This window comes from Oreochromis niloticus, linkage group LG16 (genome assembly GCF_001858045.2).
Source record: "Oreochromis niloticus isolate F11D_XX linkage group LG16, O_niloticus_UMD_NMBU, whole genome shotgun sequence".
In the NCBI taxonomy this organism is placed as follows: domain Eukaryota; kingdom Metazoa; phylum Chordata; class Actinopteri; order Cichliformes; family Cichlidae; genus Oreochromis; species Oreochromis niloticus.
In genome coordinates, this window is record NC_031987.2 from 23,154,384 (window position 1) to 23,298,562 (window position 144,179).

General features: G+C 41.5%; 3 protein-coding genes and 1 long non-coding RNA gene across 5 annotated transcripts; 2 read left to right on the forward strand and 2 right to left on the reverse strand.

The window, feature by feature from the left end:
* Positions 1-1,285: 1,285 nt before the first annotated feature.
* Positions 1,286-5,672, reverse strand: zic5 (zic family member 5 (odd-paired homolog, Drosophila)). Its single transcript, XM_003451620.5, has 2 exons — positions 4,447-5,672; positions 1,286-3,115 (listed from the first exon to the last, which is right to left on the reverse strand). The coding sequence occupies exons 1-2, from the start codon at positions 5,486-5,488 to the stop codon at positions 2,676-2,678; spliced, it is 1,482 nt and encodes a 493-aa protein (XP_003451668.1). The 5' UTR covers positions 5,489-5,672; the 3' UTR covers positions 1,286-2,675.
* A 1,549-nt stretch (positions 5,673-7,221) lies between these two features.
* On the forward strand, positions 7,222-113,638 carry LOC109197484 (uncharacterized). Of its 2 annotated transcripts, XR_003216701.1 has the most exons (6): positions 7,222-8,734; positions 72,828-72,990; positions 88,114-88,171; positions 88,372-88,407; positions 112,419-112,681; positions 113,134-113,638. It is a non-coding gene; the product is annotated as an uncharacterized LOC109197484 (long non-coding RNA). The 2 variants fall into 2 exon arrangements; XR_003216702.1 differs by lacking the exons at positions 112,419-112,681; positions 113,134-113,638 and adding an exon at positions 99,160-99,803.
* Positions 9,873-13,992, forward strand: zic2a (zic family member 2 (odd-paired homolog, Drosophila), a). The gene is made up of 3 exons (XM_003451621.5): positions 9,873-11,420; positions 12,614-12,777; positions 12,979-13,992. The coding sequence occupies exons 1-3, from the start codon at positions 10,448-10,450 to the stop codon at positions 13,171-13,173; spliced, it is 1,332 nt and encodes a 443-aa protein (XP_003451669.1). The 5' UTR covers positions 9,873-10,447; the 3' UTR covers positions 13,174-13,992.
* Positions 113,639-129,660: 16,022 nt separating the features above from the next.
* tmtc4 (transmembrane O-mannosyltransferase targeting cadherins 4) lies at positions 129,661-140,930 on the reverse strand. The gene is made up of 18 exons (XM_003451584.5): positions 140,484-140,930; positions 140,185-140,386; positions 139,982-140,097; positions 137,992-138,208; positions 136,454-136,541; positions 136,168-136,268; positions 135,868-135,960; positions 135,506-135,667; positions 135,004-135,206; positions 134,577-134,751; positions 134,083-134,214; positions 133,856-133,935; positions 133,656-133,763; positions 133,418-133,559; positions 131,835-131,949; positions 130,458-130,570; positions 130,244-130,313; positions 129,661-129,927 (listed from the first exon to the last, which is right to left on the reverse strand). The coding sequence occupies exons 2-18, from the start codon at positions 140,344-140,346 to the stop codon at positions 129,779-129,781; spliced, it is 2,226 nt and encodes a 741-aa protein (XP_003451632.1). The 5' UTR covers positions 140,347-140,386; positions 140,484-140,930; the 3' UTR covers positions 129,661-129,778.
* Between the last annotated feature and the right edge of the window lie 3,249 nt (positions 140,931-144,179).

The following is a 144,179-nucleotide window of genomic DNA, read 5'->3' on the forward strand; positions in this document are numbered from 1 at the left end:
ATATATAAAAAAAGAAAAAAGTCGAGGCACAAAACAAGAAGAGGCCCACAAGTGCGTATAGTTTGAATGAAGCGGCAGATAAAGTGTTCTCTTTTCTCCCCCCATTTTTCTTTCTTTTTTTTCTTGAGAAGGCAGCTGTAAAATTGATCAAGCTTGTGTAATACAAACCTGCCCTTTTATTAAAGCTTTGCGGTGCTGGTGTGATTATTATTATTATTTTTTCCTCTTTGGCTGTAAAATTAGGTTCATTAATGTTGTTTTACGCGCCGGTGACGATTCCCTTGTGCGCCTTTTATTGCCTCAGTCCCCAAATCCTCCCAGGCTGATCCAAGTCAGGTGTATTATCAGTTAAAACTCATAATAATTTCTCATTGCCCTTTTTTTTTTATATGCAAGTGTTAGTTGATAACAACTTTGTTTGTTTGTTGTGTTCACAGGAATCTAGTTGCACACATACGCTCACAGACTGGTTGGAATTTAGGTGCCATCAACCTGCCAAAGGTATATTTGTGACAGCACACACATTTCTGGAGAGGGTACATCCTATGCTTTGATTATAGTTCATTTAGTGGCAGTTAGCATTTTTTTCTCCCCTTTTAACCGGACATATTCAAATGCGAGCGTCTCACTGCCCAATTGCCATAGAAATCCTAACGCACCATGAAGACTGTCAAAGCAGCCAGCCTTCCTCTCAGAGGCTGCAGCCTTTGAAGTGGTGCAGAACTGGCGTTGGTCAATTTTAATTCTATAGACTGGACAGGCAACTCTTTGAAAGTGAGATTGCGCGTTTTAATGGAGGAAATAAGAGGGGGAGCTTGTTTTATACACTCTATACAAGGCTCTGCTTATTGTCGGATATCTTTTTATCTTTTATTTTTCCCATGAATGATTCATGCCTCGGCTGCTTTGTGCCGTCGCGCCTTTCAGAGGTAGCGCCATCAGGGGGCTATAAGTTTTCCCATTAGCTCAGTGATTAGTTTATACCAGCCTCCTTGGCCCGTTAGGCCTGTTTCTGAGAAGAGTTGGATATTTTATAGAAACGTCAGTATGGCAGGTGAAGAGAGCTGCTTCAGCTTTTTCACTCGAGGTGAGACTGATGTTGATGTTTTGCAGTCACTGTGTGTAGTCCACATTAGAAGGACGTCTGCTAAATTACATAGCGTAAAATAATAATAACAAGAAGAAGTAAAGGCACAGTCCTCCTATAAAAACTTCTAAGGACAAAACAAATGACCCCCTTTAATCAAACTCACCTGTAAATCATGTTAATGATATGTGACACTTATTTACTGTATATGTCCTGTTTTTATTATTAAATTTTAGCATGATTTTTTTATATTGTAAATTAATTCTTGAACATCAAAGGTCTGCACAATCATAGCTGATTCATCTCTCTCTCTCTTTTTTCTCCATCCATTATTATCCAATGGCACCATGCACCTCAATATGAAAGACAGATCACTACAAAAGGCATGCGGGGGGGGGGGGGGAGAGGGACTTTTCACATTACACAGCCTATTCAAGTAAATGTTTCTTCTTTTACAGAGCACAAATAAAAAATATAAACTCAGAAAGTTAAAAGGTGAATCTGAAAAAAAAAAAACAACAGCAAAAAAACCAAAAACCATCAGCAGGGTACTATGCATCACCAAAACTGATATCATTATTCTTTGGTGTTTCTGTAATTCCAGTACAACATTGAAACCAGCAAATAAATTACAATGTACAAAACAACATTTTTTTTCCTTGTAATTAAAAACTACACAACATTCACAAGCATCAGCACAATTACATATGTACAAATCCTACAGGATCAAAGCCTGTCAGTGTAGACATTTAGGGTCTCAAGGGACTTACTGGACTCTTTAACAAGCGTTAAACTTGCGTATTTTGCATAAAATATAGTCTTAAATAGTTCTTAAATATTACAAAATTCCATCCAAACACATGTATAAATCTGATAAGATAAATGCGAACCCTTAAGACACTCAGATGTTTCCCTCCTCTCCTGTATTTTTTTTTCCTTATTAGTTTTTTCAAAGTTTGTACCACATTTTAAAGAGATTAGCTGAAATAGAAAAAAGGCCTCCTCTCTAGCCTCTAGATTTTTTTAAATTCATTACTTCTACTTGTGGAGCTACAAGCAGTACCTTCTCTTTAATGTGACACTGATTGATTGCAGTGAAGTTATTAACTGCAAGAGGATGTGAAAGATGTCATTTCAGCACACCAGTGGAGTCTTGAGTTATGCAGTTAATTAAATCCTGCATTCATCTCGTGGAAAAAAAAATACACACACATTAATCTAGTTCTAGTCCGACCTGATTCAAAGAAAAAAAATATTTTTTTTTTTGGTTCTTTCAAATTGGAAGCAAATTTTCTTCTTTCTTTCAAGTCAAATCTCCGTTTTAAACTGATTGTTGGACAGTTATGATTTACATGTTAGGTTAAGGTCAGGGGTCATCTGGGTTAAGGGGGACAAAAAAGTCTTTCTTGTTTGATGAAGCTACATTGCATCCACACTGAATGTAATTTTGCTGGTTTTTAGGACAGTCAGTTAGTATCACTACTGATCAATATCTCAAGTGAACCGGGTGGGGGGACAACACAGATGCACACTTTAACGGGTCAACTAAATGACAAGTTTGAAAGTCCCCATGGATGTATAGCAGGTATCAGAGCATTGTCCTCGGGTCTGAATTTCTGAAAGAGTCCTCGTCGTCTGAATCTGTAGTTGGCACGTCGCTGGAGGGGGTGTGAAGGTGGTTGGGCCCTCCGCTCCCCTGGCACACGTACCACTCGTTGAGGTTGGTGACCTGAGGGGAGAGGTTCGCGGAGCGGTTCCTGTGCGGTTCAGAAGTGGGCGAAAGAGGGTCTCCGAGAGGGTTTGTGGAGGAAATATAGGTGACATTGGTAGCAGGGGGCGGCGGGGACTTGCAGTGCACTTTCATGTGTTTCCGCAGCGAGCTCGGGTGTGTGTAGGATTTGTCACAGCCGCGCACTTTGCAGTAGTAAGGCTTGTCGCTGGTGTGGACGTGAGAGTGCTTCTTCCGGTCGCTGCTGTTGGCGAATTTTCGGTCACAGCCGTCAAACTCGCACTTGAAAGGTTTCTCTCCTTGAAGAAATGAGACACACAGAGATACTGTTACGAGGGATAACATCACTAAGTTAAAGCTTTATGGCTTTTGCTTTTATTGTAATTTTTTAATAAGTCAGAATAACAACTGGACATGAATGCTCTGTACCTATTATACCACAACTTGTCAGCATTCCACCTTAAATAAATACAAGTGTTCAGTGTAGAAGCCTGCACGCCTCCGCTGACTAAACGTCCGTTACAGCCACTGCTACACACCCACTTTATATTCCCGTGTGAACACGTGTAACATGCCTTTAGGCCCCTCTAGTTTACAGGGGATGTGTGTATGTAGTTTAAAAGGGGGCAGTTCGGAAAACACCAGGAGACCTATATGTGCCGTACTGGTCTCTTTCTCCCACACACGCACACACAAAGATACATACAACCCTGTCACGCACAACAAACAAACAACAACAACAACAAAAACCCGGAATGGAATGTGAAGTCTAATGCATCCTGCATATTCATAGCAATAATTGGTTAAAGTATTTCCAAAGGGTTTTCCACGTTTTTTCTTCAGTGAATTATTTATTTCCCTTGTGGATTTTACATAATTCAGTTAGGCGAAGAGGCCTATCTATACTGGTGGCAAAAAGCCAAAACTGGGCTATTTACTGGTCAAAATTTGACTTTCAGTCTATTTAAAAAACATAAACAGCTCCCAGAAAGAGCACACACTACAATTTAAGGAAGTTTTTCGGCTAAAATGCACTTTCTGTATCTCTCAGCAGCTCTGCCAGACTTTAGTAGACAGAATATTAGAGCAAATTGTCTTTCTCTGAAGGCACTCTCAGAGAGGTAGTTGTAAATAGTTTGCACCCCCCGATAGGTTACCAATAAATCTGTGTGTAAGCCTAAAGCATGTGTTTTTTGTTTAAATGCCATCTGCCATGTGCATACACTCATCATCAATATATTAACCGTGCTTTTGCGTAAGGATCCTACGCCCGAAGACAATTACATTTACGCGTGTTCTGTCGCTGTGCTGTAGGTACGTAAGCACGTTTTACAAATCATATGCTCTAATTCTTTCACGCCTACTGCGGGTGTCTTGGCGAGTAAGGGAAACAAAAGTTTATATTTAAGAAAGTACACGGAACACAGTAACTCACCACGCGAATTCTTTAATCAGTAAAAGTCTTTTTTTTTCTCGCTTCTGCGCGCAATTACGCACGATCGTTTCATACGTCCGTTTCGAGTGTGAACAGTAAAACAAGGTCGCCTCAGACATAGTCTCATTCTCTGCAACCAAGCCATGTTTTTTTCAGACTGTGGTGCGTATGCTTTATTCAATTTGAAGTACTGACCTGTGTGAGTTCTCTTGTGAATTTTTAGATTCTCCGATCGCGCGAACACTTTCCCACATCCCGGGAAAGGACACGGGAAAGGCTTTTCTCCCGTGTGAACTCGGATGTGGTTTATCAGTTTGTACTTCGCTTTGAAAGCTTTTCCTTCTCGTGGACATTCCTCCCAGAAACAGACGTGGGTGCTCTGCTCCGGTCCCCCGACATGCTCCACCGTGACGTGGTTAACCAGTTCGTGCATGGTGCTGTAAGTTTTAGAGCAGGGCTTTTTTTGACTTTGCTCCTGGTCGATCCATTTGCAGATTAGCTCTTGCTTTATGGGCTGCCGCATGTATCTTAAAAACGCCCCCGCGGCTCCGTGAGGAGCAGAAGCGATGTTCACATTGAGGTTCATGGAGTTGTAGCTGTGGAGAGAAGACGGTCCATAGTGCTCTGGCCTGTGCCCGAAGTGCTCTGGCCTGCCATAGATGTCCCCCGGTATACCCAGGCGCATCTGCCCGTTGAGGGCATGGTGGTGGGCACCTGGGGACGCCTGGTCGTGAAGTCCAGTGAAAAGTGAATGGGCCCCACTTTCCGTGTGCCCATAAGCACCTGTTGGGGAGATGAACATGCCATGGTGATGAGGGGAGGAGGCGGAACTATGCTGGTCGCCAAGTGCATGCATAGCAGAGGCTGAGAGTTCTCTCCTGAGGATGAAGTCCCTGCTGCTTGAGTAGCCTGAGTGGGGGTGAGCCACGGGGAAACCAACTGTGGTCTGAGCAGAAGTGAAAGATGCCGCGGTCTGGGCTTCGGGATGGCTCTGAATGTGCTGAGATGGGCTAAGTTTGAGAGCATTTGTCTGTGCCATGTGCTCTGGTCCAAATGGAGTGAGTGCCACTCCGGGGTCGTTGCCCAGCTCCCCAGGGTGGAGGTGGGCATGGTGGGAGAGAGGGTGATGCCCCCCTAGCCCCGGGAAGCCTGTCATATTCTGATGAGGAAGGGGTTGAGTCGCTGCCAAATCCGCTAATCTTATCGCCGGATTCCTCTTGCTTAAAGGGGGTTCCATAACTACACTGACAAGTCCATCCGCACTCACCGCAACTGGTTTTTTTTCACCACACCACGCTCTCTAAAACATTAGGAAAATATGTATATAAGGGGTCTATAAGTTCTTTTGTCCGGCTTCTAACTCTGCTTGCTCCTTTTCCCACTCTGTCCTCAAGCGATTGGCAGAACATACAACAGTTGGAGGACACAGTGGGGAATACAGTTTAGAAATGGCACTGCGGGTATTGGACGGATTTCGGTGACTGGCAGTTAGGAGAACGAAGCGATTGGCTGTCGTTCAGCGCAGGGGCTCAGCAGGGTTCCGCCCCCTCACTCTCTTTATTGCTGTTGACTCCAAAAAGTTGTACTCAAAGTTACCAGCAGATCCGTTTGGGCGGCTTTGTGTTTACTGCTGCTGGTGCATGTGGATGACCAAAATAACAGTTTGTGTGACATGTGCAACCTTAGTCTACTCCGGGTTTGGTTTATCCACATTTTTTTCTGTTAATTTGGGCGGGGGGGGCGCTTGTGGATGTTGTGAAATATTTCAAGTATTGATATGTACAAATATTCAAATGTGAAGTGAGTTCTGTTTTTTTTTTTTTTTAATTCATACGTACAAAGACGTAGTATAATTTGTCACAAAATACAAGAGTGCACGCCCCACGTTCCTGATAAGTGGAAGTTATGCAAATCTTAATTTAAAGTAAAACACAAATACAATTAAAAATTAATGCATAAAACTGTTTAAGTACTCAGTGGTATATAGATATGACCGATTTCCCCCATATATTGATTAATATGAAATAACTTTGTGTTTACATGTAAACAAGCTTGGAATTAAGTTTTGGATCGTCCAGGCAGTCATTTAATTTTAACGTTGAAGATTAAAAATATATATATTTATGTTCACACATTTTACCCCACCTCCCACACACAAAAGATGGGAAAAAACTGCAAAAACTATTACAATGATTAAAAATAAAAATTTTATGAATAGAAAATGTAAGCTAGCTCTTTTTTTTTCTTTTTTGCTTGAGGTATTAAGGTCCAGCAGCACACTAGGACAAGAGTAGCAGAGCCTAACCTTTCGTTTTATTTTAGCGAATTGCAAAGACAACACTTATTTTTAATTTATTTATTTTTACACCCTTCTCCTCAGTTCATTTCACCAGCTCTTTATTTTTTACCTGCTTTTTTAAAAATAATCTTGGTTATGACTTAGGTTGGCAGACACTTCAGCTGTATTTAAGTTTACTTCAGATGACAGATTATGGCGTGACGGTGTAACCCCCGCTGACAGCAGTACGTGTATCCATCACTGATATGTCTTAATTCACCTTTCCAATCGAATTGTGATGTCTCGCCTCAAACCGCAAATCAGCATGTCAGCTAGTTGTGTGAGGAGTTTTATTTTACAGCTAAAACAAAAAAGAAGCCGACTTTGAAAATAGGGAGAAGCTAAAATATTTATTAAGCAGTGCTTTTTCTTCCCCACGGACACTGAAGTTTTGTAATTGATTTTCATTATGTTGGAGGAAAACCTCTACACGTTATGGTCCTGTTGCACGTGCCCCCCTGCTGAACTGATTTATGAGCTTGATAATCAGCAACTGGAGGTTTTGCTTTAAGACCTTTCATATGTACAAATGGGGCGCTGCAGTGACATTAAGTATATATATATATATATATGTGTGTGTGTGTGTGTGTGAGAGAGAGAGAGAGAGAGAGAGAGAGAGAGAGACTTTTCAAGGTTAGCAGTTATAGGCACCCATGTTATTGTCGCTTGTTGTGTCAAATGTATTTTTATGGAAATTTTAAATTCACACACACACACACACACACACAAATCCACCCACGACCACGTGTGTGTACCGATTATGCTATTTATTAAATAAATAAATTATTCCCTTCTCCAAAGAGAGCTTCTGGAAACCCATAAAACACAGGAGAGCAGTGAGTGCATTGTTTATGATTTCTCCAAGGGCCCCTGATTTACGCTCACCACATTAAGCAGCACAATGGGTTTAATATAATTTACACACTTAGAAATTCATAAAACAAATGTCTCATTTTGGTGGTAAAGCACTGGTTGCTAGTTGGCTATAAATATTTTTGCTTTGATCGTTGCAGTTTAAGGATATTATGCACATTACATATCCTGGTCACTGGCACGTAGTTTCCCCATTTCTAACATGAATCCTATTATAAAATGATTAAAAAGGAAATACATTTAAAAAATAAATAAATAAATGGAGTTTGGGATTTGTTGAATCGGTATAGGAATGGGTTAATTTTTATTTACTTATAGTTTCCAAATAACCCAAAGCTGTCGATGCCTCAGACAGAAGAGGGGGGCGTCTTAAAGCTCTCTCTCTCTTATTCTCTCTCTCTCGCTCGCTCCCTCTCTCTCGCTCCCTCTAAAACAAAGACGCTTTGTCATAAACAGGGTTATTTTACCAAAAGGAGTCAAGAGGGCAACATATGTGGTCTTAACAGGTCAGAGGTCAAACATCCATGAAACACAAGGTCACGTAAGCCACACAAGTAACCTTGCAATGTGTCAACATATTGATACTGTCAGATAACGGAGAGGAGAAATATGCCTTTGGCATCCATTATAACACACAGGCAGAGCGCCCCTTGCGCGATCGGGATTGTTGGGTTTAATGTTATAAACCTGTCAGATGTTATTTTTTCTTTTTCTTGTATTTTTGTCAGCTGTAACTTTAGATTGTGTGTAATATTTTACGTGATTTATTTGTTACGCGTGTGAGCATATCTCAGTGAGTATTGGTACTTCTAAAACCTGTTGAAATACTAGTCTGTGGGGGATTTTGAATAGGTTGGAGGCTTTTTCTTTTCCAGGCAGAAGGGAAAACCCACAGCCTCTTGATGATTGATTTTTTTTTTCTCAAAATTTTCTTTCTCCTTTCCCGTATCTGGGGAAGGTTTTTGTGTTTTTTTTTTTCTTCAGAGAAATAAAGAACTTCTTATAGGGGTCGGCAGACGTGACTTTGAACTTGGATCAGCTCCTGCGTTTCCTGTGGTGCGAGTTGAAATAGACTTGGAAGAATGGCATACAACGCTCAGCCTGTCCCACTCAGAGCTAGGAGACACAATTAAAAAAAAAAGTTTTTAAAACGTTTCCCTGGTCTTCACCATTATTTGTCGTCTAGAGTGCACCGGAGAAGCTGAGACAGGCAGAAAGCTGTGTTGTGTGACGGAACCGCAGAGCTTGTGGGATTTTTTGGGGGGTGAAAATGTAAGTAAACTTCCTTTGACTTGCATGTGAATGAGCAGCTTTGGTGCACGGCCTGTATATTTATGTGGCTACAGATTCAATGTGTGTTTGTTGTGGGAAGTTGTCAGTAAATAATTCAGATGAGTATTTTGGAGTATTTGACTTCTATCTGTCTGGCTGCATGGGACACCAAAAAGGGGGAAAATGAAAGAAGAACAAGAAATCCAATGTAGACATTACTGTGTTAACGTGGAAGGGGCAAAAATCGACTTTTTTTTCTTACAAAAACACACCATATGTCACTATCACCACATCCTACTTTATGGCCGAAAATGCGTCACTGACAGTTCAACACAACCTCTACCTTATAGGTCACTAAGGGTTAACTTTCACCTTAGCCCAGTTCACCGCTGTAACATGTAACTTAATTGGTGTGGTAAAGTGAGAACCACCAATGAAGCAGAACTAGCGACATATACAACCACTAAAGAAACCGTCAGCCACCACTGACGGCTGCCCGGGTGAGAGCTGGAGCACCACTAAAGGCCCAGTTGTGGTTGTACAACCAGTGGAAAACCACTGGACTCCATATGGAGCCACACATGCTTTTTCAGCTGTCAGGAATTAAGTGACTCAAACTTTATTTATTTTTTTTCTGGTAAAGATGGATAGATAGCTTTTTGCCTTTACTGAGATGACATGACTGTATAGCATTGTGGTTAATTAACAATTTATTTTTGATGTCAGTTCCTGTAAATTAAATACAACATCAGCGCTTTTTAAAAACACGGATACAGTAAAATACACAGATCAGTTACGTCACATCTACAAAACTACCTAATCAATACCTTAATCTAATATGTCAACTTTTACTTTTTACAATCTTCACTATTTCTCATCAAATGCTGTGTTTGTATCCTTCATACTACAACTTTGCACCCTCAGAATATAAACAACAAAAACAGCTCTCTCCTCTCTCTTGTCGTGATCCCTTCGTCCGCACACCTCCCAAATCTTCTCCTAAAAGTAGGCGGTAATTATTAGTGGAAAATGGCGTTGCGCTATTAAGTCGCCAAAGCGCTACCTGCTATTGGAGGGGCACCTGGGATTGATGAGGCGCGGCGGCCAATGAGACTGCGAGGAATGAATGAACGCTCTCCAGTTAAAGGGGGCGGAAGAGGAGGTAGAGCCAGTCCACGGAGAAACAGGGACCCTCCGCGATAAACACGGGCAAAGCCAGAGAAATAAATACATGCGCGTTTGGGAACGGCGTTTTTTGAGATGCCCCAGCTACTGTCGCTCTGCTGTACGCAGAATGCATCTAGTACGATAATTATTTAATTCTTCGAGTCGATTTTAAGGCAAAAAAACAAAACAAAACAAAAAAACTGCCGTAATCAAGAGAAGAGGACACGAGGAAACTCTTGGATTTTTAAGTCACAAGTAAACTAGAAGTAAATTCAGTGTTCGATAAGCCGAGATTCCCTCTTTTATTTTTTTATTTTTTTAATATTTCTTTTTTTTTTCTTTCCTTTTCTTTTCTTTTTTTCAACTCTTGAGCGGAGCAGCGCTTTGAAACACGCCTGATATGTTGTTTCCAAGGCTGGAAGTTCAATCCTCGCGTGCCAGCATCGAGATTTGATTTTTCCTTCTTCTTCTTTTACTTATTTGCTGTAGCTTCGAGCTCTGCGCAGGTGTTTTATTTTTTAAAAAAGAAATCGCTTTGAAGACATAATGCTACTGGATGCTGGTCACCAGTTCCCAGGACTCGGAGTGGGCTCGTTTGCCAGGCATCACTCAGCCAGCGAGATGCAGGAGAGAGACTTGAGTTTGGCACAAAATAGCTTTGTTGACTCTGCACACATGGGTGCGTTTAAGCTGAACCATGATCTCTCCCCGGGACAGAGCTCTGCCTTCACCACCCAGGCGCCGGGCTACCCCGCGGCGGCTCTGGGGGCTCACGCCGCCCATGTCACCTCGTATGCAAGCTCTCCTTTCAACTCCACCAGGGACTTTCTCTTTCGTAGTCGCGGCTTCGGAGAATCCTCTCCGGCGAGTAGCCAACACACTATTTTTGGCCCCACGGCGGGATCCCTTCATCACTCCCACACAGACACTCAAGGCCACATTCTGTTCCCCGGGATCCACGACCAGCATGGGTCCCACGGATCCCCGAACGTCCTGAATGGGCAAATGAGGCTTGGACTACCCGGCGAAGTTTTCGGACGCTCCGACCAATACCACCAGGTTTCCAGTCCGAGGACCGACCCGTACTCGGCCGCGCAGCTCCACAACCAGTACGGCTCCATGAATATGAACATGGGGATGAACATGGCAGCCCACCACCACCCCGGTGCCTTTTTCCGCTACATGAGGCAGCAGTGCATCAAGCAGGAGCTCATCTGCAAGTGGATCGACCCCGAGCAGCTCAGCAACCCCAAAAAGTGTTGCAATAAAACTTTTAGCACCATGCACGAGTTGGTCACGCACGTCTCTGTGGAGCACGTCGGTGGTCCGGAGCAGACCAACCACGTCTGCTTCTGGGAGGATTGCTCCCGGGAGAGCAAACCGTTCAAGGCAAAATACAAACTGGTGAACCACATTCGGGTGCACACTGGAGAAAAGCCTTTCCCCTGCCCCTTCCCTGGCTGCGGGAAGGTCTTCGCACGGTCGGAAAACTTGAAGATACACAAGAGGACGCATACAGGTAATTAAAATAATAATACAAATAATAACGATCGCGCAAGCTTTATTTGATATAAACTGGTTTTATTTAAATAGTAAGACTGGTGTGGTTGTTGTCACCGAGCGTGCCCGAGGATTTATTTCGCTGTTGTAAATGCGTATCTTGCCAAGACAAACACGCATTAAGATCTAATTACCAGCGGGTATTTTAGGCTGCTAAAGTAGTATTCCAGGATCACATCCAGGACAGACAGGGAGAGAGAGAGAGAGAGAGAGAGAGGAGAGGGAACAAATGCGTTTAAAATGGTGGGGATACTTCATTTCTTCGTTACACGGCTACTCTGGGCCCGTTCGAACTCTTCTTCTGGTGCTTTAAAAACGCACAGAAAGCAGTTTAGTTGGCTCTCTAGGAGCTTTATTGTTCCGGCTAAACTTTAGAAATGGGTCAAAGGGAATAGAGAGAGCGCGTTGCGTGCGTCCTAGAGCAGCCAGGCTCGTAGTAAAATCACATCAGCTCATTCATGATACTCTCTGCGTGTATGTATGTGTGTGTGTGTGTATTTCGCGTCTCCTCACCCCCACCCACCCCCTTTTTCCATATAGATTTTTCTCCTTGTGTCCTTATTAAATATTTGTATTTAGCTCTGAAACGATTTGCACTTGGTGTTTGCTCGGGGGTTGTGTGTAGATTTAGCCGAGCACAGTAGCAGCAATGCCGCCAGGAATGCCTTTTGTTTTCCCATGCGCCTCTCTCATATGTGTTGAGGTGCTAGACAGGGCCATTACCAGCCTCTCACATTTTGACTTATTTTCTAGGAAATACATTACGGTGCCGTGCCATGAAATTGGCCACGTGCTAATTAGATTTTTATTGTCTCCCGGCAAATGATATGCCTTCTGCAGGCCTACTGAGGACGGCCTCGTCGCCTTTCTCCCACCCCCTTCCAATCACTATGCGCATTATTTAGGCTAAATAAGACGTCGCAGCACCCCCACTTCGTTTTAAAAGACGCTTGAAACTTTGTCACAATTGTTACGACTAAACGTGTTGCTTTTAACCCTGCATTTTATTTACATTTTTGAAATGGATGGCATCAGCAATACTCTGCACTCAACTTTTACAACAGACTGGTTCTCCACAAGCTCTTGTTGTTACACACTTCAGCCTGAGGCAGTCTTAAAAAATCTTTTCTTTTCTTTATTTCTTTCTTGCAGGAGAGAAACCGTTCCAGTGTGAGTTTGAGGGATGCGACAGAAGATTTGCAAACAGCAGCGACCGAAAGAAACACATGCACGTTCACACGTCGGACAAGCCATATCTCTGCAAAATGTGCGACAAGTCTTACACACATCCCAGCTCTCTACGAAAACACATGAAGGTAAGTAAGGCGTTGCAGGAAGTGTGTGTGTGTGTCTCTTCTTGTATTAATTATTTATATTTTTGTACAGTCTAATACCAGGTGCATTTTAGAATTTATCCAGTTCTTTAGTGTTTTTTTTTGTTTATTTGTTTGTTTAACGTGTAAATCAGAGAATAAATACGTATTTTTTTCTTTTCTTTTTTCTTATTTCTTTTTTAGGTCCACGAATCCTCTCCACCAGCGTCAGACTCATCACCAGCAGCCAGCTCTGGTTACGAATCATCCACACCTCCAGGACTGGTGTCACCCACCACGGAGACTCAAAGCAACACCACCCTTTCCCCAGCCTCAGCTGTGCACAACACCACCAACCACAGTGGCCTGTCCTCCAATTTCAGTGAATGGTATGTTTAGGACTACGCTGAAATGAAGCGACACACACTCGTTTCACTGAGTTTTGGGACATGTGCACACAGGAGGCACACGAACACTTCTTTATTTTTTAATCTTATTATTTTGGATTTACCAGGGAAGATGATGATTACCAACAGAGGAAAAATATGTATAATATTTGAGGTGTATTTCATATAATGTAAATAATCACTAAAAGCCCAAATTCCATTTGGTTGTGATAGTTCGTCTGTCTTTGGTGTGTTGATGTTCCTTCAATGGTAGCTATTTCTCTTAACTGGACCTTTTAGTGCACACATTACAATAAAATTGTACTATAATGGTGAATATTGTGATCCTAAGGCAAATTGATTGTACTATACTAAACATCTATAAACTGGAAAGAGTGCCAAAGTTAACATTTAACTCAAACAGACCACAATATTATGCTTGTGAATGTATATTTTAGTTTGCTGGGCTTAACTTGTGATGTTTTGTGCTTTGCAAATTGGAATTGTGAAACACTATCTGGAAGATTGTGAGGACAATAAACGTTGTGCCGTTCGATTTTTTTTTCTTTCCTGTAACTACACCCTTCCTTTTGTAAATATCAGCTGCCATATTTATCCATTTGTAATTAAATTATGGTATTTACTTGCTACAGATGAAACAGTATTTATAAAGAATGTTTCTTTACTATAAATATGTACAATTACGAGCTAAACATGGGCAGTTGTTTCGTTATGTGCTTTTGTTCAAAGTTTTAAGAGGTGTTTTCTTCCTTATTGTGATAAGAATTTTACTGCATACAAATATAATAAAAGGTGTTGCAAGTGCTAAATACCCTTTTGCCTTTTCCTCCTTTTTACGCTGCTGGGTGCTTGGTGCAGTTTGTAGTGAGTTACACGCAGTTTGGGATTTAGTCTGGTTTGGAATCGGTCAGAGAAGTTTTATGACTTCACACTTTTCGTTTCTTTTTCTAAACTAGTCATTATCTTCACTCTCTAAATGTCCATGCTATCAGCTCTTTTCCTTTCGAGGAGGAAAAAGCATCGTGAAAGTCATGCTGTCAGGCCCTTAAGACAATGGGGCTGTGGAAATAAATAAGAAGTCCGGGAATTAAAAGTGTGGCCTGTGTGCGCACACAGTCTGAATTTTCTGAAAGCCAAACTATTTGAAATAATACATTTAATTTCTAACTTTTTAAAAAGAATGATTCAATTAATATATTATTAGTTTTATTTTAATTAAAGAGGAAAACACAGCAAACTAGGCAATTTATCTTCTGCGCAATCAGCACGTGAACGCAACAAAATGCGTGCGAAAGCTGCTCTGTTCTCGCAGGCATTTGGGGGTGTGGGGGGAGCAAAGCTTTTCTTCTCCGTACATCATTGTCTTATCCCTTTTTAAAATTTTCCCAAACCAGGTGCGGGGATTTTTATTTGAAAACAGAAACTGTAAATATAACCCCCCCCCCCCCCCCCCCCCCTCCCCTCCCCCCAAGCTGGACACTTCACCGGACAGGAGTTTAGTGCAGCCGTGAAACAGCCGTGAACTTGAACTTGACACAGCTTTAGTTCTGTTTTCTGGAGCCCATCTTGGTGCTCTGGTTTCAGCTTGTTCTTGGGGGATGACCATGTGTTTCCGTAGTCCTGCTATTAATATAGATGGGTTTTAAGTGCTCGGATGTGACGGTTTGTGTTGCTGCTGTTAAACTTAACGACTCAGATTAATATCAGTGTTACCTTGCAGCCTGTTTACACCCACGGATGGGCTAAATGTCACCGTGTGAGGCCACGACAAGTGCTTGTCTAGTTGCGTGACGCTTTGAGAGACGCCGGCCTCTGCTGTATTGCGCATGCTTGCCAGAACGAGCTGCTGTCATTATTTTTACATGAGTCGTGCTTCATGGATGTTGAGCAAAGAAAAACGCGAAGTGGGACTCGTTATCTTTTCCAGACCGCTGTAGCAGCAAGTGGCACTCTGTCTTCTTGAGCTGTTAGCAAACACTGAGTTAGTGCTCACATTTCTTGGCTCTCAGAGTGATGTGGTAAATGAAAAGATTGTGGATCCTCCGGGAAGTCAGGCTAATTACGACCAGACAATATTAACTAAAAGCTGTTAGAACCTTATAAAAATATGTTTTTATTTCTCCCCCCTCTCTCTCTTTCTTTCTCTCTCCCTTTTAAAATTCTTTAATACATCTGAGTTTTGTTAGACTGCTTTCCGCCTCACATACTTGGTTTATGTGCCAATCAAGAGCGCAAACTTGAATTTGGTGCTGTTTTATCGTTGTGGCAGAGATGGAGAAAAGAATTATTCGTTGTGGATTTTTTTTTCACAGTATTTAGCACGTGAAATCACCTCCTAATGGCCTTTTTAGTGGCTGGCCCGGTGACCTCCTCGCATGAGGAAGGTATGACCTGTGGGGAGTGGGAAAGGTCAGCTCCACACAGTGTGTCGATGTCGGTTCCTGTTCGGCTCCTGCTGTGCTGATATTGATCCGCAGAGAAGGAAGCGGGTTTTTTTTCCTTCTCACATCTCTTTGTAGGCTACATTGTGTACTGTTAGGATAATACTGTAGTGTATACTGTAAAGGCACACTCAGCTTGCCTCACTAGAGCCCCTACATATATAGGTCTGTTAAAGTCTTGTGATGTGTTTCACTTCGCAACTTTTTGCGCAATAGCGCGTCGTCTCGTCTCTCTATATACTTACTGTACTGTATATAGCAGAGATGACAAAGTTTACTTTGACTTTGACAAAGTGGTACTTTTGCGGCCAGGCTACACGTGGATAGCAGAGGTGAAACCTGTTAATGGGCATTTTTTAATTTGCAAAAAATAAAAAAAATAAAAAAATTGGACGACTATTTGGGGGTGATGTTTTACGAGATGGAGAATATAAATTGGATATTAAACTGCTACTGAGACACAATCAGCACCCTGATTGCTAGACCATCTTCGCCTTTGCGACCAACATGTCAGTAAAATAAAATCAACGTGGAAACAACAGGTTTTCACTCACATTATAGGCTGCTTTAAATAATGGCTTCTTTAACAGACAGCGTAGTGCGCATTTATAGACTACAGTAGATAGCAAAATAGAAAAAAAAATGACAAGTGTATTTTTTTGCCTTTATTATGCCACTTAGGATACTATTGCACCCAACTTTATTTGTCATTTCTCAGGGAGAATGGGGATAGTATTACACTCAGTTAGGGAATTGTGAATGATGTCCTCGGTCATAATTAGGGACGTGTTTACGGCAAACAACTATCAGGTCCAGCGTTTCGATATTTGACTCGAGAATATCTAAATTCAGCTGCACTGGAGTTGCAGTTCAAGATGTGAGCTAAAAGGGAATCTGCTGAATGGAGCTGGTTTGAAGTTTGAGTAACAGAGGGAGGCAGTTCTGGATGGGACCGTGGGCCTCCTGGGAATTAAACCAAGTCGGTAACGCACGTGTCCTGAGATGCTGTAGTTTGTTGGGTTTGCAACCACAGCAACACATGAGACGCGTCGCTCATTGGTGATTTCAGGTGCTCTCTCTCTCTCGCTCGCTCGCTCTCTAATACATGCCAAGTGTCCACGGTTTACTTTTAGCCAGTACAAATATGTACGTGAAGGTGCTTTATTCTAACACGTGTGTGTGTGTGTATTTTTCTGGTTAGAGGTCTTGTGGGGAAAAAAATAAATAAATAAAAAATTAAAGTAACAGCAGGCCCATCGGCTATTACCACAGCATAAATTATTGCTCTTTGTCATTCATAATTCATATTCATGGCACCCTTTGTTTGTTTGTTTGTTTTTGTTTAATGTCGAGCATTTTGTCCATGTATTTGTAACGAAGGCTGCGGACAGAGCTACACCTGTTTTACCTTCCCCTGATCAGACAGGCAGCCAGCGTGAGGGTAAATAAAAGGGACCCGGTTTACTTTGAGATATTAAACGTCACGATGCACATTATGAACGCGGTAATGATGCGGAGCACTGAGGGACAGTGGGTGGCTTAGTGAGGGTTTTTTTCCCCACACTGACCGACGAAAGATAATAAGAGAATCTTATACAATAAAGGTTTCAGCCTGTACAGGTTTAACAGTCATCGATAAGGATGGAATGAATGAATGAATGAATGAATGAACTACTTTAGATCTTCACCTCAGCAATGCCATGTGTATTTTTTTATGGACTTTGATTTTTTTTTTTTTAAAGCCAACTTACCAGTTTGTGAAGTCTGTGAAGGCCAAATTTACGATTACAAAGTCAGACATGAACTCACTGAATGAATACAATATATATATATATATATATATATATATATATATATATATATGTATATGTATATGTAGACCCAGCTTTTCTTCTCTGCGGTCCTGCTTCGTTACCAAATCTGTGAATTCTGCTGTTTTAGTTGGCGTTGAAAGAAATGTCATATCACGATGCAGGCAGGCTACTTCCCAAACGGGCCGTTCTCAGTAGAAATAACATGCGCGCTCTTCGGTTGGTGGGTGAGCATGTTTGGGCAGAAAAGTTTTAAAGCAAAAACGTCACATCCTTTAATTGAATTTGAATGAACGCGTCTGTTCGCCTGCGCGTGTTATTTATAGCCGCTCTGTCACTTCAAACAGTGGGCGTTCCCACCTTAAAGAGAATTTTAATACGTGTAGTAAATGTCACGTAGGATTTCCTTAAAGAAAGATCAACAATGGAAGAGAAACAGTATAGAAAACGAAAAAAAAAAAACTTACAGTCACAGCTCACGTTAGTTTTACTCACATCATGTAAAGAAAAAATGTTTTACTATCTTTTTATATATGAATTAAAGTTGGAATGACAGGATTAGTATAATGCTGATATTATGATTTGCATGTAGACTTGGAGGAGGAGGTGTGACAAGGCCTTCCTGGTCTCCCCTCGTAAAAGTTAATAGGGGTGTCACTTCAGTGTGCAGACAAGTGCAGTCCACTTAATATCCAGAGCAATAAATCGCTTAAGTAGAATATAAACATATTCACTATGCCAGATAGATAGATAGATAGATAGATAGATAGATAGATAGATAGAGGGCCTTGTATTATGAGAAAGTGTAAAATTCATATATACAACAGTGATAAAAAGAAAGAAAAGTAAGAAATTAAGTTATTTAATTATTAATTAATCTTTTATTTGCTATTCTCTGAAGCGCTGGGGAGAAAATGTCTTTCTTTCTTTCTTTCTTCCTCTCTGTCTGTCTGTCTGCCCGTCTGTCTGTCTGTGACATGGCTTGTGTTGTTTTTGTACTGAAGTCGATGCACAGTCTGCCTTCCTGTACAACGCAGCTCTCATGGCCTTTCATCTGAGTTCAGCGGCCGCCTTTCTCACACAGATGAATGTGTTTCTGTGAAAGAGCCGGAATGGCTGTCACTTCTCCTGGCACGATGGAGAAACAAACAAAACCCCCTACTCCTTTAAGGAAGCTTGGCGCAGGCACCTCCCATTGGACACAAACACTACAGAGTCAGAAGCACAAATAGCCTTAAAAGCTAAACACTCTCCCTTTCATGCAGAAAGCTTGGCATGACTGGTCCTCTTATGCACACAGAGAAACACAAAGTGGAGAGGTGCAGAGTAAATGACATACTCGAGCTGGACTGAGGTGTGCTTATTGTTGTCGTCGTCCCCCCAGAAAAGTGTTAGAAACCCACTAATCCCTCAAAAAACTCTGCATCCTCCCCTGCTGTTGCTTTTGCAGTGAAGTTCTCGAAGCGGTGCCTACACATCACCTTGCCAGTTCTGTTTATTAACCAATAGATAATGTGCTGCTAATATGAGACGTTTTCAGGTAACTCCTCTTTTTTTTCTTTCTCTCTGGCCAAAGCCAAGACTTTTCAAGACAGGAGCAGGTGTAGCATCAAAGACCAATTATCTGCAAGCTGAACACAAAGCCAACCAGAAACCAGATTATGTTATTGATTTTTTTTTCTCTCATGTATCCACAGTTTGCACATTTTTATACACACAGAATGTGGAACATGTGACAAGTTCATTGCAGAATGTTTTGAGAAATTTGCAAAAAGTACACTACTCCCTGCTCTCTCTCTTCCTCTCTGTCTCTGTCTCTGACACACACACACCTATACACACACACACACACACACACACACACACGCACACACACACACACACACACACACACACACACACAGACTGGGCCAAGGAAATTTTCAATTTCCTCACACCTGTAAACATGCTGTTTTACCTCAGCTCTTTTGATCTTCAAACAGACCAGAGCTGTGCCCTGAGGGACCCCGTGCAGAAAGGGTGACTAGGTGGTGTGTGTTTTCTGGTTTATAGGAATGCTGGCCGGTAATGGAGCATACCTCACGGCCATTTTGCATTTCATATTTTAAGCCCGTGCTGTAGTGGGTTCCTAATGAGGAGCATCTCAGATGAAGCTGAAGAGCGATCACCTCAGAGTCAAGTTCAAGAACAAGGACTGCAGCCTGAATGCTGAAGTAAAAACTGTTTCTTTAGGTCCAAATGTTTTTAATGTAACACTTTAAAATAATAGTACCTGTGCAAGAAAGAACAAAGCATTTTAAGTGAGTCAGAAAGTGAGTAGAAGGGTTTCAAAGGGAGTCATTTCACCTCTTGTGCAAATACGATCATGGTGAACAGTCTAAGCTGATCATTTATGAGGTGTTAGTCTGTATTTTTATTTAAAAAGACTGCAGTGATAGCACTTGAAATGGGCAAATTGAGGATTTTTGCTACTTAAGTTGTAGCGAGCAGCATTTGATTTGTTTCCTCTCGACAGTGACAGCAAACTCAAAAGGTCACCGCTAAAACGTTATCGCAATATGAAAACGCAATCTGTAAGTCACTGCAAATCACGTTCTCCCGGTTGATCTTCCCATTTGAACATTCACTGTGACACATTAGAAAAGTTTCTGAGGGACCTTTTTTTTATTGTTTTATTTTACTTTTTTTTTCTTTTAGGAAAGCGATTCATGCCAGCGAAGCTAGGTGCGAGCGCAGTGCTCATGCCCCCCTCCGCTGTCACTCACATTCAGATCAAGAACGATCAGAAAACAAAAGTCACTGCTCATATTCAAATATTTTTATATGACATGACACAGGAATGAGTTGAATATGCCCCCTACTAATTCCCCCAACACACACACACACACACACACACACACACACACACACACACACACACACACACACACACGCGCAAGCCTACAAACCTTCTGTCAACTTGTGTGTCTTCTCATCTTTTCAGATTTTGTTTATTGATCTTCTTCTCAAATCATACAAGACAACCCCTGACATGAGCTTAATCTAAAGGAAAGCAGCGAGGAGAGTTTGGAGTAAATCTTCCCCTCACTTTGAGATGATTTCATTTCTGATGTGTTGCGACGTGACTGTGTTGAATGTTTAATATCTTAAAGCACATCAGTGGTAAAAGGCTGTCTGACTTCCACAGGTTTAACTAATAAGACAGAAATGAAAGTGGACAGAGATCAAACCAGTTGCGGCCGTCGCGACGCAGACTCTTATTCACAAAGTCATTATCACTCTGATCTTAACAGCATTTTCACAGTCTGCTTCTCTCCAGAGGGTTCCACTCACCAGAGGAGACAAACAAATAACACGCGCGTGTTGGCTTTGTCACATGCAAATCAGCAATCCTCAACTTTTGTTTTTCCATTAAATTCACCATTTGGTCACAGGAATGATATAGGGTATTGATTATATTTCTTGCATATTCTTCTTTTATTGGAAATTTTAAGAAGTATGACAAGTTTTCTCCAGTGCTGGGCTTTCTCAGCAGGGTACCACTCAGACATTGTCTGTTCTCTGAGACGAGGGTGCACTTGCTTACCTCTACTTCTTGAGTTTAGTGAGCTGGAAGGAGCTAATTTCATTGACTTTCACCTCCTTTTCTTTTCTCTCCCTTGTACACCACAGTCCCCTGACAGTAAGACTTTTCTGGTCAGTGAGTGTATTGACAGGCAGTCAGTTAGCACTTGACATGTCAATGTCCAGTCCAGTCTTGGTCTTGTTAAGATTCTGGGTGTTTGTGTATATTTCTCATTGGCAGAACTGATTTATCTGACAGCAGTCTGGGAGATTATGGCAGATTTAACCGCAGTGCAAAGCATCTGTACCCAGGAATAAACTTAGTTTGGGTAAGGTCGCCAGGCCGAGGTCGTTATTTACATCGGGACACTGGGATGGCACAGTCACTGATGTTTCAACATTTTTAAATATTTATTTTGCATTGTTTGAACAAAAAAAGTTTGCTACAGTGATAATAATTATATAATGTAGGTGTATAAATGAGTATATGCATACCTTCCGACCCCACCAACCCTGAGTTAACAATCCAAGATGGCGGCAGGAAATATAAGCAGTATTAAAACTGCACAGCGTTTTTAAGTAAAAACAAAAAAACAAAACAGACATCAGCAGTTATTAAGAATCAAACCAATCCTGTTTTTTCTCACTTTTCCAATATTATTACTGGATTGCACTAATTCAGGAGCGACATGACTCCTGAGTTCCAACATCCGTACCTGGAACGTGGCAGAAAGCCTTCCTCCAGAAGGTCTCATCTTTTCAAGCTGTTTAAGCACCTCCCTATGTATAATCTGGGAATAGCTGAAGTTCTGCATCATATTAACACCGAAATGGTGGTAAAAGCCACAATGACAGTGACTTACCGCCGACGTATATCTGTTATGTGGGTGGTGGTAGGTGCTATGCAGTGGGAAGAGGTTGTTTCTCCATTGTTTAGAGCTGCTTTGCCAAGGTTCCAACTCTCTATGCACAACAAACACAGAGCAACGTTAATGTAGCTTTCTCATCAGCAAAAAATCGTGCAGTGTCGCTTACCCTGCTTTTTCTCTGTCTGCACAATCCAACTAAGGAGGCATTAGGTAGCACTGCCATTGTTTTCTCATTGAAAGGACTGACGCAGTGTACTGCTGCTTCAATGACTTCTTAGTGCTGTCTATACAATGTTTATAAGCCACACACTGATCTCCCCACCCAAGTCATGATCTAATATATGCTTTAAAATACAAGAAGTATTCATATATCCTACTGTTTGCATCCATGGTAATACTCCTTAAATACTAAGTCAACAAATAAAGGAATATTACACCTAATGTAGCAGCCCTTGCTGGATGCTTGCCCTGGTCAGCATTTAAACCCCAAAGAGTTCTGCTCCCAGTACACCTTCCAGCCACACTACTCACGCGCCCCTAAATAATCTCCAAACAACCCAATGCTTCCTGGGTAGAGTCACTCAGAGATAGGATACATCACTGCGCTGTATTAAAGGAGCTTGTTTTACCAGCTACGTTCCTCTGTAATGCCAACCTCGCACGGTTAATAAATTTGAGAGGTGCATCACCAGCTAAAATAACACAAAGCACAGCTTGCACCAGCGGATGTGACACTGCTTTTGGCGCTTGCACAGGTGAGAACAGGGGTCATAATGGGCCCTTTAGTTAGCGATGACTGTGGCCACCCGTGGCCATTTTCTGACTAAACCCATGGGCACAGAAATACAAGGCCATTTATAAATTCAACTCTCCATGATTGAATTTGGCTAAATTTCTGCAATCCTTCTAAATTATTATTATGATTATTTTACAATTGTATTAGGAGCTGGGATTTGTTTTCCCGAAGTTTTATCTGCTGGGTCATCACTGTTTGGCTTGACACAGATGGATAGTAGTTTGTGTTGTCTACATGTGTTGTCGACAGGCGATCAAAAGTGTCAGGGCAGCACATTTGTCAGTATGTTTTCGCTCCTATCAGTGTCAGGTGCATGGATATATTCTTGAGAGATCCATATTAGTCTTGCAAAACATGAATATAAACATGACTCCGAAAACCACCTCACACAAGAGTCTTTTCAACGCACACAGACTGACGTTTCCTCCCGCTTTTCTCGTTCACCCGCTAAGGAGGCGTTGATGGGTGCGTGGCGCCCTGTTCCAGGAGCGTTGGCTAAGTTTACTTCCCACCACGAGTCTCCTGAGCCACAGGAAATGAGGCTCTGCCTGCCCTTCTGGGCCCCCACCCCTCACACCCACCCCCCGAAGCGTGGTACGGGAGTGCCATGTGGGAGTCCCTGTCCCGCCAACACTTAAGAAATAAATCAGACACACTGTTGACAGGTGCTTACAGTGAAGCAGGAGGATGGGGAATTACATGAAAAGAGTGGTATTCATGACATGATATTTTCGTGGCTGGAGGAAAAAAAACATGATTTGGAGGAGGGGATTTTTTCTTTTTTTTTCCGAAGGAAGTACAGTTTTCAGTTTAAACACACTTGGATTGAGTGAGAAATTCCCCCATGAATTAAATATTTGGAAAGTGTCATCGCTAGTTGTTGATAAAAGGCAATCCTATGCTGCATCACGGAGCAATGTAGATGACACACTGAGAAGCATTCTTGTTTTTGTCAGATGCACAGAAAGCTTCTCAGAAAATAACAGCCCATCTCCCCTCCCCTATACACATGTCTACATGTCTTCCTCACTGACTCAGATATTCCATATTTAATGGAAAGGCTATAGACAGGCTGGTGTGAAGCTAAGGGTGGAATTAGTAAAGCTTTAACACCGATACCTTTGGGACTTGGGCCTTAATCAGGTAGCTGAGGTAGCAGAGCCCAGGGCAGGAGTAGAATTATGACTATTATGGCATGTTAGCACATGTCTGAGGGTGGAGTGGCCAGACAGATGAGTTCATTGGTGGCAGGATTAGCTAGCTCCCATGCTGATTAGCAGCTAACTACCGAGCAGGCCTCGCTATGTCCTTTTTCACATTGGCCTCTTGATAACAGCAACAGATCAGAAGAACCTAGCAACAAAATGTGCGTGATTATTTCAAAGGCACTCAGTGAGTCATTAGTAAATGGTGTATTATTGCTGTTTAGTATATGGCAAGCTTTTAAAAAATATATATTTTAGATGCTTTTTCATGAGCTAATAACTCTGTGGTTTCATGACTTTGCAGAATTGAGTTCTTATATATAATTATTCAGCTACAACACTTTATCATTGTATATATGATTACACCATAGCTTTTATGGCATTTATTTCCAAGCCCTGTTCTGGATGACTTTTACCTCCTCCCTGCCACTGTCACCGTGAGACAGAAGAGAGTGTCATAAGCTCTGAGAAACATTTTTGCAATGGCATTTTGACATTTTGGTGATTATTACAGAAGATCATTTTAAGAGAAACTAAGTCCTTGTTTCACTCGCAGTCCAGAGAGAGCACTAGCAAAGACGAAATGAGGCTCACAGCCGCTAAGTGCGCAGGAGCGTGTTGAGCTGCCCTTGCAGGGTCACAATTAAAAATGCCCTTTCAACTATTGGATGTTGACTTTGGAACGGGACATTATCATTAAAAAGCATAATGCGAAGCAAATAACCTTTTGAGGGGGAGACTCTTCAACGTTGAGCTTCTCACTTGTCTTCCAACATGTGTGTGAAGACATTTCATGCTTTCTGACAGTGTATGACCCTGCATTGTCAGAGAAAAATGCACTGTAAGCTGCTAGGCATGTCAAGCCACAGTATGGGGTCCCTACTTGTGCTATAATCCCAGCCATGGCCTTTTAACCCTCTATGGCTCGCCATTCTCTCCACTGCTCTCTCCTCTCTCTGCACCTGACAGTAGAACATGGAAAAACAAATAGAGACCTTGAAAACCATAAGGCACTGCTTGTTTGCCCTCTAAGTTGTACCTTTTTTTATTATTTTTATTTTTTGCCCAGATAGCTTCATGGTCTGTGTTTGTTTGTAGATTTACCTCTGTTTTGGTTTAGAAATATAAAGTCTTCTGCAGAGATGGCCCTTCCAAATTCACATGCAGCCCGGGGATTCTATTGATTTGCTGTGCAGAGTTTGTCTCATCTCAGAAACAAGGGCTTCAGTTTTTGTTTTTTTTAGTCAGGTGAATGTTTTCCCACCTGTCAAAAAGTCTTTGCAAGATGAAATACTGTTTGACATTAAGTCTTTAGATACAGTCTTTTACAGTTATCTGACTACTGTGAAAGATACCCTAGAGCTAATTTGCAAAAAATCCACCAAAAAAATCTCCATAAAATCTGTGTTTAAGCTCAGGAGCGGTTGCCATATCGCCGGGGCGTGTTTTGTTTTGTCATTTGGAGGTTGTTTAAATGCTGTTTGTTTGTGGAACAGCCTTAGAACATTAGACACTAATATCATGATCAAATGTAAGATTTGGATTTGCCAACACATTTTGCTGCCCTCCTCCATAACAACCGCAGCTACTATGTGAACTTGATTTCACTTTTCTCCCTTACCTCCCACCATCCCCCCTACTTTTGCTAATAAAGCCACGTTCCCTGCTGATGGAAAATTGTCGGTTTACCTCGAGCTGCAGGGGGCCTGGCAATCAGTCCTTAGAAAAGCAGTGCCAGGTTAACCTGCTGTGATAGTGGACTCTAGGGACAGTGCCCCACCTCTGCTTGACATGCAGAGGCTCTGTGCACCGATAAGAGGCACGCCTGATGCACAATAGAGTTGTTACCAGCCTCTTCAGTTTAACATTATAAACAACAATCTTCTGATAGGAACTGTGCATGCTAAAAAATTGTTTCATTATTATTTTTTTCTTAAATCATGTCTCATTCAGTTTGATTCGGACAAAGATGATGTGTTTATTTGTTATATTTTTATATTTTCTTTTTTATCTTTTTAAAAAAATCAAAGTATTTTCTTCCACTCTCTAAGTTTATGCATAAATGCCTCACTGTTCTGATTGCTTTGCTACCTTCAAAGTAAACGTGTATGTCATACACCAAAAACACTTTTGCACATCCCCAGAGAAGCTAATAGTGGGACACTACAGTATGGTTGTTTGCAAATTGAAGATTTGCATTTCTGCTCCATTTTTTTTTTAAACACAAGCACAGGACGAAGATCAGTATAGGTCGTAATCAAGACGTGCTTTGAACTCTTCTTGATCTGAGCCCTCCAAAGCATTTGTAATGTGGATGGTTTCTGAATTGTAAAAAACAAACCTTGCAAAAACACACTTTACCTTTCTGATTTGCATCCACGTTATGAACAAACTTATCTTGTGGAGCAGGAAGTATTTTAGACCACGTTTGGCTGCGTTGCTATTGTTCCCAGCTCCCAATCCCACTTTCCAGAAACTGCAGCTACAGATGGAGCACCAGTTTTCCCCCACAGAAGGGGTCATTATCAATCAGGCTCCAGAACATGTAGTGTCGGGTCATTTTACCCAGCTACAGCCACTACAAGGCTGAAGTGTGCAGTTGGCATGGTGTCAAGAATCAGGGTGTCATTTGCAAGCTAATCACATTTTTCATGCAAACCCCTTCGTATTGACTTGACCATATTTGATTTAATGAAGTGAATTAATTAGACTGAATTGAATTTAGGTACTCTTCAGATAGCAAAAGAGTCAAGCAAGCATTTAGTGACATGTCACATTATGCTTCACTTCTTGTTTCTGTCTTTGTCCTTTTCAACTCCAGCCTGGCTCAGTGGATGACATTTCTAGGGTCAATACAGAGCTCGTTTACCGTGGTGTGATAATTATGGTAATTCTTGAACTGATCTAAGTACAGTTACCATTCAAAATACCATATTCAGACATGAATATTATATCATAAAAAAAACTCTGTGCAGTCGCAACAAATTGCAGGATATGCAGAAGTCTGCACATGGCCTCATGCGCGTCCTCGGACAAGGAAATTTACAGGAACCCGAACTTACTAGCAAATATGTAAAGGCTGGTGTAAACATGAGGCTCCTAAACCTTCCTGACTTGTATGTCAGTTGGCCATCTTGAAAGGTGTTTTAAACCCTAAAATTCATCTTGAATACAAAGGCTTACCAAAGAAGCTATGAGTAAACGCAGCGGTAGGCTTTTAATGAAAGAATGGACAGATGATAAAGCTGTGACGACAGCTCTGAAGGAACAATGCCTCATTTTTGTTAAATGCCACTTGCCTCCTCTCTCTCTCCCTGGGTGTCTTGTATTTCATGTGGGAGGGACTAATGGGGGATTTATACTTCTGTGTTAAATCTATGGTACAGGTATATCATAACGGCCACCTCTGTTGCGCACCTCCCTAAAAAAGGAAGTACATGTCCTTGCTGATGCACCCTGCATGCTAGCAACAGCAATGATCATTTGAGTGACTACATCGTAGGCTCTACATAGATGCACGGATGAAGTGTAAATTAAGTATAATGCAGATTTTATAATACTATATTTGATTGAGAATGCAACCTAAGAAGATGTGCTTGTGTGCACTCCTCCAAAAACACCAACAGAACTTAGCTTGAAGATGTGCATTGCTGACTGGTTAAAAGGTTGGCCACAACACGGAAGAGAGGGAAACAATTGTTTTCAGCGCTCATTTTACCTCTGGCTTTTTTTGTTACTTATACTTTCACTCGTCTTCACCCCTGGTTGAAGGACCAACAACAGTGCAAGCAAAAGCAGCCGAAAACCTGTTGTTTGTGAAGCTGCCCCCTGGTGACAGGAAGCAGCTACAGCAACAGACAACAGTCTCCAAGGCTGTCCAAAGACTCTGCCAATCCACAACCATGAAAAGCAATCGAGGGCGTACATGAGAAATGAGGAGAGAGAACAGAAGCACTGGAGACACAGGGATGAGGAAGAACAGAGGAGAACCAAAGGAGCACAATAGTGCCCATGGCACGTACAGATTCCATACTATATGCCGCTGCTGTCGGAGATAGGTTTCGTGGAATTATACCCCCTGCTGTTCACTGTCTCTTAATTAGCACCGCATGCTGCAGGTAAATTTGTTTGTGTTAGCATGCATATACAGCTGTGAGGAGAGTAGGCATGTGTCATTTGTTTTGTAAACTGTAATTGCCTTGTTTATTTTTATGTTTGCAGAGCCTAATGTGTGCATGAAATAGAAGATAGTATACAGAGAGTAAACGGTAGACATAGGCATGCTTTTTCATATCATAATCTTCGGGTGTCGCTACCTTGGGCTTTCCCCAGACCTGTAGGAGGGAGCTCTGTGGGAGAGAGCTGGTTGATTGCATTTTATTTCCAACATTTTATCATGCTGACCTAGTTTAGCCAGACCTAAAAAAATGCATCTTTTAATTGATGTACCAGTGCAAGCTGCTTTGCAACCCACCTCCAACTTTCATGATCTGTCCATTTCCATATATAACTTGGAGGTGCGTTCTCCCTGCCTTATGCTAGTCAACACGAATTGATCTGGGATCTATGTGTTGTCTCGGTCTTGAACCAGGGATTCACTTGTTAGGCAAATGTGTTAACTATTGCAATATGGAGCCACCCCTGAAACAGATCTATACTACTGAATACTGCTGAAAAAAATACAGTTTCAGAAAGAGATCAAATCAAGTTCATCCACAGAATGCAAAAATGAATTTCTTAAATACAGACAATTAAACATAAGCTAAGCCGATAACATATTCTTCTGCTTTGCCACTTCAGATAAATTAGTGTTTACCCCTTTTTGGCCCCTGGCTTTAATTTGCGAGCAACACTGACCTGACCCTGTGTTGGGATATTCACTGCATCCCTTTTAGTCGAATCATTTAATTATACCAATCTGCCCAGGGTGCCAGTGCAGAGCAGCATCTGAATGTTGCTTCTTCAATCTGCATGTATAAACAATGTTGGCAGCCGGGTGGAGCTACGATGACCAACAGACACTTTCGGGTACATTAAATATACTTGCATGGACATCCGTGGAAAAAGCAGCTGAGTTTCTTTTAGGAATGAGCTGATCCATCAGGGGAGGAAATGATGAGAGGAACCACAAACTCTGTTAATTGGGAGGAAACAGCAGTTGAGATTAGTGTGGAGAGGAGATGAGCGTGTGACCATTAAAAGGCTCCCCTCATTCTTTTTAGATGTAGTAAAACACATTGCTTTCACACTTATCAATGACAAGGTTTTTTTTTTCTGGTGTTTTGTGGCATATGTGAGATCACAGAGTCTTTTTTTCTCTTGCTAGACTGTGTTGCTTAAGTGTGCTTAACTACACTGAAATAAATTCTAGGGGGGAAAAACTCAAAATAGGAAATCAGCCATGACACTAATTTGTGCAAGCAGGTAGTAGCAACCCAAACGTTTGATGTGAAGCAAGGTGGCTAAGTGAGTGAAAAGGAATGAGTTCATGCTTGTCATCAAAAGTTGTTCGTTTTCTGCTTGCAGGCACAAATCTTGAAATGCAGTGAAATAACATAACTTTGTCATTTAAAAAAAAGGTGACATTTATGTTCTTTATGGCTTCATTTTGACGTAAGAGTGTTTTTACAGAATCTGGATGCATTTGTAATTTCTGGCACTTAGTGTACAAGAAAAAGCTGGGAGTAGAGACACAGGAGGAGAGTGAAGGAGAGTTAAAAAAAACTATCATGACTGCAAAGAAGAGGACTGCTTCTGTTCTCGCGGTCTGCATCACTGATGGGTTTTAGAACTGGCTGTCGAAGCCTTAATTAACGATCGTCTCGAGACCCGGGGATAGTCACCCCCTCCTCAATATCATAATACAAAGTTATTAGTGAACAAATTGAGCTGCCTGTACTATTATATTGTCTGACAGCGTGCAAGGCATGGCGTTTTTCTGACAGCACTAAACTCAGACTTGTACAACTCTACTTGAAAGCAACATGGAAATGTTACAAGGTCCAGCCTAGTGAGACTGATGTTAAGATTTTGACATAAAAGTGACCGAGGTGCTTTAAGACAGCATATCAGCATGTCAAAATGCTAAGTTATTTACATAAGGCCCAAGGGGACGTTCAAGTTCTCTACTCTGCTTCAAGGTCCTGCAAAAAAAAAGAGGCAACCATGGACAATAACCATGGCAATTTAAAATGAAAATTTGATATCATGTTAAAAAATATGCAAATGTACCTGAGTCACTTAGGCTACAGACTCACTTTCCAGTTTATCGCAGGTTCATTCATTTTAATGACTACTATACTGGAGCTTCAGCGTATGTACACACTTCACGGCTGATTAAAATATAAGCTGACTACTGGAAACTGCATTTAGTCTTCCGTGGCTGCAGTTCTCTCTCACACACTGCAAGAGATTTACCACCCACAACAAATTTGCCAAGTTAGATTTAGTCTCAAGCAAGTGCAGATGGGCTGAAAACTGGAAGTACTGGAGGCAGGTGAGCTGCTAAGAATTTAATTATTAAGTGACTAATTTGTTTACTTACTGCTGCTCTTTTTCTTTTCTCCGATTTCAAAGTGCCCTAAAGCCTTGACTGTGCTCTGCTTTGTACACAAGGACACAGAGAGCTGGAGACCTGGTGACCAAGTAGTCATTCCAGCTGCAGTTGGTCCAGTGTAATGTAAACTCTGCTGACAAGTCTGCACAGTTACAAAAAACAGAGATGCATGCAAATGTCCACACAGACAGTTGTGCTCACTGTCTGATGACAAAATCTACATTGTTCTGACCTCAAGTCTGTGTAGGCTGTCAGTCATCCAGATCATGGCAGTCTTGAGAGCTTGAAAGCGAAAGGCAAGGGGCCTTCTTTAGGTTTGTGAAGCCGTTTCACCTCCTCACCCAAGAAGCTTCTTCAGTTCTAAAAATAAAAGGTGGAGAGTCCCAGGTATTTAACTAGTCGGGGCCATCCAGTTTGGAGGTGGTCCTGAAGGTTGATGACCTGCTATTGAGCATGTTAGTCATTACATGAGCCATGAGCGTGAAAAAAAGGAGCGGGTCATTACCATTACCGGGGGGGTTAGGGGATAAACCACTGCGAGACCTTGCCACACCCTTTCATTTGACCGACTGAGGTCACCTGAGGCAAAGTGTGAGTGGGGGTTCAAGCGCCTGGGAAGGGCTTTCAAGACTGTCGGTGGTTGATAGCTGGTGTCGTAAGCCACCGCCTTTGTTTAATGATGGTCATTCACAGTGGACAAAGATGGCCTCCATTACCCATCTGTCAAACCATCCGTCTTCTCGGTCCAAAATGAGAACACTGGCATCCTTGCAAGAGTGTCCCTTCTCCTTTAAATGTAGGTGTACAGCTGAGTCTTGTCCTGGTGAGTTGGCTCTCCTGTGTTGAGCCATGTGTTTGAGGAGTGGATGCTAGCTTTCTCCTGGCTTCATAGTGCGTTCCATTTAAGCCAGAAGTTGGAATTCCTGAGTTCTTACCTGGAATTTTCAACTAAAATACAGCCTCAAGTTAGAATCTGAACATCCAACTCAGAAAGGTGGAGCAGCCCCATCAACCCTGTCTTCACAATCCAGAATGGTGGAAGTGCATGTAAACATTAGTAAAACTGTGAAACTTGTAATCTCTTATTTATTTGTTACTGGCTAAATAAGCCATACAACGAGCATCCATTAGCCTCTATCCATGCTGCATGTGTTTCAAAGGGGCATAGAGTTTTATTGGTAGTGTTGCATGACTGCCTCTACCGTTCTAAGGAGTAAAGCAATTCCTGTTTTTCCTGTTTTTGCCTTTCTGACTTTACTAAAAGGAGCTCCACTCAGGAGCGATGTCACTCCCAGCTCCAACATCTGGCATCCAAGGCAAATAGTAAAGCAGCATTAGAGGATGCTAGCTGCACCATTTCAAAGTGCCACTGTGCACTCTGCTTTGACTCTCAGGTACCTGGTTGACGTGACCGACTGCTCTATTTTTGCCTCAACACTCATCGTCAACATAAAACCCCAGACCTAGCACTATGTTTTTGAGAAAAACAAATATTTTTTATGTTTGTTAGTTACTTTATTTTTCATCTGTTGATTGACAAGATTTGGTGGAACAGGTTTTGACACCCAAAAATCACATCCTGCGTTAATCTTTGATTATACTCTGTTGTGGACATGGACACACTCATTCTTGTTAACAGCCTGCTGCTTGGGGCGCATGTGTAGTTGGTGCATTTTAATGTAAATTCTCTGTGAACGAGTCAGCTGGGGTAACAAAAATCAGGCAGGCGTATCTTGGACCTGAATGGACCCTAGCATACTCACGTACACCGCTATGCTATAAACTATATTCAAGGCATTAGGAGCTTCTAACACCCAGTGACTGATAACCGCTTTTTTCAATAGATATTGGTATCATGAATTGTTTTGTACACGATAAGTGTGGAGTGAAAATATGATATTGTGACAACCCTGTTTTTGGCAACCATTTATTCTCAAATATTAAAAAAAATAGCTTACTCAATGAGAGTTGAGACTATCTGCACTGAAAACTAAACAAGTTAAATTACAACAGTTTCTCTTTTCAAAAATACACAGAGTAGCAATCAATGCTGTTTAGTGTTGATATGAAAAAGGATGTTTAGCAATTTCACTACTTTTTGTACATCAGATGGCCTCTTGTCAGTGGAAGAAAAACAACCTAAATCAAATGTGATCCTGATTGTGTAAGAAGAGCCCATGACTGTAGGCAACCGCCTTCTTACTTGATGAGTAAATCTTTTTTTTTACATGAAATATCTGATGGATTCTGGTATTTGCAACAGCTGCAGCTCGGCTGGTCAAGACTGAATATAAGAAGTGTCCATTTTTAGATTTTTTTTACATGCACACAATGTAAGATGGACATGCTGGTAGCTGGGAAAATGGCGGCAGTGGTTGCTGGGATTGGTCCTCTCCCAAAAGCCTATTGCAGCAGCCACGACATGGAAGCTAAGGAGGAGAAGTTGGAGGCAAAGGAGGAGGTGGAGGAGGAGTACAGAGGCAAGCACAAGCTGTGAGTTTGAATGAGGCAAGATTCAGCTCTCAGCCAGACAGCAGCTTAGACATACCCGAAACTCAAAACCCTGGAAACAGTTGAGATACATGGCTTTGGTTAAAAAAAAAAAGGGGAGCAGTGGAAAGAGAAGGACCAATAAACTGAATGAAATAAGACAAATGGGAGGTGCAAGTGGGATGTCATATGTTAGGATAGGTTTTGGGGTCACAGGGGTTCATGGTCAAAAAATGGGCAAGTTTTCTGGAGTGTGGATGAGAAGGGAAAAAAGTCACGAACACGTTTGTGACAAGAAAAGGATACGTGGTTAAAACGTGAAAAAAAAATACTGCATATGGATGTATTGATTTAGCGCACCCAGTGTGGTATTACTTGAGCATTTGAATTGTGGTAACACAAGGGGAACCATGTAGATTATAATTCAGGTCATTATATTCATTTTCTTCACCATGCACCATGTAACCATGCGTCATGCCCACCACCGCCACCTACTCATTAAATAAGACCCATAAGCATATTCGCCATCTTCCACCTCACCCCTCTGCATGCAAAAAGGTATATATAATGGGAGAATTTTAAAAGGCAGACTGAATTATTTAACAAAACATGCAGGGATGGGGGTGTGAGGGGGACAACAAAACCACTGCAGGAGGTAATTCAGACCAAAAGACGACTGGGACCGTCTTGTGTTAACCGAGATTATGCTCTGTGGCAGAAATACAGTGCAAAAATTCCACTGTCTCCAGCTTTCATGTTGTGGATGAAAATGAGATGAGCTGAACGAAGACTTGCAGTGGTAATACGGTGATAAACAAACAAAACGCCACATGAATACCCAATTAGTGCTTTGAGTGAGGACCTAATAGCATGCTTGGGTAGGTTTAGAGTAACCCAAACCACTGCCTGGCTATTCTCCATGGGTTCACCGGTTCATAATACATAGTGACTCTCCGGATGCAGAGCTTTAACGCCATGACGAGCGGTTTGCATTGATTTTTTTTTTCTAGTTTTTACACAAGCTCACTCTTATGTGTTTTGACTAATTTGAGTTTGGAGATGAAAGAGTGTTTTCTCTCTTTCTCAGGAGGACATATTAGAATTGGTGGATTTGGACTGTGTGTATTCTTTGGCTTTGTGAGTGTCTTTGTTATGCTGAAATGATCCCTAAGCTCGTTTTTTCCAGTCCACAGTTCCCTGATGGTGAGTCTGAGGAGCAAGTTATGCATGTATGTAGCCATTTATGTGTGTAAGTGTTAATTCTGCTGCTGATCTCAAGCCAAAACTGTAATAGGGGCAGACATGTTTAATTTATTCATTGTATATTTATTTGTTGAACACTGGAGGATTCCACCTACAGCTGGACTGTGTATTTCAACTGCATAACTGCATCACAAGGTCTTTTAGGTGTGGAGAAGAAGAAATAGTAAGAAACAGAGCAAATGGTATCTAAGCCTATGTTTCGCAAGCGCTTCTGTTAGTCTCTCATTAAGACAGTTTCCTGTCTCATTGAGCCAATTTGTCAGTTCGTGTGTGTTTAACCAGCACAGTCTTTGTTGTCTCATTCGCAGGGAAATTCATGTCAAATTGTCTGTCTTTGCATTTGTGAAGCTCACCTGTCTCTCCAGAGGTGTTCTGATATGGCAGATGGTGCTAATTATCAAGGGTCACACACACACACACAAACACACACATGCATATTATTTAAGGTTATTAAGGGGGTCATAATATCTCTTAAATTAGCGTCTTCTTTTTCTTTGCAATATATTTTGTGAAATCGTACAGATGCCGCACTTAACAGAGGATGAAATTAGTTGATGACGTTGTACAGAGTGTAGAGATTATTTTTACTGCACTGCATTTTTCATCAACTACTATCCCTTTAATAGATTTAGTCTTATTTCTGTGCAATGACTGTCATTTTTCATTACACTGCAATATCTACTCGGATTCCTGCACCTCCAAAAGAGAATTGATTAAATTTCACTCTTTTTATAAAAAAAAAAAATCACCTCCTCCTCTTCACACACACACACACACACACACACACACACACACACACAGAGTGTGTGGCATATTCTTGGCCCTGTTTAAATGTCCTCCACTTAACAGTGACTGCAGTTCTTGGTTCTGTGCATTAACCTTTGCAGTGGTATTTAATTAAAGGTCCACACCTGTACCACCACCTCCTCAACCCCCCATCTTCCTCAGCAGAAGTATAGCTAACTGAGCTCATGCTGTAAATCCACGGCAATTAGCATGACCTAAAAACACCATGAGAGCCTTGACACTCACCAGCACATTCTCCTTTGCCCTGTAGACCACTAGTTCTGCCTGTCCTTCTTTTTGACCCGACTGTGGTGCAGCTGTGCTCACACACAGTAGGATCCAGTCGATTACTGTGGCCCCTCTAGTTCATGGGGCCCTGAGGGACCACATTAGGACACAAGTAGGGTCACAGGTCCCCCAGGTTCCTCGAGGATACTTCTTCATCACCTATCCCCAAATCATCATTACTCAAATGAGCAGCATAGACTGTTGTTGGATTTAAATTGTTGCCCTTAAGGATGTCTCTACTTTGAGTCATGCTAAGGCATTCTGAGTTTCCACATAGCCAATTAAGGTTCCACAGCTTCTTTAAATGTTGTTTAAATTACTTGGTTGTAATGACTGTTCGTGCTCATAGTATACTGTGCCTTCAGGAAAGAAGCAGCACTTGTGTAATAGAGTAAGCCAAGCTAAAAACACCGAAAGGATATTTAATAGGAGCCTAAAATAGTTTGTAAAGGTCACAACTCAGTGCTGCTAATTTACAATGTCGGATAGGTTTTATGAACAAGGTGCTCTTTGGAATACATTTTTGATCAACTAAATGAGTATTGCAGTAAATGTTCAATAACAATGTCGTTTGTTTCACTGTTTTCAATTGAATATATGCTTTTGAAGCACAGCCCTGACTTCAAGAATTAAAGAACAACCAAACTTTATTGGTATTTTTTGGCAGTCAGAGGCCATGACAAGTACCCATAATACTATGATAGAACACATTAAAAGTCCTCACTTAGTTTTAACAAAAATGTCCTTTTGTTGCTAAAACCTAACCATATGCAGAAGCACGTCTAAATTATTCTGGCTAAATTTAAAACACAACCTCAATATAATGAGCCCACCACAGGTTTTTCCAATTTTTTTGAAAATGCTTCTATACACATCAAAAACACACAAACTGGTAACTTCCCTGTTACGGGCAAATCAGGACAGAAAACCACAAAAATGGAATAGAAAAATCTGTTTCTATGACTTTCAGACATTTTAATGAATTGCTTATTGCATTTTCTACACAAGAAAAGTTTGAGTTTTGGGTATCACAGAAGAAATGGATGCCACAAAGTCTTTAACAATTTCTGATACAAATAAAGTCTGTAGAGTTGTTGTTGTCACTGAGATTGCTTACTTTTCAAAAACGTGTACAAATTGATACTTCCACTGTTCAAGTGCAAGAAAAAGACTTTTAGAATATGTTTGTCAGTCATATCATACCATTTCTACAAAGCCCCTCCACCCCTGCTTATAACAGATGCAATCAAGTCCAAATTTTTGGCCAATTACGTACATACATTTTTTAAATTTTCCCTCTGTATACCACCATTGTGGATTTTAAATCCAAAAATCAAGATGTCATTGAAGTGAAAGCTTTTAGCTTTAATTCAAAAGCTTTAAAAAAAATATTGGTTGAAGTGTTTGGGAATTATAGGCACTTTTGTATGTAGTGCCCATTTCCAGAGACTCTAAAGCAACTGTACAACTGACTGACATGTCACATGTTTCAGCATTCAGACACACAATCAAACCTACAGTCTTACATTCATTCCATCATAAACACGTCCTTTTATGCAGATGTGAACTATGGCAAAAAAATAAGGTGAGAAAGATTAAGGAAACGCTGACCTGTGAAAATTTGCCGTCGTTTAAAACAAACAATAGATTTATCCAACCTAATAGGCTGAATAAGGGTGTTCCAAAGTTTAGGCACTACAATTTCCAAAGACGAATTGCTCTGGATTTAAAACAAAGGGTCGGGGATCCTAAACAGATGAGGCCTGTTCACTTGTGATAAATTAAGATAAAAGATCTGGAGTAGGTCCCAAGTGCTGAACTTGCATTTGGTAAATATTCAAAGGAATTCTCAATATGAGGTCCAAAGTGACGTTGATGCCAGTGAGAGAGGCAACCATTACGTTGAAAAAACAAAATAAACCTGTGAGACTTTACAAGAAAACATCTGAAAGACCTTGCAGAGCTCTGGAAAAATATCTTTGGACAAACGAAACCACAATGACCTTGTACCTGAAGGATGGAAAAAGAAAAGTATCAGTACGGAAAGGAACAGGTTACAGTCTGAAGCATAACACATCATCTGTCAAACATGGTGAAGGCAGTGTTATGGTGTGACTGCTCATAGAAGTAGCTGCATGAATTATGATCGTGTCTGTATAGGGCTGAACTCCCTGCTCAGATTCAACCAGATGCTCCAAAATAATCAGACAGCACTTCACAGTTCAAATGGATAATGACCCAAAGCAAAAACAACCCATGAGTTTCTCAAGGCAAAGAAACAGAATAATCTTCAATGACAGATCAGTGACCTGATCTCAACCCAATCGAGCATTTAGATATTTACTCAAGACAAAAGAGAGACCTACAAATAATCAACAACTGAAAGTGTCTGCACTAAAGGCCTAGCAAAATATCTCCAGGGAAGAAACACAGCATGTGGTGATGTCCATGGGTTAAAGACTTCAGTTAGGTTGTAGTTCTAGACTGCATAGCTTTCCATCCATGAATTAAAAACAATCCTTACATTTAAATTTGGTTAATCTGTCCATTTGTTTTTGACCATCTGAAAATGGGGAGACTATGTATAAAAATGAGACCAGTTGTGAAGGGAACTGTCAGGCAGAAGAGGAGTCCTATAGGACTTGGCAAGTGACATGTATCAACAGGCTGGAAAAGAGACCATCGAACAACACTTTTGATTGGGTTCCAAGCAGTTCTGGCAAATTGTCGGGTGTCTTCTAAAAATTCCATTTGATAAATAGAATATAGATTACAGTACTGAATCTGCTTTAAGCTTATTTTATACTACTGCTGTTGTATCTACAGATGCATTTGACTACAGAGAGCCTGCGGAGAGGGGTTAACCACTGTTAACCAACTCCAAAATCCCAACTGCACAGTGCATAATGTGGATAACAATGTGTTGGTCAGATGCTGACTGGTTGGGAAGTGAGCAACAGCAGATATAACCAGTAATGGTAGAGACACGAAAAAACAGTCAAAGTCAGAAAATCTTTGTATAAACGCTCTTCTCTGCAGCTGGCTGATGGACCAACAACGACACAAACAAGCATATTTTTGACACTGCCCTCCTCTGACAGAAGACACTCTTTACACATAGACGGACAGTCTGGAGCTGCTAACGGATTGCCAACAGACTGCTCAAGCACTACCATTCCTGAACCATAATTTCACCATTAGGCTTTGCACAGTTGCTATACATCTGCAAGCCATTTTGCAGTGCACCTTCTCCCAAGATCCTGTTTATATGCCATTGCTTCATAAGTATCAGATCTGTTGTTACTGATGCCTGCTCAGTTTTGTGAGGGGGGTCTTGTAGTTTCATTCCCAGCCTCCGGCTTTCCACTCACACACTCGCAAAGACATAAAGGTTCAGAACAGAGCCAGCTTGCCAAATCTAAATGACCACAGATAAAATACAATCTCTCAAAGACTGTAGTGGTCTTGATTGAATTACATTTTAGTGAATCGTATTGCATTGTGCTTATCAGGAAAAGTAGCTTCTTTCAAAAAATTAAAATAGAAAAATAAATAAAATGACAATTGAGAAGTCATTATAGACTCTTGCCATATTATGCTACTACCAGAAGCCGATTAGCAGATCTTTCTATATGAGCAAATCTATATTAGAGCGCTTTCAGAATTGCTTATAATACAGTGCAGCTCCTGTAATACCAGTGATAGCACTTATTGACCAGATAAATGTCTTGTATAGAGTCGCAACCACACACATGATTAGCCACTCATATGTTCACCCATGCACATATGAGCGTATGCATGTGTCTGCACACACATACACCTCACTTTCTTCTGTGGACCCCCTGTGAGGTCAGAAGCACCAGTGCCCCTGTGGTTTTCTGCCCTATGGTATCATGCTGGGCAGATATTTCTGTCTGCTTGGATGGCTCCTTGACATGGTGTTTATTTGGATTGGCAACTTGTTTTCATTTGAATCGATATGCAGCGCAGAAGAAAGAGGAGGTTGACTTTGAATGGGAGTGGCCATCAGGAGCGAGCGCAGATCTGCTTTGACATGAAGAACACGGGCAGACGATGCACACCTGGAGGAGGCGGAGTGGGGAGAAGTGTCTCCTCAAATTAATGGCTTTAAAACAATAAAATAAAAATAATAATACTAATAATAGCTGTCATTTCTGAAAATGCTGTTTAATGAGATCCTTGGTTAAAAAGTTAAACTAGAATAAATGAAACTCTGAAACTTTGAATGAAATAAAAAACCCACGTAAGCGGGCTTCTGCTGCTAGGCAGACAAAATATTTGTTTTGCTTGTTTCTATTTGCATCTTTTTGTATTTGGCTGGATTGAACAGAACAAAAAAGCAGTTTTCTTCGGAACGCTTACCCACCAGCGCTGCCAAGGCAGGGCTAATAAAATGTCATCAGAGTGAAATGAGAGTTAAGTGGAGGGGAAAAAGCTGAATATTCACACTCATTTGGCTGACACCTGGGGGACTGCAGTCACTCATGGCTGCATTGATATGCATTGTATTATGTGCTCCTCGCCCGTTCACAGTGACAATCAGCGGCTTTAACACCTTTGCTATAATTTAATTAAAGCTGTGATTGTCAGGGTGAAAACTTGATTTGCACACGTACGTGCATTCACGTGTGCCTGCCCACGCATATGCACGAAACACAAGGGTCAGTGTACATAGAGGAGGACCAATTATTTCTGTATGGATAATTAGACAACTTAAATGGTCTGAGCAGAACACGGCAGGCAGGAGAGGAAAGTGGCAGGCTGACACGTTTATCAATGAATCACCACATTTTCTACATTAAAGTCTGGAAGGTAGCCCTCACCTCAATAGACACCTTTGTGTGAGTTTTATAGTTGCATGCAATCTCCAAAAAGAGCTAACAGTGGCAGTGACAGTGCTCTGCATAGGTAGAATCCTTCGAACGAGAGACTTCAGGCTTCTCCTAGTTAGAGCAGAAGCTGCCTAGAGGCTCTGAGATCAACTTTCACTTTTCCAGGGCCCTCTGAAGAAAAGATGCAAACTTAAGTTAAATGTGTCTACACTAAGAACGGCCCCATCTACTGCAAAAGTGTATCAGTATATTAGTGATATTGAATAAGAACAAGAACGGGTCTGCACAGGACCTGTATGAAAAAAAAGTAATGAACACGCCAATGTAGTTTAAATCCTGCATATTTATATAGCTGCTTTATTCCGGCTAAGAAAGCTATCACACTGAGCTCTATAAACACATGCAAAACAAATGGATCCAGCTATCAAATATTTCTAAAAATCCATGGTCATCTTTTAATCTTTGCTTAAAAGAAGGTCTTGGTGGCATTTGTGGAACATTAAAGGGCTGCAGGAAGAAAGAGACAGCGAGGTGATGAAAGTGTCGTCAGGTTTTTTTGAGCAAGGGGGATCACTGTGTTATTTCCTTCACACCCTTTCATTACAGACTGGTCTTCTAGACCTTAATGACCACAGTATTTTAAACACTGACATCTTGTCGGATGCTGGTTGCCACATTTTTAAGCTGCCGCCTCAGCTTAGTTCAAACAAATAAAAACATTTCACAGGGCAGAGATACAGTTGCGATGTAGTAATAATTCAATTTTCAAGATAAAGTAATGTGGTTTCACCTCAACGTTAAGAGTTACATCCATTTGGCTACATTGCAGCAAATATACGCCTGCAGGTAAATGTAACGCTACTACATTTGAGGCTGTGAGGTACCGCTTGGGGACCACGTCAAATGTGATTGGCAAACACAATGAAAAATACAGTAGGGCTGTATTCAGCTCCAACGAAACAAATCAAAAATATGAACTTAGCAAAGCTGTAGTGCATGTTATATTACCCAAGTGTTGCACCTACCGAAGCAGATCCATTGTGCGTAATGCCCATTTAATACGGTTTGGTGTGTATTCACGTGACTGCTGACTGAGTAAGATTTTTGACGCACCCACCAAATGAGACAAAACGTGCATCTTTGGTTTTTGCACACCGTGTCAAATAAACTTGTGCTAGATTGAGAAACCGCTTCAGGTTGAACTGTTTTTCTGAGGAACTGACTTCCAGCAAGTTGGCCAGATATGGAAATGTAGCAGAGCATCACCACTTATTAATAAAAGCAAATGAAAAGTAAATGAATGAATAGATTGTGTTTTTTCTTGGTACCTGTAGCAGTTAGTCAAGGAAAAATAGAGCCTACAAGTGCAAGTTTAAATATCGAAGCTCTGACTGAATTCCTTCATTCAAGCAGGTATTTAGTTTTTTTTGTTAAATATCCACTTTTTACTAATTTTTTAATGCTTTGGCTGTCCTGTTTTTAGACTTACATCACTTTAAATATATCAAAGTGAAGTGACTTGAGGCAGTGATCATAATATTATTAGCTTTTCTCTGAATCCACTATTATCTTCCTAAATGTGTGATTTCTGCCAAACTCCTTTAGTACTGTATAGATTAAATGCAATTTGTAAAAGCCAGGTTGCTATCAGCAGAGTCACCAGTAAGAGAATAAGTGTAGTTTTCCTTACGTAATTATAATCGTCAGGCGATTAGTGTTTCACTTCTAAAAGCTCCTGAAAAGCTTTTTGCTTTACTTCACCCTTGTCTCCATGGAGAATGTGAGACAGACTATAGTGAAAGAGTTATGGACACTTAGGATTTCATCACATTAAAACGATTACAGGAGCACGCCTTTGTGGCTTTTAAAATGCTAAAAATGCTTCCATAATGATGACCCAAAATGTAACGCTGCTTTTATCATTTTCAGCAGCTATAAAAAACCCCAGCAACTTCCACATACATGCAGGATCTGAACACACGGTTTTATTTATATATAAGCACACACTCACACACATTCCCCAGGGAAACCTTCCCTTTGCTTCCCAATTCTCACCTACTTCTGCTTTCTGTCATGTGTGTCTCATTTGTCACAACATTCACATGTTACACTTTGCTTCAATTTGATGTGTGAGATGCAGTCAAAACCCGAACGCCAAACAAGTCCCCCAAACCCAAAACCAGTGTAAACATCTCCTCCGCAACTGTACACCTGTTCATCACCTACCTCGCAAAAATGGATAACCACTCTGTACAAAAAAGAAGAAAAAAATCAAATTAGAGTTTTGTGTTCTCCTCCTCTGCTTTCAACTCTCATCCCACAAGTTTCCTACTGGCAGCATAATGACTACCTTTATGAAAATGGCAGGTTAATCTAAATCCAAGTTAGCTTTTTTTCCATTCTCTTTCCTCCTCAGTCCCCTCCTCTTTTTTTTGTCCTCCCTTACTCCCCACACCAGGTGCACAGTGCCCTTGCCTACATCTCCGTATTGTTACCATTTATCCTTTTATAAGAGTGCATTTCCTGTAGGTTTGCAAAAGCACAGAGGTGTGCATGTTGTGAAGAACAATACCTCTTCCTCCACGGCCTTATGTACCCCCCAAAGGATTCTTATCTTTGGGATTGTAATGTAATGAGTGGCCCCTTGAAACAAAAGGCCTGACAGCTCTAGCAGCTCTGTGGCTCCCCAGGACCACAGTATTGTTATTAGATTCCCCAGGAGTGTTTGTGCAGGGGCATACCCCTCTGCATTTTGGTGTTAGCAAGACCCAACATATACACAGTGTAGACATGCAGTGAAATGACACCAAAAGCAATGTCAATAGGAAAAATATCAGAACATTTTCATTTTAAAATGTCATTCCTGAAATTATTCATTATCATCCCGAACAGCAGTTTTGCACATATTCCCATGCAGAATTGCACCAGAGCTGTTACCTTGTATTGATGGATGACATAAGTCAGCAGTGGCTTAAAACTTTAGCAACTTTCCCAGCTTTCCCAGCTCTGACCTCTCCATCTCCTCTCATATTGTCCTTGTCCTGGGTGACAATAGTCCACCAGTGGCTGTGACATTCATCACCTGTTAGCCACACTCATCCATATGAATATGCTACCCACTTCTATTCCTTAGCCTGCAGGACAACTTTAGGGCATGGGGGAGTTTAATTAAGACAATAGAGACATATCAGGAAAAAACACTGGCAAGACAAACAATTATTTGTGCAAGATAACAGATTGTATTCATATTGGTGTTCATGTGGAAGGTGAAAACAAAAACTTGAGTATATCAGTTTGAACAGGGAGAGCTTTTTGTGGAAATTTTGCATTTCATGCTTGCTTTTCATTCAAAATTCAAGCTAACACTGATTAGCAAGCTACTTTTTTTATTTCGATTTTTACTTTAAGAACCATTTAAGGATAAAAATGTGCCTTGTAGAGAGCAAAGGCATAAATATGTAATTGAGGACCTTTATATTTTATAATTAGAAAAATAAATAAAAGCAAAAGGAAACAATCAGATAAGGTTACGAGTAACAAAAACGACCAAAATAAGAAAAAACTGCTATCATTTGTGAGCTTGATTCACTTAACCTGTTTTCTATAAAATACGTGGAAATCATTTTTATTTCTTGGGTGTGTTTGGATGAAAAGCATATCTGCTGGTTGACTTTTAACATTTTGTTTTTCTTTCAAAATGACTTTAGTATCATTATTTGGAAGCTAAAAAACCTCAACACTGTTTTTTTACCTACACACGAGCCACGAGACAGTAGTAGTATATACATAAAATATTATCTATATAATTTTTTGTTAAAAATTTAACTCTGACACATTTTGCTGCAAGTGGCATCCACTGACACGTAGCAGGCAAAAAAAAATCAGTTGTTAAACGCTGCATGTCATGTCACTCCCTCTTCAGTGTGTGGTAAATATTTCATGTCTACAAGCTTCCCCGTTTTGTGAGTGACATTCTTTATGTGCTAGTGAGTCACTCACCAACATGATTGTGTTCGTGTATGTGTGTGTGTGTGTGTGTGTGTGTTGGGGGCTGCTTTGTTTTGCTAGCTGACAGCTCCCCTCCCCGTGTTGGGCCTGGCAGATGTAGAGGTGTCACAATGTTGATTAATTGTTTACGGTCACCTGTCTGCGTGGCTGCCTGTCTGCCATGTTGCCGTGTGCTAGGGGGATTTAGGGTTGTGGGGTCAAAGTGAAAGAGGGGGCTAGCTGAAAAGGTGAGGGGAAGGGGAGATGACAGAGGGATGGCGTGCGGGAGCTTGCGCTAGTGTAAATGGTGCCACGCTATCAACCCGACGTCTTCAGCTGTGTCTGTCTGAACAGCAGTGTCATCATGTCGAACACGAATCACAGCTAGCCGGGGCCTGGCAGGGCCCTGCGCTCTTACGCTGTTTCCTGCAGTCTGTGGTACTCCTCTCTGCAGAGGCAAAAGAGAAGAGGGGCAAAATTCTAGAAAGAGAGTGAGGGGGATTAAGAAGTTTGGGGGAGTTTCATTTTTCAAATACACGGTATTTAGCACAAGTTCTCCTGCTGGGTAAATTAAAACCCCCGATGATTGTGTGATGTTTATTCAAAAAGAGCTGAAGCCTCTCAAGTGCTGTGAAGAAATTTGTAATTAAGATTTTAAAAGCCAAACAAAATAGCCAACAGTCATTGCAGGAATCAAATAAGTTGTAGTAGTGGTGCGACTACTGTGATATTCACATTGGTTAGTGGTTCTGTCGATCAAAATCTCATTTTTAATACATATCACTAGCATTTCTGATGTAAAATATTGATTAATATTTTACACAATTTGAGCAAAGAGGTTTAGTTCATCTAAATGAGACTGAGACTCATTCAGCTAAGAGTTTTCATCTTTTTTGATTTTCCCTTTTTCTGTTCTGTCTCTATTCTGTGCTTTTTAGTTGGAGAATATTAGCGACATGACATGAGGAGGCTTGACAGTACAGTTCAGTACTGTAGTTTGCTGTGCCCTCATGTAGAGAGAAAGACACACTGGACTTCTGCATCATTGAGAACGCATATCCAATTCAGTTTGAATGGCTTTTGATTTAGCCCATATTATCCATTACTTACTTATTCATAGGCCACTAGGTTTTCTTCCCTTCCATCCATTCAAATCAATATTGCAGAACTCAGTTGTGAGTGTGGGTTGGGGTTTTCTTCAAAGTGGCAATTCTTCCAACCATCTGCGCCTCTCTCTCTCTCTCTCTCTCTCTCTCTCTCTGTACGTTTTAAACCCACCCTTAGTAACAAGCCACGGAGCACCAATCTGTGCCGTGATTCGGCCAAGCCCTGCCTGCCGACTGGGAAGGAACATCATCAAAACTATTCTGTGTTGCCATGGAAATAGAGACCTCAATAAGTTCATCTTTTTCATGTGTGTTTTTTTTTTTTTTTTGGTGCATGCTTGGCATTTGGTTGGTTGGTTGGTTGGTTGGTTGTTTGAATGAGTAGCAGAGCTACAAGCTGTTCCTCCTCAGTGGTTTTTCCCCCCCTTCCACTCGTGCATGCATGCGTGTTCATTTATTTAGTCATCAAACATCAAGAAGAACCAGTTTTGCATCACCATTCTCCATCCTGTATCACAAAGGTGTGTTTCTGTCCTTGTCTATTGTCCCGTGTGAACATGGATGCATATAGGTAAAGTGTTGAATACTGAGGAATATGAGGAGGCAGGTGGATCACGAGTAGATGCAGTGCAAGGCTGCTTATGACTTAAAAAAAAAACACTCAGCTGGATGCATGAAAAGAAAATGGGTCAGCAGAATGCATTGGCTGCAAACAATTTGTGTAACAGATGTATCAATGAATGGGTTATAGTGCTCAGTTTCTCCTGTACTGCATGCCTTAGACTTTGAGTGAGGCACCGGCAGCAGCACTCATGTTAGGGCTGATGCCTTGCCATGTCTGTAAGGAGTATTAGTAGTAGTAGTAGTAGTAGTAGTGGAAATGGGTTCTTTGAAGTAACTGGATCTCCCCCTTACACTCGTAGAATACCAATGTATGTTAGGCAAGTCGCTGCATCTGTGTGTGTGTGTGTGTGTGTGTGTGTGTGTGCGAGTGTGTGCGCGTGCGTGGGAGATTGAGATGAGAGGATGAAGGGAGAGAGTGAAAGAGAGAGAGCAAGATGTGTTATAGACATGTCACTGCGATGTATGATACAGCTTGATCAGATGGTTTCCAAGAAATTCTCTTTGATGTTAAAATTATTCATGTGAACTCTGTGAGGTAGTGAACACCAGCTCTCAGAGGAGGAAATGTGTGCGATGTCTCAGTTATCTCCACTGTGTAAGCCCTAATTCATAGAAGAAAAAAAATCATTGCTACAACCAAACTGATCTTTCGAAAAAAAAGGAAAAAAAATACAGAATTTTGGGAGGAGTACCTAGTTCAGGGTGGGCTGGAACAGCTATATTCTATGTAATTGGACAATTAAAATCATATCTTGGCATCTCTCTGCTGTCTGCTCTGAGGGGGGAAAAAAAAGAAAACGGGAGCTTGTAATGTGTTCTCACCCTCATCTTGATATGACTGTGGAAATAATGCTATGTATCTCTACATGTCTGTGTGTGGTGAAGCAAGTGTGTTTAGTGGCCTCTGTGCTACTTAACAGTGTTAATATAATTCAGTTAAAGATGAAAAGCAGTGATGGGGCTCCGTGGGTTATTGTTGCTGAGAAATGGGGAGTGGAAGTGGCCAATTAGATCCTGTAAAATGTCATGAAACGCTGTTTGAGTGGATTTCTCTATTCTGTATTAATCGCTGTGCTGTAGGACGTATTTTTTAATCTATTTTTCTTTTATCAGTGACACAAAGATACAACACTGCTATTGTTTGGGTATTTATTTGTGTATTAACTCCTGAACATGATCAGATAAACACCTCCGGGTAACCCACTGCATTTAGTGAAAGTTCACTTTTGCCCGTTAAGCCATAATAAGCGGTAAATATCATTCAGTTTAGATATCTGTCTGCTGCTTTTAAACAAGACGCACCTGTAACCCGCCAAAATCGTGTTCAACAACACTTTTATTTACAATTCCAAGGTGAAGTGAGGCTTGTGTGCTCTTGCTTATCTGCTTGTCATCAGGGCTCCCCTTCCTTAAGGCTGACCCTAACTAGATGTGGCTGATAAGGCGGGCCGCTAGCTGCATCTGTATGCCAGGCCTATTGTACTGCAGGGGCTAAGGGATGAGAGCGGAAAAGAGAGAGGGAAGGCGAGAGGAGGGAGAGGGGCGAGTTTGCTTGAATCTCTGAGAGCCCGCTAACCCCCTGCTCCTTTCCTGAAATGGAGATGTTATTACATTAGCAGCTAAAAGGGTTTATTCACAGTTAGTGCAGTTTAGGCATGCAAATGGAGGATTTCAGTGTGCTGTGTTGCCTGGAGGTATAGGACAGAAAGCACAGGAGATTTGCAAGGATTAGTTCCACAGGTTCCTTTTATTATGGAAAGAACCCTTTCTGAATGACGGGGGAGGAAAAGGTGAGTTGAGGAGAGAAGAGAGAAGTAGTAAGGGAATTTTAGGGATGGGGTGTTTTTTCTCTCTCTCTTCACCACATTAGCCCAGTAGTGAAGTATGTGAACGATTTTTGACATCTTGACTCTCACATGTTCTGAGGTTATGCACACAGGATTGCTTTTTTTTTTTCCCCCTGCCTCAGGCTGCCGTAACAGTTGGTAAACAGTATGCAACTCCTCAGCTGCCCTCCTCGAAGGGTGTGTGTATCTTTGCAGGCATGTGTGCTGTGATATGTCTCACTAAACCCGATCCTGAAGCCCACTCCGAAATAAGTGATGGTTATGATGATGAGGCCTTTTGGCAGATTTTACAGTGCACACTGCTCAGTGCACATGAAATGGAGGGTGGCGACCCATTCAGATCACTCATGTAGTGGGCGCATGTCTGAGGGACTGGGGTGCAGCAATCTGATATGCTTGAGTTGTAAAGTTAAAGCCTTCATTATCTCGGCACGAGGCATAAGGTGTCACCTTCACTGGACCTGACACGTGCACGCTTCCCTAACCATGGGAGACCACACACAAACACACACACACATGCCTGTGTGTGTGTGTCCACAACCTAAACCATGGGAGACAAGGTTGAGAGATGAAGGTTTTGAGTAGGAGATAGACAGAAAGACACTGAATTAATGGGTAATGGAAAAACCAAGGTCAGCCTGGCTTTAGTTTGCTGTAGTGGTCAAGGTGATAGGTCCAGTTGGAGGCAAGGGGACACACAAACACACACAGAAGGCCAGTGTCAAATGACTCAGGTCTGTTGTGCAGCAGGGAGGAGAGTGATGGCAAAAATGAAGGAGGAGATTGATGGGGATGTGCATGTTTCAATCAGGCTCTATGTGATGTCATCTGCTGAACTGCCATCTATTCTTCACTCAGACTGTTTGCTCCAACTTTCTCTCACTGGTGCGTATCACCTTCAGCAAGTAGGTATACAGTAAAAAAGAATACTAAATCAAGGCTATTGTAAAAACATGATGTACACTTCTTAGGCCCTTTCAGACTGTGGTAAGAATGTCTTTAGTTTTAAGAGGATTTGGTTTTTTTGTCCACATGAGCATTTGCTGCACAATGGCCCTTGAGGTGAAGTGGCCTGTTAAACTCTATTTTCAGCTCAAGACATTGCTTAAGAAAAGAAACGTGTGAGCCGCTGAATAAAGGCTCACCCTTCTCTGTACCAACACCAGTCATCCGTCTTTCCTGGCACAACGCCTCTGTAATTGTCTACATTTGGGTGCTTTAACACTTGTGCTGTTAACAGCCATTAACCACAAGTGTCCTCACACAACTGTGAAGGAGGGACAAAGCCACTACGAGAACCCAAACCAACAATTGTTGAGTGAGACGTTCAAACAGGAACTAGGATAATCAAACATGGTAGTTATAACAACGCACAGAGATAAAATGGCCCAACATGTATTGAAGCGATGCCAGGATGTCCATTGTTTCTGTGTTCTTCAGAGAGCAGATCATAATCTAATAACATGTGGTTTTACCTGCAATTAGAAAACAACATATTTCTCACTTTTACAATAAAGAACTAAGGGGACTCTTAAAAGTCGGCCTCACTTTGAAAAAAAAATCTTACTTTCACTTTAAACAATCTTAACCTTCATGTCAAAGTTTGTTTTTTTTGTTTTTTTCAACTAGTACTGAAGAAACAGTCTCACTAAAATGTTATCATGCTGTGCTGTAAAGATCTGAAAACACGAACAAATAAGACAGTACCCCTCACGCAGCTTATCTAGTTATAATATAGAAATGTAGTGTTTTAATCATTTTTGAATGACAGTGGGGTTCTGTGGCACAAAAGCTCAACACCAAATTACCGGATAACTTTATTGTTAGTTTTCTTTTCCTCTGGAGGCTTCCATTTATATTTTTGTCTGTTGATTTACCAAGCACGTCTTCTGCCAGGAAAAAAACCCCAAACAAACAAAATTCACTTTACTTCAATTTGTACTTTTCTTTGTGCTCCTTTTACTAAGTTTTAGATGCCACACAAAGGGACAAAAGAGATAAGGAATAGAAAGACGGGGAGGGAAATAATACCACTGTGTGACCAAGTCACTTTGTAGTCTGCTGGTTTTTTCTTTTTTTCTTTTTTGTATTCCTGCACCCATCATTCCTTTCCCTTGAATATATTTGTAAGTTTGTGTATACAAATGCAGTTTTTGAACAAACATTTCCCAACCCAGTGCCCCGGGCCTGGATCCAGTCAGAACAATAGTGGAGCTGCTCCCCCTGCTGCTACTAGATGGAAACTGCCTCTGGGCCTTTATCACTCTCTGCTCTCTCTCTCACTCTCACTCTGTGTGTGTGTGTTTGCGTGAGCGTTACTGCAAGGGGTGAGTTTGTATTTATTTGCTGGTGTTTTTGCATGTGGCAGTCAGAGCGAGCGCGTTACCCAGCGCTCCGTCCCCTTACATTTGCACAGTAGATGTGTTCTGCTGCATCCTTCCACAAATATATACATGACCTCAGCTCCTATTCTCTCAACCCTGTGCTGTTCGGTAACAACGGCCCCAGCATCTGCTAGCAATTGTTTGTGATGCTGAATGTTCCTCTTCCTTCTCGTCTGCCCGTCCAGCTATAAAAGTCTAATGATCTTGTGCTGCTTTTTGTCTTTGCATCACTGTATGGAGTCTTTGTGTGCTTTCTCTCTATTCTGGATATAGATTTCTGGAATCTGTCCACATAAAGAACACACTGACAAAGCCAGATATGAATTAAAACAGATTATAAAGCAAAAACAATATAAAAAAATATAACCTCATAAACACTTGGGGCATTGATCGACCCTAGAGTCATTAAAAGGCATCTATGCTTTATTTTCGTTTCCTTTTCTTGTTGTAGTATACATCTAGAGAGTTTAAGCACCAATTATCATTTGCATTTTATCAGCCATATGGTCACCTGTCATGTTCACATGACCAAGTGATCAAAGGCTGGGATTTGGTTTAATTGTTCCCCACTGTTAGGCTTCAGCCAGTAAGGACTCTCGCCATCTCTGCTTCAGCAGGTGGTGTGTGTATGTGCATGTGAGTATGCATGTGAGTGTGTGAGTGAAAGCATGTTGTGGAAGCTTAATTCCACGATGCAAGTTATGTGTTGCACTTGCATTAGGACAGTTTTGCTCTCGCTCTGGCACGCCGGACCATAAATGAAACAATGCAACGAGTTATAAATAAATCAAAGCTGCTTATACATACTTTGAATTCACAGTGTGGAGAATTTACCCTTATTCATATGCGGTACCCCGGAGCTATAAAAGGGAAGTGTGCCCATTCATTCAAGGTGTACTCTTAAAGATGAAATCGCTTTAAGCTACAATTTACAAAATAATAGCATTAATAAAAAATTGGTAAGTATATGAAAAAACACACCGCTTTCTAAATTGGTGAATTGTCTTGACAGAAAAAATCCTTTTTTTCTGCACTGCTTCCTTACATCTCTCAAAGGAAATACTATAACACCCTTTTAATTAATGTAATCAGGTTGGTTTAGTGCAGGATTTAATCCCTGTTGTAATTCTAAGTTAAGTCTGCTGTGGTTGCTTTTCCTGGTGTGGAGTAGACAAATAAAGGTCAGTACATCAAGTCAGTGTTCCATGATAGTCTGGTTGAGTGTGGGGTCGGAGCAGGGTGTGGGGGGGTGTATGCTCTGATGGTTGGGCAGGAAGGGGGGGGCTACACTGAGGGTGACTGGAAAACGTGGTGAGTAGGGGGTCCCCCTCACCACGAAAAGCTTTAGTTTGAAAGGGGCTTTGACCAGGCCGAGTGAGATTCACATTGATTGGGTTTTAATTTGGTGGAGGGCCCTCTTCAACCAATGCACCGAGCTCCACCCATCCCCCCTTAATCCAAATCCCCACCCCCATCCCCCTTCCTGTCCCAATGAGAGTGAGGAGTTGAGGAGTCAGGGTGGTCTGTGTGGCTGGTCAGAGCCAGCTGATAGGAGTAAACTAAACTCAGCAGGCCTGTTGTTTGTGTTTACTCTGTGTGTGTGTGTGTGTGTGTGTGTGTGTGTGTGTGTGTGTGTGTGTGTGTGTGTGTGTGTTTCACTCAGCTGAATAAAACCACCCTTATGTTGCCTCACATGTTCCAGCAACTTTAAAGGCTTTCTATAAAAACACAATCAATCACAGGCTACTTTCACAGGTGGTCCGAGTGTATCACTCTCTTTGTGACCCCTCTGTTCTAAATGCTAAATATGTGGTGTTTTTTTTATCATTTAGAATAATTATATTACATTTACATTCCCCGTATATCCCTCTAGTGGAATTGAAGGTGTGAAAACTTGGAGTTGAAAGAGTACTAAACAATTTAAGGGCATACAAAGATGCAGCCTCTCCCTCCAGTGTTTGCTTTAGCAATCTAATCTCAACCCTAATCTCTGACAAGTTTTCTTTTTCTTTCCTTAATTTGCAGGCTCAAAGAGGACAGAGATAGAGGTCTAGTCCTAATTAGGTTAGTTATCTGTGCACCAAAAGGATAAAGTTCTCACACCAGGACTGTTTCGAATTAACCTAATTGGATTTTTAGCAGAAACTCAGCAAATAGTTAGGGTTAAATAAAGAGTGTGACATAAAGCGAGGGAGTTCACATGAACTGTGCTCCATGAACGGAGAATAAAAGCCCTTTTGAGGGTCATGTACAAGGTTCTCCTTTCTACTTTCTCTCAACAAACAGAAGAGAAATGCTGTGGGCTTGCTTCAAGGGGACCTGGCCTGGCCAGAGGCACAGAAAGCCTGGGCTGGGGCCCTCTGCACCAAGCTGAGCCAAAGATAAGAGAGAGAGAGACAGTGAGAGCGAGAGAGAGACATCTGAGGGCAAGTCCACACTAAAACAGATACATTTAAAACAGTTTTTGGGCATCCACAAACATTTTGTGTGCCCCCTTTTTTTAAAGGTGTTTTTGCCTGAAATGAGAAAAAAAGTTGATGGTTTCAGTTTGAATCTCCACTCTTTTGCCCTGAAAAGTTGTTTATCTATTTATATTACTTAGAATAGAATAGAATAGAATAGAATAGAATAGAACAAATTAGAATAGAATAGAATAGAATAGAATAGAATAGAATAGAATAGAATAGAATAGAAGAAACCTTTATTATCCCACGAATGAGAAATTTGGGTGTTAAACAGCTCTTATAGCAAGGGGGATATAAAATATAGAAGGAAGACACAAAGTGGTCGTATATACATAATCAACTGAAGTTCATGACAGGTAACAATGTACAGAAATATGTATAAAAACTGTATGCAGACATGTATAAGAGTACACAGAGATATGTACTTGAAATCTCTGTTAACTTGATCTTTATTACCAAGAGACAAGATAAGCTACATCATGCTTAAATCACTCTATGAATGTGTGTTAATGCCATTTTTCCCTATTATTTTTACCAAGCTAAACCAATGGCTCATCAGTGGATGGCAATCATTTTCATTCCATTAAAAAAAATCTGTATGTTCATAGTGAAAAAGAAGGAAAACAAGGAAAAACGCAAATACTTTGAGTATTTCTTCTTTCATTTCTTTGTAAATCATGTAAATCTGCATGTATACATGGATCCATGTCTGTATGCAGTATTTGCAGTATTTTGGATTTTTAACAAAAACTGTATGAGCTGGTCCTTTTTGACTACTTATGTCAGAAGGAACAATCACAGGAATGATTAATATTTCTTTCCCATCTGATCTAACACGCTCTAAAGAAGCAGGGTTACATTAAGAATCCCAAGTTCCTCACCATGCTGAAGTGTGAAAATATTCCAGGGGCAGTTTGATTAGAACCAGGGCTGGATGGTAAAACTATTTCCTTGTCCAAGTCTCTCAGGGTGAATTAATTAAGTAAAGGTGTAAGTGTGATGTGATGGGCTGCTCTCTACAAACCTGGTTAACATTAATCGCGGGCGAAATGTATAATTTACACAAAACCCTCTGCAAGATGAGCTGCAGATTGAAAGGAAGAAAAATGAAATGAGCTGTAATGATTTTGATCCCAGTGATAATTTGGGAGGAACTGACAATGACTTAGATGCTGAGTCTGACTTGGGAAAAAAATGAATATTTTGTGTAATTGGCACTGACATTGAATGCAACAGTTACAAGTCAAACGCTATGTGTTCTGGCTGTGTCTAAAAATTAGGGTCCGCCGTACGCTGAAGTGATGTATAGATGAGTTAATTAAGCATATTGAATTCCGCAGCACTGATGTAGAGTGTAGATTTTTAATTAGTGCATGCTTGAGTGTGTTAAAACTCTTGTGTTCTGTCTGAGTGGAACCAAGTGGAACTGAGCATGTCAGCGGAGAACACAGCTCAACGTCCCCCCGGTACGGCACTTGCCAGCATCGTGGCTGCCTCCGCTCCTGTTCCAAACCGTGGATTAACTCTGTCTGTTCCACTCTGTGCCTCAAAAACTAGGCCGCCATTTTAGGCCTGTCTGGACTCTCCTGCCCTTCATTTTGAATGGGGAGCTAGACCCAGTAAGTGCATTGTGTGTCCAAGCAGTTGTCCTCCCCTGAAGGTCCCTCTGAGGGGAACTCTTTCGGACCCCCACAGATACTCATTCTCGAAGCTCATTTCATGTATCACATCTCTTCATAAATATTTCACAGTTCTGTGATCAAAGCTCACCTCTGTGAGCCCCTGTTTGGCTAATTGCTTTGGCTGATATACACTGTATAGTAGGCTCTGTGTGTCCTTTACAGTTGGCCGACTGTGGGATTTGTAATTAAAAAGAAATATATCTATTTTTTTAAATTTACAAATATGTGTTTAGTTTTACAGAACTATATTTAAATAGACATTTGATTTGGAAATGGCTTAAAAAGCAAGGCACTGACTGCATATAAATTACTATTAAGACATCGTATCAGAAAGAGCAAGCCTTTTTCAGCCACATGTGGAAAAATAACTCATGTGTACCTAATTAATAAATGTGTATTTGGGTAATCCTGCCATACTATTAGTGTGTGTGTTCATGATCCGTATGCTGTCCACCTGTCTCAATAGTCCATTTGTCCAGCTGCTGTTGAAATGCTTATTTTCCCTCTGAGAGGCCCACTCTGGTCTGCGTGGGACAGCCTGGAGCTAACTAGGATGCTCAGAACTCCACAGGGGCACCAGGCCAATGCATCGTAGCAGAGATGGTAATGACGATTTGGAGGCAGGAGGAAAATCGTGGTAACCGCAGCAGTGGAAAATTTGCAGAGGATAACGCAACGCAATAATAAAGTCTTAAGCCCTTTCTACTTGATGACTCTTCTTCTTTCACACCACCTCTCTCACTGCGTGTCAGTTATTCAGTCATCCAGCGCTGCCCTCGCTCCCTGCTCCCATTGATTCCTCAGCCTGCGGAGAGATGAAAAAGCCGGACCACCTCGCCAGGGCTTTTCAGCTTTTCATGTCCCCCAAGTACTTGGCTCTGTTCACTAAACTCTCCAGCACTGTTTGTCTAGAATCACTCATCACTCCAGTCAGGCTTTGTAGAGAAAAAAAATCCTCCCCTTTTATCAATTTCTCAATCCTCCCTTTTTTTTATTTTGGCATATTTTCTCAGAGAGTATGTGAAACTCTGCATTCTTGCCATTGCCTTGCCCTTTTGGCTCTGTAACTGAATCTCCCATCTTCCCAGAGCTTTTTCTTCCACCAACGGTACCCTGTAGTCCAAAGATAGTAATTTCTCCTGATTAGGCCTTATGTCAGTTTAACCATGCCTTTAAAGTGAACATTTTCATTATGCAGATGACTGAGGGCCAGTAGAGCATTGCATACTGAGCAACAGAGAACGCACGCTGCTGTTGTGTACCACTCTGTTTGGCACCCTTGCAGCTATCCGCACATGCCTCTCTCCCCGATACACACTTCCTCGCTGCAGTCTGTCACATTTCTTTCTACAGAGGACACATGCATGATGAGATCACACACCAGGCCCTGGGGCCAGTGTTTATTATGTATGAGTGGGTTTATCCTCTAGGTGTCTGGCGTCCAGGTTGGGGAAAACAGAAAACCAGGGAGAGGCTCAGGGTTTGTCAGCGGCTGACCAAGGGGCGGGTGGGGCTGGGAGAGCGACTGTGTGGCAGAGGCCTGGTTCAGGCCTGGTTCATGTGCTCTGTGGGCTCCCAGTCTGATGTGCTATATCTCAGTTTGGCTCTGCTTCAGACAAGCCTCCCGCGGAGGTCAGCTGTGCCATCGGCGAAACACAGCAGAGAGGGGACATACTTGTTGAACAGCACACCTGTCCTTAGCACTGAGTGGTGAGTACAGCCCCACAGCACACCTATGGATAATGTTTAGGCCGACGTTTAATGATAACTTGTTCTTCTTCTCTTAATATCTCAGTTTTTATTGTAGCTTTACAGTTTTATTTTAGGCAATGAGGTGTCAGACAAGTTTTAAAGGAAGCAGCATATAGCAGTACTCTAATAAAAATGCCTGCCTCCATAGAGCAGACAGCTGAAGCCCTGGTTTGAGTTGGTCTTTGCTCCCCTGCTGGGTGTATTGATAAGCAGCACTGAACCCTGCGGTCAGTGTTTAATTGCATTATTTGGAGTCCTCTAGTCACCCTCCTCTTTCCTCCTTGATGGAAGGAGAGAACAAGTGTTTACCAGTATATAGAGGTAAGGATCAGAAAGATATGCCGAGGCAGAGGGGGGACGCTAACATATCAGGGTGTTTAATATGGTTTGGATAAGAGAAATCTTCAGTCTTATTGCTGGTTAATCTTGTAGCTATTGCGGTCGCATTATTAAACCACAGGGACTTTGGAGGGCCAAAGCATTTCAGCGGCCTTAGCTTCATTCATGTGCGACTTTGGCAACCTCACAGAAAATCTGCGGAAATCCATGACATCATTGTTCAAGCCACCTTTTATCTTGCTGTGGCTTATCATGCCCAGTGTTCCAGACATTCACACAGCACACACATACCCACACGCCTACAGAGGCGACTTCCAGCAGAGTGGATTAAAACAGCCTGCACACTTTGACAGACCTCGTTGGGCCCCGGCGTCTGTTTTGAGCTCTGTTTGGGGACCTTGTTGCTGCTCTAGAAGGTGACACGTATAAGGCAAGGAATGCCAAAAAATAAATAAATCATGCATTTAACAACATCTATCAACAACCTTGGAATCAATTTACACCCGTAACAGAATAGTGCATTGGGACTAAAGCCATCTTTGCTCCCTGAGAATGTTGCCTGTGTCCCATTGATAATGAGTGGGTAACAGGGCAAAACTAAAACACACACACACACACACACACACACACACACACACACACACAAAAAGAAGGCTTGAACAACTTGCCATGGTTGAGCAGTGTTGTAAACCCCCTTTTTTCCTTCACCTCTGTGCCCTTCCTCTCAAAGTGACTGTGTTTTTATGGTGGCATCTCACAAAGTGGCTTTGTCCACTCATCATGCCCTCCCATGCCCTGGACTTTTCAGCTATACAACCACACACAAATGTGCGCACACTCCCCCATACATTCACACACAGGGTTAGAGGGAGCAGCATTCATTTGGGTCTAGACAGCTGTACCCTTTTTCACCTGATGCCCAATCAAGAATGGTCCCTGGATGCAGCCATGGAACCTACTCAAGGACGTCTTAGGTATGTGTACATGCACACACACACAAACATATATATAAATATATATATATATGTATATACACACACACAAACAGGCACAGACAGCAATCCAATTCCAAAAAATGCCTTTGGTGAAGCAGTTGCCTATACCACACCTGCTCAAATTGTCAGATTGTGTATTTGTGCGATGGCGTGGAAGAGTTTCTCATTATTTTGACCATTGTGCATGTGCTTCTTTTTGGAGGAGGTGGCTCGGAAAGCCTACTCACTGTGGCGATGAATAGAGCGGCCATCATGTTCATTGTACAGTCTCCAACAACTCTGACGGCATAGTGTGCTCACACATGCACATATTCAGACTCAGACGCTGCAGATGACATGAAGCATATCCCCACTTCCTGGCACCCGGCATTTCAAGGATATCAGGGCTAATTACATCATCATTATCTCAAGCCACACGTGTTTGCTTGTGTGTCTGTGTGTGCGTGTGCATATGCGCTCAGTATGGCACACACCGATCTGTGTATGAGTGTGTGTCTGTCAAGTTTTAATGAGGCTCCTCAGATAAGGCTCATTGAACCTTTGGTTCACCACTGAACGTCTCACAGCTCCGGTGCGGGCCAGTGTGCGCCACCCCCAAGAGCCACAGAGTTGACAAACGCAGCTTATCAGATGGTGGAAACAGATGCCCTGTCTTCAGCTAGATCAGGCACTAAAGACGCGAAATGGTGACCACTGATTCCAAATCGTCTTGAAAGCGGTGCATACGTGCTGTTTTGTTTGTGCCAATCTGACCTTGAGCCCCCTGTCGATCTTGGATGCTTTGGGTACGTGAGTTCATTTGTACGTGTCTGTTACGTGTGTGTGAGTAAGGTAGAGCGCTGTGGGGTCAGCAAGGAGTTCAGTGTGTCAGAGGTCTCAGAGTCCCGGCTCTTTGATTCCACTCCCTTGCGGCTCGGAGAATTTCCTCTCCAGTTTCCCAGTGCTGAGCCCATGCTGGGCAAGGAGAGCCGTGCCAGGAAAATTTATGTTGATGTCAGCAATGAAAACACCACCATCCCTCCACCGCGTCTCACAATATTTGTCAAACAGCGGTCTGTCCGTTCTTTCTCTCTCTCCCTCCGTTCTCTTCTTTCTCCCTGAATATTTCCATTCTTGCTGATGTACGTTTCTGAAAACTTAAATTCATGTTGGCGAGGGGTTTCACACTTCACATGGTTTGTTGTCTCTGCAGGGACTTTGGTAACACAGCTCTCTATTGGTCTCCTCAGGGGCTGGGCAAGTTTGGGGGTGTCTTTAAAGGTGTAATCCACACATATTTCCTTCCCTAAGGCTTTGTATATGGAAAGCTAAAATAAAATCACAAAAGAATTGCAAATGTTACATTATGTCCGGCGTGGTTTCATATTTATGAAGCTGAATAAAAACGTTATACAGCCACCTATTATAATCATCATAGGACTGTAAAAAAATTCCCCAAGCTTGGACTCGGAAGGGCCCAGGACCATATTTACAGCACATTATGTTAATAACAATTTGCAGTCTTTATGCTGGTGGTGAGGCATCAAAAAGTCTTCAAAGGTTTCTAGTTAAAGAAGATACAATATCTTGCTCTTTCACGTTCAAAATCACCTTACAGCTTACTTAGCTTATAGTTAATGCTGGGTCAGGCAACGCTGAATCATCCCTTAAGGCCACGTTGGTCGCTTTTCATGCCACCAATAACGCACCACACATAGTTACTTCTATTTATGTTCGAAGAGGTCAAATAAGGAAGCGAAGGCATTACTAAGTGGTTTTATTTCCTCAAAGCCTTGTGTTGCTGTTGCACAGCAATTTGCCACTGATCTAAAAAAAAATATATGCCCTTTACAGTTTCCGTAAATAAATTAAATAGAAAAATACTGGTCATTTGTTAGCTGCATGGCTAAGATCAAATTTACTATAATTTAAATTTGTTCCCACAACATTCCAGTGTATAGTGTACCTGTTGTAGTGCCCACAATTACTGTTGCCCATATTATAGTACAGTTCCAATTGGCTAGTGGTTTTTGTATCATATGCCACTTGTGGCCTAACGATGTTGCTTACTTTGCATATGCATGAAATGGACATCAAGATGTTTGGATCTTTTTTTTGGATCCAGGAATGACATAACTCATTTCTATTCCAACCTGTAAGAGCAGGTGTAAGTCACCATTAGAACTTGAGATATGAAGGATGAAGGTATCAATGATGCAAGAAGTAATCGGGAACCATGTTTTGCTAGCTGACGCTGCTATCGAACGGAGATAAACAAATGTAAAGAGTCTGCTGGTGATTATGAAGACAGTAACAAAGAGGTAAGATCACTGAAGAACAGGTATGTTATGCTTGCATGCTATGTATTGCTAAAAATTTAAATTAACTAAATAACCAATGGAGACGTGGAGTGTTTACATATTGGAATAAAACTCATCTGTTTGAATGGTGTAATTTGTTATCCTAAAAGACACGCTAAAGATTTTACTATTCAGTTTTTCGGTTAAGCTCGTTTTGTTTTAAGCCTAGCAAATGTTAGCATTTCATTTAATATCACAGTGAATTACAGATGTGGCTTCTGAACCAAGCTAGCTAGCATATGCTAACTTACCTTTTTTTAAAACAAAAAAGATTTCCGTCTTGGTTTTCCACAAATTTAAAAAATATTTACATTTAAAAAAATAACACTGCAATTTTAATATTTTCGTATTAGTGATTCCAAGCTCAGCAATAAACAAGCATTTTCCTTGAAGACACAACATGTGGATTCCATACTTCAGGCTGGCACTATTTATAATAAAATTCTCATTTATTGTCACACAATAACATGATTTAATTATTTTTGCTTTGAGTTTTTGCTTTCTGCGCAAATAAACATATAGCGGGATGGGACTTTGGAAAATGTCTTTGCATCACTTGAAATATTGGCTAATGAAACAGTACACTTTAACATGTTTTCCTCTTTCTTTCCATCGTTTTTCTTTTTGATCAGCAAACATGTTGTGTCAGTTTGACTGTGCTAAATCAAAGTGGGGAGACTTGACAGCAAATTCCTGGGCTGCGTGTTATTGCTAGTCCGCTCCTGCTTACACACAATTATCATGACGAGCTGTAGATTAAACCTCAAGGGGTCTATTATTTAATTCTGAGACATCATCTGTGTCTTTCATTCATATTATATTGACAGCTCATTTTTCTATTAGCTTTTGTATGAGATCCCTCGCTGCCGGCTGCAGCGTTTGAGTTAATTCCCATCTGGGTGAAATATTAAGAAAACATTCCTGTCTTGCTGAATGGTTTTATTGAACCCAAGCTGACATGATTTTTATCACGCTGTGTCCCATATATATTTACAACGTGTTATACTATGTCTGCAGAGTATGGATCATTGAATAGATCATGCTTGAGTAACAGGCAATATGTTTTAGCAACTGATTCAGCTTTATGATAATATTCAGCCACAGAGAGCTTATGGTTTGTATTGCATAACATACAGGAAACAGTACGCTATGTACTTGTGTGATTGTGTTACTGTGTCAGGATGAGTGTGAACACTATTATTCTCCACCTCGTGTGCACCATAAGATAGTATCCGGCAGGTGCTCCTGCCCATGCAGAGACAAATTTGTTGACATGACACACTCTGAATGCATTATAAACACTTTCTTTCTTTGGTGAATTGTGTGTCACTCTATAAGGAAAAAAAGCAAATCTTTTATCTTAGCTCACCCGTCAACTCAGGCAATATTTAAGGCAGTCAAAAGTACAGCTCCCCTTTTTGAGCTGTGCGTTCCGGTTGCTCGTGCATGAGCGTACACTCAGAAATGCACACACACGATTTGTCCAGTCAGTGAGCGATTTTGAAGCCCCATTGCCTGAGGGTCGGCGATAACTCTCGCCACTGATTCTTATTGGCTGAGAAGCCGTAGTGACAAAGAGAAGACAAGCAACATGTAGCGATCTGTGCATTCTGGTGTGCGTTTGGAAGTGTGTGCAAGCATTTGATCGGGTTTAAGGCATTAGTGGCAAAGCTGGATGAGATGTTTCTATGGGCTGTTGTGAATGACCTTTTAGGTGCTGGCTGGTTGCTGTACGCTTGGGGAAGGCATTTTAAGACATGCAGGGCGCTCCATCCTAGAGAAAAACATCTCAGTAGTAAAGAGGAGACAGGTGAAATTGAGAAATGTGTGTACTTTATGTTCTGGATGGATTTAGTCTCATGAGGCCCCTGCTTTATCCTGCCTCCTCTGTTGCTCATACTCATGTAAACACACGTACAATAATTCTTGGTACTCACTTACACTAGGCCTGATTTGGACCCGGGCCATGCCTTCAGGCAGCCCCAGTCCCTTGATTCCCAGCTCTGTCCCGCTGGCCCTAAACCCAGTCCCAGCCTCCCTCTGCTGGGAGCCAGGCGAAATGGCTTTAGCTATTATCCAGAGCTAAATTACCAGATTGCCATCCATTTTCCTTTGCCGCTTCTTTATTGTTGTTATTACTGGTGGAATATAGAATTAGCTGGTATGCATATTTCACATACAAATGCTAGTACAAATAGTCTCCAACACTTATCCATCGGGACTAAATTTATGTTTTCTCTGAAGTATTTTGCATTTCTTCATGCTTTGAATTTAAAACCCCTTGTTTGCATTTTTCCTATCCATAATTCATGTTATCCCCAATCTTAAATTTGTAATGTAGTGTTTTATATGTATATATATATATATTTTTAGGGTAGCCCCTATATTTGTCATGTGTCTTTATAGATTAAAACATTACTTTTTGTGTTTCTTAAAAATGTAATTGTTATTTCATACATCAAAAAAGCTGCTGGTCGCCATTGGATGCAACCACGTAGGAAGATGCGATTTATGAAAAGTCTCCTTGGCAGTAGACATAACAAGCGGGCATTCTAGTCACGTTTTCCCTTTGCCTCCTGCATGGCATCTATCCATCATCTCATTGGTTGGCATGCCTGGCTCCTGCCATCATCACCATGGCAATGTGAGTGTCCTCCCAGTAGCCATCACCATGGCAATGGGAGTGTCCCCCAGCAACCATCCGCATGGGCCGAATGTAAGCCTCTTAACCAAGATCACCATGGCAATATGTGCCTGCTGAAACACCAGGCTGCGGTATGTCTGGGGGTATGTGTGTGTGTGTGTGTAACAGTGATATCAGCCATATCATAAGGTACTGGCAAATGAAATTTTCTCTGTCTATCTGTCATTGTACTTCTCAAGCAAGTTTTTCACATTTCACTGCATCCTCATACTGGTGGGTGGGTGCCACGATGTCGCCCGTGTCCTAAGTGGGGCCCGGCAGGAGGTTTAAATGGCACCGATAGAGCCTCGGTCCATCCTATCCCGCTGCTGAATACTCTGGGCCCCTCTGGGAGCTCACCGACCCTGTCTGCTTGGGACATCATCTAGTGTCAGTGTCCTGACACACAATACTGAAAGCTGACAAAACCACAGGGGGTGAATTTAGGAGGGGGGCCTGGTGGAGAGAGAAGCATGCCATTGCTCCAGCAAGGACATGTGCATGACACACACAGTGACACCCTCATAAACAAACACTATCTGTCACATACACACATATTTATACAGTGGACACACACTCATGTGCAAAATGTGCTATTACACTTCCGCAGAGACATGCGCTCATGCACGGACACACTCACATACACACATGGAGTTAATTGTGCATATTCATGAGCATACATACAGGGTGTTCCGTTTCGCAAGGCTGACTTTTATTGTTTCCCTGGTGGGTACAGTGTATGTGTGCGCACTGAAGCACATGGGCATGTTTATATAAAAGTGCACGTGCATGTGTGAAAGTGTGGTTCTGCATGTGTGTGTGTGCGCATTTAGCTAAAGAGCTTGGTGGGTACCAAGAAGCATAGCTTTAAGGTATGATATGTTAATAAAATGTGTCAAGATGTCTGGAACCCTTTCTCTCTTTATAAACAAACTTACAGCCTGAGCGCCGCTAATTAGCAAGCCCATCTGTTCAGTTTAGCAAAGTTGTTGAGATTTACCACGGAAACTGTAAAAAGACAAGCTCACTTCAACACAGCAGATGACAAGTGTTAAAAATCCCAAATTCAATTCCCCAGCCTGCAGCCTCTTGTTGACTGTCTTATTCAATTACTTGTATGATCATTTATTTATTTATTTATATGAAAAATGAATGAAAAGATCCTTCCTTTTTTTTTTTTTTGCTCTTTTTTTTCTTATGCTAAAATGACCAAACTGGCACACGCATACACACCAGCAGGACCGCAGTGTTCGCTGAGACACAGCATATGAATGTACAGGGTAACATTCCCCAAACAGCATCATCCAAAGCTGTGGCAATTTGCTGGGAGAACATTAATTACTGTGGCTGGGGCCCAGGTTTTGCATGCTAAGCACTCTGCAGCTAAGTCTAATATGTGTGTTTATGAGTGAGAGAGTTTGCATTTGCTTGTGCGCCTGCTAGTGTGTGTGTGTGTGTGTGCTGGGTGAAGGGGGTGGAGGGCTGGGGGTGGGGGGCACAGGGGGTCCATCTGCTCTCTTCTGCTCCTCTGCACTGATATAAGATTACGTTAATCTGGGTACTTGTCAGGACAGGTTAGTGAAAGCAGACGACTGGGTGGGACTCATGCTAAACAGGTTGGCTAGAAAATGACTGTTTTTTGCCCTCAGACTCTGCAGTGTGGGTTTTGGCACGAGTCGATGGATGGTGAGCCGACAGTGCCGTAACCGCACTGAATTTTCTGCACTTTGGATTTACAAATATTGCCATATTTATATAGCTAAGTTGTCCAAGTTATTCAAATTAAGTTACGTTTTTCGGTGTTTAAGTTGCTCTCAAATACTCCAATCTTGGTGATCCGCTCTGTTCACTGGTGCCTGTTTTTTGCGTGCATGTGTGTTAATACCTCTGACATAGAGTCGTTGTTGTGGAACTCAGACCCTTAGTTGTGCTTGCCCATCTTCCCACCTCTCCAAACATTTTATTCAATTATATAGCCCCCCCTTAAACCCCAGTCCTGCATCCTGTGCACTACTGATGGTTGTTTTCTCTGAAAGCACTTTAAGGCCATAATGTTTTTCTAACTTGTTATGCTAATTAGAGTGGCCCTCTTGGACTGTGTAGTACAGAGAAGGATTTATTGCCCGTTTGCTTTGAGAGGAAGAAAAGAAAAAGAACTTAGAGTAATTAATCCCGTTAACCAAGGATAATTGGGCAAAAAATAGCTGAACCACTGGCACTGACTGGGAGGAGTTGTAGTTAACCCTGTTTCCTGTGTTTTATTTCAAACTTAATGTTTCCTCTTGTTTAAACTTCCTCTCAGGATTCCTGTTAATCCGCTTGCCTGTGCCCCATTGGTGGAGCGAGGCAGCATTGGGGGCCAGCGAGAGGAGGTGGCTCCATTCAATCAAACATCAGCAAGGATTTAGAATCCTGCCCAGTGTGTTTGCAGTCAGGGTTTAGTGGAATTGTGGAAAATTCCTGTTGCCAGTTAGTTTTTTAATATTCGATCAATCACTAAAGTTTTATTAGCGTTTATGCTTTTTAAAAAAAACTGAATAAATTTCTGGTTTTCTGATTCTTTTTATTTTTCTTAGCAGCATATGTTCAGAATAATTACATTGATTAACACACTGCGGACAATCAAACTCACCTACTTTATGACCTTATTAACCATGCTTAAGTTTTGTCTTTCACCTAACTGTTTTGCATTAACATGTTTTTATAGGAGCAAACATTTTCCAGCTTTTACAGTGGAATTCCCATGCACGTAGCCTTTTATGATCAGCTGCAATAACAGGCAGTGCTAACTCGTTCCATACCCACAATCCTCTCCCTCAGGAGAAACACTCATCTGTTTTTGTCAGTATCATGCCGGGACAGTAACCGGAATAGGCAGATCCTAATTTCATCCACTTTCAAGGAATTTACAGGCTTAAACAAGACCTCCTTGAAGGTGTATTTGTGTTAGAAAATGAAGGGGGGGAAAACATGGAGGAAGAAACATTTCTGTTCTTTAAAATGATTTGGTCAGTGTATCAAAGGTCTACCGTGTTATTCGGTGAACGTGGGAGGATAAGAATCTCTGTTCAAACGCAATCTTTGATGTGTTATTCGCTTTATTCTTTTTTCTTGAAATCTACTTTTATTGCAAATTAAAAAGGATTCTGTCCCCGTGTTAGAAGAAAAACCCTTTTGTTCTTTATAGGATTTCACTTACAGTTGTTCTCTTTTTTCCCCTCTTTCTGTTTCTTTTCCCTTTTTTACTTTCTTTGAGAGTTGTTTTTTTAATCTGCAAAACCTGGAATATCATTTTAATATGTCCCGCTGTCATAAAAGGCAGCAACAGTTTCACAGAATTAATTTGAGAATTCAGCATTTCTGGGCTGTTGTTTCTAATTGCTGTTTTGATTGTTTTCAAGTTCAGTTATTAGCCACATTAGGTCAGATTAAGGACAAGCATGCAGAGACAAAGCCAGGTAATTAAGAGAGGATATGGAAGCCCTGTCCAGTTACACTCGACTTCATTAATACTGCTAACTTAAATCAACCGTCACAATGCTAGCAGGAAGGCTATGTTTTTTTCAATGTGAACTTGTAGTCCTGCCTCCCAGACTTCAGGATAGGCTGTTTAGCATCCACAGTATGGCTATTGTCAAAGTCAACCATAAGATAGGAAGCAAGGGCATGGCAGAGGAGAGGCAACCAAGAAGAGAAGTTAGTCAGGGGTGGGGGAGCACTTGACATACGATTGCAAGCAAAACCTCTCATTAATTACTTTAAAGATAATTATTTTCTTGAGTTGTTTGCCCACATTTCCTCACGTGTTTCCTGCATTTCATGCTCCTTTTGTTTACTTATTTATCTGTTTTTGTGTGTGAGTGTGTTGTGTGTGTGTGTGTGTTTACTCCCCCTCTCTGCTTGCACCATATGGTTGCAGATCAAATAATGTCAAACATTTTGCCCTTGCAAGTTTTTGCAATTTGCAGTTTCCAAATGTGAGACCTGTTGAAAGCAGGAGTGATAATGGACATGCTCTACCCCCCGTCGTTTTTGTCCCACCATATCTCCCTTCAATTAATGCTACAGCGGGAGTTTCATGTAATAACACTTGCACTTCTGAGCTGTCCGCATGAGAGAGGGAGAGGAGAGGGAGATGGGAGAACAGAGGAGGGAACAGAGGGATGAGGCTGGGAAGAAATGAAGAAGGGAGAGGGGAAACAGTTAAAACTGGGCTGGGATGCCATGACTGCCCTGTGTTGTGTGGCCATGTGAACGTTGCGTGTCAGCTAAAAACAGAGCAAAGAGGGAACGAGCCTGGTGGCGGTTGGTGGAGAGCGTGCTAAGCTTGTCTATCATTGTTGCCGAGCGCAATCAAGCTGGTGCCAGCAGGATGGAGAATGCGTTGACAGCAGTAATTACCCATCGCCATAGTGATCACTTTTGGCCTGCCGTGGACGGCCGACAGAGGCCCCTCTTCTCATCAGCCTTTAATCAGATTGGGCTGTCAGTTGTCAGGTAGACATGGGTGGGATGGACACTTTATGTGTACCGTCTTAGGTCCTTAGGTGTTTTTAATTAGGTATTCCCATCCAAATGGAAGACCCTATTAGAGCCTAAAAATAGAGTATACGCCTCACCGTTAAATGCAGTAGGAGCTGGTAGGAGCAGGAAAACTCTTATTCACCTGTCTGTGCTTGCTGAACAGGAGCTTCTTTTATGTGTGGTCATTTATGGGACATATTACAGCTCACAGGATGTCTCTTTGAGGTTATCTATAGCATCCCTTTGACTCTGCATATAATAGCAAACATCTTCATTGTCTCACTGCCACCATGTTTATTTTTGTATTTTTCATACTATGAAATGAGTGCAGAGGAGTTTTATTCAAAACAACTGAAATTTTCAAGTCTTAAGCAGTCATTTACAAAATATTGTCTAGAAGGCTTGTGAAAAGCTACGTGAAATTTTGGGATACATAAAAAAGATGGGTTTTTTTCTATGAGCTGAGATAACTGGAAGCTCTTGTCATGCTTTTTAGACGAAGACTGCGCATAATATGCTGTCTTTTATTATGATGCTCTGGTTAAAAGTCCATAATGGTGCGGTGCTTAAGGTAGCAGAGAATGCCAGGTACAGTGTGATAATGTCAGTGTGATAATTAGTGCAGAGAGGCTTAAACCAGCAGCCCACAGGGAGACAGCCCCTGGTGTGGCGAGATGGCACGCAGCTGGATCATACTTAATTAAGTAATTGAATATCATTTTGCCAGTTAGCTGGAAATTAGCTGGAAATTAAAACATGGACAAACACGACACTGAAAAGGACATTACTAAATTAAATTGAGAAAATTCTTTTTCCATGCAAAAGCTAATAGTCTGATAATGAGAGATGATTTTGTTCCATTGTGACTAATTAATGGTTTTTTTCTTTTTTTTCTTTTTTTAAGCTTGATGCTCATTTTTTAAGAGGTCTCCCTTTACTGGTTAATATAACCCACAACTTATTTTGTATTTTCCCTGTATTTACTGCATGGATTTGTTTTACTGTGAGTGTTGGTACATATGAAACAGGTACAAGCCCTTCAAAAGGTCACAACTAAGAGCACTTTAAACCAAAAAAATAAATTATATTGTAAGTATTTTGTTGACAACATCCTGCTGCACTTCTTTAATAACTATGATATAACCTATAACATAATTCCTGGTCATGTAAACAATAAATACAGAATTAAACTACAGCCTCCAAATGAGTTTTCCTATTTTTGAGGTTGTAGTTTGTTTTGTTGCATTGGACCACATGCTGAAAAAGTACTTTTCTACACCAATCTTAGTATTTTACAACTGCAGACATACCACCTGGGATTCTTATAAAATACTGAGGCTATTTAAGCGATGGAATGTGATTAAAATCTCAATCTTTTAGCCAGAATAAGGTAGCTGCTGCTGCTGGGACACAGTATTCCCCTATGGCACGGATGTCTCGCTATGTTTAACTCAAACTGACTCAGGCAGCACAGTAGTACTGTTGTCAGTCAGATGTGATTACTTAATATTGATGGCAACGTCCTACACAGAAAACTATGCATTTATTGGTAAGATTCAAATAACAGACATGCTAGTAACTGGATGAGCTTTACAGTTATCTTGTATCAAGTCAGTTTATAGCCGAAGATTATTACGGTTAACTGAATGTAAAGTGAAAACCAAAGCTATATGTGGAAATAATAATAATTCAAAACAGACTAGATAAACACATTACACATGCACGCACACACACATACATTTATATGTGAATAATAAATGAACTACAATGAAATATTTCTGCACAATAATAATGATGCAGATGAACACATTGCTCTGGAAGCAAACAAACAAAACTAAAAGCTAATTTAAATCACAATACAATAACACTTATAAATAACTGGGTAGCAAACATTCAATAGCTTGCTTTTCTTTGTTATAGCGTTCAAATGTCCAGCTATTCACACAGAAAGCTTCTGATGACAGTGAAGGATGGAGAGAAGCTGAAAGGATTTATTGTCTGCATGATCCTTCTTGCTATCAGTCTATTTTGATGAACAGCTCGAGTTCCACAACACAGTAAGCTGCAGTTGTTTGCCGCCACGCTACAACCTTGTTAGCTGAGGTGGACCTAAGTTGCTTTGGTGTTAACCTTCTGTTAGCAGCTGGCTGGATATTGTTAGCGATGACAGTTTCTTTTCATTTCGCTGCACGCTCTTTCAGACAATAGATTATTTTTGATTATAAATTTAGACTTTTTTTTCTGTTTAGGTTGATTTTATTATAAACAGTTGTTTTTAAGTTCTGAGTTGAGATATTTTAGAAAAGAGCCCATATTCCTAATAATACCGTGTATAAGAATAATACATTTATTTTCCTTATTTAAAAATACCTTGTAGGAACATAGTACTTAGATAAAAAAAAATTTCTAAATCTCCAGATTGTTTTACTGTATTGAAATTTTAAATATAATCACATAGAAATTGGTGGCTGTATCGTGCAGTGCTACCACTTGACCTTCCTTCACTCACACTTTCAGATATATATATTTTATTGACCGCTCGCAGCACCACAACTGATTTGTGTGCGTGCCTTGCCTGTGTGGGTTAGGGTACTGTAAATATGACTTTCATTAGTCCCATATGAGATAGGCAGAGTGAGATTCTTGCTGTGAGAAGAGAGGAATATGGCTTAAGAAGGTACAAAAATATCTCTGGATGTCATATGAAAAGGAGGTCAAGCTCATCCAGGGTGATGCTGGGACCCAGATTAAGTTCCACTTATTTAGGAGTATTTATCTACAATTGGACATTTCGTTCCACCCGTGCTCCCATCATTTTAAAGGTGTTTCTCTTAATATAATTGCATGTAATTCTTCAAGGTCAGTAAATGTATTAGCTGGCAAAGATGTTTGTAATATGTTACAGTGTATTTCTAAACTGGGGTATCCCGTGTTAAGGGAAATCCTGTAAGCAGACTGTGAAGATTGACATATGTTCAATTTCTGCAACTATTAGAACATTTTATTTAAAGTCCAGTAAAATGAAGACATTTTTTATATTTTATCATAAGTGAATAGCTTCTTGGCAAATAAAAGCAATAGATATCTGTTGATGCAAACGTTCGAACACGAACGCTTGAAAACTTCTTTGTGTTTGTGGTTGTGTGATAGTTTAGTGCTTCAGCAAAAGTGGAAGAAAAGTGTTTGGTGAAAAAAACAAAGACTTAATTGGTTACATTATTTATACAGATACAGCAGTGAGCTCAAAGGGTCACCGATAATGAGGAAATTATGGGCAATCGAGAAAATTACAGAAAATATCAAACAACTGATAGTGTGAAACATGCCTGTGCATTACTAAACTGCAGGGAAGCTGCGCATTAGCTTAATTTAGTAACATCAGCCCACTGACACCATTGATCATGGAAATTCAAATAATATGTTGCTGGTAACTACACCAATTTTATTTGCCTTCATAAATGTACATTTTTAGATCCAAGCAGTGTAGAGCTGTATACAGCACCACCTTAGTGCTATATACTGTGTAACGCACCATATAGCATTTACTGATATTAATATACAGACGAGCACGAGGCTTCAGGAGCCACAAGAGAATACTACTCACTACTATATCCTGTTTGTTGTGTCACTGGCACCCCAGTTGTTCTCCGCATAGTAATAAACAAATAAAGTGGGAGAAATTAATCCCTCTGGAGCTATTGTGGGCACTTCACGTCATCCTGCCCTGTGCTCCCAGCTGCTTCTGAGTGCGTGTGTGAGGCCACATAAATTCACGGACGTGTGCGTATGTGGGGATCTCTGAGTCATAGAAGGCCCACACTGAGATGTGATAAGAAGAAAATGTGTGATGTGTAACTTCAGGAGTAGAGAGTGGAAATGATGTGGCCCAAAGATCTCCAGAGTACTTATCTATTACTATAATAATAACATTTACTTACGGCTGCCCAACATACCTGTAATTGGCTCCAGTATCCATGACAGCTTATTAGCATGCATTTGCTCCTGCTGTATTTCTTCAGTGACAATGTAGCAACATTTCTGCAAAGCATTGTTTGCTCACAAAATATATATTTTTTAATCATATTAGTCACTGAGGTGACGGCTGCATAGGAAAATGATCTCGTGTGACTACGTGCAGTAGAATGTGTACTTGGATGAGAGTGAAAACATTTCGCCTCATATCTTAACACGGCCTCACTTATGAGTTTCACATGTGTGGGTCAGCACAGCAAAGAGTATTATGGGTTGTTGTTTCCTAATTAAGAATGTATAAGAGGATTAGACTTCAAACAGTACAGTTTGTGTAAATTTTGTCTTTTCGCAGCAGTCGAGGCTTGGGTTATCTGTAAGGGTGGCGTAAGCCCATTTATTCTTTAATGTTTTTGTTTTCTGTCTGTACCCCCACCCACCCCCCTTTTCCCCTTTAGTGGCCAAAGTAGCACAAAACGTACCACTGGAGCCCCCAGAACCCCCTTCAGTCCTCGCACCCCCCTCTTTCTGTTTCTCTGAAATAAGCAGTATTCTCTGGCCCTGTTTGATCCTTTGACTATGCAGGGGCTTCATGTCTGGCCAGTGTTTTTGGATCAGCAGGTAGTCGCAGGCAAGCTGCTAAAGGGGTCATCATTCTTCTCTCTCTCTGCTCCTCTCCGCTCCTCACACACAGATGGGGACCTGCTGAACTCTGCCAAAGGTCAGAGCTAAATTACATATTTTATGAATTCTTGCTTTGGTTGAGGCTTTTGAGAGGGGACACAGAATAATGAAATGCTGCCAGAAAACAATTATCTGACATTTCCATTAATCACACTGATGGTGTTATTTCATTGTCTCGATTTAATTCTTTTTTTTCTTTTCTTTTTTTTTAGATGTTTCTGGAAATTTCCAGCCTCTTAACTCTTATTTCATGCTCATAACAAATTAAATTATCTTCTTTTTTTTAGTTTCTCCCACCCCCTCCACACCTCCTTTCTTCAAATTCGGCCTTTCCTCCATCCTTCGTGAGTTAAAAGGGACGTCTGAAATGTGTGATGTTCGGAGAGTAGACATTTTGGCTGGCATCCAGCTCATTGTACACCAGTCTGGACTGGGCTGCCATGCCGGCTTTAACACACAGTACAGCAGACAGATGACAACTGCCGGCACGCCATTCAAGACCTCAGAAACAACATCTCCCCACCATGTCTGATGCATTAGGAATGGAAATCAGTGATTCTATTGGTTTTACTGCCCATTTCCTTTGTTGTAAAAGGATGCCTTTTCCTTTGCTTGTTTCGATGCATGCTGAATTGACTCAGTTTTTTTTCCTTCACTTTTTTGTTTCCTGGCTGTTTTGGATTCTTAAATGATGTTTTGGGGTGTTTATCAGTAAACATATGTATTTGCATGTTTTTGTACACCTGTGTATGCATGTGTGTGTGTTTGCGTGCTATGCTATGTGTGAACATAAGTTGAGTTAGGTAGAGGTAATGGTTTGGTGTGTTTGGATAATTCAGTTGCCATCAGACTGCAGCATCTGCCATCAGATGTCTTCTCACCAGGGATCCCGAATGGTGCTGGAGACGCAAGTATATCTGCTTTCACACTGCTGAACATGACATTTGAACGTGCATGTACACGCAAAAAAAAAAAAAAAAAAGAATGAAAGAAAAAAGAAAGTCTAAGCGTGCATGCACATACACAAGCGTGCACGCACACACTTCACAGAGGCTGTGTGAGAGCCAGAATGCAGAGCCCGAGGGCTGTTGTGTCTCTGATGTTTGTATTGTTTACTCTGTTGTCCCAGTGCATGTAGGAGATTGTTGCCCACTTAGGCCTCACTCTAGCCTTGTATTATTTACTATGACTGGTGCGGACAGCAGGTTACTGTCCAGGAGAGCTGAAAGGCCAAGCAAAGAGAAGGGGGAATAAAAAAGCTGGAGATCGAAGGAGACAGAAAGAGATCATTGACTATCTTTTCCCCCTATATTTGTTCACATACTGCTTCTCTCTGCTTTTCAGTTTGTCTTTGATCCCTTCTCCTCAAACTTCTGCCCCCTGGGTCACCAGCTGACAGACAACGAGAGGAGGGTGCCGCCTCTTTTCTTATCCACTCTTCTCTTGCTTTTTTTGCTGTTTGGGATACGTAGTGTTTTGCAGCCGGGGAACCATTTGGGAACCTCAGGTAAGTGAACCGAAGCCACACAGATGTTAATCTCCCCTGGCCCCCTTCAGACATGCACTGAACTCCTCCAGCTCCTTCTAAGTCTCTTCCCTTCTTTTTCCACCTTTCTTGCCCCAAGTCTCAGAAATCTCATTGAAGACAGCAAAGTGTGAGTTGAAGTCTCCTGATTAAGTCTGTTTTAATCGAGGAGGATGGGGAAGTGGTGGCGGATAGGGGAGAGCGATGTTTCTGGCGGCTGCAGTAAGGCCCTTCACTTTGGGCATGCAGGCAGGTGAGCTTCTCATCTCACTCAGCTCCTCACCTCACCTCACTTCTCCTCTAACAATCCGGTTATCTGTGTCTATTACAGAAGGGTGGCTGATGGCCTGGCTAAATCCTCATACTTCCAGACATGTTTTGGGGGCCCCTATCAGCTGGGGACAGGACCTTGAGCCTTGATGAGAAAACTGGTGCAGGGAAATTGAATTAGCCATTGTGTCTGGGTCTTCATTGATTGCTATTAGAGTTGGCCTGGAGCTGGGTGAAAAAGAGATGAGGAGAGTTAAGCCTGTCTGAGTGAACCGCTCTGCCCGTCTCATGTAGCAGAGCTCAAGTCATATCAGATTGAAACACTTGTCTTGTCAGTCTCTGACCATAAAAATCACCTGTGAAAATCAAGAAATTAAATAAATATATATATATATATGTGTGTATGTAAAAAATGTTAACAATGAAGAAATTATGATGACTATGTTCATATTGCCATGAATAATGGTGTGAGTCAGTCATGTTAGAAGTGGATAACAATGAGAGTCAAAAGTCTATAAATGTGACAGGTCTTTTAGTTGGAGATGATGGATGGAGTCTGTGATGCAGACACTTCCTGTTTCTCTCGGTGCAGAGGCGCAGATGAAAGAGCCGCGGTGTGTTTTCAAACTGAGGAAGAACAATGGGTCAGAGGAAGAAAGAGTTCCCCTGACCTGACCCCCACTGCCTCCACCCATCCCAAACACCCCCCCACCCCACCCTACTCTTCTGTTGAGACTGGGGCCTGATAGTTCTGACACCACTGATCTCTTCTGGCTGACTCACACAAAGAAAGAGATAGGAGATACCTGTGGGTATTGTGTGCCGCCGCTGCTGCTGCTGCTGCTGCTGCATAAGCACCTGCCTCACTTAAGAATTTCACTGCAATTTGGAGTTTTAAGACTCACAGATGAGAGAAAGTCAGTGCTTGATGGCAGAGTTGTAAGATTTCCTCTCAGATTTGAGACTATTAAAGATCGTTTGCGATTCTGTTTTATGCTTCTTCTATAGCTATTCCTACATTTTGCTTATGCATGGACTTTGTAGTGTATATTTAACATGCTGAGTTGCCATTTAGCCTACCAGCAATTTATTTAAGGGTACATGCACTATTTAGAAGTAGGAAGACACAGTAGCTTTAATTGTATCACAATGAGTTATATACAGATCCACTAGGGTGTCTGCAACAGCTAGCTGTGTGAGTGTTTTATCTGCCCTTTTTACAACCCCATCACATGTTGCATTCTTTAAGAAATCTGCGGGGATGAATGCTGATGGCTTCATCGCGTGGTTCATCACCCTTCTTGATATTCTAATTAAAACTGATCTCATAAAAAAAACATTTTCTTTGCAATCTGTGTTTTAGTGCTATTATTTTGACAGAGATTTCTGGTAATTGTGATTTTAACCTCAGGTTTCCTTGCTAAGACTTAACAGCAATGAAAGAAATTGTTTTTAAGCCTGCAAGTTTGCTTCAGTCTTGGTCTAATAAGCATTATGTGAATTATCTACATGCTTTACGTATAATCAGATCAGGTTATAAAAAACTTATAGAAAACATGCACTTGGGTCATCTTCAAATATATTCATACTGGAGGCAAAAAACACCATTTGTATTGATGGGGAAACCATCAGAATAAAGTCTCTGCAAACAGATGCAAATTATTGCTCATTCGTTCTCTGGTAGCTTAAAATTGCAGATGCACAGAAATGTATTGTCTGCATGCACATATTTACTTTTGTACTACTAACACTGTCACTTGCATTGGTAACAGTTAAGAAAAGAATCATATTCCTTTGTTGCATCTCTCAAGTTTCTCTAGAAAAGTGTTCAAATTAAATCAAAGGGAAGCAAATAACTGATTAACTGTGATTGTACAACCCCGGTCTTCCAGTTCTCCTGTGGGTAACCTCAGTTCACCCTACACGTTCAGCAAAGGCTTTACACCCTCCATAGGTGTGGGCCCAGCAACATTCCACATGGTAGCTCACACTGTGATAGCCTCCAGCTCTTCATATGAGGTATTCTGTGTGTGCGCACGCATCTGCTCGTGTGCGCGTATGTGTACACTGGCAGTCTCGCTCTTTTATTCAACGATAGCTCTTTCATCCTCTGTAAGAGGGCCGCAGGGTCTTGCCCTCTGAGCCCCAGAGATGAAGTCTAGTGTTTATGTGCGTTAGATTTCCATCCCACAGAGCACGCCCCCCCCTTTCTACTCACATTAAAGAAGAGATGTGGACAACAGCTTGGTGGTTTACTTTTTTCGTAGTAGTCAGTTTTTACAGGCAGTAAATATTTATAATAAATATTTGCTGGAAAGAAGTGTTACTGATCTATTTGTGGAATTTCTTTGTTTGCTCTGATAGAGCAATATCCTCGTAACTGTGGCTTTTTTGGTCACGTTTAAACAAAGCAGAAAGGATGATGTGTAGCAGTGTGCTTTGAAATATAAGCTGAGCACTCCTCGGCAAACAGTAAACTATTTGAGGGAATATTAAATCAATATTGTGTAACCATAAAGTTATAAAATATAAGAAAGCCGTACTAATACTGTATTAAAAACAAGAACCTCTCCATCGCAATGGCAGATGTGTTTAGGCCACTGTTTAAAAGCATTGTACAAAAATCATTGAAGAGATCAATAAACGTCCAGTTCTTAGCTTTATGGTGGCACGACGTCACCTGTTTATAGCAGGGAAAACCCATACTGTATGAAAAGTAAAAGCTCTCTCAGTAAAGCAAACACTAATGCACATTCATGTTTTCATTCAGACCCTCGCACACTCTATGTGTATGCACACTGTAGCACACACATCCACTACCCATAGCTGGTAGATGTACACACACAGCGCCTGCAAGAGTGGTGGGTCAGACTGGTAGCAGAGGCCGGAGTTGACCTCTAGTGAGTGTGTAGATTTATTCTAATCAGTACTCTGCTTCTGACAGGTTAACTGCTGCCCTCTGACCTGGGGAGCTCTCTGGGTGTCACCGTCCTTGTGTTCCCTGTCCACTTTTATCGGCAGCAAAAAGAAAATGTAAATTAAATGCAGCATAAAAATAGATGATGGGAGCTTGTTCCTCTCATCTATTTATTCACCCCGTCTCATCTCTCTCTCCTGCCTCTGTTTTTCTTTTTCTTTTTTTCTTTTTTTTTTGTTTAACAGCTGCATACTCAAAATGAAATGGATGAATACTGTTTTTTTTCTTACATTCCTCTCGCTTTCCTTTTTTGTATTCATCAACACGTAATACACAGCTGGAATAATAAAAACTGTGGAGGAGTAGAGGCAAGGACGTTCCCTGACACTTGACACGTGATGATCAGCTGTAGAGTTATATATGGGTAAAGAGAGCCCTGCAAACACATTAAGATGTAAAACCTTTCCTCCCATACATCAGTGGAAACACCGTTGCCCACACATCACTCTGCCTTTTGCTGCTTTTTGCAGCTGATTTTGGAGGGTAGTGTTACATCTTGTTGTGCCTTTTCAAAGCAGTACAGAGGGCACTCGAATTAGACTGCATTGTTATGCCTCCATCAGAGCAATTTTCCAGCAATGCCTCTAAAAGCCCTCACACACTTCATCAGTATTATTGTAATTCTTTAGCTCTAGGTTATTTGGCAGCTGCTGTGCCCCACTGGCAAATCCCATTCGTGATGCCGTCCCTTTCACCGCAGCCAGAGATCCATTGATTTTTCTTTTCTCTCCTCTTGCCTCACCCAATTCATTTCAGATTGCTCGATATGAAACATTTTAATTTCTGCTTGCACCTCCACTTGGATAACAGTCAGAGGTTTCCCTTTTCTTCCTTTTTGTGCAACATCGTTTTTTTTTCGTTCTTCTTTTTTTTGCCCAACTCTTTAACCAGTCAAAGGATCAGAGTAAATTGATTTACATCTTTCTTTTCAGCTTCCTGTTTTTGAAACTTTATTGATTTAAATGTGATTACAAGCAATGAAGAAAAAACTATTTAATATAAAGCAGAAGACGCAGAATCAATAAGCTTATTTGAACCTCATATACATTGTATTCTATAAGATATATTTATCTGTAAAGCAAATGTTAGCCTCATACAGATTTACCATTGCATGTTTTCAAGTGTGTGCATATGTGCAGGTGTGTAATCAGCAGTATTCCCTCTATGATAGGGCATGGGAAGCTATGTGCAGTCTGACGGAACCTATTGATGTCTGAGAACACAGGCCCTACTTAATTAGTCCATCACACCCACTGCTTTGGTCTCTATAGGATCCCTGTAAGTGGTGGTCCTTTGCATATGCCATGCAATTTCTTAGGCAAGCCTGTGTTTTTAATTTTAAAATTATGGGGGGTAAAAAAAAAAAAAAACAACATTATATACGTCACAGGGGATAGCACCGTCTGGTTCACTTTGTGAGTCTGTCTGAGTGACTGTCTTCCTCTCCTTATACGCCTGGAGGCTTTGTCATGTGTGTGTCTGACAAAATTTGTGCCACTCATTTTGCACATTAATCTAGGTGCCTTGCACTCGGCGTGGCAGACATTTTGGACTGTATCATTGATTTGGAATCGAGCTCTGCACTCCTTGTCCTTCACTTAGCGTTGAAATCGATGATGCCTGCCTCTGACCATGCATTAAAATCTGCCCAGCGCTCTGCACACACACAGTCACACACACACAACACACACGCCTCCACCCTTCCTCCCCTGGACTTTGACTCCTGCTTTTAATCTGCACCGTAGCCCGTGTTTCTCCTTCACCACTGGACTTGGAAATGTGCCAGCATGAATATTCAGATAAGGTGGTTGCTATAATATCATATATTGCCTGCCGCAACGCACAGTGTGAGAGTTAACCCATGCACGATGTTGATGGAAAAAGCATCTAAAATGTTTTTCAAAATCTTTTCTGTCTTTTATCTAAATCCCTTTTCAGGTACGGATATCTGACATCGCAGGCTGTTCTGTCGTTCAAACATAGGTCAGACTTGTGCAGTGTTTAAATGCTACTAGATCCATCCTGGTAGAGCTGCCATAGAAGTGTTTACAGAAAAGTTACCAGGGTGCCTACCTCGCATGCTGAGATGTCATCAGATTAATGGAAAGGAGCACATGGCTGAAATGGGAATGGTGCGAATGGTACTCAAGGCCATTGATCAATGGTTGTAACAGTTTGCATAACATGAATCATGAAATTGAGACGACAGCCCATTGTTAGGACATGGTGCTAGATGTGGTCATTATCCAAATGTACTGTTTATAAAGTTGAGGTAACTTCCAGTCAGCTGAGACTGAAGATATCAGTTGGATGAGTGATGAAATGTTTCTCCCATTAAAAATACAACGTCTGGATGAACTGGGATTTCCTTAACTGGATGATACAGCATGCTTCAAGACATTCATACTTGATGGAAGTGAGAATGCACATGTCCGATGTCTATAACTGACCTGACTCTCCCGATATTTATAGTGAAAAATATCGTGAGAGTTCATAATATAAGCATCTTATACCGATACAAGTTGATCTTTAATCTTTTACCATTGGATTCCTGCAAAGGTTTTCCACACTTGCAGCTGTCTGTAGAGCATCTGGCTTAAGACCTCAGTCCTCTTAGGACTGGCTCGAGCCTCTAGCCTGGTTATGCTTATTTAAGATAATAATTTGGAAAAGTTTTTACTTTTAAGACTTCATCTATTTCCAGTGTAATATCTAGGATGGTGTGCATAATATCTTGGATAAGTGGTAAAAAGATGGATGGATGGATGGATGGATGGACTTATTCTTTTACACACTGCAAAAGTGCAATGCAAAGCGTTGGATGCAGTGGTGTAAAGCATGCCGTCACTTGACCGTAGCGCCAATGTTCCCTCTAAGCTGCGCACGTGCGCAATTGCGCACTGCTGGCACGGTCTCTGCGCACAGAAAATCTGCGTTGCGCACAAAAAAAATCTAACCTGAATTGAAATTAAAATTAAAACTTTAACAATTCTGTTTTGCAGTGTTAGTCAGTAAGTGACTGGCTGCTCCTGTATGGGATTAGAACGATGCCACCTTATCCTATAGTCCAGCCAATAATGCGATTCACATTCGTATATACGCAGCCAATCAACGTTGTTGACAGGCTATGACAGCGTCCTTATGTGCCGACACCGGTGTTTTAGCTAGCAAAGCGGCGTGGCTGATGTGCAGTGAAGCCACATTAATGACAACCTGTACAACCATTGGAGATGTGAGCAGGACAGACCGACATACCAGTTTTTAAATTGTGTTGATAGGCCACGTAAAACCAGAGTTATGATAAAAATATCTGCAATGTTTGGTTTTCTTCCTGAATACTGTCCTTGTTTATATTTACTGCGGGAAGAAACGGTAAAAACGGCGTTTTATAAGGAAAACGCTCGAAAGCACTCTCCGCCTGTGAGCAAAAACAAAACCAAAAAACCCCCCCACCCTTTCCTATTGGTCGAAAAAAGTACCGTGTCGACCAATCAAAAAATGATATGGCAACGTGGCATCTAGTTGTTAAGAAACGGGGGGAAGTTTTAGGAGTGACGGCGGTGTTCTGAGATGTGAGAGATTTGAGACGTTTAGCGCAAATCTTGTGTAGTTAGTGTGTAGTGTAGTCAATAGTTTTGTTGTGTGTGTCAGAACAATGAGGCGGCTGCTGAATGTTACAGGTGTTACAGCAGTGATACAGCTCCTGTTGTCAGGCCTGCAGGTATCAGGCTGTTGTTCTCCTTTATCTCATAGTGGACAGAATAATTTTTTGGAGTGGCACAAATAATTTGTGTGGCATCAGATTTGATGCAGAACAGCTGATTGTTCTGTAAATAGTTTGAAATGTTTATTTTAAAAAACGCCTTGGCTGCATTAAAAAAAATAAATAGCTGCAAAAAACTTTGTTGTTTGCCAAACCGAGTTACTTTTTTGAAGTAGTAACTATATAATTAATTGCCCAACATTGGTCATTATATACTGTATTTTGCAGACAGAGAGTTACAGGACTCTCTCCCAGACCACAGACTCATAATACAAGTCAGAGCTTTATGAAAAAAAAGAAAAGAAAGAAAGTTGTGTTTTCAAAATTGGAGTTCAAGTTATTTTTACTTCCAATAGTGTTAACATACTACACAGGTCATGAACAGGATTTTTTTTAAATTTTCTTTGTAAGCGGGCTAAAGCAGTTAATTAAAAGTAGTCTAACATAAATGTAAATGCTGTAATTTGATTATTTTAATAAACCATGTAACTTGGATGGATTAGATGCTGGCGTGACCACAGTGCACACGTCTGATGTCGCTCACAGTGGTCCAAGGGATCGCTCAGGGAGTTTGTGTGTTCGCTCAGACACATGAAAAATTAGAGGGAACATTGCGTAGCGCCATGAAGACATGTTCTCTGGAGTGACAAATCACACTTCACCGTCTGGTAAGAGTGTTTGCACCTCATTGCTGGATCATGGTTTTGATTTTTTGTGAAGGTGTCACTCTCATGACTCATCGAATGACCCAACTGACTGGCCAATCGGTGGAATGCACTCTGTTGATGTCATATCTTTGGAATGAGTCAGATCTCGTGGAACCCTGCCAAGCAGGTACTAAAAAAAACACCTGTTACCAGGTACTACCACCTAATGGAGAACCCTAAAAATCAAGTCGAGTCAAGCTGAGCCAAGTAGGCACTAGTCGAAAAAGCCATTTAACACTTCAGTATGACAATACATTTTGGACAATGCTCCCAACTTTGTGAGAACAGTGGGGATTGCAGTTTGGGGGTTTCTGTTTCAACAGTGCACAAAGCAAGGTCCATAAGAACTTGACTGGCCTGTACAGACCCCTAAAACAACTCGACAGAAGACTTCATCTGACATCAATGTCTAACCTTACAAATGCACTGCTTGAAGAATTGTCAAAAGTTCCCATAAACACATTCTTGATGATATTCCTAATTCCTAATATCAAGTGCAAAAGAAAAACAGTGAACAAAGTAATCACTGTAATATATTAAGAACAGGAAGGACTGTCCACTGTATGACATGAAGAAACACCTTTTGAAAAACTGTAAGTGTATTGTAAGACACAAATGCTTGGTCTTTCCTTTATGTCTGTTTCTCCCACTGTGTTGTTCTGTTGGGTGATGATTTAGTTTGTGTAAGAACGCAATTTATTAAGAAAGGAAACCCATTATTTCCAATGTAGAAGCACAATGTAGGCGATGAGGAGCAAAGGCAGGAGAAATGCAGTTAGGGCAGTTAGAGAGGCAGGTGGACGGAGATAGAGCAGAAACAAACAAATGAAGAGGGCATTTCATACGTGGCTCCCCTGTAGTGCGTAGCTGAATAGAGCCAGCACAGATGTCAAAGGACAGGCCTCTCAGCCACATTGGACACATAGCTTTCACCACAGCACCCTGACAAAATATTGGCAACTAGGTAAATATTGTGGATGGCAGGGGGTTAGAGGTGTATGCTGGACCTGTAAGACTTAAATGAAAATCAATACTGGTGAGCTGTTGAGGCCATAGTGGTCCATGTGTCTGTCTCTACAGTACCGTGTGTTCACTTGGAGTGTTTGTGGTAATGGCAGCTATCATAATCACGGGACACTTGAAGGATCAGCGTACTTGGGTCTAAGTGATCCACTGTGTACCCCTGCAAACAAAATATACTGTATACACAAACACACACAAACAAATATAACCAATATATATATAAATATAAAATTCCAAAGAATTCCATTCATGCATGTATTTGATATCATTCATATGTTTGTTTTTTCAAACACGAAATCTGATTAAGCAAAATCCAGAAAACCCATTTTCTGAGGCGTACCACTTTGCTCCCTTCATCAGCCAAGCAGAACAGCTATTGCTCACTCACTGAGAAATGAAGACCCCGAGCAGGGTAGACAGGCCTTTGGGCAAACATACATGAACACAACTACACACCAACACCAGAGTGTGTCTTAGAGGGATTAATAAACAAAGCTTAAATGTTGTGCTGAGGACCGGAGCACGGGCCCAGGATCAAGCTGGCTTTGGTTTCATCCCCGTTCTAAATGTAATTCCTTGTTCTAGAAAAGGGGCAGTTAACTGCTACTGCTCCAATGCTATGGTCATGTCATCTAAAAGAAATCCAAGCGTATGATTAGGCCCTGGTAGGTTTGGGTGAGGCCGAGGGGAGACTGTGGGTGGGATAGGCAGGTTGATTTCAGGGGGACTTTCTAATAGGCATTCACTTTGTGAAAGCTCCTGTCTTCAACACACACACATGCACACAATTTCTAGACTGTTAGCGCTCTTTCTCCGTCTTTCTCTCACTCATTTGGTGATCTCGTGGAGCGAGATTTTTCCATGGAGGACAATAGCAGTGGAAATGGATTATGATTATAAAGGTAGAGCTTGGCACTGCACCTACACTGCAATGTTAACGTGGTGAAGCACCCCAAGCTTAGCCTTAATGATTTTTTTCTAATAATTATTATTATTTATATGTTATACACTGTGCCGTTGCAATACATCTTACATTTTATAAGCTCCTCTATTCAAAGCCTTCGGTAGCCCTCTGTTATGGTAGCATTTGAAATCTCCCCTGGCTTTTTTTCTCTTTTGAGGGAATTCAAGTGTGAAGGTTTGACATGGTCAAATAATCAGCATTAATTTGACAGAATCACAAAAGCGATACCTTTTTATTCGGCTCCCCCCATCAAATAATTAGTTGCACATTTTAGATATTTGATTGCAGTTTGGCCATTAATAATTCATGCTCGCTAAATTCATAAAACATCATCTTGTCCCCAGCAAGTAACATTTGATATTACATCTGAAGGCCCAGAGCAGAGATGTTTGCCAGAATCCAATCAAATGAAATTTCTAAAAATACTGACTAGCATGTTTTCCCTCAAAGCCTCTCAGTGGCCCTTTAAGAACGACTGGAGGAGGAGAGAAGTCCCCTGCTATCTATTTTCTTTGGCACCACAGCTCTTTTCTGAACGCCTTCCATTTGATTCCCTGCCCCCCACCCCCCACCCCAACTCTTTTCCAGCTCCTGCTCATGATGTCAATTTAATTCAATCTAAAGGATTTAAAGCAACCAGTAGCTTTTAATGTCTGCTGGAAAGGCACTTGTAACACATTAAATTTACTTTCACCTTTCTGCTGGGATTTTAAGGGGGAAAATAAAGATCAATTATTTGCCAAATCTGAAGTTTCATTAAAATCACTTTTCTCTGTCTGTGTCCTTGCGTCGTTTTAAGTGGGCCATCTGTCTAAACATCTCTTAGGGTCCTTTTTCTTTTTTTTCTGATCATTTCCTCGCCTTATTCATGAACCCTAGGAGTCCAGCTTTGTAGTAGTGTTGGAGCTAGAGCAGGCTACCCCCACTGAATACAGCTCTGGGCCTCAGCCTGCGCAAGACTCCCCCTCTACCCTGTTACCTCTCCCCAAATAGCCTCCCCTCCCCTTTACCTCCCTCCACCTCTTCCCCATAAGGGCCCACAGAATCTCTGAACTTGCTACACAGAAATGACCCGCCTTATTGTGATCAGTTATCCTCAACCCCAGTCTCTCTCGCTCTCTCTCTCCCTCTTCCCCTCTCAAACCCACCCACTGTTCCAGATCCCCCTGCCTCGTCCCTAGCCTTCACTCCTTTCCTGCCTCTCCTCCTCATTGCAGATTTGTATGCAGACTGTGACCTGGGCGGCTACAAAGGACCGCACATTATTCTTGATCATTCCTCTGCCCCCATGAAGCCGGTTATGAGGAAAGATCCCTTAATGATGCTCTGACTATTAACAGTGTTTTATGTCCAAATGTGCCGCTCGTTCTCCTAACCACCCAGTCAAATATAGATACAAGAAATGAGGGAATCTGCAGTGACAGTGATTTTGGTAAAATATACATAAGCCCGTTTGATTGTAGCAGTAATTGGCAAGTAAAGGGTCCAATTAAGTGACCGTGGACTCGGAAAGTATTGAAGGGGAACATGGCGGTGGCTGGTGATGGACTTTTGGTCGTCTCAGACGAATTCAAAGTTAGCTTTAAAGTCGTTCTTGGTTATACATTTCCTGAACGTGAATATCCGATGCAAGATTTACTTTCTAAGTAATACTCATAATTAGTAAAGAGTGATGATTGTCATTTGCACAATATGCCAAGTAATGTCACATGTGATATGTCATTCTTTTGGTAAAAATTTTATTTTTTTCACAAAAAAACCCCCCCAAATAAATCCAAAACAACTTTTTATGGAAAACATAAATAACCTTTTTGAATGAAGAATGATAAAATGAGAGTTTCCAGAGTATGTGTGCGGGTGCATGTGTGTGTCGTATTTAGGAGTACGAGATTAGTCTTGATCGGTGTTTGTTGTCACGGTGCCAGCATTGTGTCTGCAGCCAGTCCATCCAGGCCCCCGCGTCTCCCATCTCGTCCCAAGCTCATCCCTCTGTCTGTAGGAAGACAAGTCACAGCGCCAGTCTGGCTTGATGCCAGTGTGGAAGCTCTGGTTAAGTCTCTTTGCCAAGCCTGGATTACACTGAGATGTTAATCATGGGAGAGCATATTAAAAGCATTATTGTATACTTTCCATTTTCAAACCGGAGTGACATTTCGGTGGCAGCAGACGCACCACCTGCGAGCTCTTTTGAATCTTTGCCTTTTTTTTTCCTTCTTCTTTTTTAACGCATCTTCAGTAAAACACGTCAAAAGGCACGTCTTACTGGAGAGTCCGTGGAGTATTTTGGGTGGAGTTTGGTGAAGAGGAATGCCCTTTAAATTCCGGTCTCTTTTGTTACTTCATTGTTGCAGCTTATTGTGTCATAAGTAATTCTAGCTGACTTCAAAGGAGGTTGGGGCCGCCAACTGTAGGGTTGTGGGAAGCACTGTGAATGTCAAGCTATGCAAACGACCTCTCTCAGATGGGAACGATACAGCTCGTCTCTCGTGAAAATAGTTTGTTTCCCTTCCCGTCTTCCTTCAGATTGATACATGACCTAAATTTGGCAAATTTGAACTTATAACGCAGGGAACCTGATGCCAAACCTGTTTTATTTTGCCGCACGATGTGTGCAGATCTGTTTGTAAGTGTGTGCGTGTTTATGCACAAGACTCACATTTATTGGGTTTTGTAGGGGTGAGTGGGAGATGCCAAAATGGCAAAGGGAGCACCACAGAAATAGATCATATTTCTGTGTTCTGTGTTTTCTCCTAATAAACCAAAGCAATATATCAGAATTACACATAATCAAGGCTTTTCAATTTTGACTAAGTTGATTTGAGTGAGATGTGTGTAGGAGAAAAGAGGCCTGTAACCAATTCACTTAGGGAGTATGTATGCATTTGGGCCCCTATAGTGAAGCAGACAGACGTTCAAATTCGAATGATGAATCGTCCTGTTTTACTGCATCTGTTTATACTGAATTTGGCAACAGATTTTAGCAGACCTGTCACCCGTTCGTTCTCCGCAATGATTTAATCGTGTTTGAGTTACGGGATGCTGAAGTAAACATCAGCATACCTTATGTGGAAGGAAGAGAAGAATGTCACCAGTCCCTGACAAAGCTGTCAGTTCGCTCTGCGTTCCTATTGATGGAAGCAGGCGCACATTTATGACAAAGAGGGTAAGAAAAGTCATGTTAGCGAGAACAACAGAAATGGAGCCAAACAGAGAAAAGCTAAGACCACGAGTATGGAAAGATGAAGCATTTTTGCAGAGTTGCTGGCGACCAGCAGGAGTCGGACAAACAGAGATTGTTGGTGGTGGTGGAGATCAGGGGTCCATGCTATCACTGTCTGCGCTACCAGAGAGATCTCCACAGGGGGAAAGAGTGCCCTCTGGACCTCCACACATCCATCTAAAGCGGTCGTGCACATTCCTTACATACTCCTAATATTGGCTTGTCCATCTTCCGCTCATTGTGCTGCCGTTTGACTGATATCTTTATTCACATCTTTGAAAAGGTCTGCACTCGTCTCTGTTTGCCACTGTGTAATCAATATGATGGCAATGTGTTAACAAGCAGGCAAAAGGGAAAAAAATTGTTTTGACAAACCTAACCTAAATAAAAGTAAACAGGAGTCACGGTATTCCAGCACTTCAATCATGCAGCTTTGCGTCTCTGCATGTTTCTGTCAAATTTGCAATATGGTGCAGCGTGAGGGAACATTTTCTCTCTCGACAGCCGTGAAAGCATCTCCGTGCTCATGGTAACAGAAAGAATTTGCACCTGCACATTTGCAGCTGTCAGAACTTCCTGCTGATGCTCACATAAGGTTTTACGGCACACATAAGCATAGATTTTGCTTCAGGAAGAAGGAGATTCTTGGAGGGGACACGTCCCGCTGCATCTTCATTGCTTCAGCTCTATTGCACCGCTTTTGCAATTACACAGATTTAGCGCTCAACTTCTAAGAAGTCTGTATTATTTGCTTTTTATAACTTGGCTTTTACATATGTGTGTGAGATGTAACCAAACTACAAGTGAGGATCCCAATTAGCTTTCGTGGTTAGTGTTTTTTTGCTCTCACTCTCTCTTTCTTTCCCTCTGTCTCGCTCTGTGTGTGTGTGTGTGTGTGTGTGTGTGTGTGTGTGTGTGTGTGTGTGTGTGTGTGTGTGTGTGTTTGTGTGTGTTTTAAGGAAAGAAAGTTTCAGATCGGCCTCTACGTTCCTTATTCTTAATGAACCCATCAGTCAATAACAGTCAATGACAGCAGTTCCTCGTGTTATCAGTATTCACGCGGGAAATCGGCAGCTTTCTAATTAAGTGGATCAGAATTAATCAAGCAGCAGCTTACTGTGGGTCTTTGTCAGAGGAGGAAGTAGTTAGCACCCAAAGAACACACACACACACACACATACACACACACACATAATTAAAGTATATATAGATATATATTCAACCTTGCAACTGTTTCTGCTTTATACATCTCATTATAAAATCTATTAAAACTAAGTTAATTAGTAAAAGGCGTAGTACATTTTTTTGTTTTTTTAAACTGCATCCCAGGTCAGCTTGACTTAACACTCTTAAAAATGTTCTTTTTACCTTTTTTTTTTTAATTTTCACCTTCTCAGGTTAACTTCCTGTGCGGGTCCTTTGCAACAATGGAAATCTAACTTTATCTTCATCTGAAACTGTTTGGCATTTAAACTCTGCTCTTGTTGATTTTTGGATTTGACTAACCTTTAGGAGGCGAGCTGTGCATCTTTGGTATTTATACACGTGTTTGTGTACTTTTTGTGTTGTTTGAGAGAGAGCGAGAGAGAGCGAGAGAGAGCGAGAGAGAGCGAGAGAGAGCGAAACCCTCTGCGTATGCCTACATGCACAGTGTTTATGTTTGTACCTACAGGATGCATATACATTCTGCTGAAAAAGGGAAAAGACAGACAGGCCTGCTTATGCGTGCGTGTGTATAATATTTGCGCTTTAATGTCGTCATTGCATGGATGTCCTCTTCATCTTGAGCCACAGATTCAGCGAGGTGCCCTCCCCCAGCTGACCTTTCAATGTAAACTGCTTATTTTAAGATGCCATGTTGCATCACCGCAGAGAGGCTGCTGGGATGCGACTCTAGTGTTGCAGGGAACGAGGGAGACAATTCAGAGGTGGGGAGAATCCATCTAAGTGACCTCTCCAACCTCTGACCTTTTAATGAAGCTTTTATTACTGACAACCACATTCACTTTGTTTTGTTTTGGACTTAACCCTCGTTGAACCTCAGATTAGATGTTGTTCTTTGGCTCGCGTAGCCACAGGTTATTCTTCTCTTTTCTTTCCTCGTTACAGTCTTTGCTGTCTCCTTTCATCATACCTGCATTCAACAACATGTTAAAAGATTATTTGTTTTGTTTCTTCCAGAGTTTGAGCTCACCTTCAAGACAACGTGAATCTCAAAGATCAACATCAGAAGTTAAAGGTAGTAAAAGAAAATCAAATGTTCATTAGATGTCCTCTTATTTAACTGAACAAAAGAAGAGAGACCTTGCCAACACAGCAACATAAGATATTTACATTTCTAAATAACACAAGAATCTATCCATTAGGATTTTATCTGGCTTCCAAATGTATATGTATTTATGATTTCATAATATGTTTCTATGTTTCTTGTGTTTATAGTTAATAGGAAGCTGTGATGAAGACATTATTTCCCAGGTGAGGAAAATGGGGCACAATCTATGTCAAAAATGTGTGAAATAAATGCATCAAGTTTTAATGTCAAATGCCAAATGGCAGTAAAAATGCAGTTAAGAAACCAAAGATTAAACTGGGAAAAAACATAGTTACGTTAACTGAGCTCATCTTCATTATATTGTGGTTATTGTGGCAGTATTGTGCAGTTCATTTTATTTTAAGAATGACTCGCTCCTGAAAACGGCATCACTTGGAGCGCCCCAGTCAGGTCTGATATTTAAAACACCATTATAACCGTGTTATAAGACTATGAGGGAGTTTATGTTAATCCCTGAAGTCATATTCATATATGATAGGAGGCTGAAGGCTGAAGGATTAACACAGCGTAAATATGCTGAGTGTCTTAATCTGCTGTATTTTATTAGTAACTGCACGAAAGGGTTTTTCCAAATCTCAGTTATGCACACATGTTTCAGTGCTACCGATGTACATTTATGAGATACTGCCAATAATGAAGACGTCTATATTGGGAGGCAAAGGATGCATTTACTTCCAAGTCCAGTAATAGGTACAATGCCAAGATGATGGACTGTATGATGAGCTGAAACTCAGTAAGTTCACTATTTATACAAAACACTGTTTTTCTGTGTGCTTTCTTAGATTTACCTCGCACTTTACCTCAAGTAGGCAACAGATTGAGCAGAAAACAACAATCAAACCCGTCACTTCCCCTCGGACCAGTCTTGTTCTATCTACTGTCCCACAGTGTGCTTTGACTGTGAGCTGTCTGCTTAGCCTGTGGCTGTCTGGCACACTGACCCCCTTAAGAGGATACATTGTGTGTATGTGTGTGTGGGGATGTGAGTGAGCGAGTGTATGTACACGCACGCCCGTGGGCGTGACTGTGTGTGTTTGTTTGCGAGTGAGTGTGTGTGGGTGCCACCCCTCCTCTAGCCCAACATCAGCTCATGTCCTGGCTGTTATAAATAATTCATTGGCCATTTGAGGCCCCCAGAGCAGAAGAGCACTTGTGCAAGCCTTTAGTGATGGCCTTTAGTTACTTCTTACAAATACCCACTTAAACAGTCTTCACACACAAGAATACGCTCCTCACAAACCACACCAAAGCGGCCACTTAAACTGTCACAGCAGATCAATGGGAAGTCTAAATTCAACATTATCCTCTTATGTCAAAGCTTTTTCAACCTGACAGTACTCAAGCAAACAGATATTTCCTTTATCCCGTTCAGCCTTTTATCACTTAGCCTGGACTAGTATCTGTATCCAGAAGCTCCGGCTAGGGTCTGGGTTGATATTTTGATGGAGCGGGGAGGAGTGTGATGTGAGGTGGAGGCAAAGCACCTGGATTTCTTCCTCCAATCTGCTACCTGCTTCTGGTTTGTGCATTTGATGTGCCATGCAAATGAATGGGGGGAGAGAGGTAATTGAGCGAGGTGGGAGAGACATGGCAAGACACGGAGGAAGAGACAGAGGATGAGGCATTGGGAGGTCAGAGTAGCATCTAGCCTCCCGAGGAGAGGAAGAGAACTGTCCGGTAGCACCTGCCTCATTACCGTCTGCACTCCCTTGGTCTGACGTAACCTCGGTAACCCTGAAGAATATACATTAGCTGTGGGCCATACCTATAGGCCATGCAAACACATTTGTACAAGTTTTTGTCGATTAACTAATTCAGAAGCGAGCTTCATTATTCCACTGCCTTAATTGAGATAACAATGCAAATTCCCTTCATTAACTGTGACATGGACAATTTCTCGCGGGCTCCACAGGGACACCATTATATTCAGAGCCCATGGAGCAGGTTGCAAGGTGTCATCAGATATTCAAATGGCATGCTTGTTTAATTGCAGTAAATGTAGCATGTCCGGACGGCTTGGTGGAGGACATTTGGAGTGCGAGCCCGGCCGTTTTTGTGTCGCTCTTTTAGGTGTGTATGTGCGCGCTACGTGTTTTGTAATAGAGGCATTTGAATAGCAGTTGAGGTAGGAGTCAGTTCAAGGTGTGAGTATAGGTGTGTGTGTGCGTGTGTGCTTAAAGGTGCAGGGCCAATGCCCCTCCCACCCCTCCCACCCCCCAGGCAGCTGTTTGCGGGCCCCTGTGCGATCCCGTGGGGCTCCTGAGGGAGTGTGTTGTTGGACTCTTGTCTTTTATGGCAGCAGCAGTAAACATGACAGGCTGTTTGGAGACCATCTGTTTCCAATGGCTGCCGCATGGTAACAGGGAGCTCAACCTGAGATCTGCTTGGTGTCTGTCTCAAAGGTAACAGTCCTGTCTTCCAGCTCCTGCAATGGGATTCTGACGGGTAGAGGGAGAGGGGACGCGGATGAGAGAGGGGATTCCAGTGAGATAAAACTTGGCATCCGCATGTAATACCTAGCATCAAACAGCACCCTAAGGACCTACGGGTATACTCTCATCACTTAAAAAACACACACACACACTTCAAACATAGGCAGAAAAATGTCCACACGCTCTTTTCAGCACACGTCGCAGACACACATAGCTACACCTCGGGTCATTAGGTTAAAGCGGTATTAAGAGAGGCGGTCCCAGAGCATGACAGATTGACTCAAGTTCTTCTAACACTCTCTGGCTGCCTACACGGTGCTATGTCAAAAGCCTGCACCCCCCAAACACCTTCTCTTGCCAAATGAGATGAAGCAAAGAAGAGACTGTCGTACTCCTCTTAACACATAAGTCATTAATATGTCTCTGATGCACTCATTTGTTCACCTCACTCATTAATTTGGGCTTGTTCTCACTTAAACAGCATTCAAATCAAAACAGTGCGTAGAGCTTTGAGGTGTGACTCTGGCTGATTTGCAAGTCCTTTACCTTTGAGGCCATCTTGTTGCCATTAGAGTATCACAGATCATTTTTCTTTTTCCCCCCTTTTTTTCTCCTGTTTTTTTCTTGGTCTGTTATCATTTGTTGAAATCCGACTTAAGAAAAACACCAGTCACCCTTGGACAGTTAACAGTAGCCGGGCAGAGTTTTTATTTAACAATCTGAAGAGGTGTATCTGTTGAAACAAGGTTGGCATTCTTTCTATCTTAGGCTAATTATTCTTTTAAAGCCATTTACTTTCCCATCATTACCCTGCTTAAACAAGCCTATCCCGAAAGGCCATGAACCTCTCTCTCTCTCTCTCTCGCTCTCTCTCTTTCTGCCTTGTCATTTCATTCTCCCTTGCACATACCCACCCATTAAAGAGCTGCTGCAGTCCGCCACTCATTATTGCTCAGTACATTTACATTGAATAGGTCATTGGGACCCAACTAAGTGGAACTAATGTGGGATAGAATAGTAGATGGTTTGGCTTCAGTGTTACACAAACCCTCTGCTCTGGAATAAGGACTCTGTGATAGCTGTTAAGTGGGTGGGAGAGCGCCTCACTGATCCGAGACATGCCACAAACAAATCTCGGGTTTGCTCGTTTGTTTTGTGGCTGTCTGTGTTTTGGCTTTTCTTTATCGTAATTGGTATGGAACGGGGCTTTTCTCTTTATCAAAACATAAAGGAAAGCTCGCTCAGCTTTGTTAGATATGCACGTTTAGAGGTCTTATTTTTTTATGGTTTTTTTTTTATTTGTTTCAGTTGAAATGTTACGTATAGGCTCGTAATTATGCAGAGACAAGGATGCAGAAGGCAAGGCCATATGGTGGATGTCTCCTTGCCTTACTGACACAGAGAAGACTTAGAAATGAAGCACAGGGTCACTCCTTGACATCGGCCAGTGCGCACCATAAAGAGACAGAAGTATACAGTATATGCACGCAGTCAGCAATGCCTGCAAACTGTATAATCTGACTGTATGCTTTCAGCAATAAGTCGCTCTGCAGTGAAACATCTGTTGTTGATGTTTATGGAAATACAGCCACTGCTTTTGTCATGCTGACAATAAAGTCTACCTTCCTACACAACATGTGTTAGGTCTCCAGTTGAAGTAAACAGGCAGTAATTCTGTATCTTGTTTCTACTTCGTAGGCTCGTCTGTGGGTGCAGCCAGGGAGGAGATGATAGTTGATACTTACACCTCTGGCTCAACGTGGTGGGCGAGAGCACAGCAGCTGGTTGACTTTTATTAAGACACTGCAATGTGTGTGTCTGCGCGCGTGTGTGTATCTCTGCAGAGCGAGTGAGCACAACCGCAGCACACGTTTCAGCCCGTTTACATGTCGATCTACTGTATGTTCTCTGTGCCGTGTGTAGATGCAGACAAGATCGACTGTTCTATCAATTAACACTTCGGCTCCATGTTACATGACAACGAAAAAAGGGATTTTCTTCTTGTGTGTGTGTGTGTGTGTGTGTGTGTAGCTGGTTAGGAGATCATTTTGCTGAACATGGGAGCAAGTAAGGCAAAGGGGTAGGAAGAACTAAGAAGAGAGGGAGTACCCTGTCTATGTGAATCCACTTCAACTGGATTTAGCTGTATGAAGTGAGATAGATCAAATATTGAGTAAGTGAAGGAAGGGCATCTCCACATCAAAGGCATGGATTGGGAGGCACAGGGAGAGATTAAAGGCAGCCTTGAAGAACTGGGTGAAGGAGACCAAACTGTGGTAGGAGCCACACTGGATGGACCAGTCGATAGCCAACACCACTGCACTGCTCCTCCAAGTCACTGCTACATGAGCTCCTTTTCTATCCCCGGGCTGCCAGATCTTAAACGCTCACACAATGACCTTGAGGAGGAAACGATCACGAGACTGCAAGAAAGAGAAATGCCAGCAAGATTTCACTTGGAGGTGCTTTTTTTTTTTTTTTTTTAAATAAACACCATCCAACTTTTTTTTCCATTTAGAGGAAGTTATCATCCACCCCCTCTCTCTATTTTCTCCAAACTTCCACCCTTTACCTAAAGGTTGCAGCATTTCAGCTTTCATCTACAATGTCTTCTATAATTCTAATTTCACAAAATGTTTGCATATTTCTTTGGACAGTCAACTAACTGAAAGAGTAATGAAAGGAGAGGACACAATAGCACATAAACAAAGTTGAGTAGAAACCCAAACCCCTGCAGATTCTGGCCTAATCAGCTTGCCCTGTTCTGGCCCAGCTTGCATGCCTGCATGCCTGCCCGAGCTTGGCTGGGTTTGAAAAGTCATGCTTGTGGGTGGATGCTACTCATAAATATGTATTTGGCTTAAGCCGTGTAGTCCCACTGCTCTCGACTCTGCCTTGCCCGCCCAAACCTTATGCTCCTTTTCACTCGTCAGTCCTTCACAAGTAAAGGATGCAACTTCCCGGGGCATTCGCATTAAAAGAAATACAGAAAAATAAGAGTGGCGATAGAATCTCTGTAACAGGTTGCCACCACATAAGAACTGTAAAGGTGGGCAGCATGGCGCGTGTAAAGATAACATGTAGGTAAATGCCACTGTTGTAACAGTTCCAAACAAAGAATAGAGTCAAAAGTCTAGAAGCTGCACTACTTCCTTTGGAGTGAAGCACCATATAAACATCTATCTATCTGTGTCAGTCTTCACTGATGGCTTCATTGGCACCGCTCTGATTCGTTTCAAAGCTCGCTAGTAAAGGAGGCTTCAAAGGCTTCAAATGAGCTACATTGGAATAAGACCTTAAAAATACCTCACTTAAATCTTCCCTGAAGAATTTCTGTTTCTTTTTACCTTGAAAATTGAGATATGTCTGACTGAGTGCATAATCCTGATCCTGAATTTTGATTTAGGCTGCAGCTAGTGTTTTCTGAGGATGCGTGTGCTTCAAGTCAAAAGGCACAGAAGCTAAAACCTAAGATCTCTGCATGTACAATCTGCTGGGAATCTGTCATGTGACGATCCCTTTTTATCTACACAGTTGGTGTGTGCGCGCGCGAGTGTGAGCAGGCGTTTGTGCCGGCGTGTGTTTCTGTGCTTGTGTATACGTGTGGCAGCCTCGTATGAGCACTGATTCACTAAGTTGCTCCCACTCCTCTGTCTTTGCGTTTCCTTGGTTGCAGGTTTGCACTTTGCTAAGTGAAGATGTGCGTTTAAAACTATGTCAGTACTCGCAGTAACTGGCTTTCTGTGTAATCCTACAGTCATGTTTAAAGCATTCCTCCTCCTCTCTTGCTTACTTGCCTTTATTTAGACTTGTGAAAGTTGCTGCTCCTTTTTTATCTTTTTCCTAATAATGCTATTGTTAGCTTTAACGAGAAGAAGTGCTTGTATTTTCTGACAGTTCTCAGAACTTAGAAAGATCACCCATAAACAAGAACTGATGGTTGCCTGGAAAACACACAGACACACAGACACACACACACACACACACACACACACACACACACACACACACACACACACACACACACGGTTTTAGGCTTTGATCAAATAGCAATCTTTGTTGCAGTCATTTTTAAATGCAGTGTGAAACTGATTGCACATATTAGGCAACAAAAAACATCAAATAGCTCAATGATTTTAAATGTAGTAGATGTTACTGTGTAGTTTGTTAGATGAATACCCTAAAATAAAAACACAATACCAGAATTTTGGTTGATGTACTTGTATAAAAGGCTTTGCGGTGGAAAGAGAATTTGCCTGACATATGCTGTTTAGTCACTTCCCTCTAGGCCGACGTGATACCTGATACTAAAATTTTACACAAAGTAAAAAGACCTGAGACATTTGCACATTTGAAGGCACAATCAGAAATAGAGTAACAAGCCCAAAAAAATTAAAGCACTTTTTTTTGGTTACTTTCCATGATGACAGTCGTTCTGTGCGCATTCTCTTTTTGTTATAGTAACCTGATGATTTCTTCTGTAATGTGTTGTCCATCATTCTTTCAAAGCTAGAAATAATTCAGTGTGAGTAGCAGTCCTTTATAAACGCTGAAGGGATTGTCTTTTAACCTAATTGTTGGAAGAGACGATAGAAGAATGACAATCTCCAGGCTGCAAGCCAAACCAAACCTTTCAATCTTTGCTCTGCAGGGATTGGCCACTCGACTCTGCCAGCCAAACTGCTGCAGTAACCTTGACAGGAGCTGACCTCTTTGATTATAATCCTTCTATTCTCATCCACAGGTGAATTTTTTTCTGTCTTTGTCTTTTGATTTATTATTACCAGTAAAATCAATTAAACTTAAATACATTTCAATAACACGCATCAGGCTTCTTAGTCGTATGCTCAATTGCTGCTCTAGTCTTTAGCTGTAGGATCTCTTCTTTTCCGGCCTTGTTTTTACAAGCTCACAGCTCTTATTTCTTCTCCAAGGCCCATCCTTTCCAGGCCTAGTCCGGTGTAAACTCCTGCCTACAGTAGCCTGTCCACCCTATGCCCTGGCTGTCAGCTTTCCAGGCAGGCTGTGTTGACAAGGGGAGGCCACTAGGGCTGTCTGTCATGGGGTTATTCTCAGGGCGGAGACGGTTCAGCTGATTCGCTGACACCGGCTGGCGTGCGCAGGGGCTGGAAGGGCGGGCATTTGGCGGGGATTCACAATGTGTGTACGTGCGAGTCTTTATGTGTGTGCATTTGGCGGGGAGCTACCAGGGGTTAGCCTTGCCAGATGACAGGTATAAGGAAGGCGCAGAGAGAGGCTCAAGAGGCAAAAAAAGAAATACAGGGCAGGCTTCTTCTACACACCTAAACAGACACATAGATATGGTCACACAATCATAGCGAGTTGAAGGACAGTGAACAGGGTTTCAGAGCTCAGAAACACAGCTGGGCATAAATGCCCTCAAGAGAGGTGTGTTTTAAGACAGAGAGTAACCTGATTAAATGTATTACTTCTGTAAGTTCTGACTGCCTCTTATGGCCCCTGTAAACATGCCTGCCTACTACCTAGAATGCTTATTTTGCAACAGCTCTTTCTTGATTAGAATTATTTGCCCACTAGATACTTTGAGATTGTAATGTTGCATATTTATGACAGTCCAATTATGGTGATGATGATGTTCAAGTCCAGGAATTGCAAAAGAGAACTGAACTGAACCTTAGGCGCGCATGTTCTACCAACACTAATATAAACTATGAAGTCAGAAAAGTTGTGTTTGGTTGATTGTTGTAACAATGTTTCTTGGCAATAAATCTTACAATCCAATAAACGACACCAAACAGGAGTCACTGGCACCTCCTGACACACCCTCGTTGTGTTGCTTACCAGTTTGGTCACACATTGCTGTGGGATGGCATCCCATTCTTCAACCAGCAGTTGTCACAAGTGAGCCAGTGTGGTTGTGTTGGTCACAGAATAAGCTGTTTGGCCAAATCTTCTCTGTCAATACCAGTGTCAGTGATAACGTTTCATTAAAAATGTGGCACCATTTAAGGGGAAATAAACAGGCTCTCCAATGGTATACAATTTATTGCTACGAAGCATTATTATAACAAAGAATTAACACAAACACAAATTTCCTTACTTTTGCGCAAAATTTAGTTGTTGCTCAGTTATGGTATTTTTTGCAGATCTCTTCACAATGAGCACAAACCTGCACAAAATGTCATCCAAAGCCCTCAAAGAAACCCTTGCCCATCCTGTTTTGCCAAAAGTTTTGCTTTAACCAAATGTTGCTCCAAATATTTCTTTACGTATTGTAGCCAAACAGCTCATTTTAACTAGCATCTGTACAGAACATGTGTTTCTAAATTTACTCAGGCATATCCAGATGTTGCTTTTCATAGTTCCAATGTTGGCTTTTGTGATAAACCTGTTCTTGCAAGCATTGCCACATAGTGGAATGATGCAACCCTTCTTTCTTCTGCTTTTGCAAAGAAACGCAGGTTTTGGTTTGCCTATCAGGAGACATGAGCTTTCTGAACACTATCCCGATCATGCAGATCCCATCCTGGCTTCTACTTGGACATTTCCCTTAGCTTGCATGACTTAATTCTTTTCTTTTTTACCCTTTTCCTGCAATTTGCAAGCTGGAGTCCCTTTGATAGATTTCTTACCTTCCCCAACACATTTTCAGATCCACAGTTAGTTGCCCACTGCTGAGTGCTTCCACAGGTTTAAAGAGTCAGAAATTTAATAAGAGCTTTCATCAGGTGACAGCTCCTAATGACATCTCTTGACCAGCCTTTGCAAGCACTTCCAAGAGACTTTTAAGAGTTACTGAATTTGAGAATTTCTAATCATTATCAAGTCTCTAAATTAAACTGAAACCTTATTGAAAGTCAGGTGATTCTTTGTCACCTCCTTCAGAATTCGTAACGGACTTTTAGGTGGAAGCTTTCCAACATGTAGGGTTGTATGGGTTTTTCAAATGGTAGGAATAAAACATCAGATATGGTCGTCTAGTTGCAAGATGTCTTGTTACGCGGCAGTTCTATACAAAGATGTTTTGGACTCTTTTTAGAAATATTAGCAACTAATATAGATCATGCAAGCTCTGCCCATCAGACAATTTGTTATCTGTTTTTATTAGCAGACTTAAACACACACACACACACACACACACACACACACACACACACACAGAATCAAAGTCCCATTGTACATCTGGACTTTGAAGTTGGAATTGTCCTCGGTCCCGGTTAGGCAGCTAACAAAGGTTTTTGGAGTGGCTTTTTATCTTTATTGAGAAAATATCCAAATATGTAAACAGTGCAGACATGCTCAGCATTATTATTGCAGGGAAAAAACACAATGTGATTTTAGATAAATAAATAGAGTTAACTATACAGTTACACAGTCACAGCATACAGACTGTATACTGCGTGGGCGTGTTTCATGTGGTAGGGGATACATTTGAAGAAACAAGATTTTGTTTTTATGTTTAAGATTTACCATTTACAGTTCAGTTTTTGTGTAATGACAGCCTACCACTCCAGCCTTCCAATCTATCACTGTCACCAGTTTTATGCAATATATAATCTTAATAAACTGGAGTCCAGAAAGTAATTGAATGTATATAGTAGTAAAGTAAAAGTGTATTTTCAATAAGAATTCATGCAAACAATAAATAAATACATTTTTTTTTAAAGTGAATATGAATTTTTTGACTATATTTTGACATTTTGATGTGTAGGCCTTCTTTAAGCTGAATGATAATACTGGATTTGTAAGGAAAAAATCATCCATCTGCCATTTAGTACCTATGCAAATCCAAACAGCTGCATCATACCATGTTATAACTTCAGATAGGGGTTCTCTCTTTACTGCTCTTTAAATTGATAGAAATAACTGGGGAAAACTTTTTAGTTGCTGGAATAGATTATCAAAATCTTTCACTGCATAATTTAGTGTTCAGCTTATTGCATGAAAGGAGAAGAAAATATTTACATAAATAATACTTTTATCAACTCAGTTTTGCTTAAAGATAGGGTGGAATCCTGGACACTTTAGAGTGCAGGATTCTTTGAAGATGTATTTATTATTACTTAAAATGCTCTGTATGTGTGTGTGTGTGTGTGTGTGTGTGTGTGTGTGTGTGTGTGTGTGTGTGTGTGTGTGTGTGTGTGTGTGTGTGTGTAAAATAGATCACTGACACTGCATCGTATTAAAATTGTACTTCTAGACAGTAATTCATCTGGATTGCAGTTCAGGAGCAATGTTGCTGGTTCTTGTGCTGGTAGCCTGAATCAGCTGTGCATTCTGCTGACACATGACAAGACTCCAACCAGCCACAAGCCACGATCAGCTTGTTTTAAGCCTGTCAGTTTTAAATGACACTGCACTAGCTGAAAAAATGTATTACTTTCACATTTGTGGAAAGATTTTAACCACAAATATTGGTCTGCATTTTAGCCTGGGATCTGTAGATCTAACAACTGATATTTCAGAGTTTTATTTATACAGTGTCTGTGCAATCCTGGGGAGCTTCCCAGGATCTGACATCCTCAGCTGAGCCTCAGACTGTCCTCCTGTGGGATTTTTCAAGGCTTGATACTACAGGACTATCAGGTACAATTTTCCCCATGATATGATGTTTGAAACTTTACAGGTCCATTGAAACTATATACATATATACTGAATATATGTCTCTGTGTGAGGTGGGGATAATCCCTTGATCTCCTTCAGAAGGTCCCAGCAACATGCCAATGCTGACTTTGGCTAGAAGAGCCAGGACAGCTCAGGCGCCAAGGGAGTCTCATTCCACTCATGTGGTGCCAGCAGTTAAACAAACAGGGTCAGCTTTCAAAGACAAAGACTGGACATGGATCCACTGGACTCTCAGTCAAGTACTCCGATTTAGTCTATTCATAAATCTGTCAGTCTCTCTCAACACAGAGGCACATTCAAAGCAGTCGGGGTTGAGGATGGGGTGGGCGTTTGTTTCATCTAAGCACCAGCACTGCTTGCTTTAAAGTGCCATTTGTTGTCTTTCTTGTGATTACTTTTTTTTTTCTTTGCAGTGAACGTATGGAATAATAAGTGCTGCATGTGAAACATTTCGCATCTTTGAAATGAAATTATGCTTTGACATTTTCCTGGTAATTTTTTTTCCCTGCTTCTCATTTATATACATATTTTCACTCAATAACGTCGTCTCTGCTCTTACCTTGGACCTCAATTATCATCTTGAGAGTTTCTAAATCCTACATTAGACAAATGGCAATTGACTCTTTTCTGTTGCCTATAATAGAAGCAGCATTGTGAAACTGCAAATGAGATAGAGTTCAGACATTAGTATTCTGTTAATTTGACCCTAGGCGCCTCAGTGCAATCAGATCTGAAGCCAAAGCACTTAGCCTATGCTAAGGATTAATGACGGCCATCTAAAACAATTTGGGAGCCAATCAGTTGAACTGAGGAGGGTAAATCTAATATGATAATTTATCTGCATCAACGCGACTCGCCTGGCAGGGAGGAGTATGCTAATTGCGCGACCCTTACCTAGTGACTGGATGCACACAGCTGGGTGTGCTGGCTCTAGCTCTGCTATTAGGGAACTTTGAGGGACTTTGGAGTTTGCTGAAGCGAGTTCTCCTTGGAGGGTGATGGGAAGTGAACCCCGCCGCTTCACACTGAGCTCAGTCCTGCTCCCCTCAACCCCTCCATTTCAATTTCCATAATGTGCCCGCCTCCAATGACATGACAGCAAGGCGCAAATAAGTGTCTATATTGGTATCAGATAGAGATGTAGTGGATAGCAGTTTTAATATGGTTGGAAGGCCTCCCCAAGAGACCATTTTTGCCACTACAGAACATCAGTTACACAGTTACAACAATAGTCTCTTAATTGATTCGTTTAATTAGCCAGAGATGGAACTAGCACTACAGCTTGTCATCCTCTATCATAGGGGGTCTCCTCAGCAGCCCGCACGGTCACTCTCGTACCCCACGCCAGTCAGGCTTCTATTAAAGTGTAATTATATGTAAATGAAAACTACATAAAAACCCCTTTGCAAGTTGACCACTGGAACATTCCTTGCCCTCAGAGCCCTCCTGTTTCTTTTCATTATTTTAACTGATGAAAAGAAAGTGAAAGAGTATTTTGAAAGCGCGGCAGTCTGACGCTTTTTATAATTCACGCGGACACATTTCAAATATCTTGGCCTACTTGTGAAAGACAAGCAATTAATCAGCGCTTTTGATGGAGAGGTAACCCCAAATCAGTTCTCGGCTTTGTGCTATGGAGACGGAGCACTTGGGCGAGTTGCGGGGTGGGGGGTTAGAAGCAAGGGTGGGGATCAGGGGGCCTATATGGGGCTGTGTAAGAGTTTCTATTTAAACTGATGCCGCTTAACAAAAACAGCCACCATTCCAAATCCTATGCAACCACTCCCCCGCCTCTCGCCCCGTTGTTTACCGCAGGCCCAACTTCACAAGCCTTCTTGGTATGAAGTTGGAGCCAGAGAGCTAAGAGTAGGGGAGTGATTACAACTTCCTTCGGCGTGAATGGTGCAGATGTCGGCCTGGCCTCAGTGAAGCAGAACAATGCCCTCAAAGGCGTCTGGACACAATGGGCCTTTCTCCTCTGCCGGAGATGTCTCTCTATAGCAGCTTGCAGCGCGGGGATGCTAAGCAGGTGGCACACAGAGAGACAGAGACGGCTCCGGCCCTTTCAAGTTCCCTTGGCTGAAAAGCATCAGTGGGTACATGTGTGGAGGAGTCGCCGCGGATTGCTTCTGTGGTCAGTCTGGGCATTAGCGTCTGGAGGTGTCATTTAGCAGTGGATTAGCCAGGCTGCCTGTTCACTGGGGATTTTCCCCCATTGATGGGCCACCGAGAGAAGCAAAGAATTGATGCTCGCTGGCGTCTTTTTCTCTGATCTGTCATGGCTCGGTCGAAGATTGAGCGGTCTTTTGCCCTCCTATGAGGAAGTTAGAAAGTTCTGCTGCCCAACTGCCACACCTAACTTTTCCCCACTCTTCTTGCTCAGTTTTTCCCGTCTTTTTTCTATAGCAATTGCTATTGTGCCATATACTTTATAATCTATGAAAACATACCAACAAGAAGAGTATAAAATGATCTTAAATTTTAGAGAAGAGATTCACAAAGCTACATTTTGTGAGATTCTGCTTGATTGCGATTCCCACACTACATATTTGTGTACCAAGTGGAGGCACCCTGCTCTTATGGATTTACAGATTTAATTATGACAGCACTAGTGTCCCACCGCGTGTTTACCACAAAGAGTCTCTCTCTATGGAGCTGAATAATTTGTTCTGTACTTCCCCAGCTGCGTGGCATTACTGTGGTTTTCCTGGGCCCAGCGGAGAGCAGTGGGGACCAAATGAAGAAGAGTCACCTGGCGTCTCCTTCCAAGGTCTCACAGAGTTAACATGTAATGAATAAATTAATATTTAATGAAGGAGAGGTCCACTGTTACACTCACCCTGCACTAGTGCCATCGGGGGAAGATAGAGGTTGAAGGCACTAAATACTGCACTGGATGCCGTGAATTGACAAACAACTTCAAAAAGACAGAAAAAGTGGTGCTAAATACTTTGGGTTCTCTCCCGCTGTGCTCGTTTGAGCAGAAGTTAATGTCATCTCTACTTCTTTTTTTGTCTTATTTGTGTTTTCGTCTTTTCATGTTCATGGTTCATGTTGGATCCCAGCTTTCATCACAGTGGGCTGATTAAAGAGTTGTGACTCCTGTACACAGTCTTTTTTAAATCATTATTCTTAAAATACAGAGCAATAATTTCCATCGCTTTTTCGTTTTTGTTTTTTAAGACATCTAACAGTCTAGTAATAATTGGGGCACTCTGGAGGGCAGCTTTCATATAATAAACCTTCACTGGTTCCAGTCAGTGTGTCCTTCTTGCCCTCTCCTTACCCATACTGACCAGCTACCGCTAACCACCTCAAAAACTGGTTGTGTACCAGGAGAATGTACAGTATTGCATCTGGTGTATGATGGCGGCGAAACAATATGGCTACAAAAATACCTCTCTTGTATCTTTTGTCATTGAAGATTTTAATGCGTCATTGGCACACGTGCGAGCTGAGTCCTGCTGGGCTGTTGCTAATGTCGTGGCCCCCTTGTGAGAGTACATTATCTCTGAGCCTTCCTATTATTCTAGAACCGTCTTTGACTTCTAATGTGCCTATCTACACTTCCCTGGATGTCTAGCATCATTATGAAATGAACTAACAATCCATTATCCTCATTTCTTGTCATTACTACAAGAAATACTCCATAGTTTAAGTTCTCTTGTTTAGCACTCTTAATTTTTGTGAATGACAATTTGGCACTAAAAGAAAATGTATGTGCACGAAGGCTTTCATTTGCTCCATGTGCAATGTGGAAAACAAGCCAAAAAGCCAAGTTTTGAGAAATCACAAATGCCAAAATTGCAAATCAGTTTCCAAACAGCAAATGCATGCTTTAAAATGTGATGTTCTCCACCTCCTCATCCAGTCCACAAAATGTAGCAGTGTAAAGGGGTCTTTTATTCGTGCTGCAAATAAAAAACCTTAAAAGAAAATATGTTCCAGTACAGATATAAAATTAGAAGCTCACGTTTGCAATTGAAAAATAGTAGAAAACCAAAGACAGTTATGTCAACATAGAGGTTTGTAGAGTCCTTCTTACCAGCCCCCTTGGCTAAAATTCTCCAGTCTGAACTCATCCTTTACTGTGGGCCACATACACTCCACTTTGATCTTAAATGGGCCAGACCAGTAAAACTACATGATAAATGTTATTCATTCAGTTTGTTGCACTGCCCTGTAATTATAAATGTTTTGTTAATTTACTGTGGACTCACTAATAAAGGAAAAAAAACACAGGAACTTCCCTGCCATTTAATTGTTTTCTTGTTAATTACTTTGGTGTAGTATGAAGGGCAATGGGGTGGGCAGTCTTCATCAATAGAAAAAGCTATAAAATGTATGCAAATACAGTTGAAAGTATAAAATATACATCCCTTTACATTTTCAAAAGTTGTCCAGTGGGCCTGATTTGAGTCTTTGTTGGGCTGGTTCTGGCTCTGGGGCCTTATGTTCGACACCCCTGCTCAACACTGTCCAACAAACTCTTCAGTCTCAGTAACAAAACTGAGACTGACAAAATAAATGTGCACTTGATTTCTGCTCTTGTGTTCAATGTTCTTTCAACTGTTTTCTATGTGGTTGTTTGACAAGAACCAGAAATCGTTAAAAACACAATGCATTTAATGTAAGCCAACAGACATATTGACCTCTACCCTGGATCAAATGCCACAGATAACCATGCATGGTTATCCTTACCTAGTGACTACAAACGTCTCTTCTCATAGTCGCATTCAACAAAGGTTAATCCCTTCCTCCTTTGATTATTTGTCAGAAAGCCCTGTGCAGTCTTAGTAAACGGTCGATCATTTCTATTACAGTGGCAGAGGAAAAGCTAAGCGGGGAGAAATGTGTGCCAGTCAGCTGTGATACAGCAGGACGAGACATGAGTCAATGTTTCTTGATCAAATACTCATTGCCATTCAGATCAGGTTAACAATCCATTCCAGATCATCACAGCAAGAAACACTACTTGTCTGCTGATAATATTTTTCATGTTCACCGTCGTGCATTTAGAATAAGAGAGAGTAAGAGGGTATAAGAGAAGAATCTCACGGGGCAGGGCAGGTAGGTCAGATAACTGAGAAAGATAGCAATTATTAATACTTAAGGTTAAATAAAATAAAATAAAATTTGATTTGACTTTGACTCCAGAATCAAGACAATTTTCCCCCACCAAGGCGAGGAATGGGACGTGGCTAGAGTGTGCAGGAGGCAGAACATATACTGATATCAGCACGCTCCCTGTGATTTCTGTGGACGATTGCCCACTCTGTTCTCAATCAGATATCGCAATTTTTTGCTAGGGAGCTGGCAACGAAAAGACCGTTTAATGTCTGATTGCTGATTTGGACGTTCGCTTTCTGACATACAGCTCCACTGGGCGATGTCCAGAAAAAGAGCGGCAATGTGTGAAAACAGCTCATGGCTGAGACAGAAACACAAACAAACAAACACACAAACATGTAAAGATTATTCAGATAACCCCGTTACCTGGGAGAAACATTCAATGACAGAGAAAGATGATGAAAGATTTACCTCACATCCCGTTCTGCATCATATTGCCAGGACTGAGCCTCTAGTTTGGTGCCTGTAATAAACCTGATGGGGTGTGATAAGACACTATTTGCCACAGAGTTTCTCCAGAGAAGCAAGCCAAAGGAACGAAGGAACGATTTGTAAGTGCAATTAGATTCCCTGATATTGAGTGTTAAAGCAAACTCTACGTCTCCACGGGAGTCAAGGGAAGCACATGTACTGTACTTCTATCTGAGATTACACAGATAATACTCGGTTAAATGCTCGGAGGTGAAAATATCTTTCTTTCTTTCTTTCTTTCTTTCCTTGCAGCATTGTCTCTCTTACACCGCAGGAGTATGACTTATTCTGTTGAAGTATGAAAAACCAAACACATGTATTTTATTGCATTATAGAGCACATTCAGTCTGCAATAAATATAACAGGCTGTTTCTAAGCCACATATTAGCCATAAAGTATCGGTAAAGATCACTTCACTTCAAGCTACTTCACAATAACTTGTAAAAGTCTGAAAGCTGTCTCTTTTTCCCTTTAACAGCCTAGCAGGTGCATATTCCCCCTGCCTGGGAGTACCATAAATCTTCTGTATTTACAACCACAACCATTTAAACCACAAGAAAAAGAACAAAAGATGTCGGTGTCCTCCGTATTTTTGGGCCATGTTTGTGGAGTGAGATCACTTACTGCTGCTGACTGATTAATTACTCAAGTGGTCCATTCTTAGGCAAGAGGCCATTGTAAGGTCATAACCTTGAGGACAGAGGAAACGGTAGCCATGAGCAGGGGGCCATCCTTCTCCCGATTCTTCGGGATGACCACTCCTGCGTCACCTGTTGGCTACTTACTGTCCTCCTGCACCAACAAGAGACCAGCGAGAGGTCCCGTCCCTCATGTGCCACATGACAACTGTTCAGCCCCGGAGAACAATAAAACGGTGTCAGTTTCTGCAGGGAAATAGAGACAAAGTGAAAGAGGAAACAATTCGTCCACAACAGGACACAAGGCCATGGAGGATAACCTGCCTTCAAAGATGCTGGGGTGCCTTTTCAGAATAGTTTAGAGGTGGCGCACTTCAAAAGGCTAAGTGTAGCTCCCGTACAGAGCCGTTTTTTCCTGCTATTCTTGTGCGCTGGTTTTGGGTTGCTATAAGTAGCCTGCATCCTGTCCCTCTGTGGTCTCAGGTGGATAGGTTTTGTTTTTGTAGCTGGAGCCAGGCCTTTAATGGCTCTCTGTGCTTCCACTGCTTCTGTTGGCAGGAGTGATTGGCTTGTTAGCAATACATATATCATAGCAGAGCAGTGAAACTCATATGTAAACTCATACTAATGGTGGGAAGAATAGCTCTAATCAGGGTGTTATGTTATGTTATGTTATGTTATGTTATGTTATGTTATGTTATGTTACGTTATGTTATGTTATGTTATATTATGTTATGTTATGTTATGTTATGTGAACGATATTGGGTCTTGAGACAACAGTTGTTGTGATTATGGCTGCTATATAAAAAGGGAAACAGTGATAACATTGTTGTAAATTTTTAGCAGTTAGCATCCAAAATTTGACATGTAACAAGAACAGCGATGCTTTTCAAGGATGATGATCATGTGTAGTCAGTTTGACAGAGAGTCTTTGTTCGGCAAGCTCTATCTAGAGGAAGCAAACTTGTGAAAGGTTTGCATAGGAAAACCTGTAGAAGATTTAGTAATGGCTGCCTGCTGCGCGCACTCCTTTGTCTCGGGATCACAGAGGGTCAGTGATGCATTCTCCCGTGCCTCCTGTGCATTTCACAAGGCCTCCTATGGTGGAGGCCGCTGCCAGCTATAACAGGCTTCTGGCCAGTGGGGTCTGCCAGTTTCTCTGATACAATGTGCTTCACTGTGAAAAACACCCCCTAACTCTCATCTGGGAGACCCTGTGTCCTCCCACAACCCCTTTTTTCATTTATTAATTTGGTTTTCAACTAAAATATCTTTAGGATTCAAGAAAATGGACTCAGTTTTTAATTTCTGTGAAGATATGATATTCTGTATAATCATAATATAATAATTTTGACTATAATTTTTGCTATAATCGTGCAGTACTAGTACTAAATTGTTTCTAAAGATATCCTATCTGATCGCATAACAAACCACAATTGACCAGGTGACGCTCACTATGGTTTAAAGCCCCATACAGTCCACTTTGATCTCAGTTCACTTCAGTTTTATTTATATAGCTCCAAATCACATCAACTGTCACCTCAAGTTGTGGCCCTTTTCTGTCAGTGTCAGTGTAAAGAAGCTGAACAACACATTTAATCCCACATCCCACATTTAACAGATGTCTTAATACGAGAAAAAGAAGTGCAATTTAAACCGCACGTCTCACTTTTTGTAAATGATAAAGAAATGCTGCTGTAGCTAATGAAAGAAATCTGTCAACTTGACTATTTGGTCTTAAATTGTAAGGAATAAGAGAGTAAAATTCCAGATAAATTCTGCAAACATTATAAAACAAAAGGATTTTGTTAACTCAAAACAATTTTAAAACATAGATACTGAAAAAACAGGAACATTTCTGTCATTTAATTGTTTTGCTATTACTTAATTACTCTGATGCAGTATGAATGTAGAAGAAGCTATAAAACTTAAGGAATTAAAGTTAAAAATCACATTTTCCAAAGTCATGCAGTGGGCCAGATTGGAGTTTTTGCAGGGCCAGTTCTGGCCCCCCGGGCCTTACGTTTGACGGTCCTGGTTTAAGGCTACCTGTACTTGCAGATATGGAATCCTTTAAAGTCTTTCCTGCCATTTGTTTTGTATCTTTTATTTACTTTTCCACATACAATTGTTACCTTTAGGGTCTATCACTGAAATATAATACAGTAATGTGAGCAGTAACAGAAAATAATAGACCAAAACTATGTCCATAAAGTGGTTATTTGAGACCTTTGGGTTATTGAAGTCTTCAAATCCTTTTTGTCCTTGTGTGAGAAAGCATCTGTTCTATGCTTGTCCTAAGTGTCACTGTATCCGCCTTTATCCTCTTGAACCTCCTGGTTAAATATAGGTTTGAAGACATGCCAATCTGCAACTTTAGCGGACCCTTCCCGGTCCGTCTGTCTGTCTGCCTCAGTCTCTTTTCAGAGCTTTTTGAGTCCTTTTGAAATATATTGCCCATGTTGATCAGTGGCGGTCTGATGGTCACCTCTGCTCCTCCCACAACACTCAGAGGCACACATGGTCCATTGTTTGGCGCACCGGCCTGATTAGTGTGCACTCACCAACAGGGTTGGTAGGCAAGCCACTTAGTGGAGTAAATAACCTCTGCGGTGTAATTATGTACAGTCTGTGGTGGCCTTGTGGTCTAAACTCAAGGTAAAATAGGTCTCCATCCTCCTGGCCCACCTGCACCTTTGTTAGTCACCTAGGGAAGGCTGACTAACAAAGTGCAACGTCCTCCATGCCTGCCTCTGTCTCCCCCCCCACCCCTTTCCTTAATGGCTTTCAACTTTGTCTGGATTTCCTCTCCAAACTGTAGGTCAGCTTCCCACTTAATTACACATTCTGATGATTACAGGGTGAGAGGAAAAGTGGCAAAGTTTGCCTAACCTGTGGCGGGTCCAAATGCCGTCCCTATTTGGACTCGGACTGTTTATTTAACCATGTTACTATCTCGGGTTAAGTGCCATTGTTTCCTCGTGACCCCTGACTTCTGCTGCCTTCAATTAATCTCAGCTATTTATGTCTAAAGGTTGAAGTAGCTTTTTTAGCTGGAAGAGCCCATGATGTGATGAACTAGATTCTTACCTGTCACAACATAATTATTAGCAGTATAAAGCACCTTTTTTAAACTCATTTTTTACCTTGTTGGAGCCAAGCAGTGCCAAGCCTGGAAAAAGGGAGGGGGTTGAGCAACACACCAGTAAACTCACACATGCTAACGGGTGCAATCACAGTCTCATATCCTGATTGTGCAGTTGGTAGTGTGGACAATGAGGGCAGAGAGAGCGAAATGTGCACGGCAGCTTTCCATTATGAGATAGTGTGTATTACTGTAATCCAGAGGGCCTCCTGCTCACTGTGGCGTGTGCCAGACTCCTGGGTGGGCAATCTCAGAGACAGTGGGGAGGCCCAGCTTATTTCTGGGCACATTTGGCATGGCCTACATGGCTGTTACAAGAACTAGAAGTGGAACAGAAGTCATAAAAAGACGTTTAGATATATTGGGGGAAACTTTTTAAGTGCTAGAGGTGAGGTGGAAGGTGCGCTTTGTCTACCTTTCGGTTCAGATTTTGAGTTCAGTGTGGGAAATGGGCTGCTTGTTTCACATACTAATGACACATAGTGAAGTTATGATCCTGCTGTCTAAACAATGCAGACCCATCAGAAAAGAAATATATATATAATTTAATTAAGATTTTCTGCGTTTTGGACAAAAAAAGCAGTTCAGAAGTTGTGTTTGTGTCTGAATTGAGAGTATGTACTACAAAATACGGGAACAAGATGCAGGGACATATTTGCTGTAGTGTATTTGCTCTTTGGCTCCTGTCACTTGCTTTCTTGTGGTTCAGTTGTTAGAGGCTCTCCCAGTATGAAAGCCTGCGATGCCCTGAAGACCACTTGTTGGAAGCCCGCTGATCCTCTCGGGGTCTGAAATGGCCTGAGGTGACTCTGAAAGCCTGTCAGAGTTCTTTCATAAAGCTTAACCATGTGTTGATGCCACCAGGCTGGTCCTGGAGAACCGCACTTTGGAGGTGGTGATGATTGATCTTTCACAGGAAATGTGTCTTTATGCCTGTTAAGGTGTCAAGAATATTAGTAGATAGGTGCAATTGAAAAAAAGGAAAATTATACACACGCACACACACAGCAAACACAGATAATTCCAAATGGAAAAACTTGTCTGCAAATCTTGTGGTAAGGTGCTTTAAGCCATTTAAAAAAACATATAAGTATTATGTTTAATTTAGATGTTTTGGTAATTTTTCTCTAATAAAAAAAGTTGCTACTAACTGATACTAATAATACTTTAATAACATAAAGCAACTTTTGATTTCTTAAATCTAAAAAAAAAATTGAAAATTGATTTGTAAAGTCAGAATCTTATTAGAACTGAACTGACTTTGAAAGGCAGGTCTTGCAGTATCATTAGAACAGTTCTCTGAGTCGACCGGGATAATTGGTTGACAGATGATGCTTGTAAAGAATCATTATTTGAATGGATCTTTTGTCTAAATTTTACAGATACCACATGTATGAAGGTCTAAATAGTAACTGATTTTTTTGTATATGTAAGTGTATGAATCTCACATTGGGGAGCTTTAGCGCCATGGTAACTGAAACAACAATGATGATCATCCCAAGGTCATAACCTTTGTTGACCTGAGTTCAGGGGGAGGTTGTCTGTGGTTTCCCGAGAATAATAAGTGGGAAATCTCCACTTCCCAGACCTCCCAGTAACCTTACAAAGTAAAAAGATTTACGAGGCCCGTTGAGGACTCCCCTGATTGGCTTTATGACTGGACTTCCACTCTGTTCCCTACTAATGTCATCAGGATGTCTTCAACTCTAACCCTTGACTGTAGAGGATGGTTTGACAAAGATTTAGTGGAGGATCGATCTAGTGTGTTGAGAGGTGTGATTGTTGTGGGAACAGAATGAGTTAAGAATATCTGAAGTACACCGCAGACTTCTTTCTGTATGACCGTGTACGTGCTGCAGCTTCATTATGTAGTGACGCTGCTAAACTTGTAAACTGAAACACACAATACTCGCTTGGATGAACAGCTGACTTTCACACTAATAGACACATACATACTCATGGGCATGCTCTGGCACTGGTGGAGACATGCATGGGTCACCTGGCAGGTCATGCCCCCCCACTGGTCAGGCTTGCTGAAAGACTGCATTGATTATGTGCTTGTCTGCAAGCATGCGATCAAGCATGTGCATTTTGAACATGTGGACACGTGTTCGGAGATTTTTGTCTGTGTTTGCGGCGAGCTTTTGTACACTGGCGTGTCCATAGACCAAAGTCATGCCAGTGTTTTTAGGACGTTTGACAGGATCGTGTCGTCATCCAGCATGTTCTCATTCAACGGTACCAATGTACTGACAGCGGCAATACTGGATGCTGAAAGCTAACTGTCGGGTTTGACAGCGTCTCCATAAGGAGTCAGCACATGTGGCAGTGATGCAAGGACAAATTTGTCAACCAGGAGACAGTTAGAAAACTACAAGTTTTTTGTGGTTTTCACTTTCACTCACAATTTAGTTGGGGAAACTCATAGTCTTGGTTAGCATGTGCTCCTTAAAAACATCACCCTTGCACATTATGCACTAATATGCTCTTTTCCAACTCCACAGAAGTACTTCTGCATGAGTCACAGTCAGAGTAAATCTTATTTATCTTATCTTTTATTGGTCCTGTACCGATCTTATACTTATGCAGATAAGGCCACATTCTTCTGAGTGGTTGCCTGTGGAAAAAAGATTTTAACAGCAAGTGGGTGGGGCATCTATGCTTATAGCAACACCTGTGTGTCTGAGATGAACACATTAAGAATCTCTGCTCTTTTAGATATCACACTAAACTAACAGAAGAAAAAAAACTGGATAACTAACACACAGAGAATGCCCAAACTCATATTTTTATTTTTCTGTAATGGCTTTTTGAAGCTCTACAATGGTTTTATTGTGAAGCACTTTCTGATTTTTATCTGTGAAAAGTGCGATATAAATCAATTTTATTTACTACTTACTTACTTGCAAAATGACATGTTTAATGCTAACAAAAAAAGAAAAAATAGAAAACAGAAAAAATAGCAAAAAAACATTTTTATTCTATTTATTTTTGCTTTAGATGCCAGATTAGTTATTTACTTACATTGGGGAACAGAAAATTCATTTTAGTAAGTGAATTTTCATCTGCCCTCTATGAGCTTGATGCTCAGGGTTTTAAAAAGTGTTGAGCTGGGTGACACTATTTCTCAAACGAGACAGGATAGGTTTGATCTTCAGTGATGTAAAACAATGTAACTCTTTTTTGCTGTTAACTTTATCACAGACTTACAGTTAGAATGAGGAGTACCTTCACTGGAGTACCTTTAACCTCACTTTAAAAATAATTAGAACAGACAAAGGGCCTTCTTATGTTTCATGTTATCTATCAAAACTTGTTCTGGAAAATGCTACAAAACCATAATGAGGTGACAGCTATCTGACCCCTGGCATGCACATGTAATCTGCAGCCTAGTGTGAGGAAATAAACAGTATGCACTTTTGAACTAAGCATGTCAAAGAAAGACCAAGACAACATATTTGCCAGTGAGTCTCATTAACAGTCTTGTCATGCTTGGAATACAAATTAGGAACATGTCTGCTATAAAGTTGCAACATGGAATGCAAAATTTTGCTTTGCTTTGTTTTGCGCCGGAGTTGTCACTTCATTGTTTTTTAAACATGCAAGTAACAAAAAAATGGGGGAAAAGGAGGAAAAAGACCCCAAATTCACAATGTTACAATTAAGCAATAGGTGTTGGACACGCCACAGAAGTATAATTGAATGTTCTTTGTGTTGTGACTGTCTTTCAGATCTCACCTTTTGTGCTTCTTATCTCATCTGCTTTTTATCAGCGAAAGAGCTTTATGCAGGCCACGAGTGACCCACGAGCACTTTAAATGAATACAGTGTGCTAATAGCTGAGCGAAGACACCCTGGGAGCAGGCATGAAATATGTGCAAGGACCCGTGACCACTGAGATAATAGCCCCTGCCCAGACCACGGATTCTCTGTCCACTCTCTCCTCCGCTGCGCTCCACCCAAGGTTTGGAGTGGCTCATATCCAGGACAGATGGTAAGTTGAGGCCTTTGTATCTCATGACAGTGCAGGGGGTAGGACAAAGCCTCATGGGTGAGATGGGGATGAACAAAATTTCCCATCCAGCCAGTTTAATAGGAGATTTTTTGCTTTTGTTTTTTCTATCATGTAGATCCTGTGGATCGGGAAAATGAAAGTGTACAGTGAGTGCTTAAATGTGTACACTTTGTATCTCAATTTACTTATCTACTGCAGTTTAATGTATGCACAAGAGGACAAAAGAGTTTACATTGCGTCTGTACTCTAGAATAGAAAGGTCTGCGTGTGCTCACAGTATGGTTTTATTTACAGCACAAGAAACACAACCTATACAGGTTTCATAGTCAAGGGCACTAAATACTAGCTGCAGTAGCAAAGTGTTGGCTATTTCCTAGCAGGGAGTTTTGTGTGTAGGAGCTTTTTGTGTTCATGTGTTGAACCACATCCAGGGCCGAAAGAAGAGAAGATGGGGCCAGCTCTAATTAAAGCCAAAGGAAGAGTGTCATCTGCTGTGAACTCGCAACTAGGGGCCACAGCAAATCAATGGACGGCCAACACTGTCATCACCATCAACAGCTCCCGATCAGAGCAATTGGAGGGGAACAAAAAGGAATGAAAAAGACTCTACCAGGAAGCTTCTACCACCTGTGCAGAGCAGGAGAGAGAAGGGAAGAGAGAGAGGGCGAGAGAAACGCAGGGAGGGAGAAACGAGAGACAGACAGAGAGAACAAGATCGTGACGCCGTGGTTTCAGCTATTGTAAAAACGCCAGAGACTTGTCGTTTCTTTGTTTAGGCCAAGCAATTTTGTCATCATCACCAAGAGCATCTATTTTGATAAACAAAGGTGCAATTTTATGAAGATTGGCTGCAAACAGAATGATCTTATGACCTGTTTAAAAAAAATATAGATTTTTTTTTTTTTTTTTTCGCCAGTGGATCAAACTGCTGCATATAGTGACTGGCAATGCTACATGTTCCTGGCAATATAAAAAAGTGTTCCTAGAAGAGATTTAGGCTATTGAACCCCGTAAGTGGTATCAGTGCTCTCCTGTCTCTGTGAACTGTGCCTCCCGGCCAGCAAGCCGAGGGGAACGCTGGATCGGATTCTTACGCAAACACAGGCACATAAATGGCATGTTCTCATGGCATTACCATTCCAAAATGTTTTTCAAGACGAATGTGAATGCAACTATTTTGGTCTCGCAGCCCGCGCTCTTGGATAACTTCCTTTGAATAAATGAATTCTGACAAGGGGAATCTGCATACAAAAACACAGCAGGTTTGGAGGCGGCGGCTGGTCCGCTGGTGAGGGCCTCTGAAGCGCTTTCTGAATCTCTTCATTCATTCCCTGTTCCTTATGGACTCACGGCCCTTTAAATGGCTGCCTCTGTTTATTCCCTGTTAGCACTGGCGGTCAGGGAGGCGGCGAGGCATGCAACCACACATTAAAACCTCTGTGCTTGCGGTTGGCACCTGCACATCTTTTTACCTGCTGAATGTCAGGTAGACTCTCTGGAAATGCTTGAATTTTGAAGATGTTTGGAAAAGCCTGTGGAATTATTATCTGCACGACAAAACCTGACTTTCTCAAGCCGACTTTGAAAGGGAAAAAGGATACTTCAAGCTCTGTAGCAGCAGCATAATATAAATCCTTCCTATTGCTTTCCTATTACCCTTAAATATGCAGTTGATTAAACAACTTCACGGGTTATTAGCTATTTATAATATATGGAAACAAAAGCTATTTTTATGTGCTGCATGATGGCACGGTGACACAATTATTATGAATATTAGAAAACAATGTTTCTGTTATCCTCCTTAAAATCTTTTATTAAGCGCCTGACTTAAATGTCAAAGACTTAATAGTGTTCAATATTTGAAGATATGCTTTGATAAAATCAATAAAGCCATAGCCAATATTATTGTACCATAAAAGTTGCTCTATCAATTAAATCCTCCCTCCCAAATATGTGGACGGACCTGCATATCACCTATTTTGTGTCATTCTGCCTAAACCTTTCACCGGGTTCCGCTATTGGCACTCCACTCACCCGTCCATGTGGCGTGGGTAGGCATATAGAGCAGACTTTCAAAGCAGTGCCATCTCCATATGTTCGCCACGATAATCTTTTATCTGCCATCCCGCACTCTGGTTCACTCCCTTTCCTCGCCCGTGGCAACAATTTTATTTCTGCATCAATTAGCACAGTGATTAATGCAACAAGCAAACAGTTTAGAGGTAATGGCACACAATTAACATCTTTCCCCATCATAAAGGGTATGCTAAACACTCACACCGCCGCTTTCTCTGCTTGGAATAGAGATGTGTTTAGTCCCTAATTCGTATGCTCTCGGATAGAAGTGGTGTGAGCCTGGCTTTGTGCTATGCCATCACCACATTAATCTAATTATAGGTAGCTGAAAATGAGTCTTGCAAATCAGGATTGTGTGTGTGTGTGTGAGACAACCTTACTCTCCACTCCCACCCCCAACACTTGCGCACGCTCACACACACACACACTTACATTGTCCCCTAAATGAGAGAGTGAATAAGAATGCCTTCGCTTTTCAATGCACCGCCACCATGCGAGCGCCAACCCACTCTTCAAATGCCAATGTAGCCGCTGAAAGGCACCATTCACTCGCTTTGTGTCCAAACTTGTTGCCGACTTACTTTTTAGCAGCAACCCCCGTTCCCTTTCTCTTTTTACTGTTTTCTAATTACAAACCAATTGGCACTGGGAGGGTGTGCATGGGTAAATAGAGCTGTAGGGGCCTGTCATGTGTGTAGTAGTGGAGAGAGGTCCTCGCAGCGCTGAGGGATGAGATGATTTGTTGTGATTGACAGCTACCTTGAGACTGGCCTGATGGAGTTGTCAAAGCTGTATGCTAACAGACTGTTTCCTTACCACTGCAGATGTACTCTGCTCCGCTGTACTGCACACACACGTGCACATGCACATGCACGGCATTTTCCAGCATCAGGCACATCATGGGAACTCAAATATTTATTAGGAGAACGGTTTCTTAAATGCAACGTGAGAAGAGCCATTCTGCTTTTTGGGCTCATTCTAGTATAAATAAGCTTTTTGTACTGACAGCTTCACACTGCCACCTCTTCCATATCACAGCCTTGTTTTTTCTGCAAAGCCAAGACAGAGCTGTATTTGAGGGTGCCGTCTTGGGCTAACACCGGGTGTGTGAATACAATGGCAATCCTACATCTGGGAACTCAGTGGGAAAACTATCCCATTTCTCACTTGTGCTGTTAGACGAGAGTGTTCATTTTTACAAGGTGGATAGTGTTACTACAAAATGAAGTTGTGCAAAATTCCCTGTGAAAATCTGGTTATGAGCATTAGCAGTGATTTTGACTGATACTATTCATCACATGGGTCCACTGAGAGTCAGCGGAGCAAGTTTGTTTATGGTGGGCTGGATCCCTTCCCACCTTTGGTAAATGCAAGTGGAGAGGCAGAAAACTGAGACATCTTTTTTTGTACTTTAATAAAGAGAATTAACGTACAAAAAGGCATCTGAACCTCTTTGTTCTTTATACAAATTAATGCTATGTTGACTTCTTTTTTCAGGCGAGTGAAGCTTGGCTTGTCATGTTGTTAGAATTTAGGCATTGTAAAATAATGCGTGTGAGCTTTAATGGCAAAGATGTGTCAGTGGCTCTCGTTCTGCAAAAGGGGCTCAGCTTTAGCGGGGTATAGAATGACCAGCCTCACTCTGCACCATGTCACCGGATTTCTCCTTTGGCCCCAAGTCTCTTTTCCTTTTCTCCCTCTTTTCCCTCTTGCCTCCTTCTCCTTGCAGTTATTCATCTCGGGAACAAAGGCTAAGTGTTTAGCTGCGAGCCAGATCAAGGGCCTGCTTCTTCCTCCCAGGAAAAGGTATAATAACAAACATGGCCGACGCTGAAATCAGCCATACCTTCTGTTGCCTCCAGACTCCCACATCTGTGCCGCACCTCTCTCTGTCTCCCACACAGCTGCTGCCGAAGCTGTGGAGGCTTCAGCCCAGTGCCTCCAGGCTCCCATTGCCTGGGAGTCCCCTGGGACGCTGCTGACTGGCACCCAGACTGCCAACCAAATGATGGATCCTACCAGGAGAATCAGACTTGACAGGGGGAGGTGAGGCTGCAGGAGCGGCCACCACTGAACCTGAGGACGAGGGGCAAATGCGGTCAGCTGCCTCCGCTCCCGTTTGTGTGTGAGTGTTTACATGCAGATATGTTAATGTCTGTGTAAACACATGCCGTTGAATGGCCATGTCTGTGGGTGGTTATCTTGGCACATGTAGTCAAGTCTTTTCCTTTTTTTTTTCTTTTTTTTTAGTTTTTTCGCTCCAGTCACAGTCTCCATCTGGACCCAAAGTATTTCATTAGCTGTACGATGTTCCATTTTACTTTGAAAGCTGACAAAATATCAGCAGTGTTTGACTCTTAATGCTTATCACGTATGCTTTTGGACCTTCTCTAAGCTGACAGGTGTCACATGAAAAATGCTGAGGGCGAGCATGCAAAAAAAAGTGAAGAGAGTACAGAATTAGTAGAGATTTTTAATTAAATTCGTTTATTTTAGGGACTTATCATCTTATCAAATAAGTGGTAACAGGTGAGTGAATCTTTAAGTCTCAGTTATTCAAAAAAAAAGCAATGGAACGACAGAGAAAAAAAATGTTGTAAAACCTTTTACTGGGCTCAGCATATTGTTTTGTCATTTCTGGCATGACCAGTTTGATCTTGTGATACCAGCTGGATGAAAGCTTCATTCTTGCCCTGCGGCATCCTGCTGTGCCATTGCTTCAACCAGACACTGTGATGTTAAGTGACTGCTGTAATTGTTCTGCTTGTAGCTCTTACTCTTCAGCCATCCAACTGGCTCCTACCTCCTGGTTGTGCCACATTGCCCTCATGGGCTGTCTTGGCATGGACCCACAACACTCCCCCAACCGCCCCCAGCTCAAAGACTAAATAGAATTGCGCAGTTTGGTATGCTGATGTGAAATGTCTTTACAGAAAATAAAGATTTATTAATTATTACAACTCAGTGCTGCTTAGAATTGGGTTCACTGTGCCCTCACTCTTCAGAAATCATTTTTACAAAGTGTCTTTCGGACATGGTGTTGCCGATCCTTCTTTTTTCATGCTATTTATTTATTTATTTATTTTTCTTTTTTTTAATGAACAGAAATCTGTCAAAAGTCAGTGATTAAACCGGAGCATATTCTAAATCGCAGACCTGGATAAAAAAGAGAAGAGTTTGGAAAATATACGTGTTTATCATGTTCAGTGAGGATGAACAGATCCTACTGCTGTCTGAGTGTTTGATAGCAGGCAGCGATTTCTCCATCGTCATCTCTCTGAGAGATTATGTATGCACTCAAATACTCTTGTTGCCTCATTTACCCTTGCTGACTATGCCAGCAACCCCCGCTCCTCCCCCCCCCCCCCAACACACACACACACACACACACACACACACACACACACACCCTACCCTTACCCCCACCTCACTACACACAAACACACAGAAGAAAACAAACAGAGGAGAGGGGTATAAAACACAAGGGGCGGGTTGCTTACTGTACTATACATCAAATATTAAATTGTTTACTATGGCAAATAGACTCATCTTAGCGCAGTCTGTTTGAAGTGACAGTCAGTGCTGCGAGGAGTGGGTAAAGTGGATCAGCCCTTGTCATATAGTGGGGACCGACTACTGTAACTGAGAGGCTCATTTACCATTCACTCAGTTGTGTCTCTTTTTCACACACGCTTGCTGGAAAGGCACCCACTCTGCATTAGTCAGGGCTGACTCTGATTTCTTTTGCTTTTGGGTGTTAATGTTGGAACCCCGTAGTGGTCTCCGTCCGTTAGGCTTACGTAACAAACGTCATACAGTGAAGAGAAGGAGGAGGAGGAGGATGAGAGGAAGAAGAAGCAAAACAGTGAGAAATAGTGAAGAATAGTAAACTGATCTTCAGAGCTAAAAATGTAGGGGGGAAAAAGCTGCAGCTACCACACCGATCATCCAATCACCAATCCATCTCCTTTTACCTACAGGCTGTGAATATACAGTGAATATACGCACACACACACACAGGCGTGCATGCATGCGCACATGTATGTACAGCACACACCCAAAGCCAACCATAGGGATTTGTCTGTCTGGCTTTTATCTTGCCTAACCACCAGTAGTCAAGTCAGGAACCCGGTGAATAATTCACTATATTTACCTGCTCCTCTCTTCAAGACTTATAATGTTTGTATTGCAGTGCAAGTAAATGAATAAATAAATAAATGAAGCACTAGGTGAACATGTGAATGCATAAAAAAAAAGCTAAAGGAGTATAGGGAGGCAAGGTCTCAGCCAGAGGTATGTTGCCATCTTCTGGTTCTGGAGTCAAATTTCAGGGAAGACAGTCATTTTCCTTCCTGAGACCCTTAAGTGCTCCATCTTATATTTGTGGCTTAAATGTAAGAGATGTGTATATTCTTTTTATTTTCCTCATTTGACATTGAAAATGTTGCTGCAAATTAGTCAGCAATCACCACTCTGCCCCGGTTAACTCAACCAAAATAAGTTCACCTATATAGTTTCATTAAAAACGTGTCAAAATGTTCCAGTAAATCACAATCACATGCGTTCTTCTTTGAAAACCCATCCTGACAGGACGCCGTATTTGACGTGTTTTCACAAGTTGTTGCCAGAATTCAGGTGCCTTTCTTGTTCATCTAATTTGCATGTATGATTATCCACATATGCCCTCCTGTTCCACGACTGCTTCGAATATGATCTATGCTGTGGCAGGGTGTTAATTGGCTTGGCCCTGCAGTGTGTGCGTGCATTGGTGTGTGTGTGTGTGCGTGCGCTTATGTTCCTCTTCACAAATGTTTGCCTATGTATATGTCAGCACGCTGACAGTGTGAGCAGTGTCGGAGCCTCTCTCCGTGGCCCGGCACATGTGGCTCTCCTCCAGTCTGAGTGGCTCTTTCCTCTGTTGCTAACATGCGCGCTGTGCCTCCCCTTCCCTGTCCAGCCCTGCTTGGCTCTGTGAGGCCCTGTCTGCCCGCCGTGCACAGGGCCTCACCAAGCTTAAGAGGGTGTGCTAAATTATAAAACACTTAAATAATTCTGTACTTTAAACGTATTTGCTTAGAGCAAAGCTGTTGTGGGGAAATTCTAATATTATGCTATTTATTTACACAATTCAGTTATCCAAACTAATGATTTCAAACACACTGAAATTAAAAAGCCGCCAGTTATCCGTTGCTGCACATTTTTAACAGATAATTTTCCTCGTATTTACCATGTGTGTCCTTATCACAATAAAATTCTAATTAATTAGTGGCGAATTTAAGCTTCCCTCCAGCTCTCTGTTTCAGAAGTATTTGGAGACACTGACACTTACATTGTGATAATCGTTCAAGTCTCAGCTGAATTCTGAAAACAAGCATTAATCCCCGCACAGCTTAATAGAAAATTTTTACTCTACATGAGTGTCATTGTTTCCCAGACTTTCCCAGCCAACTCCTGCGGTATTTGCATTCGTTCCATTGTTCTTGTACGAGGACGCCTCGTGGGATTAACTGTGTGCCTTCCTCCTTGGTGACTGGCAATTTCACCAGTCCTGTTTCCTCATGTTGCAAGTGACGTGTCCATGTCGAGCACCTGAGTGTGCACCTGAATATTTAGCCCCAAGTGTTCATGGAAATGCGTCTCTGTGCTCTAACGCAGTACATGGACCAGAGACATGAGAGTTACTGTTTCCTTCTGTGTCCAAAGCATTTGTCTGACTTTACTTTTGTTGCTTTTCTGTCCATTGTGTGGAGTTTTTGGTGGGGTCAGCGTGGGGTGCCGAATGAGCGGGATGCCACGCTGTGTGGGCACATGCCCCAGAAAGTGCCAGAGGACAATCAACATTTCCGCCAAACACACACACATACACACACACACACACACACACACACACACACACAATCTATTGCCCTCTCTGTCTGTCTCTCTTTTTTTTCTCCTGTCTTTTCCCAGTATCCCTCCTTGCTCCTTTTTGCCTGCGGCAAGACAGCTGTGTCCATCAGGCCATGATGCCCGTGACATGGGTCACACACTAAGAACCTAGTAAGATCATGGCAGCGAAGCAGCTCTTCTAGCTGTTTGTGCAGTGAGGAGATGTGCAGAGGCTCCCTCATGAACACGCCCCCACCCTCCATCCCACACAGAAAATCTGCTTCTTTCAGTGATTTTAGGAAAATATAAAAATATGCTCATTATCGCATCTGCAGTTATTATTTTTTCACATGTAAGTAGAGCTCCGCATTCAGCATATTCAGACTGAGAATAAACACATGCATATCCTGTGCTTTAACAAAACTCCTGTAAAAGCGATTGTGTGCTACAAAAAAACAACAAATTGCTGCTTTGTTGTGAGATTGTGAACAGCGAGTTACTTTAAAAAAAAAAAGAAAGAAATGACTGTGAAAAAAACATTTACACAGAAAATAAAATGTAGATTGTGAGTAAATAAACAAATAACTCAACACAACGACTGAAGAAAGATTTCTGTTGATTTATTTTCAGTACACAGGCCTTGCTTCACTCATTACTGACAAATGCTCCATTATGGTGCTGCCAGCAGTGTAAGTATCAATGTTTTGAATGGATCCACATTAATGAGCGTCCATCAGTCACCTCTGAATTAGATATATTATGATTTTATGGTGAGTGTGAGCTGGGCAGAGTTTTAACCATATACACTTTTAAAATCGGTATATATATATATATATATATATATATATATATATATATATAACATAGTAAAAACTCTGTAATGTAATACTGTAAAAAGTTCAGCATATGACTTTTTGTTATAGCTTTTATATATAACTGTTTAGGTCCAATTAAAAATACAAAAACATTAATACAGGAATAAATTAAAATAATACAGAACTTTAAATTATACATTTAATTGTAAAATGTAGTTTTTTTAAAAATCCAACTGAAAAAATTAATATCAAGTTGAAAAAGCTATAGAAATGTAACAGGCAAACATCTTTCATTAAAGATTTAAAGCAAAGGCAATTGGTAAGTTTTCAATGAAACTGATACAGGTAAATATCCACAGTGAGATCTGAAACTTTACATAACTGCTTGAATCTGGTTTCACTGTATTCATTTCCAACCTTTTATTTGTTTTTGAACTTTAATACAAAGTCTAAGTGTGTAAGTTCATGTCCTTGCATTTACACTAGTTTCTGTCTCAAGTGATACTTAGTAACAAATTTAAATTTTGTTTCGTTGTTGTCCCACTGAAGGTTTTTTTTTTAACATTAAAATTACAATTATCCTGCTGTTGGTTATCCATTACCCCGGGCCATGTGGACTTTTATTTACAGTAAAAATATTGTCACATATTGCCACAGCTGCTCCAATTCACCTAATGTCGAGCTTTAAGGAGCAGCTAAAAGCTTTGTTCCAACAGCTCTGCTTCTTTGATGTCAGGGAACTGGATATCCCCCCAGATCTGGAACACAGTCCCTGAATAAACACTGTGGTCTTGAGGTTAACTTGCAGAGCACTATATAGCCTGAATACTGAAATCCATACCGCTTGAATGACGGTGCCTCCCTCACTCTTCTCTCCCTTCATTCATTCACTGCTTTCTTTCCGTCTCTGCATCGAGCAGCTCGTGTAAGTTGTGTAGTGCGGCAGCATGTGCTGTCTCTCGGGCTTTCTCTCTTTCCCTCTTGTCCTCCCTCTATGTCCCGTTTCACTCACAGAGGTTCATTTGAACAGAGGATCTGTGCTCTTTTTGACCTGTGCTTGTCAGTGTTAATTGTATGAGTTTAATTACAAAAACACATTTAGCACATTGAAAGGGGCTTTAAGTTAAGTCCTTCCTCTTCAGACCAAACCTCCAGGATTTAGATGTGGCTGGGCTGTATCAGCTATCTGAGTCAGATTAGATGTTGTCTCTTATCTTTTGAGCTGCCTTTTTATTCGGCTGTCTGTCTGAGGCTTTTGCAGACTGCTTAGATGCTTCTTAGCACTGCACTTCGATTTGTACGAGTCCACTCATTGCTTCCTTCAGCAACGAGTTCCTTTTTTTTTTTTGCTGGTTTACTTATTAAATCAAATCTAAACTAAAGAGAACAAAACCCAATAAGTTTTTAAAGAGGTATAATTTATTATAATATGTATATTTTGTATTAAAAATCTGAAAAAGGACAATTATTTAAAGTAATTGGATAAAATTAATTTGGACAAATGCAGCAACAAGTTTGACTATTTTATGGGAGTGTTTGTGCATGGATTGTTGGTCTTGAGCTCTTTTTTCCTGTTGCAGATCATTGCATTTGCAGGGATTTAATTAAATATCCAAAAATGTCGATCTAAACCGAAGTTAGAAATGCACAAAAATCACTAATATTTAAAGGCTTACATGAAAGATTTTAAAAGTTTGATTTGGTTAAATTCCATGCCGTAAAAATGGGTTCAGTTTGTGAAAACTGCATAATGACATAATTCTGCAGCAGAGACATATCCAGACTTAATTCCAGGCCATTGTGAAGGAGCCAGTGAAGCTCTGTTTAATCACAAGGATTTGTCATGTGATTGACGGACTGTTGACAGCAGTATTGGGGCAGTATTTAGCAAGGTCTCAGGACCCCCGTGGCTAAAGTGAATTTTATGGAGACACTGGTGGGTCGCTGGCATAACAAGAAGTCAGGCAGTTTTTAAAGCTGATGCAAATGAAGGTATTTCATGTTGACATCTCACCGTCTGGGGTGTGATAGTTGATCACTTTGTGCATGGTGGGAAAACAAAAGTGCATGCGAGGCCAACCCCACAGCATAGTCATTGTGAGTGTGTGTGTGCTTTGTGTGGGCGTGCGTGCGTGTGTGCAGTTACACCCACCACTGTCCCTCTCTGTGTCTGCGAGCAGAGTAGAGTGCATTAACAGACCTGATTTACAATGTATGGACGCTGCGGACTGGAACGTTTGTAGTTACTAGATATTTGAGCGCCTGGTTTAAATTGCTTGGATTGAAAACAGGGCGAGAGGCTAACGGTCATTTTGTGTGTTTCACATTATAAGTTTAAAAATTAAACATTCAAAAACACCTTGTTTCTGTTAGTTGTGTCAAATAATAAAGACAAATTTATTACACAATTTAACTATAATTAGTAAGGTCTCAATTTTTAAATGCACTGAACTTTTAATTTTATTTTTAATATGTTGTCATTTCTTTATAACTTTTTCCCTTTTTTCAATTTGCAGGTTTTGATTGCATCTTTTATTTGTGTGATAATAATCTGAAATTATTACAGTTCCTGTATTTGAGAAAACCTTTTTCAGCTATTTTTTTCTGGGAAAAAAAATCCTTGATGCTTATTGCATAAATTACAACAGAGACATCAAAAGTTAATTTAAGCTTCAATATCAACAAATTATTTAGTCACATAATGTGTTTAGGAACAGAGTTTCTAAGATGATATTACACTTTATCCCTTTTCTACAGGGCTGATCCTTTAGGTACTGAATTTTCTATATCAGCAAAGCAATCTGTAATTCATAAAAACATTTTAAATCTTCATTCATGACATGTATCACACATTTATGTTAGTAATGGGCCATGCACTTCCCCTCCACTTACGGACATTAAAACTATTATTTAGAGATGTAGCCTCCTTTGATTCTTTATCTGTGACCCCCAATCAGGCGTGTATTCTTCCCCTCAGAAGTACACGATGAACAATATCCCATAAAGGACATGTAGAAGGTTTTTTCACTTTTTTCTCTCGGGTCCCGAGGTCGGGGTTTTGTGGGCAGCACTGCCTCTAGGTGTAACACCGAGAACTACAGTCCTGTCAGAATGTGTAATAAATTTTAATGATCCTTTCTGTGAAACTGATGAAGTCTTAAAAAAAAGAAATTTAAAATAATATATATAATATGTTTATATTCACAGACCTGCTTATTGATGAAGCATCATTTTCTTGTCATTTAACTGTATTTCCATTTGTCCAAGTATGAGATAGGAATCCTTCTAAGCCATAAATGAAAAACTATCACAAAAAGCATAAGTCTTGACTCGCATAAGTGATTTCAAATTTGTCTCTTTCCAATGAAAGGATAAAAATGAGAATGAATGAATTGCGTCTCTGAGGTTTAATTGCTTTTTCATGATCCAGCAATCCTGCAGGAAAATGCAGCGTAAAAAAGCCCAATTAGAGTCTTTTCACTTTGTGCTGGAGACAGCAGGGTTCAGGCTGATTGTCTTTCTCTGCTAGTTGCTCTGCTCCAGAAGGTGATACTGGGTTGGACCCCTGTTACCCTCCGAGCCTTCTGTTAAATTTGGCAGAAAAAACACCGGGGCTCAAGGAAGAACAAAGGCGTGCTGGTTTCGCCATAGAACCAGAAAAAGAATCCCTAAAGAATGGATTAATTCGGTCTAATCGAGGAGACCCATTCCATGCTCACTCTAGCAATGAGAGCTATTGGAGCAAGCAGGAACCGGCTCTCCTCCTTATTTAATAGCCTAAAATGGCTCAAAAGTTCTTTTCCGTGTAGTCTCTATACAGCAGATGCTCTGCATTAATTGGTCTATGAAGGCCTGACCCGGGGTTCTGTGCAAAGGGTTTAGGAAGCAAATTTATTATTTGCTATAACCTGGCGTGCATGATGTGCGCTCACGAGGGTTGTGTTTTAAAATACAGCGCGATACAGTCCTTAATGTTCAGCGTGCTTCGGGGGAGCTGATGTTTGGGAGGTAATGTTTTAACAGCAGGTAAGTCCTAAACACCATTCATCAGTGGCCTGCTCTCTCCCCTCATCCGGCCACAGCCATGACTGATGGGCCTGTCTTTTGTATGAATGTTTAGCACAGTGGCGAGCCATATGCCACTGGCACCAACTCCTGCCCACCAACTCTTACTGTAGAGAAGAAGGAGAGAAAGAAAGTAGTGGGAACGACAGGAGAGAAGAAATACTGGAGCCAAAAACTCGCAAAACACACAAGTCTTTTTCCCCTAAAGAGTTACTTTACTCATATGAGCCATACTTTTTATACAGATAAATAAAGCGATGAGAAACCCTCTCAGTTACTTAAACACCCCCGTGCAACATGAGTGCATATTTATTTACATATACTCGTCTACCTAGAGACAGTACCTTGTGGTAGTATTGGAGATTTTAATAAGAGTGGTGGTGGTGGGGAGGTTAGAGGGGAGGTGGTGCTGATCCATCTGTCCCAAGCAGCCTCTCTCCCGGTGCTGCTGCCGCCCCCTCGTGAGAGTAGCACAGCTGTTACTGGAAAGCCCTACTGTCCAGAGAAAGGGGCCCACACTCCTCCCCTCCATCCTGCATCCCTCTGTCTCTCCAGCCCTCCACCTCTCCGCCCAAACACCCCTGCAAGAGGATGAAACGAACCAGCAACCCCAGCCACTGTGCAGTCAGCCTGTGCGTCTGCAATTTCAAACCTCTTTAGATCATTTTTCATGCTCACCAGAAATGAATAATGCACACATTAACTGGTGCCAGTTAATAAATTTCCGTCTCACTGCACTATATTTTTCAATAAGGGTCTGGCTGCTTCGTTTTGTTTTGCAAAACAGTCTCATAGGGCTCCCGCTGCAAATTATCCCAGTCCTCCCCCAACCCACCCACCCACCCACCAATTCATACACAGCCAGAGAGACTTTCCTTGCTTAGAAAAAAAGTGATAAAATAATTGTAAGCTGGTATATTGACCATTTTGTTTAATCCGTGATCATTCATAGCGCTTTTCTCAGCTGAAGATAATACACCGCAACATTTTTCACAAGAGCGCATCCTCAAAATTCAGCCCCCAGGGCACCACTACATAGAAACAGAATCAATCTTGGGGAACTTCCAGGCTTTGTCAGGGAGCCAAATTGGCAGACTCTGTCCATTATATCAGTACAACAAAGCCCCGACTAGCATCTGGCCACACTGGACACTTATAGCCCATCTCTAACTATTAATCATTGGCCGCGACATCACGGACTCTCGAGAGGGTGGCAGGGATGCTCTCTTACAGAGAGCGCTGCTGAAAATGCCAGGGCATGTAGACGCGACAGTCCCAATGCCCACTGACAGTAGCCCTCCTTAAAATGACAGAGTCCATCCAAGCCAGACAGACAGAGTGCTGTCAGGGAAGCGCTGTGACAGGCGAGGAGACCCCTCCGAAAATGCCACTGTGCCCTAGTGGCCTACAGTGCTGTAGTGCACTGGTAGTATCTGTTGTGAGGTCGTGTCATGTAATATGATCTAGATGAAGCGGACAGGGTGGGTCCCTCTCCAGGATATGGACGGGGTGTCAGACAAGCTGCTCCTCTAATAAGGACTGCCATTCTAATGACCACTCAGTCAGCCTAACCTCTGACCCCTACTGTTATAAGAAACAGAGGGAGGGGCCGGTCGGGATGGTGGGAAGGATGTGGTTCAAATGCGCAGTATTTACATCAATTAGACAGGCAAGATGGAGGTGCCCATCAGAGCCCATTAGGATCGTTGTGGTTGGGGGGAGTATAAGGGAGGGACAGCGAGGGCCCTACAGAGGCCCAGCAGACACATCACAGGACTGCCCTTGATCGCATCCTGTCACATTGATGAGAACTCTCTCAAAACCCCTCTTATAGCTATAGAGCATGTTTGCAACCGTGTGTGTGTGTGTGCTCCTTTCCGCACATACAGCATAGTTGAACTCCACTCCAATTTAGGGAGTCTCCAAGTCATTTTTTTTTTTCAACTTGACCATCACATTTATTCCCATCGCCGCTTCATTTAATACCTCAGCACACTGTCATGTAGCACTTCTGATAAGCCCTGTGATTCTTTATTTTCTTGGTGGTGAGGGGCGAGGGGGCGTTGCTTATCAGATGCAAAATAGCACACCTGCTGTTCCAAAACACCCTCACTGGGTTCAAATTAGTGCTCCCCTGCTTCCATTTTTTCCCCTGTCGAATATGCGGCAGCGACAAAAGGGTGACAATAAGTTTTTTCATAACAAGTTTTGTGGCAATCAAAACAAAAACGCCTCGTCGAATTTGGTATTACAGATTTTTGAGCGGTTTTGGCTTTGAACAATCAGACGCGATTGCGCCTAATCCATTGATTATAATGATCAAAAGTCATCAGTGTGATTAATAGAACACAATAAAGAACCCCACCTGGGAGACGATTTCATTATATCATTGTGATGGAGCATCCAAGCAGTTAAAAGGTGTACAGTGAAAAACCCACAGAACAAGGAGAAGACTTCATAAGGCTGTAGTATCCCATCTTTTATTAATGTCACTCCCTAGGACAGCAGGTTTTTGTCAGTCAGAATGGATAATGAAGATGTTGGCGGGGCCGGTGAATCCATCCCTTTAATACTCACATATTTTATGATAATGAAAGGTATTCAAAGAATGATTATGATAAAAGTGGGCTCCCCCACTGGTGTGCCAGCACAGCTGTGCAGCTAGACAGTCAGCTGCAGGCACTGAATGAAAGGATCACACAGAAAGTAAAGAAAGGATCCATAAGTACATAAAGCGAAGAGCTGATGGTTGTGTGGCCAATCGTACATCGGCGGCGCTGCGCGTTACACGGCGTGATGAAAAATAATACGAGGGAAACGCTTTCAGTGCTGAATGTCACTGTCCAAATGTTTTTTGATCTTCTTGCGTTTGCATTCGCTCCATAGCATGAAGTCTTTTCACTGCACTGACCTTTGCCAGTCTTGTTGAAACGCATTTCATCTCAAACGAAACAATGCTTAAGAGTGTGCTGTGTATACACTATAGGTTTTTGTTTTGTTGGGACTTGCAGATGCTTTATACGTCCACCACTGACTTAAAGGAAAATAAAAACAGGCGAGTAACAAAGACATATCTTCACGTGTCGTCTCATATTTAAGAGCTCATATACACAGAGGATATTGATGGTCGTGTGTGCTGTGCCCCCCACCCCCACAATGTTATCAGTAACATCTTTCAAGCATCAAAGCATCAACTGGTGTATTGTACTTTATGTGCAAACAAACTGAGCAGCCCCTAAAGCAAAGCCATACCACCCCACCACGGCTTCAAAAGTTTCCTGCAAGCTGTAGGAAGCAGGTGAAAAAATAGAAGTGGGTTGAACTTTGACCCCGGGTGCACACTTGTTGACTGATGTTCCACACTGGGGTTGCCTTTTCCCTCTTCAGCGTTCTTCAAGAGAAGCAGGCCCATGTGCGAGAACGTATGTGTGTGCGTGCACGCATACTCCCCCCCTGGGAGATAATCTCCGTCTCCCTTTGAAGGTTCTGTGCTATAGAGCTGTTTTCATACAGCACCGGCCATGGGTTTCCTGTCTCAGCTGACCTCTCATCTTCTCGTGGACACTTGAGAAAAACGTCCAAGCTAAAAAAAAAAAAAAAAAAAAACCACCTTTCCTCCATTAACTGCAGAGGTGACAGGAGCAGTAAAGAGGCGAGGAGGGGGTGGTTAGCGCTCATAGGGCAATCCCAGTCAGAACCAAAAAGATGGGCATTAAGAAACACTGATGCTATGACCACATGCAGACTAGCACTCGTGGTCAAAACTATTTTAGCATTTGGGTATAGGGACATTTGGAACTCCTGAAAAAGGGCCAAGACAAATAAATGTTACAGCAGACCCTCTGCACGTGCATGGTGCTCTGTCCAGCTGACACAACATGGGGTCAAAGATGAAAAGACAACGGGGTTCAACATGGATCAGGTCCACATGGCCTTCAAATGGGGCAACAAAACAGCACAGTGTAGCAGACCATGTAGCCAGCACAGGCATCTGACAGTCCTAACCTGGACACATCTGATGAAATCAATGCACACTAGGAATTTAACACTAGCAAAGAAAACATTGTACTGCTTTACATTTTCCTTTCCCCCCTCTCTCTTTTATATTTTTCATATAAATAACAGAACAGAAGCTTGATAAACAGATCGTGGTCTTTATTTCCAAATGTTTCAAAGCCAGAATTAGTGTGAGCTCAAATAATATCAAGTGAAACAATTTGTTCTTCAATAGGCAGAGTCAAAGTGGCTTCCCTCAGGGTGTGCTGCGTTTAAGTTGGTCCAGTTTGCGTCGCAGCATGTTGTAGTTGTCTCTGGTCCCAGGAGCCTCAGGGTCCAACTTTAGAGAAAGCTCGTAGTGTTTCTTTGCCAGTTCCAGCTTCCCCCAGCGATGATACAACACAGCTGAGGGGGGAAAAAAAGAGAAAGAAAGCTGCTTTAAGCTGAGAAGCTGCACTGATTCTAATTCTATTCATTTAGCTCATTCAGTACAGCTAGACTGCACAATAACACTTTTACTAGCAAGCATAAATATAAATATAATATATATATATATATATATATATATATATATATATATATATATATATATATATATATATATATATATATATATATATATATATATATATATATATATATATATATGTGTTTTGCTTCTGAGTGCTTGGAAGCTCTTAGCAACACTGTAAAATATGTGACACAACCAAAATCGCCTTACCTAAATTTCCATGGCAACTAGCAGCATTTGGGTTGATCCGGAGGGCGTGAAGAAAGAAGCCCTCTGACTCCTGAGATAAAACAAAGGGGGGAAAAAAAAGAGCGCATCCTGAATTGTCTTTACTAGTCCCAGACATATTTCAGAGCAGACACAGAGTACTGTAAGGGATAAAATCCTTATAATGCCTACTATGCATACTAATATGTTTACTGACCTCATATTTTTGTAATTTCCCCAGGACATTAGCCAATGAAAACATGATGGTGTGGTCGTTAGGGAGGACTCTCAGAGCCTCTCGGCCGATCAGCTCTGCTTGACCCAAGTTACCTTCCAGACAGAACGAAAAATTACTAAAAACGTCAGAAACTAAAATTCAAATATACACACAGCAAATCTATGGCTATGTATTTGTTAGTGTAATCTACACAGCAAGGCAGCTAACATTTATGCGACAAAGCCTATTGAAATCATGGGGATTTTGTTAAAAATGCTGCCCAACATGAAAGCGTTTCAGACTGTTGAAAACACAAATTCAGAGATGCGGTTAAAACACAGAGAGCCTGAGCGTGTGCTTTATTTGTCAGCAGTATCTAGAGCAGAGTTTTTCTCTCTCCACACATGGAGGATTGGTTTAGTCTCCTAATTAAGGATGAACACAAGGCCCACTGGGTTATTGATCTCTGTCAAAGATCCGTCTGATGTCTGGCCAGAAATGGAGAGAGACAGACAGACAGAGAAACGGAGGGCAAAACAATGGCAGTCATGTCCTGAGTCATGGCCCATGCCCTTCAGACAGCTCGCCAACACGCGACTACATGCGCGACTGTGCCTAAATTTACACAGATCCGGTCTTTTGTTTGTGTAATGATCAAAACAAAGAAGGAGGGGCCAAGACCAAAGTGAAAACAATATTCCCAGTTCCTCACTTTTTCAAAATGACACCTATTGTTCTTCTTTTCTCTTCCTCTCTTTTTTTTGTGTTTGGAGTGGAGCTGGGGAGATGGGTAGAATTATTTCTGTCAGATTTGGGGAACAAATGCGGTGGGGGAACCTCTGAGGGGGCGCTGTTCTGGCTGTGCTTGCCCACGTTTGATCAGGAACATACTGGGCCCTGATTGGACAGTTCCAGTACCCTCCTGGGAGACTCCGCCCCCACGGGAGCAGCTTCTGACAAAACGGCTCGAGCGTTTGGAAATCAGAGCATTCTCCACACGGCAGGGAAGACTGCCTTCAAAACTCAGAACACAAAGCTTTAATACATAAATTTCAAGCATTGCTGATTCCTGCTCTTCCGGTCTAATCTTGTTGGCCATTTAGATTTACTGCCTTCCCAAAAATAACAACACTTTGTTTCTTGGCTCTGAATCCTGTAACAAAGTGCACCCACAAAAAGAGGGGTTTTTTTCCTTTTTATTTTTTTTAAGTAATGTGACTCATTTTCATGTAAATTCACAAAAGGCTGAATGTTATTAGTTACTGGTTTTTAAACAACAAACACTTACAATAAAACGCATCACATAAAAAATAAAATAGATGTAGTCTGTTGTATTAACAGCATGTCTGTGTGTGAGCATGTGCACTTTTCCTCTACCAGTGTTGTCCAGCAGAATGACCATGTTGTTCCAAGCCAGGCTGTGGTCAGGTTTTAGCACAGTTGCATTCCTCCAGGCGTTTAGGGCATCCAGGTGTCTGTTCTGGTCGGCATACTGAAATATGAGATACAGTGTTAGAAAACTCTTTTTGAATTCAATGCAAGTTTCTAATTTTTTTATTTGGTTTAAATTGTGGATTGAAGCTGTAGAAGAGAAACATATAACATGTATCACATAATGCCAACACTACACATGACCTTGTGTAGTGTGTCATCTGGGACCCCTTACACACTGTTAGAATTATTTGGGGCTTTTGTCAGGGGTGTCATTCCTGAGGCTGACCAATATAAACATGGCAAAAGAAGAACAGCCAGGTGAATCTGGCGAAGAACAGTCAGCGTACAGAGTTAGAAACGCCACTTTTTAGCTTCATGTAGAGGTGTAGTTTGTCTTATCTAGGGATGGGTACCGGTATCCGGTGCCATTATGGCACTGGTTCTGACATAAACGGTAGTAACCAGAACGAAAAGCAGCGCACATTTCGATGCTTTTTTTTTCTTGAGATGTCATACACTTTGGATTCTAGCCAATCATTTTACGTTTCCGAGGATAGTAGGCGGGCCCAGGTACGTAGTTCTTTTAGAGCAGAGCTACAGATTAAAAACGCCCAAGGCGAAGCGGTCAAAAGTCTGGCTGTACTTCACAGCAAAAGATGCAAACTCAGCAGCCTGCAACAAGTGCTTTAAGCTGATACTGTGATACTGTGCAAAGGAGGTAACACCTCGAATCTGATGAAACACCTGGCGACGCATAGCGTTTTTTTAATAGCCGAGAAATGCACCGTATTTGATAGCTTGCTGCGAGACCTCACACCGTGCACATCTACTGCGGGTGTGGTGCCTGTTATCGGACGCGGAGTTAGCAACATCCCCCAAAAACCCGAAGAGTAGAGTCCTGGCCCCTAGCCCTGCCAGTGTAGCAGAAATGATGATGGCAGCAGCAGCCGTTCTTCTCTGCGTGAGTAGCTTCATGTTGTTCGTGTGTAATTAACATTGAGTAGGCTAACCACGTTATTAAATTAATGCATGTAAGGTGAACTAGCAAACACCGTCGTAGTTACATGCGGCTGTCTTCTTGTTTGATAGAGTGCTACCATATATGCCCAAAAAAGGCTAACATTGTTATCTTTTTACACAAAAAAAACAGCTAAACATGAGAGGTTTTAGGACAAAGTTTGTGTTTTCCATTGTTTAAGCACCGGTTCCAACCAAAGGAGGTATGTTGTATCAACAGAAAAGGCTAACTTAGTTATCATTTTGCAGAAAAAAAGAGACTGCTAAAAATAAAAACATAAGAGGTTTTTGGACAAAGTTTGTGTTCTCCATTCTTTAAGCACCGGTTCGAGCACCGTTTAAGCACCGGCACCGTTTCAAAAGTACCGGTTCGACAACGTTATCGGATAAAACCTAAACGATACCCATCCCTAGTCTTATCCTTGTTTTTTTTGCTAATAGCTTAATCTTACACAGTGACCATGGTAACAGGCAAAAACAGATTGCGTGGTTTGAGCCCGGGACCTCACCAAGCGTCCCAGGTTATAGTAGCAGTCTGGGTATTTTCTCCGGAAGCGGATGGCGTTCCAGTAACTCTTCTCTGCCTCCTCAAACTTCTGCAAACTGTTCTGAACTATTCCCAGATTCATCCAAGCTGCAGCAAAATCAGGCCTGCACGGGTTTAAAAAGAAAACAAAGCCATCAACAGCGAGTCTAAATCTGTTAAAAGAGCTCGTTGATGTAAACTTTGATATTAAACAACATTACTGAATGGAAACAGCTTTAGACAACAGCTGCTCTGCTTCCACAAGTTCATTTTTCTCCTTCAGGATATTCCCCAGGTTGTTCATTGCATGGACGTATGTAGGGTGTAGCCTGAAAGCCATAAACAACATGCAACAAACAAGTCAATGACTGTTTCTTTGTCAGAAATGTAATAGGTCATAACTGCTTGTAAGGACACGTACCTGACTGCTTCTCTGTAATATGTAATAGCTGCAGTGGTGTTCCCTCTGTCAGCCAGGTTCTTACCCACATTATAATGCACCTGAGGGAACAATCATCAGCACTTAAAGCATCAGGATGTGTCTATGGCTATAATTTATTTTCAAATGTGCACTAAAATAATTTATTGGCGCAAACTGAAGCGAGGCAGGAAAACACAAATCACTGATTTTTTACTTATTTTTTTTACCTTGGCGTTGAGCGGACAGACAGAAAGGGCGCTGGTGAAGAGGCTTTGTTCTGAACGCCACTGGTGACTGCGGAGAGCACAGCGCACTACATACACACACAACAGTGCAAGCACCATGACGCACAGCAACTTCTGCAAAAAGAGAAGAGGAACCATTTAACAGCCAAGTGCTATAAAGCATTACAATATTAAGCTTCAAGTCAAATGATGTGTGACACAGAATTAATAACCTGCAAAATGTATTTCTGCAGCACATGGACACCACCTGCTGTCATCATCCCTTTATAGGGAAGTCATTAGACATTTCTCATATCTGTACCTTCCCTGCATCGCGAGTTACTGAATTATCAAAGCTGGTTTTGAAAGCAGATTTTGAGTTTAAAATCAAGACAGTTTAAACCGACAACTTTGGAAAATAAATCTTTACTAGAAACCGCTTCAGTGTTTGGTGTCCTTTGCTGTATTGTGATCTTTTTGGTATCATTTAGGCATACCCTGTATTTGGACCAACGGCAGCAGCAGTGTCCTAAAGAGTATGCCAGCAGTAGGCAGTAGCCGGCTGAAGACAGGTAGAGAACTCTCTCAGCAATGACAAAGCCCACCCTGAAAAAAATGTTGCACGCAGGCAGAAAAGGGACCACCAGTAGCACCAGACCCAGGGTCAAAGTCCTAGTGAGGAAAACAGAGCACACACATAGCTTCTAAAAACATGTGGACTGAGATTTAAGCTTAAGAATCTGAATACTGGACCCAAAAAATTGTCAGTCTGTGCTAAACCAAGCAAGAAGTACGCATTGTGCTCTGGTGACACTGCGGTGAATATGCTCTTATAGTCACAATCAACTATACGTCTTTAGAAGTCAACATGTACTTTATTTCGTCTTTCATTCCAGCAAATCTGAGATGGCTTTCCTCACTCACCTCCTCCTCTGGCTGTCCTGTGAGCATAAGGCTTGGCTTATCAAGCCTACCAGGATGCACCAGAGCAGCAGCAGCCAGACCATCCTCCAATCAGTGGCTGACTTAATGAGAGGCACACAGCCCATGGACCAATCAAAACACAGCCACCAGGGACACAGCAGCAGCCAGGCATTAAGGGAGTAGTAGTAATTATAGTTCACTATCTGCCAATCAAAAGGGAACAGAAAAGGAAGAGAGCAGCAACAAAACCAGCGGAGAAAAAGGGGGAAAAAAGCATTTAAAATTCTAAAGTAAACACAGTGTTTAAAAATCATGCAAATTACTCAGGACAAACATGATATTAGACAGTGAATTAAACTGAAATTATGAAAAAAAAAATGCTTCAATAAAGTCAATTCATAATTACATAGATCAATAAGAATCATTTAAAGATAAAATTGTCTGTAATTATAATGCATGAATAAATATTGTGAAATAAACTCTACAAACTAATCTTTCTTACCCTGAGGATGATATTTTCTGCAAAAGAAGCCGGGTTGTCTACTTCAGTGAACGCTGGCGGTCCTGTTCCCATGATCCTCCAGCGTGCGTAGAGCATCAGGAGGCCTCCAAGACCCATTAGACCCAGTCGCGTAAGCAATCCCATTCGCACCAACTCACTTACCTGTCACAAGAGTATTACCACTTGTCACTTACAATTAAAAATCTAAAGCTTGTTAGTTACTTTCAGTCACCGTTTAATCGCTAATGTACTCAACTGCAAACTACTTTATATAGACAGTGTATGAAATGTGACATAAATCATACAAAGGAGTGCATAATTTATGACAGAAAAGCGGGGGAGGGTGTGCAAACCTAACTCACATCAAATGATTTCTTCCTAAGGAGTAGCCTCTGGCTGAGTTCATACACATTAACATTACAGATCAGGAGGACATCAAAGGCAGCATTCACACCCTGAAGGAAAATACATAGAGAAAGAAGGAGAAATGGCATTTAAATGTATATAGGTCAGCAACAAAATGAATTAGCTCATTTCATATATATATATATATATGTAAAGAATATGAGACTTTTTCTCCTCGTGTAAGCAAGAATTACAGTGGGATGGCAAGACAGGATGAAAACATCAGATCTAAAAGACCTTACAGAAGGACTTCATACCAAGACAGTGATGCCTTGTTCTTTACAGAGCATTGCTGCAGCACACAGCAAGAGGCTGACCACAACCCACTGGAGAGAAAACCTGTCATCTCTGTCACTCCCTGAGAACACAAAGCCAAGACCACGCTGGTCAGAGACAGGGAAGGATTGAAATGTAGGTGTTCAGACAGATGCATCGAATGCTGGCAGATCGATAAGGTTTTGATGCCAGTGACATATGGAAAGTGCTTTGTGCAGTATAGAATTACTGTGTACCTAAAGAGTAATACTCGTGTCAGGTACCTACCTTTGTTAAAAGCCTTGCAGTAGGTGAGGAAAGACAGCTGGAAGAAGAGGGCACATAAAAGGTCTGCTCGGCCCACTATGCCAGCGACCTTGATGAGATGGAGAGAGAAAAGGGAGAGAAATAAAAGCTATGATACATGAGACAGGAAGGACTGATTAAACTACAAAAATACTTGAAGAAACAACATTATCTGGTAAACCTATTTAGAAATGATTCATTTTATTACACATGCACCATATATTAGTTTTGCATAGTGCATCCAAGTACAAAAGGAAGCTTATTAAAAAGACGTCAGAAGAAACTCTCATTACCAGTGTAGCACGGTTATGTGTGTGTGTTTCTATACGGTGTGTGTGTGTGTGTAAAGTATGGCTGGCATCCTGTGGTTGCCTGCTTTGATACATACAGCAGGTCCAAGCAGACAGTCTGCCTCCCTCCCACCCCCCAGGTCTTACCCAGTTCTTGCCCTGCATGATTAAAGGGAAATGGACAGGGAATTGCTTCTTTCCAGCCATGCTTTACAGCAAAAAACACATATGAGGGCAGGTCAATAAGCATCCCAACGTGGCTAATAGTCAGGTCGTACTATCGCACACACCTTGGCCCACACTCCCAGCTGAGATGGGGCATTTGTTCTTGGCACGGAACCACTGGAGGCTCTGGATTGGCTTGTCTTGATGCCGTGTTGAATCCATGTTTTTAGGAAAGGTTTATTTGTGGCCGAAAATCAAAACTACCTCATTGAGGTGCACGGGTCCCTAACAGTAGCAGCCCAACCAAGTTCAAATAAAAACCCAGAGCTGACTTAACAGCTCATACACCAGCATGCAGAAAGAAAGAAAATAATGTAAATATATAAAAAGAAATACTTAAACACACGATGGCCAAACACTACTAGCTAAATGTCATCTGTTAGAAGTAAGCTGTAGAAATAAATGTGAAATACTGGTGAAAGAGCAGGGAAATAACAAGCAGTAAAAAGTAATTCAGGATAGGAACAGAATCAAGGAGATATATATATATATATATATATATATATGTATGTAGATATAGATATATATATATAACCTTTTTATTTCACTGAATAAGGCGCTCATCATGGCTGTGCGCCACTTTAATTATGTTTATTTAGACTCTAGTTTTTTTTCATTATCTTGCTGTTGTAACACATGAATTCTGGTTGTGAAATCAATAAAGTACCTATCTTTAATTGTTTTTCTTTCAGCTAGATCACACTCACTGCAGATGTGCCAAGTTTAGCATTAGCATATATTTTGTTATCACCATTGAAAAAATTTGTTGCGACTTTTGATTGATCTTGTTTTTCTTTAAGCTTTACTGTTTGTGTTTTAATGCAAAAATGTATTTTCAGTTTTGAGACTACGCCTACAGCCCAAATAAGTCCAAACTACACAATAATCATACATATGAATCAGTAAACACTCATGTGTATGACGATTTTAATGCATACTGAACTATTTGATTGTCTCTTTACTTATATTATTGTGCATATAAATAAACACTTCAACTCTACTTACACTTTCTGTGTGAACTGGGTGTGCGGCAAAGAAGACGGCAGCAAGCAAAGAGGTCTTAGGAGCGTGGTTCAGTATCCTGCCCTTCTCATCATAGGCCAGTCCACCAATAAGTATTGCAAACACGTCAATCATAAGGGCGGATATGACAGCATGGAGGATGATGTTCAGCACATGGAAGCCAACGGGGTGAAGGCCTCCCGCTACGAGGTAGTTCAGCCTGCAACAGCGAGACAAGAGAAAAACTAGAGCTGAATGTACAGCAGGTGTAGGAAAGTATATGTGTGAGGATGGTGGAAACTATTATAAAGCATAATGTGACATGATGAAGCCAATGGGACATGGTGAGGGTCATCAATAACCACCATCAACTGCACAGTTATATGCAGAGAACAGAGGAAAGGCACCTTCCCACTGTAGAAGCACAACAGAACTCCTAAATGGCACAAACGTTTACAGCAATGGCCCCTAATCATCCTTTCCGTTTCCACTGCAGTGTAAGGTTAACTGGCCTCACAAGGTGATGTAATCAATTTGCAACAGCTTCAAACTGCAAGTGATGAATACATTAAAATCAGACTGATACAGCAGTGGTGATGCCGTCTCTGGTGTTTCCCTGTGGTGAATTTTAAGCAGCTGATGGCAACGTTTGACTGGAGAAGACCGTTACTCGAGTCTGTCGTTATCCACCAGACTCCAGTGGTTGTGTTTGCTGTCGAGTTCTTCCCTGCAGTTTTTAGGGGATGAAGTACCTTTCCTCCACCCTGAAAACATCTTTGAAAGAGAAACTATAGAGAGATTTCCTGCTGTCAGAACATGCACACAGGTGCTGATTGACCTAAAATATTGTGCAAGTTCCTGCAGTAAGAAGTAACCTACAGAAACAGTATGATGTTATGCTTTTTCAGTCAAGTCCTTACTGTGGTTAAACTACTGACAGGAACCATGTAGAGGTTTTGGCAATTAACAGAGGAGTAAGTATTTGAAGAAGGATGCTTTAATGTGTGTGGCTGAATTAAAAGCAGATATTTATTAAATTCTGACTGAACTCTTTTGGATTGAAGGTTTCAGGTCAACTGTGCACATGAGATGTGGTCTAATGATTAGATTGATAGAACAGATTACTGAATCAATGCAACATGCAAAAATGATGAATGTGCTATGCTTTTATCTTTCTCAACAGCTGTGTTAACATTTAGTCACATGTTTATTCAAATCCTTCAATATACACTCACTGGCCACTTTATTAGTTACTGTTCAGCTGCTGATTAATGCAAATTTCTAATAAAACCAATCACACGGCAGAAACTCGGTGCAACACCACACACCAGGTGCCACTCCTGTCAGCTGCACCCGTCTTGTGATGGCTGCTTCCAGCAAACTGGTTCCTTGAACATGACAGTGAGGTAACTGTACTCAAAAGGCCTCCACAGTCATCAGATCAATTGGTCCAAGATGGGAAAGGAAATTCACATCATGGATAAGCAGCTGACAAATCTGCAGCAACTGTGTGATGCAATCATGCTAATATGGACCAGAATCTCTGAGGAATTTTACCAGCACCTTGTTGAATCTGTGCCATGAAGAACTGAGGCAGTTCTAAAGGAAAAAGGGGATCCAGAATACTGCTAACAAGGTAGTAAAAATAAAGTGTGTGAGTGCATATAGGTATTTCAAGTGCAGTAGTGCCTGTTATTGCGTTGTGCTTTTTTAATCCTTTTAGAAATTCAAAAAGTTGTATTAAAATAAATCTCAACAGAGAACAAGTTTGGCTTTTTGTAAAGAAGACAAGTGCACATCTGCACACATTTACAATGTACAAAGGGAGCATGTACAGATGTTTTGAGACACCCCTCCGCAACCAAAACATAAACCAGTGTCGACCTGTTTATTCTAACTGAGTTGTAGATTAAACTGATTTGTATCTGATTACTAGTTTAGCTGTGAATGTATAAAGTGTGTATAAACTCAGACACTAAGTAGGACTCCTTACCTGAATGTAAGGACAGTGAGAGGTCGGTAGGATTTGTGACTAGAGTTGCTACTCAGGTTGGTTCCCCAGAAGTCATTGCTCCAGATGTTGTTCAGAGGTGTTGCTGGGCGCAAATCCTGCAACCACAAAAACAAAACGAGTAACGGTTTTTGCAAGTGTAAGTGTGTAACTGGAGTCATGCTGATGATGAATGAAAAACTCACCTTGTTGTTAACAATTGCTTCAGAATCATCAAATACAAACTCTCCATCATAACTGTTAATGAAGCACAGGAGTGCCACCAGGGCAACGGTGACCTTGGCCTGAACAGGAGCAAGCTTTGGCAGGGGTATGTGGTGGTCCCAGTATACTTCAGTCAATGCCATAGTGCACTGCTGGGTCTTTGGTCATTCAGTTTCATTATCCCTGAGGAGAAGAGATGGGTGCAGGAAGTCAATTCAAATCACAGGTTGTAAAAACTGATAGCTGTGTTATCAACACAGTGCAAAAGCTGCATACACACCTTGTCGTCTCAGTCCATTGTCTGAGAGGTGACGGTGTCTTGTGTTACCTCCATGTTAGCTTGTCTGCCAGATAGCTAACGGGTAGTACACGTTGACTCACTCAGAGACAGGAGAATCCCACCTGCATGCAAATGCGGCGATGTACAGGTACGATGATGACGCGGTCACTGGGACATCACAGTATAACGTGGAAGGTGTCTTCAGTGTAGCCAGCTAGCATGTCCTGAGACATGCTAAAAGGTCTCTGCTGCTCCTAAACAAATGACAGGCGCGCAGTTGCAGTGGCACTCGGACAGTATTTTGACTGTTATACTAATCAGCAAAGCCCTTGAATCGCACAGAACAGTCCTGCCGAGGTACGGACAGAGTACTCGAGGCTGTAAACAAATGTGCACGCTAGAGTAAACGACTTCCTCTTTAGCGTCAGAGTCACGTGTTCAGTGTCAGCCAATACTTGTTGCTAGATGAATGACACATGAGTGTGCAGGGTTGAGCAGAGGAGAGCGCCTTTATGGTGTAGAAGTACAAGGCTCTCTAAAGCCATAAAACATTTCCTAACATGTTCCAATAATATCCGACGGGAGCCTATCAAAACACAGGTGGACAACAGTGAATGTAGGCCAAAGTTTGTTATCAAAATGCTCTGTCCTCCTGGAATAACTTCCATTTTATTTTGAAGCTTTATGCTGATGGCTTTGGGTAACTTTGGAGATGATTTTTGGCCGAAGAGGATGCTCTATTGTTTTTTTACCAGCTGTTTATAAGTAAAGTATCTAAATGAGCCTTAAAGAAAGGACAGAAAAAAGTCCTATTCAATTCAAATCAATTCAGTTCATTTGAATATAGTGCGAAATCACTGCAACAACTGCCTCTTAGCACTTTATATTGTAAGGTAAAGAACCTATAAAAAAAAAAAACCAATAATCAGATGACCTCTTTTTAAGTAAGCACCTGGTGACTGTGGGAAGGAAAAACTCCCTTTTAACAGGAAGAAATTCCAGTTCCAGTGGAACCAGGCAGGGAGGGGCAGCCATCTGCCATGATCAGTTGGAGTTGACCTTTCTGATTTCACTATTGGCTTCTCTTTAGCTGATTACAGAGGTCATAAGAGCCTTCCAGTTTTGTGCTGAGAACTAAGTGCAAATCCATCCATCCACCTTCTTCCGCTCATCTAGTTCAGGGTCCTGGTTGTAGCCTCTTTGAGCTGTCATAGTGCTAAAGACGGAGGTTACACACTGTACAGGTCACCAATTTATCGAAGGGCTCTGTCCAGTTATACTAGAACATTTCAGTCCTTGCGTATCGTCTTTCTTGGCTTTGAATTTGTTTTTAATGGCTTTACTGTATTAGTACCAGCCCCTTTGCTTTCATACTTTTGTGGTGAAAATGGAGTACAGTTGTGTTTGCGACTCTAAAGGAAGAGCACTTTACAGTTCAAGATCTCCTGAGGAGAGGTCCACAGTTGTACTTTTCTCCATTAATAGCATTCATTAGAACTGTTGTGAAAAGTTACTGATTATAAATTAGAATTTTTGGGCCTGTCTACATACGTTTAGATTCTGCGATACACTCAGGCACTTACATGTTGATGCACTGCATATGTTGATTTCACTACGTAAGCTGTAATTTCTGTAAAAATGTTGATTCAACATAGAATATTAAAATTTTCATTTAGCAATCTATCTTGCCATGAGCCACAGAAAACGTCTTTCACTGTCCTACAGTTCAGACTGATTGTATTTTGGCCACAGGACTGGATCTTTGTTTCTAATGCGAACACTCCCATATGGAAAAGAAATAGTAAAAACTTATAAAAGACTTGTATAAGATGTGGCCTACTTCATATAGTGAATCATATAAGGCTTATATGATTTACTCATGAAAGTGGCCACTTTCTCATTACTTTCATATATTGTTTTAGTAAGTACCCAAAACATACGAGTTTCATTTATATAATTTTTCAAGGGATCTTATATCTGTTTTCACTCTTGTATGCTTTTCATACAAGTTTCACACAAGACAGATACAAACTTTATAAGATTTATATATATCTTTTCCATATGGGCTGCCTTGAGGAGAACAGACTGGCTCCACACAGCGAAGCATCTCACATTAATTGGATTATGATGAAAGTATCCATGATCAGCTCTTCCAATCGAGCTCAGGTGTCATGCGGTGATGACACCAAACCCCTTTCCTGGTTCACACAAAGGGGGCTTTAGTTGGGATTCGCCTTTAAAAAGGAAGCACTGTCCTGGTAATTGGAGAGACCTGGTTTAATTTAAGTTTTATGTAAGACATTACCAATCACACATGTTATATTAGGAAAAGCATGTGAATAATCTAATTTTTGATGCTGGCTTCTTGTCGCAGTGTCATGTCTGAGAACAGAACGGCACCATTTTAAACGGTATTAGCAATTCATGTTCTTTTCTTCTGTGACAAGTCAATTTTTTATTTTTTTTGCTGTGAAAAGGTCTGTTAAATTTGTCTTTTTCTTCAACTATGATTATTTTTTGTTGCTTTCTTTTTTTTGAATGTATCTGTGTTCCTCCGTTGACATTCTTACTCAGTTTAGCAACTCCCGCTGGTTCAGCCTTTGACACAATGTAATAATCCAGTCATTGATTGTCAATCCTTGTTGTTGCAGAGCAGCTGAAACGTCAGATCAGAGACCAGTGCAAAACAGTCTTGCCAGCATTTCAGTTATGCGTGTTAAAAAAACATTCAAAAAAATTACAATCTGCCATGTTTCTGTAATTTAGTAACTTGTTTATCACCTTAAACTGTGGTTTTGTTAAAGCACTCGACTGCAAACTCATCCAGAGGTTTGTTACAGTATGACTGAAAAGGAAGGCAATTTGTTTTTGGGTGATTTGGTCATGCAAATTATGAAGTGGCTTCAATAACAGGAAGAAGGGGTAATCATTCCTGCATGTGATGTGTTTTTCAATCAAAGCATTATGTGCATGTGTTTTGATTTCATTTTGAGATAAGTATTGTAAGGTGTAACAGAATATATTCAAGTATTTTTTTTATTTGCATTAGTATTTTTTTTTAAAGAATAGCATCATATGCACATATCCCCTTATAATAGTGAAATCATTTTGCTGTGTGACATTATACCGCAGGTCATTGAAGGAAAGGCAAGGAAATGGTGACGCATTCAAAATCACGTTGTGTCACTCTGATCTGTTGGTGGGTTGATTTAATGTGTTTTTGGGTATAGAGAATAATTTTTTCCCCCTTGAATTAGCAAGTTCACATTGACCGCAGACATTATATACAGGTAAGAATCTATTATATGTTCTACTATACACAATCTAAAACACAGTATATTATATTTAAGTTTCACCTAGTGACAGTTTTTAGAAATGTAGGAAAAGCACGAGTGTGCGGTCTTTTATTCACCTTTTATTTGGTTTTGTTTATTTTATAGGATAATAGGTATGCGTGTCGCAAACACTGGTTTGTCTGTGTTTTCATGTGAAGATAAGTGTATGTAAGAATCAGAGGTGCTGCGTTTGTGGAGAGGGCTTTTGGCGAGCTTTGGGATTTTGTGCTCCATTTCACCTGTCATTGCTTAGGGAAGGCAAGCAATCTCCCTAATGGCTAGAGTCAGGGGCCCTGGGAGATGAGAGGGGAGAAAGATTGTCAAGGGCACATTCTTAGACCTTTAAACATGGGTCTCAAGG

Excerpts from the sequence above, each read along its gene's own strand:
- zic5 (XM_003451620.5), bottom strand. The coding sequence starts at position 5,488 with ATGGAACCCCCTTTAAGCAAGAGGAATCCGGCGATAAGATTAGCGGAT. Across the intron at positions 3,116-4,446 it reads TCACAAGAGAACTCACACAG|GAGAGAAACCTTTCAAGTGC; the intron begins GTCAGTACTTCA and ends CATTTCTTCAAG.
- zic2a (XM_003451621.5), top strand. The coding sequence starts at position 10,448 with ATGCTACTGGATGCTGGTCACCAGTTCCCAGGACTCGGAGTGGGCTCG. Across the intron at positions 11,421-12,613 it reads ACACAAGAGGACGCATACAG|GAGAGAAACCGTTCCAGTGT; the intron begins GTAATTAAAATA and ends TCTTTCTTGCAG. Across the intron at positions 12,778-12,978 it reads CTCTACGAAAACACATGAAG|GTCCACGAATCCTCTCCACC; the intron begins GTAAGTAAGGCG and ends TTTCTTTTTTAG.
- tmtc4 (XM_003451584.5), bottom strand. The coding sequence starts at position 140,346 with ATGGCATTGACTGAAGTATACTGGGACCACCACATACCCCTGCCAAAG. Across the intron at positions 135,207-135,505 it reads CAGAAAATATCATCCTCAGG|ATAGTGAACTATAATTACTA; the intron begins GTAAGAAAGATT and ends TTTGATTGGCAG. Across the intron at positions 133,560-133,655 it reads TCTAAAGCTGTTTCCATTCA|GCCTGATTTTGCTGCAGCTT; the intron begins GTAATGTTGTTT and ends AAACCCGTGCAG.